This window comes from Labeo rohita, chromosome 18 (genome assembly GCF_022985175.1).
Source record: "Labeo rohita strain BAU-BD-2019 chromosome 18, IGBB_LRoh.1.0, whole genome shotgun sequence".
Classification (NCBI taxonomy): Eukaryota; Metazoa; Chordata; class Actinopteri; order Cypriniformes; family Cyprinidae; genus Labeo; species Labeo rohita.
This window is the reverse complement of record NC_066886.1, coordinates 13958299-14102477: the sequence shown is the minus strand read 5'-3', so window position 1 is coordinate 14102477 and position 144179 is coordinate 13958299. Positions and strand designations below refer to the sequence as shown.

At 35.7% G+C, this 144179-nt stretch overlaps 3 protein-coding genes across 11 annotated transcripts in view; all 3 read right to left on the bottom strand.

Annotated features, from left to right (window-relative positions):
- The window catches only part of carmil2 (capping protein regulator and myosin 1 linker 2), a 59529-nt gene extending 1034 nt beyond the window's left edge, over positions 1–58495 (bottom strand). For 2 of the 4 annotated variants that reach the window (XM_051135313.1, XM_051135314.1), the window contains exons 1-38: positions 58357–58494; positions 58066–58160; positions 56979–57029; positions 50400–50459; positions 49473–49594; positions 46904–47001; positions 46724–46794; positions 46563–46636; positions 44478–44553; positions 43919–44007; positions 43736–43830; positions 43552–43638; positions 43322–43431; positions 41406–41483; positions 41137–41213; positions 40949–41053; positions 40686–40755; positions 40523–40604; positions 37468–37564; positions 37193–37247; positions 36278–36450; positions 35529–35597; positions 35351–35444; positions 34112–34210; positions 33865–33993; positions 33599–33712; positions 33303–33475; positions 33122–33209; positions 32940–33032; positions 30214–30280; positions 27181–27575; positions 11640–11743; positions 10680–11466; positions 7859–7963; positions 6998–7034; positions 5910–5978; positions 4615–4953; positions 1086–1193 (exon numbers count right to left, since the gene is read on the bottom strand). In XM_051135313.1, coding sequence (XP_050991270.1) covers positions 1086–1193; positions 4615–4953; positions 5910–5978; positions 6998–7034; positions 7859–7963; positions 10680–11466; positions 11640–11743; positions 27181–27575; positions 30214–30280; positions 32940–33032; positions 33122–33209; positions 33303–33475; positions 33599–33712; positions 33865–33993; positions 34112–34210; positions 35351–35444; positions 35529–35597; positions 36278–36450; positions 37193–37247; positions 37468–37564; positions 40523–40604; positions 40686–40755; positions 40949–41053; positions 41137–41213; positions 41406–41483; positions 43322–43431; positions 43552–43638; positions 43736–43830; positions 43919–44007; positions 44478–44553; positions 46563–46636; positions 46724–46794; positions 46904–47001; positions 49473–49594; positions 50400–50459; positions 56979–57029; positions 58066–58160; positions 58357–58393 — 4672 coding nt within the window. In that variant the 5' untranslated portion in view covers positions 58394–58494. Of the gene's footprint in view, positions 1–1085; positions 1194–4614; positions 4954–5909; positions 5979–6997; positions 7035–7858; positions 7964–10679; positions 11467–11639; positions 11744–27180; positions 27576–30213; positions 30281–32939; positions 33033–33121; positions 33210–33302; positions 33476–33598; positions 33713–33864; positions 33994–34111; positions 34211–35350; positions 35445–35528; positions 35598–36277; positions 36451–37192; positions 37248–37467; positions 37565–40522; positions 40605–40685; positions 40756–40948; positions 41054–41136; positions 41214–41405; positions 41484–43321; positions 43432–43551; positions 43639–43735; positions 43831–43918; positions 44008–44477; positions 44554–46562; positions 46637–46716; positions 46795–46903; positions 47002–49472; positions 49595–50399; positions 50460–56978; positions 57030–58065; positions 58161–58356 lie in introns of those variants that run through there. The other 2 variants (XM_051135315.1, XM_051135316.1) reach the window with 2 other exon arrangements.
- Positions 58496–62503: 4008 nt separating this feature from the next.
- On the bottom strand, positions 62504–69468 carry ctcf (CCCTC-binding factor (zinc finger protein)). Of its 4 annotated transcripts, none has more exons than XM_051135154.1 (12): positions 69301–69468; positions 66692–67228; positions 66269–66608; positions 66003–66173; positions 65786–65919; positions 65577–65697; positions 65333–65482; positions 65036–65196; positions 64758–64940; positions 64539–64671; positions 63130–63336; positions 62504–63044 (listed from the first exon to the last, which is right to left on the bottom strand). In XM_051135154.1, exons 2-12 carry the CDS (start codon positions 67217–67219, stop codon positions 62818–62820), a joined length of 2355 nt encoding a protein of 784 aa, XP_050991111.1. In that variant the 5' UTR covers positions 67220–67228; positions 69301–69468; the 3' UTR covers positions 62504–62817. The 4 variants fall into 4 exon arrangements, with proteins under 4 accessions (XP_050991111.1, XP_050991113.1, XP_050991109.1 ...); XM_051135156.1 differs by lacking the exon at positions 69301–69468 and adding an exon at positions 68249–69278; XM_051135152.1 differs by lacking the exon at positions 69301–69468 and adding an exon at positions 67436–67895.
- A 1606-nt stretch (positions 69469–71074) lies between these two features.
- ripor1 (RHO family interacting cell polarization regulator 1) lies at positions 71075–143956 on the bottom strand. 3 transcript variants are annotated; one of them, XM_051134781.1, is made up of 23 exons: positions 143552–143956; positions 108249–108372; positions 105020–105172; positions 104751–104829; positions 103833–103856; positions 103617–103670; positions 98825–98974; positions 95545–95608; positions 95379–95422; positions 93244–93369; positions 92415–92563; positions 92177–92306; positions 89789–89932; positions 86028–86987; positions 82978–83111; positions 82563–82719; positions 80736–80871; positions 80393–80554; positions 79971–80129; positions 77503–77699; positions 75282–75365; positions 74967–75057; positions 71075–72237 (listed from the first exon to the last, which is right to left on the bottom strand). In XM_051134781.1, exons 2-23 carry the CDS (start codon positions 108344–108346, stop codon positions 72140–72142), a joined length of 3393 nt encoding a protein of 1130 aa, XP_050990738.1. In that variant the 5' UTR covers positions 108347–108372; positions 143552–143956; the 3' UTR covers positions 71075–72139. The 3 variants fall into 3 exon arrangements, with proteins under 3 accessions (XP_050990738.1, XP_050990737.1, XP_050990739.1); XM_051134780.1 differs by lacking the exon at positions 143552–143956 and adding an exon at positions 117516–117702; XM_051134782.1 differs by lacking the exons at positions 89789–89932; positions 143552–143956 and adding an exon at positions 117516–117701.
- Positions 143957–144179: the final 223 nt, after the last annotated feature.

Below are 144179 nucleotides of genomic sequence, written 5' to 3'. Positions count from 1 at the left end.
ATCATTTCTCCAGTCTTCAGTGATCCTTCAGAAATCATTCTAATACACTAATTTGCTGTTCAAGAAACATTTATTAATATTATCAGTATTTAAAACAAAGTATATTTTTTCAGGATTCTTTGACGAATAGAAAGATCCAAAGATCATTATACACTATACCATTCAAAAGCTTGGAGTCAGTATGGGTTTTTTCATAATTACGTTTTTGGGGGAAGAAATGATAGCAATTAATACTTTTATTTAGCAAGGATGCTTTAAATTGATCAAAAGTGATGATTTTGATTACAAAAGATTTCTATTTCAGATAAATGCTTTTCTTCCAAACTTTCTATTCACCAAAGAAACCTAAAAAAAATTCTACTCAGCTGTTTTCAGCATAATAAATGTTTTTTTAACAGCAAATCAGAATAGAAGAACGATACTAAAAATTCAGCTTTGAAATCACAAGAATAAATTACATTTTAAAATATATTCAAATAGAAAACAGTTATTTTAAATAGTAAAAATATTTCAAAACGTTACTGTTTTTGCTGGACTTTGGATCAAAGAAATGGAGGCTTGGTGAGCAGATAAAAAACTTACTGTACAAAAAACTTTGACTGGTAGTGTAGCTTGTGATTATTTCCTTTTTGAGAGTAACTTACCAAAAGACTGATCACAGCGTGCACAAAAATATTAAGCAGCAACTGTTTAAACATTGATAATAATAAGAAATATTTCTTGAGCAACAAATCAGCATATTAGAATGATTTCTGAAGGACTATGAGACACTGGAGTAATGGCTGCTGAAGCTGAAAATTCAGCTTTTTACCATTTTTAATCAAATAAATCCAGCCATAATGAGCACTAACATTTCTATGGTAGTGTACATGCTAGTTGAGTCCAAAAACTTGGAAAAATAAAATCCTCACTAGTACGAGAATATCTATCCTCCTAATAATACCTGACTAGCAATAATATCAGCACATCGTCTTCAAAACATCGCTGTCATGTTACATGAGTAGGATTATTCAGAGCGCTGTTTAGAAACACGTGAATGCAGCTGACATATTGTGAGTGACAGGTATGAGACATCAGAGGCTCACCCTCAGGGTCAAGCATGGCGGCGTGTTGGAGGAGAGAGTCCTCGTGGACAGACACGGCACGGCGCTGGGGAGAGGGCTTCATGCGGGGCCTTGGTATAGGGAGGGTCTCTATGAGAGGAAATACGGTCAGACTGTGTCCGTTCTTATAAAAGACATGAACACAATACAGCACAGGGTCTTTGTGGCTGTTTTATGCCTTTTATTAAATAGGACAGGGAGGACTGACAGTGGAAATGAGGGAAATTGGGAAACAACACAGTCAGGATTCAAACCTGTGACCCTTTATGTCATGGGTGTATGAGCTACCACTGTGCCATATGTGATATTAATATCACATATGTGGATGTATGGACGTAGGGTGGAACTTGAATGAAAAAAAAAAATGTCAGACTGCCCACTGTCCACAGAAAACGCTGACACTTACACAACACTTGATACCGCCAGGGGATGTTCAGCTTATCACGTTATCACAATATTCATATTCTCAGCTATGTGGTTATTGCGCTAAGATAACATTTGGAGCTACAAACAGTATTTTGGACCAACACTCAAAGAATGAATGCATTTTCATCAGAGCCCATTTGCTGCATCGCCCTCAGAAAGCATTGAATTACATGACTGATGGGACAGGGCTAACTGAATTGTGTTCGGCAGAGCCCTGGATAAGCTGGCAGACTCTGAGAGCTTTGAGATCGGCCATCGAGGGATGTGTTGAATGAAAACAGACACTAGTTGAGTCATTATGTGGCCCTACTTTAGCATTATAAATTTGTTTAGACAGTGATGGATATCATAGAGGCTGAGCGTGAGTGCATGCACGAAGTGCAAAGTGAAAATAACAAACAGAACAGAAGATAGATAGGCTGTCAGTTAATTAAAGGGATGATCAAAAAAATCAGACATGTGACTTGTCATCTTTAATTTTTCTTCAAAAGAACTGACTCATGGACCAATTTGGAGTCGTAGAGTTACGTCACTTGCAGATTTGCGCATTGTGGTGGCAGAAAAACACTGGTAACAAGTAGACGGAAACGGGTAAAATCCATGGAATAAGAGAAAAAGTATTGTTGTGCATTTGGATGTCAGAATCAGAATGCAAATAATTGTTATAGAATACTGTTGTCAAAGACGACATTTGAAGCTAAGCGCAGACAGACTAATGGGTGAAACTGCTATGATTAATCTACTTTTAAAGCATACATTTTATTTAAACAATAGGTCTACATAATATTCACATACGCAGTTCATATGTGAAATATTGTTTTAGCCCTACAAGCTACAGCCTGCAAAGGACCAGCATAAACCAGCTAAGGACCAGCTTAAACCAGCATCAAAACCCACCTATCCAGCATTCCAGCATCAAAACATATCTACCAGCATATGCTGGTTTTTTCACCAGGGATGTACCTTTTTTAATTCTGTTATTCCATGGCTTCTATAAACTGCTACTTGAAAACTGTCTTTTTCTGCCACCAGACAACACCTTTACTGTTTGCAAATATAGGAGTCATTCGTTTTGAGAATCATACTAAACTGGTTGTGCTGCGTGTTTCTGATTCACTAAAAAGAACTGATGATGTGCTATATTTTAGGGGTTCTGATGTGGAACAGACAATTAAAAGACATTAATGTCACACCACACAAGTGTGAGTAACTGTTTATATTACGTGGTTATTATTGCTTTGTCTGTTACGGTGTCTTGCGAAAGTATTCATACCCCTTCATTTTTTTCACGTTTTATGTTGCTGCCTAATGTTAAACTGCTTTAAATTACTTTTTCTTTCACATAAATTTACACTCCATAATGGCAAAGCAAAAAACATGCTTTTTTTAACATCTTTGCAATTTTTTTTAATAAAACATTTAAATGATTCCATTGCATAAGTATTCATACCCTTATCTGAGACAGCTGAAATTTAGCTCATGAGCATTCATATTGCTTGTAGATGTTACTACACTTGAGCGGCATTAACCTGTTGTAAATTCAACTGAATGGGTATAATTTAGAAAGACACACATCTTAATAAAAGGTCTAACAGCTAAAAATGCATATCGGAGCAAAAACCAAGCCCTGAAGTCAAAAAACTGCCTGTAGAGCTCAGAAACAGGACTGCATCAAGCCACACATCTGGGGAAGAGTTCAGAAAAAAATTCTGCTGCAGGTTCATAGAAGCATGTACTCTCTGAAACCCTTAATGAAAGAAGTTTGAAACAACCAGGACTCTTCCTAAAGCTGGCCTGGCCAAACAGCAATTGATGAAGAAGGACTTTGGTTAGAATGGTGACCAAAAATCTGATGGTCATGCAAGTTGAGCTCCATGATCATATATGGAGATAAAAGAAACTTACAGAAGGACAAACATCACTGCAATACTCCACCAGTCTGGGCTTTACAGAGGTGTGGCAAGACTCAATCCTCTCCTCAGTGAAGACAAATGAAAACACACTTGAAATTTACAAAAAACAACAAAAAAAAAAACACCTAGGACTCTCAGACTGTGAAAAACAAAATTCCCTGGTCTGATGACCCTCAATTCCAAGCACCATGTTTGAAGTAAACCAGGGATCATCACCTGCACAGTAGCATTCTAACAGTAAAGTATGGTAATAACAGCCTCATGTTGTGGGGCTGTTTTTCAGTGGCAGGGACTGAAGGACTCGTCAGAGAAGAAAATGCTCAATGCACCAAAATATTGAGAAAACCCAGAGCATTCTGAAGCTAGGTCTGGCCAGAAGGATTATCGACAACTCTGTGAATGTCCTTGAGTGCCCCAGCCAAAGCCTGGGCTTGAACCCAATCAGACATTTCTGGAGAAACTTGAAAATGTGCGTCTGCCACTAACCAACCTGACAGAGCTTGAGGTGAAGAGGTGAGGAGAAGAATAGCAGATAATTGCCAACTGCTGATTTGCAAATCTTGTCACATCATAACCAAAAAGACATGAGGCTGTAAAGGTTCTTCAACTAAGTACTGAGTTAAGGGTATGAATACTTATGCAATGTACTTATTTTAATACATTTATGAAGTTGTGACAGTTCTGTTTTTGCTTTGTCATTATGTTGTATGAAGTGTAGATTGATGTAGGAAAAACATAATTTAAAGCAATTTACACAAGGCAGCAACATAAAACGTGGACAAAAAATTAAGAGGTATGAACACTTTCACAAGACAATGTATTAGAGATCGTTTGATATGTACTGAGTATTTATGTGCTTTTAACCTAAATCACAGCAGCATCCATCTATGAAGGATGTAGGCTATCAAGCATAAACAACTGTTAGCCAATCATAGCAGTGGGCTTTTATTTCTGATCCTACAATTCGCCACGCCTATTCTAACAGCGTTCGGATGAGGGGACTTAAAAACAGGACAAAAAATACTTTATGATATTTTTTTCTGTAAAGTGGACCTCAGAGAACCGTACAAAATAATTAAAAAAGACAGTGGCCTCTTTAAAAACAAATTTAGAATAGCATATTATGTAAAAAAGGGCCCCATCAACCCCACAAGACTGACAGGGAGGCAAACCTTCAGTGACGGATTGTGCTCTCTCTGAACGCTCTCTGATATCCGTTCTCAGAATCCTCCGTGGTGAGGGAGCTGGGGGCGTCTCTTTACGGGGAGATGGGGTTGGAGGCTCTTTCTCCTGAGGTTGGGTCTCGGAAACCTCTGCCTGACCATCCTGAGAGGGGCTGGGAAGCTTGGGACTGGGTGTGGCCGTCCGTGCTGCCTCACTACCAGGAAGTAGAATGGGCTTCATGGCCGGTTTAGGGGGCAACGGGCCTATGGGACGCTCTGGAAGTAGTGGCCTTTCTGTACGGTGGAAGTCCGTAACACTCTGGGGTACTCGGGTTGGCCGCCTGGTGTCTGGAGAAAATAAAGTATTTTCTAAATGCATGTTATCTTATTGTGAACAGTTCATCCACTGATGTTTCCTTTTTTGACCTTAATCAAAATGTCAAGTCAATCTTTGAGATCTTCTCTCTGTTGATGTACGGTTGAAGTCAAAAGTTTACATACACCTTGCAGAATATGCAAAATGTTATTTTACCAAAATAAGAGGGATCATACAAAATGCATGTTATTTTTTATTTAGTACTGACCCGAATAAGATATTTCACATAAAATACATTTACATATAGTCCACAAGAGTTGAATTTATAAAAATTCAACCCCATTCAAAAGTTCATATACACTTGATTCTTAATAGCTGTGCTTTTTGTTTAGAAGTTTAAAAATCCTTCAGGTCCCACAAATTCTTTGGTTTTCAGCATTTTTTGTATTTGATTTTGAATTCCAACAATGACTTATATGCAACTATTACAGAAGGTTCAAACGCTCACTGATGCTCCAGAAGGAAAAATTATGCATAACAAGCCAGGGGTGTAAACTTTTGAACAGAATAAAGATGTACATTTTTCTTATTTTGCCTAGATATCATATTTTTTTCATTTAGTACTGCCCTTCAGAAGCTACAGAAGATACCTACATCTTTCCCAAAAAAGAAATTTACTCTGATCTTCAAATTCTTAATGCTCTTAATGCATCGGACTTCCTTCTGGAGCATCAGTGAGTGTTTGAACCTTCTGTAATAGTTGCATATGAATCCGTTAGTTGTCCTCAGTGTAAAAAGATGCATCTCAAAATCATACAGTTAACATTTTGCAGATTCTGCAAAGTGTATGTAAACGTTTGACTTTCTTTTGTTACAACCGACAACTGATGGGTAGAACCTCGCCCTGCATCGCCCTGTCACTACGCTGCATCATAACTTGTGCCTTGCTATGATAAAAATGACTAAAACTGGGTGATTCCTTTCTTACCTGATGAGGTGGACATTGTGCGGGGTTTCATAAATGTTGGCGGTGGCTCAGGTTTGTCAAGTATCGCCCCTAAAAAGCAAACACAGTGTATTCAATAACAGAGAAAATGGCAAAAATGCTGCACAAGAAATACATCCTGAGCTGTGCTAACATATAAGCATAAATACACTGCAAATAGCTTAAGGAAAAGGATTTTATGGCTGAACCTGCAGACAGTAAAACTGCCTTTAAATTGGATTTAACACAGTGCTGCAAGGTATTCTTACTGTTCGCTTGTTTTAATCATAGCATTATGTGCAGACATATGGTCGGTGTTTCCTCCGAGGAGGCAAGGGAGGCAGTGTCTCCTCAAAATATGGGATGAGAAAAAATTCATAGTACAAAAATAGAGCAATGCCAGTACTACAAAATATAACATTAAAAAGTATATAAATCACTCAATTTTGTCCAACAACAACACCAGCAGGTAAAGTTACAGTGGGAATCCATGCCTCTCTTGCCTTTTAACATGTTTTAACAGACCGCATAAAGCATTCGGTGGGTTTGGTGGGGGGTAACTGAGAATGAACGGGGGAAAGTCACGGAGGCAATGCCTCCATCACGATATAACTGGATACGACTGGTTATGATCGGCTGTGATTTGTTCATGCGATAAATTCTGCCTCTTATGAATCAGCCTGAATTAACAATATAATGGCGTTTATTGGAAGACTAATTTAAGAAAGTAAGTAAACAACTCACACACTGTCAAAATAAGACTTAAAATGGCCTGAAACCATGATCGGTGGTCAATCTCAGTGTCCGTGAGCAAATTTTTCCGAGCTTTGAGTGACTGAAAAAAGTTGATTATTAAAAAGAATAGCTGAACATAAGTTCACAAATAAAATATACTGTTTAAATTGTTACCTAAGCACGCATAGGCCACACTATCATGTGACTGTCTAGCAGGCACACCTAAAACCCCAAAGCAGAAACACTGAGATCACCACTGTCAAAACACTGATGTGCTGACGCAGCACTACCAATGCGGCAAATTCTCACATCCCAGCTTGGAGATCTACATGCTGTAGCTGAGAAATGTGTCTTACCCTCAGAGTTGGCTTTCCTCAGCTCCTCATCCTTGCTCTGTAAGAGGATAAAACTGGTTTAAATTAAATGCCTAGTGAAGTAAGTGTATAATCTCTAATTCATCCAAACCCCTTCTCGTGTAAAGAATAAGAGATCATTTTGATACTGCGGTTTTAGCAGAGTAAGCAAATATCACTGGGGCAAGGTGTTTTTGCCTGATATAAGGCCTTTCCAATAACAGTAAATTATTTATGACCATTAATAAAGTTTAAAAGGTCTTCAGAGAACAGAGTTGTTCAATCAATTTGCGTTATCAGTCAAACCACAAATTATTCAGACACCAGATATAATTTTTTCAATATTTTTACTAGTGAGTGCAGGACACTATAGTTAATTTATGTAAGTGAGGATAGCAAAATAAGTAAACTCTGACATTACACCCAAAAATTCTCCATATAGTGGACTACCAGTAAAATTTGGGACCAAAAATTATTCAGACACACTGACCTGACCATGTTTTTCTTAAGTGGTTTTTCTTTAATTGCTAATGCGAACTTTCTACACCACAGACTGAACAAAATTAAGCACTGCTTGGTAATGGGTCAACAAAGTATTGATAGTTGTGTAAATATTGTCATACTAACAGTTGATTGTAATCCATTACACACCTTTCTATCAAAGTTATCTGACATTATCAACTCTGAGTTGTTGTCATATTTTATTACCATTTTCTAAACTATAGTGAATAAACTGTGATAATGTGAGAAATGTTGAAGGTGTCTGAATAAATTTTGGTTTGACTGTATGTTTTTCAAATGACAAGTAGCAAGGATCTAATATCTGTAAAAAGAAAACTGGAAGCATGAAATGCCCAAACATACCTGGCTCTGTTTGGTGTCAGTAGGAGATGTTTTGGTGACTCCCATGCGGTGAAGCATGACATGGAGACGTTGTTCAAAGCTGGACGAGCTCTCTGAGGCATGTTTCTAAACAGTGACCCGAAAAATTGCCTTTTAGAATATTTTTGTACAAACAGCACAAGCAACATTTCTATCAATATTTATTCTAGGAGCTTTCAGAGCACTAGGAAGTGAAGTCAGCCATACATTAAATAGTCAATAGGAACCTCTAAACCTGACGGCGCCCTCTCATCCAGAGGGATTTTGGATCAGCGACCAAACTATTTTGTACTGACTCACTGTTTTCAGTATTAGCTGACAGAAATCATATTATGAACAATTTCAGCATCGTGTTTGTACAGTCTTTTACATGTGCTGATATTAAATCACACCCATATTCACACTGTGACAACTGCACTTCTGACACATTTATATATAGAGTAACAACAGTCTCGGTCAACAACGTCACAGACTGATCTGCAAACAAGAAAATGTGACAAAAGAAATGCAGATCACACATAAAGTGACTCAACATATGCTGTCAGAGCAACAAAAACCTACCATGGTTGTACAGCCATGTAGTTTTGTACATGCACCATAGTAAGACCATGGTTTTGTTTGTGTGTACATGAACACTGTAAACAATCACTACCATGATACGGTATATATCAAAGTATCAGGGCACCACTGATAACGTGGTATTGCCACAGTACTTTTATTTTATTGGCTTAAATGAATGCTTTTTACACAATATTTACTCAAAATGCACTTAGAAAATATCTGAAAACAGAAAATTTATGTTATATATCAACAATACTGTTAAAGGATTTGCTCACCCCCCTGACATCCAAGATGTTTATGTCTTTCTTTCTTCAGTCGCAAAGAAATTAAGGTTTTTGAGGAATATATTCCAGGATTTTTCTCCATATAGTGACTTTAATAGTGGCCAATGGGTTGAAGGTCCAAATTGCAGTTTCACTGCAGCTTCAAAGGGCTCTACATGATCCCAGCTGAGAAATAAGGGTGTTAACTAGCAAAAACATGTCCTTTTTTTAAAATAAATAAATATTTATATACTTTTTAACCACAAATGTGCCCACAACTTCATGCATTACACATTGGAAAAGTTAATGCGTGACGTAGGCAAAAGTACCAACCAAGCAGCAACCTCCCGCTCTCTCTATTGAAACCAACACGGAAGTGACTTACACTGCAATTCATCGACTGGCCGCTAGAGACTGGCTCCAAAAAGGAGTCAATGCCATAGACTCCCCATGTTAAAATGCCCAACTTTACAGCAGAAAAAAATATGTTTACAGCCTGGTACAAAAAGTGGTTTTGGTCTATATAGCTGTCTTTGCCCATTTTTTTGCCCATGGTCTGACACCTCTTTGCCCATTTTCGATTATCCGGGAGTGACGTGCAGTGACGCGATTCCAACATGGCGACAGCCGACTCCCACCCAATAAGAGCTTAAAAAATGCTCTTCAGAAACCTACGGGTGATGTCACGGACACTACGTCCATATTTTTTTTTACAGTCTATGGTACCGACCCAGTGTTTAAAAAGCGAACGTGCAAAGAAAGTCAAACACCCTTTACAAAAAAGATGAAAAACAATGTTGGACAGTTTTGAAATTGGAAGAGAAAATGAGATGAGTTTTTCGGCCTACCCTACCGTTTTGAATCGAAGTACACAGACGAAGGACCAACCACATGTGACCTTTCCAACGTGATTGCGCAATGAGTGAAGTCACAGACGTGCATCACAGAGCTAGTGCAAGATGAGCATTTATGGTTAAAAAGTATATTAATTTGTTTTTGTTTTTTTTTGTTTTTTAGAAATTTACCGGTCATTTCAGTAGATAAGACCCTTACACCATGTCGTTACTATATGTGATGCCACAACACGATAAAAGGTATCTTTTCCATGTTAATCAGAGTTTTTGTCCTGACTAGCCCATACAGCGACATGCAAAATTTCTAATTTAAACACGATGTCACAGCTGGAACAACATACAAACTAAGACAATTATAATCTGAGGTACTGATTATGTGCTTTATTTAACATTAAAAGTATCAAATGTGAGTATTAATTTCATACTGCGTGACATTTATAGTCATACTGAAAGCAACAACAGATAATCTACCTCAGATCTTGAAAATAAATGAAAGCAAAGATGTACGTTAGAACTGTGAACTCAATGCGAACCAACAAGCGTTTTCTATGACAAAGATGGTATCAGTCACTCAGTATGTAGTTTTAACAATGTTAAAAAGGTTTAATATTTACGAATTTGATTATAAGCTTGTCCATTTCATTGGGAGTGTGGTTCTATGCTTCTGAATGGCTGTGATACTTCAGTGATTCTGTTACATCACGCTGTCGCGTCACATCTGGTGTAGACGGCTAAATTGCTTGTCGCTGCAAGCTTGTTGCATCGAGTGTAGTTAGAACAAAGTGTTATTTCTCAGCTGGGATCATGTAGAGCTGCACTGGAACTGCATTTTGGAGCTTCAACCCACTAGCCACCATTGAAGTCCACTATATGGAGAAAAATCCTGGAATATTTTTCTCAAAAACCTTTCTTTGCAACTGAAAACAGAAAGACATGAACATCTTGGATGACATGGGGGTTAGTAAATTACCAGAAAATTTTCTTTCTGGAAGTGAACTAATCCATTAAGGTTTTGGATTTCTCTTAATCAGCCAATTAACCTACTATATAATCTATAAATAACCAAATTGATTGGGCTAGCCAATATACTCTAGTTTAACCCACTCAGAGCCACTGCTCACTTACCTTAGCTTGCGTGGCTGTGCCGTCCTGCTCTGGCAAGACGTCTGAGAGCAGGATGAGGGACTGCGATTTGCCCTCTCTGAGAGAGCGACGGATGGGTTTGGGCCTCCGTTCTCCATCTGGGGTGCGGCTCTTCTCCAAGGTCCGGCTCTTCTCCCGCTCTGAGGGTGACACAACTGGGACTGGGCTGGGGGTTTTGGTGGGAGTGGGAGGTGCAGCAGGGGACAGTGCTGGGACCTCTTCGGTTTTGCTCGGGGAGGAGGCGGGAGGTGTGGGAGTGGATGCAGGTGGGGTCAGTACAGGTGTGGGGGCAGGTGAAGGAGCTCTGGGTGACATTTTGTCCTCAATAACTGGTGCAGTTGTTGTGGAATCTGTGATGGTGAGGATGGTGGTGGTGGTGGCCGTGGTTGTGGCTGCCTTGACTACATTTTCCTCATCCAGTTTCTCTTTGTCCCTCTCCTTTTCTTTGTCCTTCTCTCGCTCCTTCTCCTTTTCTCTTTCCCTTTCCTTTTCTCGCTCTTTTTCTGCACGTGCCGCCTCCCGGAGTGGACGGATAAGATCTGCTATGGAAGTCTTTTTGGCCTTGCCCTCAGGAACGCCGTCGCCCTTGGCCCCTCGACCTGCTCGGACTTTCTTAAAGGCGAAAAAGTCACCAAATTTCTTCTTAATGTTTTTGGAAGGGGCTGTGGTGGGGATGGGGGTTGTAGTGGAGGTGGTAGGAGGGGCAGTTGTGACAGACGTGGGCTCTGCAGGTTGTGCTTTAATGAGGGGCTCCTCCCTCTGGTGCTTTCTGAACACGAGGAGAGGAGAGGCATGATGGGAAATGTCTTTTGACAACCGGTAAGGATATTGCTTTGTTAGAGATCATGATTTAGTCATATGCTGTGATTAATTCCAGTTAGATATCTGTTCATTAACATTGATCTGCATATATGAGTGTACTTGTAAGTGTTGTGTACTCACAGGGGGTCATCAGGGATGATTTTTTTGGTGAAGAACTCTTCTACACCTTCATCAACCCTCCCCATGTTCTCATTGGCCTCATTCTCGCTCTCAGCTGCCTGCTCCTGCACACATACAAACAAACACAAGGTCATTCACCCAATTCAAATCTACCAAATGTTTCATCTGAACTTGAAAAACTCGTAAAGGAATGAAAATATTAACACGACCCTTGATCACGAGATCCATTCACTGATCATCTAATGCACATTGCAGACAAAACTTGTAAAAACAAGCTTTAAAGAAGAACTCCACTTCCAGAACAACAAATAATTTACTCACCCCCTTGTCATCCACGATGTTCATGTCTTTCTTTATTCAGTTGTAAAGAAATTATGTTTTTTGGAGGAAAATATTTCAGCATTTTTCCCCATATAATGGACTGATATGGTGCCTGATTTTGAACTTCCAAAATGCAGTTTAAATGCAGCTTCAAACGATCCCAAATGCGGTTGTAAAAGATCCCAGCTGAGGAAGAAGGGTCTTATCTAGTGTAATGATCAGTTATTTTCATAAAAATAATACAATTTCTATACTTTTTAATGTCAAACGCTCTTCTTGTCTTGCTCTGCCTGGACTGTTTTTGTTCCGGTTCATGACAGTTAGGGTATGTCGAAAAACTCCCATCTCATGTTCTCCCTCAACTTCACAATCGTCCTATATCACTGTTTTACCTTTTTTGTTGAGGGTGTTTGATCTTTTTTGCATGTTCACTTTGCAAAGACTGGGTCGGGACTTCTGCAGCAATGTAGGATGATTTTGAAATGATTTTTGAAGTTGAGGGAGAAAATACGGTCAGAGTTTTTCGACATACCCTAACTGTCTTGAAGCACAATACACAGTTCAAGGAAAGCAAGGCAAGACGAGCGTTTGAGAATAAAAAGTATTTAAATTGTATTTTTTCATCTAAATAACCGATCATTTCGCTAGATAAGACCCTTCTTCCTTGGCTGGGACAGTTTACAACCGCATTTGGGATCGTTTGAAGCTGTATTTAAACTGCATTTTGGAAGTTCAAAATCGGGGGACCATATCAGTCCATTATATGGGGAAAAATGCTGAAATGTTGTCCTCAAAAAAACATAATTTCTTTACGACTAAAGAAAGAAAGACATGAACATTGTGGATGACAATGGGGTGAGTAAATTATCTGTAAATTGTTGTTCAGGAAGTGTTCAGACTGCCTAAGAGCTAGCCAACTTCCAAAAGTATGGGGTGCACAGAATATGAGGTGCCTTGTCAGTTTGCAGTCAAATAAAATGGTGTCTACAATGTACTGGGTTAGCATTAAGAATGCTTCTGAGGAAAAATGAAATATTTCATCTAACAAAATTTAAAGGGGGCTCCCTCTCTCTTCCACTTTGCTTCCTGTCTACATGCTTTCCTATCTGAATAAATGCAAAAAAAAAAAAAAAAAAAAATCTCTGTGGTTCCTTGTGGTCGTGTAAAACAACACCCTTTTTACCTTATCAAAAACAGCTCTTTTCACAGTGACTCATTTTGGTGCATGTCACTTTAAATAATAATGAGCTACTGCCCTCCCCTCCCCTCTCTTCCATGGGGCGTGTCGACACAAAACACTTGAATTGCTGCCTTCATAGTGATAAGTTTAATTTGAATAAACGCCTATTACTGCATCTGTTCAGACCGTCACGAATATTCACATACTATTAATGCAATGGATTTTTTTTTACAGAGATTTGTTCTGATCTCTTTTTCTTCATACTGCAAAGAAAACCAACCAATCAATAGGATTGATCACGTCCAGAGCCTTAGCTGTTACATAAAACCACAACCTGGTGATGCTTACAGTAATTTTTTGTTAAGTATTTTAAACAACAGTGAAAAGCAGAGGAAGAACCTGGAAATGGCGAATAGAAAAATATGAACTGATCTGCTTTTATCTCAGTGACAAGTGGGTGTCAGAAATGCAAAGTTAAGTAGTGCTTTGAGTCCCAGAGTAACTGGGGTATTTCTGCTTTTCTAAAAGCATCATCTATTGTCAGAAAATGAATCTGCATTTTCATTTATTTACACTCTGGCCTAAAAAGACAAACTGCATTTGAAAATCAAACCGAGTTCATGTCGAACATTTGTGTTGATGTGAAAAGGCCTTTAGCCAGAATAAACTGCGGAAAGAATGGACCTAGTCTCACATAGCCAGACCTTCGGACTGACGGGAACCTTGGCTGCTTTTAACGACCCACCCAAGAGCCCATATGAGTGACAGGTAAAGCCACCAATCATGTTTCATTTTGTGCTATGTCATGTTTAGGGGCGTGGAAACGTCCTAACAATAACAGACGAGCATGTAAAACTCTTGAACGTATTTTAAAGATTCTGCAATATTTCACATACTTTTGATAATCCAGCATTTAGTTGATCCTTATAAGAGCTCGTCGTCACAGCTGTAAACATGACGTCTTTATTCTTCATTGAGGGGGTCTGGCATAACGGCATCTTTGTTTCCAGGCGTAACGTTAAAGAACACGACACACCCGTCTCCCAGAAATCCTGCATATTTAACCAATCCGATGACGACTTTGAAACTCCTGATGCGTTTCCACTTTTGTGTGCTGTATGCATCAGACGTTCAGTCAATGGGCTGTGGGCGTAACGTCTAAAGCTGAGACTAGAATGGACCAGACTTTATAGCAATAGTCAAAAGTCTGGCTCTGTGAGACTACTTTTATAACAACATGCCTATCAACCATTCAGTGGCCTTTGATTTTAGGTTTGGTTTAGGGTTAAGGTTGACAGAAATGTTGTGTAAAAATGTTAACAGTATTGTGTAAGTTTATATGGTGAGCACTCCTGAGCTTATGTATATACTAGTGTTTTTTTCTGCTCACATTTATACACATTTAACACAGTTAGAAGGTTTTCTGTCTGCCATGAATTTATTTTCAAGCAGATCTGGCTATATGTCCCAAGAGAGAGCCAAACCCTGCCTCAATCTCTATTGTCTGTTCCCCCCCACTACCTAATATAATTACACCCCTCAGATACAGCCCAATCACAAACACACACACACTTGCATGAGAGGATGAGTGCTCATCAGTGGTGACTGGTGTATCTGTCATGTAGCCACAGTAATAACACAATAGCTTTAGATATGGTGGTAGTCTGTTGTAAAATTCGCCGATCCTGATCATTCTTAAACACTGAGTTTTAATGACATTACACCAGCCTGTGATAGTGATAAATGAGCAAAATGATTTTCGTGATGGCAATCATTAATCTTTTACCCTAACAATATGTTGCCTGTAAGATGAAATCGCATTGCTGATCATTTCCACAAAGGCTTCAGAAAAACAGGGTTGTATTAGGATTAATAGATCTTAATGTAAATATCAGAACAGAATCTGGAGCAGGATCCATTTAGAGTGTGAAAGGGGATTAGGGGTTAAAAAAATCGCATCAAATATATAAAAGTCCTTTGAGCTGTATAATACATTATATTATATTTTATATTATCATATTATGTGCTACAGTCAAAAGTTTTTGAAAAATAAGTCAAATTAAAGCAAAAGCAGTTTTACTATTTAAAACAACTGCTTTCTATTTGAATATATTTTTAAAATGCAATTTATTCCTGTGATCAAAGCTAAATTTTCAGTATCATTACTCCAGTCTTCAGTGTCACATGATCCTCCAGTAATCATTTTAATATGCTGATTTGCTGTTCAAGAAACACTTTTAATTATTATTATTATTATTATCCATCTTTAAAACAATTAAGTAATTTTTTTCAGGATTCTTTGATGAATAGAAAGATCCAAAGATCAGCTTTTATCTGAAATAAAATGCTTTTGTAACATTTTACACTATACCATTCAAAAGCTTGGATTTAGTATAATTTATTTATTTTATTTTATTTGTTTGGGAAAGATATTATAGAAATTAACACTTCTATTTAGCAAGGGTGATTTAAATGGATCGAAAGTGATGATAAAGACATTTATAATGTTACAAAAGATTTGTATTTCAGAAAAAAACTGTTTGTCTGAACTTTCTATTCATCAAAGAAAGCTAAAAAAAAATTTTACTCAGCTGTCCACTCAACACAATAATAATAAATGTTTTTGAGCAGCAAATCAGAATATTAAAATTATTTCTGAAGGATCATGTGACTGGAGTAATAATGCTAAAAATTCAGCTTCGAAATCATAGGAATAAATTACATTTTAAAATATATTCAAATAGAAAACAGTTATTTTAAATAGTGAAAATATTTCAATTTTACTGTTTTTGCTATACTTTAGATCAAATAAATGCAGGCTTGGTGAGCAGAAGAGACTTCTTTAAAAACACTAAAAATCTTAATGTTCAAAAACGTTTGACTGGTAGCCTATAAATAATAGTACTATAATATATATAATTATGAGTACTGGTTGCAATTCTGAGTTTATATCTTTTTTCTTGCAATTCTCACATATAAACTTAGAATTGCAACTGTATAAACATATTGTAAGATATGAACTCGCAACTGTGAGAGAAAAGTAAAAATTGTGAGATAGAGAGTCACAATTATTTTTTTAATTTTTTTAAATGACGGAAACAAAAATTTATTGTGAGATGTAAACTCTGAGGAAAAGATCAAATTGGAAGATAAAAGCAATTAACGTTTTGATTTTTTTCTTTAAATTTCGTCACAATTTATATGATTACGAAAAAACTAAATTGTTTATTTTAACATTTCTGAATTTTTTCAATAATATGCATAGATTAATAATTACACGACAGACCATTTATACGGCCATGTGTATTAAGAAAGCAAATTGGGTCAGTGTTGATTCCATGTTGACTTGTCAACTGCGCCAGATCGGTAGCTTACAAACACTATACACACACAAAAGCACAGGGTGCCCAGTCTGTGTGTTTTGCCTGTTTCCTGCTGCTGCACAGACTGCGAGGCCTTCGGGCAGTTTGGGTACTGCAGGACGAGAAAGAAAGAAATATGGCGAGAGAGAAAGAGACAAGGAGAGAGAGACCACTGCAGAGCTATAGCAACCATATGCAAATGAGGCTCCGCACACCGCATGAGAAATGGATTATAAATCATTTAGCACCTCTCGGCCAATCAGAAGGCAAAGCACTCATCACTCCATCTTCAAAAAGAGGAGGAGAGCAGGCGCCACGTTGTGTGAGGCGGCACAGGGAGAGGTGTTTCCCACACATCTTAATAACACAATCACATTCTCCTAAAAAACACACTGCATGAGCAGTGCGACCATACAGCTCATGCTTAATTATATATCAATAATGGAAAACAAAGCTTTTGTGTGGGTCATATGGCCTGCTGGGTTTGTCAATGTGAAAACAAGATGTCCACGGTTCATATTTTCCACATACAGCCAAGAATGAATGATTTTATCACTAATGGTGCATTTGTTTCATAAATAGGCTGTTACATATAATTCATTCCTCTAGTTATAGGAACCAAATAATGTTAATACCTGACGGGTTACATATCTGGGTCTAAAGACACTGTTCCCATATCAGTGTAGCTGTAGGAAGCTGACACACTGATCAAAGATCAGTCCGACTCACATGTCATAACTCATGACTTTATGTACACCGTGTCAGATTTTTGTTGATGGTTAGTGTTTAAATTTCAGTGGAAATAAGAGATACAGAGAGACGCAATGAATTCTGCAATCTTTACCTCTCTGTTAGACTGTGAAATGAAACCAGCATTAGGATGTGAGATGGAACAGGCCTGTCTAAAGGTGTCAGGTTGAGACAGTGATCCCAGAATTCCACGGGCTTCTGTCTAAGCGTCTCTGGTAGGAAAGCTTCAAGCTCTATGGTAGGGAGTAATGTATCTCAAAGCGATTAAATCCAATACTTTCCACAAATACGCTACAAAATAGGACCTGAGATCTTAGCAAATGGTCAGTGAAAGGTGGTGCTTAACCTTAGAAAAATGCTAAACATCAACCTCAGGTTGCAAACCTCATATAAAATGAATATAAACAGCTCATATAAAAATTTTTCTTTGTCCTCCTGAGGTTGACAGGTTCTCTGAAGGCCACAAGCACCTCCTAATGATGAATTATTTGTTGAAGGTATGATTAACAAGGTTTTATAACCCTTTTTTTGTTTGCTAAATTTTGGTCTTGCAACAGTTCAAATAAATCAAATTTAAACTATACTGTGTTTTGTAATTTTCTAGCAATAAACTAGGGCTGTCACTAATAATTATTTTGGTAATCAAGTAATAGGTTGATTATTCTGACGATTAAACAAGTAATCGGATAATTAAAATATTACATATTATAGTATGTATTATAATATGTGACCAGTCATAAGGGTCAATTTTTTGAAACTGAGATTTATATATCATCTGAAAGCTAAATTTATAAGCTGTCCATTAATGTATGGTTTGTTAGGATAGGACTGAGATACAACTATTTGAAAATCTGGAGTCTGAGGGTGCAAAAAAAATCAAAATACTGAGAAATTTGCCTTAAAAGTTGTTCAAAGAAAAAGTTATTAGCAATGCATATTACTGATCAAAAATTTACTTTTGATATATTCACAGTAGGAAATTTTGCAAAATATCTTCATGGAACATGATCTTTACTTAATATCCTAATGATTTTTGGCATTAAAAGAAAAATCTATAATTTTGACCCACACAATGCATTGTTGCTATTGCTACAAATATACCTGTGCTACTTAAGACTGGTTTTGTGGTCCAGGGTCACATTTTATAATATATAATATTATAATTATATCACCTCATCAATCACACACTATAAGAATGGCACTCAAACAAAAACACATCGCTGATGATTGTTAGCCTGTAGCACTTTTCTAGTTTCCACGTTCCCTTGTTTTCTTTCCTTGCCTATGTGTTTTTTTGTTCTTGGACTGTTTCTGTGCTTTGAATCTTTGCTGCCCGCCCTGACCTTATGCCTGTTTGTTGGATTACTCTCTTGGACTATTCTTGGATGTTACTGTTTGTTGGTGATTGACCCTGCCTGTCTGACCATGCTCTTATAATAAAACTGCATTTGGATCCTCAACTCTGTTGTCTTGCTCCAAACATAACAGGATCATCAGCCACACCTAGATCCAGCAGTTTTTGTGGAGTTATCCAGACACAACTTGGATCCAGCAGTCCAGATAATGTGTCTCCATCAAGGTGAGCAGCCTGTTGAGGACTGTTACTGACTTTATTGAACTGGCAAACTTGACTTCGATTGACAATTTATGTTTAATGATATTTTTCCGTGGAGGTCTTTCTGAGCCATTAAGCTCCCTTATGCCACTTTATGAGCCTAATTGGACTTAGGAACATTACAATGACATTGCACTGCAAATAAGTGGCTCTCCTTTTACCATGGGAATCGTAGAGGAGAGCAATTCTCCCGTAGCAACCTCCGTTCCAGAGCCTTGTCACATCTGAGCTGATCTTCTAGAGCCTCGTCACGTCTCAGCTGATCTTCTAGAGTCTCGTCACGTCACAGCTGGTCATCCAGAGTATTGTCATGTCTTGTCTGTTGCACCCAGATCTCTGAGGTCAATTCTTCATTCTGCAGAATCTCCAGAGGTGGCAGCATTCACTGCAGAACCTCCAGAGGTGGCAGTGTTGTCCATTTCCTTAAGATGGGGGTGCCCACTTACGAATGCTCTGTTTGCTCTGTCATGGCAATGGAGGATGTCGGTGAACACTCTGTCTGTCCCTTTATGGCCAAGGAGGCCTTTTCTGAACTCTCTGTTTGCCCTGCTACAGCCAATAAAACCGATCCCGAGCTCTCTGATTACCCTGTCATGTCCAAGGAGGCCAATTATGAGCTATTGTCCTGTCCCAACCCGGCCACAGAGGTTGTCTGTGAAGTCTATGAATGTCCTGTTAAGGTCAAGGAGACTTTCTACGAACTCTCTGACTGTCGGCTACAGAGACTATTTCTGAACTTTTGCCCTGCTCTGAACTGGCTGAGGAGGCTAATTGTGAACTGTCTGTCTAATAATAAGCCAGAGTGTGAATTGTCTGCCTGTCCAGTTTCAGTTACTGATTTTGGTTCTGAAATATTATATAATATAATCTATCAGTCCAGTTTCAGTCAGTACATCCAATCTCTGCACATGCACCCAGTTTTGAACTGTCTATCTGTTTAAATGCTGCTGTTGGATCTGAAACTGAACTATCTGTCTTACCAGTTTCAGTCCATGAGTCTAATTATGAACTCTCTCCCCACTCGGTTCTTCCTACTGTGTCTGATTTTGAGCTGTCTGTCTCTGCTGCTTCAGTCCAGTTAATACTATTGATGCCATTCATGAATCCTCTGCCATGTCTGTCACAACCAAGGAGACTAACGCAGAACTGTGTGAGTTTCTTACCTCGGTCCTTGAGGCCATACATGCTCTGTCTGTGCTTCATGTTTCAGATCCCCTGGAGCCGTCTGCTCCGCCATGGGGATCTTTTGCTCCGTCTGCTCCGCCATGGAAGTCTTTTGTCTTGCTCTGGTGGTCTTCTGCTCTGCTGTGGAGGTCTTCTGCCCTGCTCTGGTGGTCTTCTGCTCCACCATGGAGGTCTTCGTCCCCGTCTTATCTGCTGTGGTGCTCGTCTGCTCCGCCTGTTCCACCCTGGTGGTTTTTGGCTTCACCTGTTCTGGCCTGGTGGTCTTCAGTTCCGCCTGCTCCAGCGTGGTGGCTCCCTGCTCCGCCGGTTTCTCTCTGGTTCTCTGCTCCACCAGCTCTGCCTCAGTTTTTTGTTCCTCCACTTGGACCTGGCCCACCTTCCCTCCCCCTGTTCCGCCTCCATTCCACCTCCCTCCCGGAGTTTAGTCTATTCTGTTTGGAGCATCTGGAAGCTGCTCCTTGGTGGGGGGCTCTGTCACAATCTCTAGCTGAAGTGCCTGGGAGCTTCGCTAGAGGGCACTCCATCAAAAACGTAATTTCCCATAATCCTTTGCCTGGACTCATTAACACTCATCAACCACAACCACCTGTCTCTCATCACCTCATCAATCACACACTATAAGAATGGCACTCAGACAAATGATTGTTAGCGTGTTTCTAGTTTCCATGTTCCCTTGTTTTCTTTCCTCGCCTACATGTTTTTTTTGCTCTTGGACTGTTTCTGTGTTTTGATTCTTTGCTGCCTGCCCTGACCTTACGCCTCTTTGTCAGATCTCTCTCCTGGATTTACTACAATTAATTAAATATCTATTCAATAAAACAATTTTAGTTTTTTTAGGACAGTATGAAATTATAATGGTTGTAATTTAAATAGTTAATTTAATAGTTTGTGGTCCCTCCATGACAGTATTACTATGTAGATGGGGTCGAGGCAGGTTCAAACAAAAAAAAAAATAAAAAATAAAATAAAATAAAAACACCATTTTAGGTAGGATACAGACATTTGATGTGTTTAAAATAAGCTACTTTTCACTGTAGGTTACTTTTATGTTAAATAATAGTTTTTCACATGGGATATTAACGTTTAATGTTTAAAAATCACAGTACCAAACGGCCACTACAAAGTGTACTGTATTTGTGGAAAATGTCTTAGAGATTCCTTCAGAAACAGCTACATAGAAATTCTAGTGTAGCTTGATTAATTACTGAACTATTCTGAGGCAGGTTGTCAAATTGTGGAATACACTGGTCACTCTAGATTGGAAGTGGTGAGCATCGTTCTGTAATAAAGCTCTGTGTGTGTAATATTGTGGAGAGGAGAGGTAATAAAAGAAATGCTTATGCAGCCATCAAAAATGCAGGAGCAGAGAGAATTTTAACAGGGATACAGGGACAACACTAAATCTCACAGAGCCCGAACACAATCTTTCTGGATGGGTCGGCTTTCATTGAGACCAATGAGTAGGCTGTAATATAGTGGCACCCCTCATCACAAGACCCGGCTGTCCCACACTGCTGACAGCCCTGCGGGGACATACAGGAAAAAAAACACACACACACATATACTGGACCATCAGAGCATCATCTCTTCTCCAGTCACACGAGCTTCTCCCTGAGGCACCACCTGTCATTGGATTTTCACCAGCCAAGGAGTATGACGGTCACACAATATGGACACGCACCCTCGCCAACAGATCACGCTGACAGGAATAAACATATAACACACATACTCATTCAGGTGATCAGAGGAAATGACAGGGGTGTTTTCATCCCTCCGTGCTCATGTCTGCGATAACACTGGCGCCAAACTCTCCAGAGAGTGTCTGTTCTGCAAAAAGCTGCCTGCACAATGACCTCACACACACACAAATATACAGCGTTAACAAGTATAACACCAGACTAAAACTACACATTAACACTGGGTTAATCACAGAAATCCACTCACAATTATACTATCACATACACACTATTTGTATCAGTGTAACTGTGTGAGGATACACACTTTAATAACTGTCCATAGTGACTGGAACTCACCAACAGGTAGACATGACAACATTCAGCATTACACTCACGCACACCGGTCGCCATGACAACGCAGAAACAGCTACAGGTCTCATACATGGACGATGACATCATATAATAGTATAGTATGTCTACTACACAATATAGATCATCCTATAATTTACCAACCACGCATACTAACTGCACTAAAAGCTAATGCAAGCAGACACAATTTTACACAGCAAGTACAATGATAATACCATGATGGTACTACTATGGTATTCCTAGACACACTCTGGAGCACAATGGTGAATGAATATGATAAGGCTCATTTCACTGTATAGGACCATTGTATTGTTATTATATGGACACTATTTAGATGTCATGTTTGTTCGGACATAACTTAGGATACTATGGCAAATGAAGGTGGTAATCAAATGTTCATGGCACCACAGCCCTAGTAAAAAATAAGTACACTAAAATCTATTTGAAACACATCTATTTTATGCTAATTAAACTACAACTACATGTACATATTTAAGTACTTAATAAAAAATACCTTGCAATTGTACTTTTGGTAAACTAAACTGGTATACCTAAATCTGCTAAATCTGAACAACTGATTTTCTACTTGATGCACTTTAATTGTGCAGAAGTAGTGTTGAAATCCAACTAAAGAAATACTTAAGTATATTTGATTGTGCTAAAGTGCAAGGACACTTTAGGTGCACTTTAAATATCTTGCATTTAAATACTAATATTATTTAAAGATCATAAAATCCTTATCAATAGTGACATTAAAACACATTTTAGGCTTAATATTAAGAAATGTGCATTGTGCACAAGTGATACTTTAAATAAAGTTGAATTATATTTTTTATATCAGTAAGTCTTAAGCGATATGTCAGTAAATATGTTAATAGATTTGAACTATACTTAATACAAAAATAATGTAATGTATTTAAAAATAATACTTTTTTTTTTTTAGAAGGGAGTACTATGATATTACTGTGATTTATGTGGACACTACCATAACAGTAATACCATGGTATTTTTTCACAAAATTTCAGATACTATGGTAAATAAATGTGGTAATGCTTACACATATTATCAAAGTACTATGGAATCATCATGGTTTTTGTGGACACTACCATAACAGTAATACCATGGTATTTTCTTTTAACATACGTTAGGATACTATGATATATAAGGGTTGTAATCATATTCAAATGGTATTACAGAACCATGGTATTACCATACATTTTGTGGACGCTACTGTAACAGTAATACCACAGTATGTTTTGACATACATTGGGATCTTATAGTACATTGAGATGGTATCATGTTTTTTGTGGACACTACTATATTGTGGTATTTTTAAACAAACTTTTATGTACCATTATAAATATAGCGATCATACATTAAATTACAGTACAGTACCATGGTATTCTGTTATTTTTCTGGACACTACCATGGTATTTTTTTTTTTTTTTTTTACATATTTTGGAGTACTAGTAGGGGTAATAAAAGTGGTAATAATATGTACATGGTATCACAGTACTATGACATTTTCAGGGTTTTTGTGACCCATCTATGACAGAATTACCATTTATTCTCTGGCATGCTTTGAAGTACTATGGTAAATTAATAGAGTAATCATAAATGATATCACAATACACCACTACCATAGTATTTTTTGGTTTGTGGTCAGTCCATTTTTTAGTTAATATTTATATTTAGCAAATATTTACCTTCTAAAGGGGTCATATGATGTGATTTATGTTTTCCTTTGTCTTTTGAGTGTTACAAGCTGTTTGTGCATATATAAGATCTGTAAAGTTGCAAAGATTAAAGTCTCAAACCCAAAGAGATATTCTTTGTAAAAGTTAAGACTCAGCCACGCCTTCCTAAAATGGCCCATTCAAACACGGGCCCCACGTCTACGTCACGGTGTGGGAAGATTTGCATAACATCGCCCAAATGTATACACAAACAATGACAGCGTAACTTTCAACTTTCACTTTGAAGCAACCCAAAAAACGTGTATTTTAACCCCCGGAATGCAATTTTTACCTGTGGACCCCCGTCAAAACGCAATTGGGCTAGTTTTGAGTAGTAATTGGGCGGGTTTTGTTGTGAAAACTTGTTTTCATATATTGTTGTTTGTGACCAATTATTGGTTAGTAATTACTGATAAATATATGTTTTAATTAATTAAAGACTGATCCTTTTTTCTTCTTTTTTTTTCATAACAGTATTATATTTTTATTTAGCATAGATGCATTACATTGATCAAAAGTGACAGTGAAGACATTTATAATGTTTTAAAAGATTTCTGTTTTAAATAAATGCTAGTAATACGCATGCTAATACGCAACTAATTAATAGTGAAAATGTGTTTCCTAATTTAAAGTATTTTCAAAAAAAGCTTTCTGACCACAAATTTTTGAGTGGTAGTGCATAGATGAGCATGGGGTTAGTTGTAACACACATGGTTTAAATATTTACATGCTAGCATAATCAAATTTGCGGTATTTACTAGTTGCCATATCAACACTATATAGAGAAAAAAGTGTGCCAAAATTCAAAAATCCTTTGCAGATATTGCTGAATATTTATTTTACCATGGTAAAGGTAAATTTCTGGCTGAAGTAAATTTTTCATCTCAGTTTTTAGTGGGAAACAAATCTGCTACTATTTTAATCTCCAATCTGTTATTTATCCATTTACCCAGATAGCACACATATGTCTGCAAGATGTCTGTTAAAGATCACTTGATCTGGAAAACATCTGCTGTGGACAAACATCTGACAGACGTCTGTAAGATGTCAGTTTTAAATACATTTTAAATCATAAACATCTTAAAGACATCTAATAGATGTCTATTTAACCTCAGATAGGAAACGTCCTACAGACGTACTGCAGATGAGCAAACGATCTAAAAAAAACGTCTTGCAGATGTAAATGCAGACGTCAAATAGACGTCTCCAAGATTTACTGATGCTATCACGGTAGGCAGTTTATTTAATACTTTCTTAACTAGCAGGAAACACTAAGCAGTTTTAAAATCCAGTCACACAGATGGGGAATGTTGTAACCCTGATAGCACAAGTACATCTTGGAGATGTCTATCTGATGTCTGCATTTACATCTGCAAGACGTATTTTTTAGACTGTTTGCTCATCTGCAATACGTCTATAGGACGTTTCCTAACAGATGTCAATTAGACATCTATTAGATGTCTTTAAGATGTTTATGATTTAGAATGTATTTAAAACTGACATCTTACAGACGTCTGTCAGGTGTTTGTACACAACAGAGACGAGAAACAACGAGAAACCACAAGAAACAAGTGAATAAAGACTGACAATCAATGTTTGATGTTTAGAAATTATTATTTCAAGAAATGCCAAGCATTTTGGCTCATTTTCTATCAGATGTGATATGTGTCTTGTGTTCTATCAGAGCTGTGTGTGAAGGGAGGGGAGCGTTTTTCTGAATGCCAGAATTTTTCTTCATTTGCGCACAGTGTTTTGAACTATACTGTATAGCTTGTGATCAGGTCCCAAGCATGGTTGCAATGTGTTCATTGTCAAACTCCAAAATTAGATTATTTTTAATTCTTAAAAAACACATATTGTATATTCTTTTCATTATATCAAATAACATTTTAAGCTGTCATTATGGTCATGTTACAACATGCCTCTTACATGTTACAATGTACAGGGCATGTCACATTTCACTTCCATTCTTTTGAGGTAAATAACAAAACACATATACACTGTAATTATGAAACAAAGTCACATATTTGTAATAGACAAGTGTGAAATCAATGTGGATAAAAAAATATATACTCCAAACCGCATGTGGATTTACACAAACCGAGAAAGTCAAAAAGTATTAGGCTGTGCCCTGCGCTTCCCTATATATGTTATGGTACACACCCAAAATCCATAATATTAACATGATATTCTGTGGTATTATTATCTGATACCATTATTTTAACATGGTACCATCAAAGCTATTTTTTGCAGTTAAACTAAATTCACTTAATGCCAAAGAAATTAAGGCTTAAAAATAATGTTTATGACTTGACAGAGCAGCTTTCAACGTACCTGTGATTATATAATACCTGACAACTGCACAGAATTGTCACAATCACAATGTGAGGGCAGCATCCTTATCACACACAGCATCAAAGACAGACATCACAGCTCACAATGAAAGCATCAATAAACAGCCACATGCCACAGGAGCACATCAAACACACAATAGTGTAAAGGCATGTGTGTGTGTGTGTGTGTGTGTGTGTGTGTGTGTGTGTGTGAGCGACTACAATTGAGAACACCGTAAAGCCCATCACTATGGCAACCATTTACCAATTGACCATTCACAGGATGCACAAGTGTTACAGATATGAGGAAAAATACATCCTCTGCCGTTCTTTTCACGTCATGAAGACCGCAGTGAGGATATAATATCTCAGATTAGACTCGACTCAACAGAAAAGACAGGACGGGTGCAACCACACACGGTCGTTGCAGCATCGGCGGGAGAAATACAGCGACCGTCCTAAACATTACATCTCATTTACACACACAATCAGTGAGGGGCGAAGAAACAGATTTCGATCCCACACCCCGGGAATGCCACGAATGGAGGGATCCTCCATTCCTGGTGACAGAAGCGAGGGGGAAAAGAGAGGGAGAAACCCTCCTTGATCTGGGAACATTAATAATTGAGATGCTACAGCAGTCACACCAAGCATAAGCAGTGGACAGATACTGTGTCCCTTTCTGACAGCATACACACACCGCCCAGCTGAGCCTCACAAACACGACGACACACACACTCACGGTGCCTGAAAATGGCAGTGGAGGATACACACCCAAAAAATCTCAACCCACCACAGCGGCACCCTCTCTCGCCGCATATAAGGAAAAAATGAGAGGAGACGTGGGAGAGAGAGAGCCGGGGTTGCTGCGGACGAAGCAACCTGAGCAGTGCCGAGAGAAAGCAGCATCCCTCCCCCTCTTTCTCCACCACCAGTGTCCCCATCTCGAAACCCTTCCCCTGCTCCTTTCTTCTCAGCTCCCGACCCTCCCGGGCGGCCGTGCTGCCGTCTTACCTGCGGCTTGCTGGGAGGCTGCCTGTTCCGGCGGTTGGGTCTGGGCCTGGAGCGGGTGTAGTGCCTCAGTGTGTGGCCTTCGATGGGCAGGTCCATAGGGGGCTGAGGAGGTGCAGGCTCCGAGCGCCGGGGCTCTCTGTTGCTAAGAGCGGCAGCAGCAGCAGCGGGAGCGGCAGCAGCATCCGCCTCTCTCCCAGAGTAGGAGGAGCTTCCTGGCTTCAGCTGGCCTGCCAGGGTGACTGACAGCCCCGTCGCCAATGACAACGACAGGGCCCGCCTCCTCTCCTCCATTCCTACCCTGGAGACCTGAGGCCCTCCCCCTCCTCTCTCCTCTACCTCCTGCTGGGGATGTGTGGCCGCACGCGCCTGCTGTTCCCCTTCCACATCTAACAAACCTGCAGAGAGGGAGAGGGAGGAAGGAAATAAGGGACAACAGAGGGAGATAGTTAGGGAGGGGAGAGACCGAAGCTTGTATGATGTGTGGATCTACACAGACAGGAGGAAATAGATGGAGATCGAGAGAGAAGGAGGGAACGATGGATATGCAGATATGCAGCAGAGGATGCTGAAAGATCAGTGAAAAAGGCAGGAAAAGAGGAAGATAAAGCTGGACATCACGGAAGGTTCAGAATATCTACATGATTGATGCGGGCTGATAGGGAATCACAGGGAATCACACAAAAACATGTCCAGAATGACCCCAATATCAATAAAAATACAGTATCATTAATTAGATTTTAGATATGGGAAATCAAGCCTAATGTAAGACAATTATGTTATTAATTACGTTATTTTTATGACAGTGAAGCACTTTTTCCCGCAACATTTTCAGTATAGTACTTTACCGGTTGTTCATTATTCTCAGTGGTGATTCTCATTACTGTAATATCTTTACTGTATCATAATAACAGTAGTTTTTTTCATATATTTAAATAACTACTATTAAATGGTAGTCTATATTAGTGCTTTTAAATCGATTAATCGTGATTAATCGCATTCAAAGCAAGAGCTTGTGTTTACATAATATATGTGTGCATTGTGTATATTAATATTTACATACATATACATGTATATATTACATTTGGATGCGATTAATCACAATTAATCAGTTTGACAGAACTACTATATATACATATACTACCAGTCAAAAGTTTTTTGAACAGTAAGATTTTGAATGTTTTTGTAAAGAAGTCTTTTCTGCTCAGGGTACATTTATTTGATCCAAAATACAGCAAAAGCAGTAATATTGTGAAATATTTTTACTATTTAAAATAACTGATTTTTATATATTAAAAAATATATTTTAAATTGTAATTTATTCCTGTGATCAAAGATAAATTTTCATTCTAATATGCCTATTTGCTGTTTAAAAAAATGAAATGTATTATCAGTATTTATAACACTTGAGTACATTTTTAACAATAATAATAATAAATGCAAGCAAAAGCAGCAAATCAGAATATTAGAATGATTTCTAAAGGATCATTTGACTGGAGTAATGATGCTAAAATTCAGCTATGAAATTACAGGTATAAATTATATTCTGAAATATATTCAAATAGAAAACAGTCCTTTTAAATAGTGAATATATTTCAGAATTTTACTGTTTTGCTGTACTTTGGATCAAATAAGTGCAGGCATGGTGAGCAGAATTTCTTTAAAAAACATTAAAAATCTTACTGTTCAAAAACTTTTGACTGTCAATGTGTGTGTATATATAATGAAATGTTGCAAAATATTATTCTTTTTTGTTGTTGTTTTTTTTTGTTTTTACAATTAAACAAGTTATAAAGTTATAAAATATTTTAAAATGCAATTTACACCTAAGCAGTAACTATTGCTCCTAATGGTTCTTCAGAAATCATTTTAATATGCTGAAATGGTGCTCATGAATCAATTCTTATTGTTATCAATTTTGAAAACTGTTAAGCTGTTTTAAACAGCTGATTCATACCATTGTGAAAACCTTTTTTTCAGAATTCTTTGATGAATAGAAAGTTTAAAACAACAGCAATTATTAGAAATAGAATCTTTCATAACACCATGATTGTTATTTTGATCCATTTATTGAATCCTTCCTTAATCAAAGTATTAATTTCATTTGAAAAAAATAGTTTTTCTACATAAGTACAGTAATGTCACAATAAAAAGTGTCTGAATAACAGGCTTTATTTTCTAAGCAAAATAAAATTTTCTCTTCATCCGATTAATTTTGGGGTGAAATATGACTGGAACAGAAAAAAGAAAAGATAGGAGCAGAGATTTGAGAACAGGTATACACAAAAGAGCAGAGGATGAGAAGGGTGGCGGACCGGGGGAGGGGTTTTGTCTTGGTTGTTAGCGGGTGGCCCCCTCCCTCGTCTGAGGGGCTCAGTGGTGTGAGAGTAACAGGGCTATGCTCCAGTTAGCTGCTGCCAGCAGTGTTACACAGCTGATTATATTTAGTAGAGACAGGGTGGGACCTCCTAAAATCAAACCCCCCGCTGTCCCAGACTCACACACACACACACAACAGATACACAACCAATTAGACAGGGAGGGGAAATCCCATGAGAGGGGGATCCCACTCTCTCAGACAGGGCTTCAAACAACAAAGCACGCTTTTGATGTCACATACTCTATAGGACTACTGCATCACATACACACATTTGCACAAGTTAAACACACAGTGGGCTATCATTATATCAGTTTACACATGCTACAGTAAAGGATGTGTTTAAATGAGGTCTGTATAACCATATACAATCTACAGATTCTAAAAATCATGCTGGTTTTGTTTAGATAAAAGCAATGATGAGTCTTTAACCCCTCTTGTTCTGATAAATTTGATGACTGCATAATTAAATAGACCTTAACATGACCTCTGACCTTAACAGCTGTGCTGTGTGTGTCAGGGCTTGTTACAGCGAATCATCTTTCAAGTCATGCTACATCCAATCACATGTGATTTAGGAGTGCAAATGCATAGACAAATGGCAAAGCGCGAGACTTGAACAAGGAGCACTTGTCGGCGTCAAGACACATCGGACTTACTTTTGATGGAAGGGGCGGGACGGATGCTACGGGAGTGGAAGCTGTTCCTCCAGATGACAGGGACATACTGTGGACATGTAGAGAGAAAATCAAACTTAAATGCATTGCAAGTGACCGCTATTAAACTTTAGATTACTGAAACAATTTGAATTTAGAATTAAATTCTGGCTATACAACAACAACAACAATAATTCTGTGAAAAATAAATGTTTTGCCTGTTGTTCTTCAGAAAATTCTTCAGGTCTCACAAATTCTTTGTTTTTTCAGCATTTTTGTGTATTTGAACCCTTTCCAACAAAGACTGTATGATAAGGAAAAAACTATGCATTAAGATCCAGGGGTGTAAACTTTTGAACAGAATTAAGATGTTTTCTTAGTTTGCCTAAATATCATTAAGTTAAATTTACCCTGATCTTCAAATTCAAAAAGTTTTTACCCCCTGGCTCTTAATGCATCATGTTTCCTTCTGGCGCATCAGTGAGTGTTTGAACTAGGGTGACCACCTGTCCCGATTTGCGTTGTACTGTACAGCATTTTCACCCCTTGTCCCACACCTCGCATATTGAGAAAATGTCCCGCATTTTCATCAGTCTGTTGGTTTTAAATTATCATATTAATAAAACGTCCATGCATTCTTTTGCCTTTTTAAGAAAGCTTTTTTATTTATTCTTTTTGCAGCATAGTTTCCGTGCAAAGGATTTGCAGAGCTCATTAAGTGATCTAGCACCACCGACGGAAATGGTTGAGCGCACATGAAAAAACACGATATTCTCCATTCATTTTAACCAATTTAAACAATCGATGCAGCCTTTAGACACGACTTTCTTCACACGTGTCCCGCATTGTCCCGCAAAATCACATCTATGTCCTGCAACAGATCTATTGCCAGGTGGTCACCCTAATTTTAACCTTCTGTAATACTTGAATACTAAGTCCTTTAGTTGTCCTCAGTGTGAAAAGGTGGATCTCAAAATCATACAGTCATTGTTGGAAAGGGTTCAAACACAAAAATGCTGAAAAAACAAAAATAAAGTGAGACCTGAAGGATTTTTCAAAAGAACAGTGGTCAGTTTAACTGTTCTGGACAAATAAGGGACTCATGAACAACTATCACTAAAAAAAAAAAACACAGCTGTGGATCATTCAGGTAACAACACGGTATTAAGAATCAACTGCATGTGAACTTTTGAACAGGGTCATTTTTATAAATTCAACTATTATTTTGTCTTGCGGACTATATGTAATGTCTTTTATGTGAAATATCTTATTCAGGTCAGTACTAAATAAAATATAACATGCATTTTATATGATGCCTCTTATTTTGATGAAATAATTAACATTTAGCAGAATCTGCAAGGTGCATGTAAACTTTTGACCTCAACTGTATATGATTTTTTTTCCTGCACTGCCCCTTTTGAACAATGTAATGCAGTATTCATTTCATTAAAGCATTCATTTATTAAAAAAAAATTACTGACCCCAAACGTTTAAGTGGTAGTGTACAGGTGCATCTCAATAAATTAGAATGTCGTGGAAAAGTTCATTTGTTTCAGTAATTCAACTCAAATTGTAAAACTCGTGTATTAAATAAATTCAATGCACACAGACTGAAGTAGTTTAAGTCTTTGGTTCTTATAATGGCAGGTGCCAAATCTGCTGGAAAATCCGCATCTTTAAAAAGCTGGTCAGCAGAAGGAAGCATGAAGTGCTCTAAAATTTCTTGGTAAACGGGTGCAGTGACTTTGGTTTTCAAAAAACACAGTGGACCAACACCAGCAGATGACATTGCACCCCAAATCATCACAGACTGTGAAAACTTAACACTGGACTTAAAGCAACTTGGGCTATGAGCTTCTCCACCCTTCCTCCAGACTCTAGGACCTTGGTTTCCAAATGAAATATAAAACTTGCTCTCATCTGAAAAGAGGACTTTGGACCACTGGGCAACAGTCCGTTTCTTCTTCTCCTTAAGACGCCTCTGACGTTGTCTGTGGTTCAGGAGTGGCGTAACAAGAGGAATACGACAACTGTAGCCAAATTCCTTGGCACGTCTATGTGTGGTGGCTCTTGATGCCTTGACCCAAGTCCATTCCTTGTGAAGTTCACCCAAATTCTTGAATTGATTTTGCTTGACAAGCCTCTCGAGGCTGTGGTTCTCTCGGTTGGCTGTGCATCTTTTTCGTCCACACTTTTTCCTTCCACTCAACTTTCTGTTATCATGCTTGGATACAGCACTCTGTGAACAGCCAGCTTCTTTGGCAATGAATGTTTGGGGCTTACCCTCCTTGTGAAGGGTGTCAATGATTGTCTTCTGGACAACTGTCAGATCAGCAGTCTTCCCCATGATTGTGTAGCCTAGTGAACCAAACTGAGAGACCATTTTGAAGGCTCAGGAAACCTTTGCAGGTGTTTTGAGTTGATTAGCTGATTGGCATGTCACCATATTCTAATTTGTTGAGATAGTGAATTGGTGGGTTTTTGTTAAATGTGACCCAAAATCATCACAATTAAAAGATCCAAAAACTTAAACTTCAGTCTGTGTGCACTGAATTTATTTAATACACGAGTTTCACAATTTGAGTTGAATTACTGAAATAAATGAACTTTTCCGCGACATTCTAATTTATTGAGATGCACCTGTATGTGCAAATAAAAAAAAAACGGTAAAGTTCTGAATAAGTGGTGGATCAGAATGCTAGATTCAAGTAGAAATGCTCTGTCCTCACATCATCCACAGGGAATTCATGCTCCATCACTCTGAGCTGAGGAACACTGGCCTTGATATTGGTGGACTGGGAAAACTCCCTCATGTGCTTGTCCTGCGAGATATATGTTGCATGTTATACACACACACACATACACAATTCTCATGTGCTCAATATACACATTCACAAATGCAAACACTTGCCAGCTTTTCCTGAGCCACCGACAAATCCTGAAGAACTTCATCAATTATGCTTTCCACCAGAGAGACACTGACGGAGAGTTTCAGTTCACTGAGAAAAAGTGAGAGAGGGAAGCACAAAGTAAAAAACAAAAATCTTGCAAGTATTTAATACTGTTTGTAGTGATATGCATGTGTGTCTCACCTGAGCTTGTTTCTGATGCTATTCTCTGTCTCTTGCATTGTGTTTTGAATAAAGTGTGCAGCCTGACGGGTCTTCTTGGCCACACAATCTGCCAGATGCTCGCTGACACTCGACCTCTGGACGACTCTGGGGCAGGTCAGCTGGGCGGACTGCAGCATCGCTGTTGCCAGTTCCTGTACAACACAAGAGAAAATCTGATTTGTACTGCCATCAAATTACAGTGACGTCACTAAACCAATAAACACACTCAACTCTCGATCTATACTACAGAAAAACCCAAAAAGACTAAACTTCACCTGGATTTCCTCAGTGATCTCACTCCTCAAGGCTGTAGCAGCGTCATTGAGAATGCATTTAAGCATGTGACCACTAGAGGGCGCTCTGCCCAACTCATAGAGTCCTCCAAAAGACTGAGGGGAAAGGCCAAATGTCAAACAGCACAGTATATTAAGAGCATCATTACATTGTTATGGAAATTTACAAAATATGATAGATAGATAGATAAATAGATCTGGTTTTACATCTGTAATATTGCAAACCATGTAGATGTGTAATCTCATACACTAATGGCCGTCTTTGCATGTTGAAGTGCTTCCTCTGCAAGCAAGATGTCCGACTGCACCTCTTGTATATTATAGCAGGTTAAAGGATGCACACTTTCTTGTAGTTTCTTGCAGAGATCCTGAACTAACTGAGAGAAACAGAGAGAAACACTTTTTCATAATGATCTTAACTCTTAGTATGTAGTATTACCTTCTACTATATCACAGGCAGGAATAATTATATAGGAAGTACGCATCCACACAAACCTGTTCAGAGCGAGTGGTCTTCAATCCATGCTGCAGATGACACATATCCTCACCTGTTCCACACTGTCTCTGATTGTTCCTCTGTAAAAAAGTCTGGATCTACATATACACATACAAAAAGAGTCAGTTATATATTATCATTAAAGCCCCTTTCATACATACAGTCTTACCGCTAATATATCATGTGTGAATAGGACATTCTGGCAATTTACCCGTATGAGAAATTGTAACATTACCAGTAAATTACCGGTAAAATGCTCTGTGTGAACGCAGAACAAAATTACCAGTATGAGCACGTAGAACGTGCTGACGAATAAAGTCTGCTTTGGTCCAAATTGGCCAATCAAAGCATTTTTATGGAGATAACGTGATTACTCTGAGCTGTTTACAAAGCTCAGTAGCTTTTTTATTGGTTTTTCCACATAAATATGCGCTAGATGGACATCTTTGACCATTGCGCTTCGTCTTGCAGATTTTTTAGCATGTTGCACTCGAGACCCAGCCTTATTTTCCATTTATGGGGGCTGCAGCTCTGCAACTGGATCCTATTATGAGCGTCTCCTTTTTGATCACCCCCTTAATGCTTGTCACTTCAAAAATGTTGTCAAATTGGCTCATGAAGTGAGTGACATCATAGAATTTACTGGTATTTTGGTGCTGATGTGTGAATAGTCTCTTACGGGTAAACAAACAGAGCGCCACTGCCTGTGTGAACAGCATATGTGACCCTGGACCATGAAACCAGTCATAAGGGTCAATTTTTTGAAATTGTGATTTATAAACTGAATACATAAGCTTTCAATTGATGCATGGTTTGTTAGGATAGGACAATATTTGGCTGAGATACAACTATTTGAAAATCTGGAATCTGAGGATGCAAAAAAAAATGAAAATATTGAGAAAATCACCTTTAAAGTTGTCCAAATTAAGTTCTTAGCGATGCAAATTACTAATCAAAAATTAAGTTTTGATATATTTATGGTAGAAAATTTACTAAATATCTTAATGGAACATGATCTTTACTTAATATCATAATGATTTTTGGCATAAAAGAAAAATCTATCATTTTAACCCATGCAATGTATTGTTGGCTATAGCTACCAATATACCCGTGCTGCTTAAGACTGGTTTTGTGACCCAGGGTCACATATTTGTGAATTTGTGCATTTGTTTTGTGAAAGGGGCTAGTGTTATCATCTGTTCTAACAACTTTCTACAGTTCTGAAAACAAGAACTAACTTTCTGTAAAGCCTCTTCCATCTTCTCCGGGGTGTTTCGGTACGCTTGAAGAACATCACTCATTGGAATGGACATGTTCTGTAGTGTCAAGTTTCTGTTTGAAAACACAATATATGAAAGTTTTTTACCAAATATAAGTCATTTAAAAAATGTCTGTATGTCTGTGGGGTACCCTCACTTTTCCATGGCATTGGCCACATCCATTAATCCTCCAGCAGTCACATTGTTCCGATCCCAAACCAGTGTTCTGTCAGAAAACAAAGCGAAACCTTCATAAGAAATAACGGCGGCTGCAACTTTGGTCAATTCCATCATTTTAACCCCATCACTGATGAATTAGTTCACCCAAAAAAAGAATATTCTGTCATTAATTACTCGCCTACATGTCGTTTCAAACATGTAAGACCTGTTCATCTTTTCATTTTTGATAAAATCCGAGAGCTTTCTGACCCTGGATAGACAGCATCGCAACTGACATGTTCAAAGCCAGAAAGGTAGTATGAACAAGACTGGCAAAGACTGACACGGAAGAGAAGAAACTGTTAAATAATGTCGTTATTTTTGTTTTCTTTGCACACAAAAATTCTCATAGCTTCATAAAATTACGTTTGAACCACTGATGTCACATGGACTATTTTAAAGATGTCCTTACTACCTTTCTGGGCCTTTAATGTGGTAACTGCATTGCTGCCTACGCAGGGTCAGAAAACCAGCTCTTGGATTTCATCAGAAATATCTTAATTTGAGTTCTGAAGATGAACGATGGTTCATGAGGGTGAGTAATTAATGAAAGAATTTTCATTTTTGGGTGAACTATAATCTGAACATTAACCTAACTATAAATTCTGACTGGCTGACAGGAACAATAATCAAGAAACATTTTTAACTTGACAAAAATGCTATAAGTCACTATGTGTGGAAAATTACTTTAGCTTGGTGTTGATCATGAGGGCCTTTGCTAGCATCTTTGCTCCTGTGTCTCCTATACAGTTTCCGCTGATATCAATCTTGGATAGGCTGGCGTTGCTGCCCAGACTGTTGATGAGGATGGTGGTACCAGTTTTTAACTTCGAGTCACATACAGAGAGAGACTCCAATGGCTAAAAAATGTAAAAAAGAAAGTAAAAACATAAAAAAGGTCACTTTCCAAGCCACATGCATCATATTTTATCGAAGGGCTATATTTGTTGTATAAAAATCCATTGATCTTTCATTTAGAGTCATTTTCATGAAGTCATTAACCTTTGACTATAACTCTAATTAAGATTTCTATCAAGGTCTGAGTCTCATTAGCTTTAGAAACAGCATCTACTGAGCAGGCTGGATCATGAAAGGCCAGTGCTGATCCTTTGGAGAGCATAAATGCTCCTATTAATGTGGATAAAGTTACATAAAGTTGAGAATCTGTTTTAATGAGTCCTATATGTGAGTCAGAGCTGCTTGTGTAATTACTGAGCCAGGGCGTGCCTTGATAAAGAGGGATTCTGGGTAATTAAAACTCAAGTCTTGCTGGAGGAATGGAGGAAGGGGAGGGGGGGCGTCTCTGTGGACCGTCTCTCTTTATTGGTTCTAGTATTAAAGGCGCAAAAACACACAGAGGCACACATACCAATCTTCATTGCTAACTGAGCCCAAGACAGCAGTTCTTCCTACTCTCAATCTTATATGAGAGCTGTGGTCCGTAGGTGGACTTTGTGGTGTATGTATCTATAGCGGATAGAGGAAGCGATCCTATTTTGCAGCAATTCTCATATCATTTTTTTATGAGAGTCTGGCATGGAACAATAGGAAGAGTGTGTGTAAGTGTGTAGTGTTTTTGATTATTACAAATGATGTACTTACACACTCCTCCTCTTGAATTAGCTGTACAAGGCGGTGTAACACATCTGTAAGAGCTCTGAGAGAAAGAGGCGGCATTTAAAATATGCATCATATGCATGAAAGGAAAAGGTGGGATAGGGTAGATGTGACGTGGAGAGAGAGAATAGACTGGATAGACTAAAAGGTGCATCAGAAGGGTTTCAAACAGGTTTCCCGAACACTCATACATCTAACAAAAAAGCTCACATATCATTTAAAAAGATGGGAGTAATTCAACTAGACTTCATGGCACTTACTTAGACTTCATGGCAAAATTGCGTCCAATTGAAAGGTGCCGAATAGAGTGGCTGCGGCCAATGGAGAGAATTAAAGTAACCATATTGCTCTCAAAACCTGTCAGAGAGAAAACACAAATTACTAATTGTGATTTGTGTATATATATAACAATTTTTTTCCACAGTAAGCAAGACGTACAACTTCCATCACCAATTAGACATGACTCCTCTTTCTATATGCCGTATTAACCATTGTATTTTTACTTGTCAAACAGAGGCAAAGCAAGCTCATTTTAAATAATGAATAAGTAACTGTATCTAATAATAAAATGGTAGTATCTAATGAATATGTACTAGTATCCAATAACTAAGAACTAATATCTAATAAATAAGTACTAGTTGCTTTAAAAAATAAGAACTAGTACCTAAAGAATACGTATCAGTACCTAATGGAATAGATACAAGTTTCTAAAAAGTATGTACATGTAATATGAAAATAGATACTTGTAAGTTTTAAAAGTGACATCAGATGCAAAATCCCCCCAAAAAACAGAACCGTCTTAATTATCAAGCCGTTTCGATGCCCCACCCACAAAAGCTTGGCATATTAACATAGCATATTTTCACCCTCAGTTAGTTGTATGCTGTCCTTCAATTTCGCCGCACTCGAGCTGCTGTAGCGACAACAATGTCTTGTAAGCAATGCAGGTGTTTTGTATTTTAATGAAAAGTTCACATAAGAGTCTTCATTTTCTCCTGACATCAAAGCCACTGAGGACGAAGTGGATTAGTTTTGTTTTTGATGGTAACATGCCACCGAATACACAAAAAACGGAAGAGAGACATTAACATTTAAACATTTAAAGAGACATGCACTGAAATGGGCTGCTGTGAACAGAGCTGTTTTTGACAAGGTAAGGCTATGTTCACACTTATCGTCTTTTTTGACAAGAAAAAGTTGACAAGGGTGCTTTTTTAGTACAAAAAAAAAAATTTGGCAGCGTTGCAGCCAAGGGCGTCTTTTGTTGCTATAACAACAGCTGCAACAGTATGAATGTCGAGAAAAGAGGAAGCTCGCTCTTGCGCTGGTTTTTTATTTATTTATTTTTGGCATTTTTGCCCTTTATTTGATAGGGAAGTATTTAGACAGGAAGCGAAGTGGGAGAGAGAGAGAGGGGGGCGGGATCCGGAAGGGTCTGCGAGCCGGAACTCGAAAAAGGAACGCCCGAAGCGCAACGGCGTTTATATCAACGCGCTATTGGAGCCGCGCGTCGGTTTTTGAAGTTAATGGGGAGGAGAATGTCGGTTTACAACAATAAAATAAAAGTCTATCTACCGGCACCTACTTCTCCATTTTTTCCTTGTTGTTCTTGTTGTTATGGAAACTTCAGTTCTGGCTACTCGCTTTTCATTGGTCAGCCGTCAAAAAGGTGCTTGACGTAGGGAGTTTCTTTCAGAAACGTTGAACTTTTTTCAACTTGAAAAGATGCTCTGAGCTGCAGAAAAAGACGCCGGCGGTGGCGTTTAAAAAAGCGCTCAGAACTTTGTTGAAATCACGGTTTACTCCATAGGATTATAATGTAAAACAGACGCTGTCCGTTTCAAAAAAGACACCAAGTGTGAACATAGCCTAAAAGGGTGCTGTTTTACACGACCACTGAGAAATTTTAACCAAAGTATGTTACAGACATATCAGGAAGACGCTAAAGAATTATACCAACTTGTGGAAAGTGAGCATTCGACGTCCACTTTAAAGATTAAATGTTCAAAGCGGCTTGTCGTTGAGACAGTGCAGCAGAATGGCAAATGGTATTGAGACATTTTTAACAGTTATACTTTTTTAATGTAACATGGCGTTTTGAAAAAATACGGCACTTGTGCGAAACGTGGCAGAACGGTCAAAGTTAAGACTTCTGTCTAATGGATGTTTACACATAAAAACGATTCAAAAAGTTCAAAAATAAGCTCTAAGTTTATCTGTCACACTGGCCTTTCAAATAATGACTGCTCACTGTAGCATGACCTGAACCACTACCATTTACTGAGGTCGGTGTGATTGGTTATTTAAGTGATATCTTGCCAGAACCAGGATTATTTAATCCAAATCATTCCATAAAAAATCCATAAATCCCTTACAGGTGTCAAATGATTTTGCAGATATTATACCAGTCCAGTCATGCACGTTTTCACCAATCAAATATATCTCTCTCATTTACTTCACACTGACACCGGTCTCTGTGTTTATGAATGTGTTCAGACAGGTGTGATAGCCCTGCAGCAGCACAGCGTGGGTCCAGTGGGTCATGTGCTATTCTGACTGATGTGTTGAGCCTTTTCTCCCCATGTAGCAGATACAACAACGCCTATATTTGCTTTGTCTCTTCCTGGGTTATAAAAATAGCATGGCCTGATTCCATCTTCTCCCAGGGTTCAAGATTTTCACAAACACTGCTTCTATCTTGAAAAGCAACACAGGTTGCTTCAAGAACCACTGAAAACATCCAAAATTATTTCATTTTCTATTAAGCAAATATCTAGTTTAACAACTAAGAACCAATGAGATTTCATAGTGGGCGGGGCTACCCATCAACACAAAAATAGAAACCAAACAATAACTGATTCTATTGTCTGCTTTTATTCTGATTTTATGATTTAATCGCTTTAACACATGGTGTCTGGTTACTTATAACCAGAATATGTTATTAAACAGTTTACCAGATTTAAATCCATTCCACAGATGTGATAAATATCATCAGGTCATTTGTTGAGATGTAAACAACAACCCTTTCCTCCTCTTTCTTATCTTATGAAAAGAGTTTTTTCTAAGCAGCAGGGGGACAAATGCACAGAGCAAGGCAGATTAATTGACGCCTCCATTTCTCCGTGTATCAGTCAGATATGATTTATAACCTGATGTGAGGACAGACCCTGTAACCCCTCTAGTGCTGTTGTGAAAGAGACAGTCAGTGAGCGCAATATAATAAATCTGACAGAAATAAAGAGGAACGTATAAAGGGAGGTTAATAAAGCGCCGGCCGGAAGAGAATGGAAGAGAAAATAAAATAAAAGACTGTACCGTTGTCAGACAGGTCCAGACTGCAGATGGCCTTGGCCTCAAAGATGTGTTCCTGAATCACCTGAGCTCCAGCCGACCTCAGCTACACATGCCAACAAAATCACACGCAATTTAAAAAAAGGATTTATATAAAACGTTGATGTGTATGAGTGTGTGTCTGTACCTCACAGCAGCTGATGTCAAGCTCCAGCTCAGATAGATGAGTGTTGGTGGCCAAGCCCTGTAGTAACAATCTAAACAACATTTACCCTGAACATTAATAACAATAAAAGAAAATCACACATTGTCAAAAAAAGTCTATTTAAAATGTTGTTCTCTTTAAATTTTTATCAAAAAATGAATGATTTCTGATTATGTGACACTGAGGACTTGAGTAATGACTGCTGATGTGGTTAATTTATGCTAATATTGGCACAAACCCCATACCTGAGAGCTTCTGGAGGTAGTTTCGTTCCAGCCAATCCCACGTATTTTAGCACAGTGCTCTTGCTGAAGAAATCCCTCACACTGCGCGTGACCTCTCGTACTTTCCTAGTGCAGCCACAGAGATGAGTATGTACACACTGCCTGTGTAAAGATGCTTATAATCCATAATGTCACTTTTGATGGCTCACCTATGAGAAAAAGTGTTCCTGGAGAGGTTGAGGTAGCTCAGAGTAGTGCAGCAGCCCACAGACAGAGACACGAACAGCTAGGGAGAATTAGAAATAGACAGAAAAAGGTCACAGGTACTCTAGATACTTTTGGAGGAATTACCGTAGTGAAAAAAAACAAGCTGGTATACAACTTTTGATATTGGATGAATATTATATATGGGATATCTTTAACTGATTTTACACTACAAAATAAGCAATCAAACAAGAATATAATCGGTGTGACTCACCGTGTCTAGAGGGCAGTCTGTGTAGCTGAGGTCCAGGTGAGAAACTGCATTTGGAGCAGATAGGAACTTACAAAGGCTCTAAAAAGAGACAGACAAGCATGTTGTTTCAAAGCCGTCCCAAATGTTCGAGCCTATTCACTCCACTTGGTAAAGTTTGTAATGCTGTCAATAAATAAAAGCTATCAGTCAGAAAAGGCAGACATATGCAGCCATGCGAAACCAAGACATGGCTTCCATAATCACAAATATTTGATGACTGCAAACAACATTTTTAGTCCCTTATAATAAAAAGTGAATGTACTGAAACTGATTCACTGATTCCATTGCCTTTTATAACATAGCAGAACACTGGAATTGAAAAACATCACATTTTCAATATTTGTTCATAGATTTTTTTTTTTGGTCAAATTCTTGTGAATTAAACATGTCACTGTTATGTTATGTATGTACTGTTATGGTTTTTCAGTTTTTCAGCAAAAAGTAACATTTTTCAAAGATTTTGTAATTTACAAAATTCTTTTATTTAGTAAAACATTTAAAATGTTACCCAAAAAAGTGTATTTCAAATAAATGCTGCTCTTTTTAACTTTCTATTCATCAAAACCCCCTGAAAAAATGTAACACAATTCCCATAAAAATATAAAGCAACACAACCGTTTTTAATACAGATAATAATAAGAAATTCACCCAATCAGCATATTATAATGATTTTTCAAGGTTCACTTGACAGTGAAGACTAGAGTAATGGCTGCTGAAAATTCAGCATTACAAGCACAGGTATAAATGACATTTTAATATATATTAAAACAGAAAATAATTGTAAACTGTCACAATATTATTGTTTTTTGATCTAATAAATGCAGCCTTGGTAAGGATAAAAGACTTCTTTGAAAAATTTTGAATTAGAGATGTAACGATATTGTCACGGTCACATGACGATATGAAATGATACGTCTTCCGGGCAAAAAACAGTCATTATGCTTTAGCACAGAATCTGTCAAACAAACTAAAACAGAAAGCACAATATGGCTTAATCCCTTCATCAAGTCTATTTGCGCTGCACGCTTTAAGTGCGCACTTCTTTCAGGTGATCAGCTCGTGATCCGATGTTTTCCGCGCCTCAGAACGTCTCAAATCACAGTAAATACAGTGAACTCGTTTATTGCATGTGTTTGGGAATGCAAGAGCCACCAGTTAGGCTTTTTATTTTTACACTTAAATGTGGAGTATGAATTGCTGCCTGCTAGCTGTTTAAATGGGTAATTTTACCACAGTCTAAATTCAAAATATCTCTTTCAAGTGTAGAAATTAGGAAAGAAGTATTGTAATTTCCCTACTGTAGTGTATTTATTTCCCTACTGTAAAATATTCATTTTTATTTATTATGCAGTGCAATTGTAGCCATATATTGTACAATATATGGCTATTATTGTCATTGTTGTTATTATCATTATTATATTCTAATTTGTTTGGCTTCCTAAAACAAAAGTAAGCCTGAGACAGTATATCACAAATTAAAAAAAGAGTTGAGTCCCATTTAAAGTTCAGTTACAGTTCAATTCACTGACTTTTTTCTGACTTAAGTTTTCTTAGTTAAGAACATGGGTCGGAGCTGTTAATTTTGAATTCTCAAAGTGCATTAGATAGAATAATTTAACATTACAATGTACAAAATGTTCATTTTTTTCCAATTCTTCACTTGTCTTTTTGTAAAATACTGCAATTAATATTGTGGACCTCATATCGCGGAATTAGCGTATTGTGAGATTCTGATATTGTTACATCCCTAGCATCTATAATATTTTATATGTATAATATGAATACTTATTTTTGTTGTGGAATAGTGAAAATATTGCCAGGGCAAGGACAAATCTAAACTACAGAACCTCACATCCCTTCAGCTCTCTGAAACTCACCACGGCCTCTTCTGTCGCCAGGCAGCCGATGTTTCCGCTCAGGTCTAGGTGTGTGAGAGTGTTACAGAGAGATGTACTTTGATGAAGAACTTGAACCAGACAGCCCAGGCCTAGGGCAACAGGAAGAGAGAAAAAGGTGGAAGATGGCAACCAAAGCAACACTGTCTTCAAAAAATGTATGAAATAGCATCTTAAAATGTATAAAAGGGAGTAAGAGATCAACGCAGTACCTTTCGGGGACATAGAGACCTTGGAGAGGTACAGCTGACTGAGGCCACGCGGCAATTTGCTCAAACTCTGACTGAGAGCAATCACACCTAAGTGCAAAGAAAACAGAGAAACCGTAACATCAGCATGTATACGCAGACAGACGCAGATCTGATCTCAGATCAGAGACAATATTTGCATCAGTACCTTTATCCTCAATAGCATTGACAGAGAGGTTGATGATATGGACAGCAGAGGCAGAACTGTCCCGAAAAGCGCTGGCCATCTTAACAGCAAAATCCCTGCATCGAGGATGAAGTGTAAATTAACTTACTTCAAATTAATTAGTGTAAATAGCTTGTCATAAGCACAAGAACCTTTGAAACCCACATTTTAAGTCCGCTGGCTTCCAGACTGACCTCCTCCAGAGCAGAGGAGCGGGCGATCATATATAGGACCTGTTCCTGCACATCAGGGGTCTGAGAACAGAAAGCTGAGGTTGAGCAAGAACATATAATTCTCAGTTTTTGAAGGCAAATGGACACACACTAAGATTGATATGAATTGAGTATAATAAATGATGAAGTATCTAAATTGCAATAAAAATATGCTCATTTGATTGATTCAAGAGAGCAGCTTCAGCTACAATTCTTTGTTCTACACATCCTTCAGTCCTTTCTCTCCATCTTGAAAGAGTATACTGTATCACACTGAGATCAAAGTCGGCCTTGAGCGTGTCTTGTCGTGGTGTTGTCATGCCTCATGGTCAGAACAACAATTTATTTTTTGGCAAGTGGCCAGTGTCTGACCTTTCCACAGCCAGGAGTGAGAGGAGAATAGGATTGACATGAGCGGATAAGCCAAGTCTAAACACAACCATTCCGCTGTATGTTTTCAGCTTTCTTTATCAGTATTCATCATTATTTGGCCCAGTTGTATCCATACATACCAGTTTAAAGTCCTTGCTACATATCTTGGTGAACCACTGGTTGAAAGACAGAGCGCCCACTGCTAAAGCCAAGTCTCTGTTAAAAATTTGAACAGATTATTAACAAGATATATCACAATGGCAAAAAGATGTATTAACAATGGTATCGATTTTTATATTAAAAAAATGTTTCCATTCAAAAATTTGGGGTCAGTAAGATTTTTTTTTTTAAAGCCATTAATTTTCTACGGAAGCCCATTTCCACCACTTAAAAACTTTTTTTCAGAATTTGTGTGATACAAACCCACAATTGTGAGATAAACTCACACTTGCAAGTTATAAAGTCAGAATTGCGAGACATAAACTCACAAATCTGAAACTTTTTCTCAGAAATGAGAGCTATGAACTCGCAATTGCAAATTATAAAGTCAGAATTGCGTGATATAAACTTGCAATTGCGAGTTATAAAGTCCGAATTGTGAGATATAAACTGGCAAATCTGACTTTTTTTTCTCAGAATTGTGATATAAACTCACAATTTTGAAAAATGAAGTCAGAATTGCGTGATATAAACTCGCAATTGCACGTTATAAAGTCAGAATTGTGAGATATAAACTCAAAAATCTGAGTTTTTTGCTCAGAATTGCATGATATAAAATTGCAATTGCGAGTTACATAGTCAGAATTGTGAGATATGAACTCACAAATCTGACTTTTTTCTCAGAACTGAGATGTAAACTCCCAAATCTGACTTTTTTTCTCAGAAATGTAAGACGTAAACTTGCAATTGTGAGTTATAAAGCCAGAATTGGGAGTTATAAAGCCAGAACTGCGTGATATAAACTTGCAATTGCGAGTTATAAAGTCCGAATTGTGAGATATTAACTTGCAAATCTGATTTTTTTTCTCAGAGTTGACATATAAACTCACAAATCTGACATTTTTTTTTTTAGAAATGAGAAATATACACTCGCAACGGCAAGTTATAAAGTCAGAATTGTGAGATTTAAACCAGCAGTTGTGAGTTAGTCAGAATTGCGTGATATAAACTCGCAATTGCACGTTATAAAGTCAGAATTGTAAGATATAAACTCAAAAATCTGAGTTTTTTGCTCAGAATTGCATGATATAAAAGTGCAGTTGTGAGTTACACAGTCAGAATTGTGAGATATGAACTCCCAAATCTGACTTTTTCTCAGAACTGAGATATAAACTCCCAAATCTGACTTTTCTCTCAGAAATGTAAGACGTAAACCTGCAATTGCGAGTTATAAAGCCAGAATTGGGAGTTATTAAGCCAGAATTGTGAGATATAAACAATAGTATTTTTTTCCCTCAGAATTGGACTTTATAACTCGCAGTTCTGACTTTATTTCTCTCAGTTGTGAGATTATATCATGCAATTCTGAGGGAAAAAGTCAAAATTGCAAGTTTGCATCACAATTCGGAGAAAAAAGAGATAAAAATGTGTGATAAAAAGTCGCAATAACTTTTTTGATGTTTTATTTAGTGGCAAAAACGGGCTTCCATAATTTTATTCAGCAAGGATGAATTCAACTGATAAAAAGTGACAGTAAAGACTTGTATAATGTTACAAAAAAAAATATCTATTTCAAATAAATGCTGTTCTTTTGAACTTTCTATTCAAAGAATTTAAGTATCACAGTTTTCACAAAAATATTAAGCAGCGCATTTGTTTCCAACATTTATAATAATAAGAAAGCACCAAATCAGTACATTCAAGTAATTCAAAAGGCTCATGTGACACTGAAGACTGAAGTAATGGCTGCTAAAAATTCAGCTTTGCCATCATAAAGATAAATTGCATTTTAAAATGTATTAAAATAAAAAACAGATATTTAAAATGTTAATAGTTTTTCATAATATTACTGTTTTTACTGTATTAAAAATGCAGCTTTGGTGAGAAAAGATATTTTTCAAATATCTACAGACCCCGTACTTTTGAATGGCAGTTTATTAAAAAGTTGTGTATATTAAAATTACATAAATATATTTAAATATATATTATATTAATGTATACTTAAAATATCATTTTAAATATTGAAAATGTATTTTATAATTAAAGGTACAAGTCATTGAATGTACCTGCTGTCCAAATGACTGAAGTCTATGAGGTTGAAAACCCGGCAGTTCTGAACATGGTAAATGTTATCAACGTCCTAGAAACCACAGGAGCAACAGTTCTTAAAACCGTCATTGCTTAACCTTTGAACATTTGATTCTTATTAGCAGTGATTACCACAGACCCACTGAACTTCCACACAGCATGGGAACTCATTGAAGTCACACAAAGCTGCGTAAGTGTCTGAAAAGCCTCCTGTAGAAGATCAAAGAGAATGTAGAAATCAAATGAAACATCTTGATGTGACTGTTCTCTGCAGATGATCACACAAACTGTTTTTAAAGTGATAATGTTATTATCTGACCACATGGTCCAACTGCTCCATTCACATGTTCTTCAACTCTGGAGGCAAGACTGCATAGCCGCTCTTGGAGATCAGGGGGAACTTTCTTCAGCAACTTCCTGAAAGGATAAAGAAAGTGTAGGATCAGTGAAACACATCAACCAACACAAATTCTTTCTTTAGCTTTCCAGTCGGTGGTAAAATATCTTGCTAGATGCAACAAACAAGCTGCTACTTCACAGCTTTAGATAATGAATATTAAAGGTCATATTTGTTCCATTTGTGGGCAGATAAATCTGTTAAGACTCTTGAGAAGAAGTGAGTCAAATCGGTGAAGATCTTGCAGCTGATGTCATTAGAGACTACCACAAGGAATAATATGGAAAAGTGAAACGATATAAAGATCAGCCACCTCTCTACAATTGATAAAGGCAGTGGTTCTCAAGGGGTTTTGCTTCAAAACCCAGATTTTACACTAGACATTTAATACATGAAATAGGTCAGCACAATTATGGTGTGTATATCATTGCTGCAAGTGAACCAGTATTTAATGTAGTATGGGTCATATTAAAAATTTATAGGAAGAATGAGGTGAAAAATTACTGAACTGTCATTTGTTTCTAATCGTATGTTCACATTAACATGTGGTCACATTTGTGACCCTGGAACATAAAACCAGTCATAAGCGTCAATTTTTTACAACTGATATTTCTACATCATCTGAAAGCTTAATAAACTTTCCACTGATTTATGGCTTGTTAAGATAGGACAATATTTGGCTGAGATACAACTATTTGAAAATCTAAAAGGTGCAAAAAAATCAAAATACTGAGGAAAATCGCCTTATAAAATGAATTATATAAAATGAATTTGTCTTACCTAAGACTTTTTTTTTTTGTCACATTTACTGCCACTCTGTGAAATTTTGTAGGCGAATTTGTTCCCCACACAGATTTTACTGATGTTCCAAGTTGGTCATGCAAATGTGTTATCCCAATCAACAGAAAGCTGTCATACTCTCTACACTATGGAAAATGATTTTGCCCGCATATTTTCGCCTACATTTTGTTAATTTGACCAGTGTTTCCCCTGCCATTATTTTATGGGGGTGGCCAGCCACCACAGCGGCACCCCCGTCCCCCTTGAAGGTCTATATAGCACCAGATCACAACAAGTCATTTAAGGTTACCTTTCCTATAGAACATGTCTATATCTTGTTCTTTTATTAAACAAACTAAATGGTCTTATGTTATTTATCTTATTTACACGACGGCATGTCATTTTTGTCTCTACATGGATGCGCGTCTACAATTTCTCCTCTGCAAAAACGCCAATTTAAATAAAACAAATGATAAAAAATAAATATTACAACTAGATTAACCACTTAACGGTAGAAAAAAAAATCTACAGTTATTATTAAAACTTTTTTAACAGAATATTCACACAAATTTTCTTCCATGTGAATAATTTTAAGAGTAAACCTCTGTTTGTTTGCCAGAAAATTAAAGGGTTTAATTTTCTTTTTATTAAAAATAAATAAATGTGTAATGCCTTTATTTGATTATCAGAAAAATTAAAACACAAACATTTCTGAAAAAAGGAAAAAAAGAAAGAAAGAAAGAAAAAGTTCGTAGGGCCATATTGTTCAAAATGTTGAAATTGAGAGTTTTGGACTCTTTTTTTTAAAGAAAAACAGAAACAGGAAAAATCTGTTTTATTATTAAAATTTACCTATATTTCTAAAACACAAAATATGTATTTTATATGCAAACTGTATTATAAATTCTAAAAATGCTTTATTAGTAAAAAATATTAATTGCCTTAAAATAAACAGAGAAACAATATTATATTTAACAGTCATATGTTTATAAATACACATATATACTTATGTCAAAATGCATATTTTAAAGGTAAATTACACATTTCTATAATTTATTATTATAGACTATTATACAATTATTATACAAATTATGTAAAAAAAAAACATTAATTCAATTTTAGTTAAAAATGAATTGCATAATTTATGTTGACAAACAGTTAAACCACAACTGGATAAGACAATATTTTTTTCTCAAAGGAATAGGTGACCCAAAAATGAAAATTCTGTCATTAATTACTCACCCTCATGTCATTCCAAACCTGTTAGACCTTTGCTTATCTTCAAACACAAATTAAGATATTTTAATGAAATTTCAGAGCTTTCTGACCCTGCGTAAACAGCAACACAGCTACTACATTCAACGCCCAGAACGAAGACTGACACTTAAGAGAAGAAATTGTTGAATAAAGTCGTTATTTTTTTTCTTCGCACACAGAACGTATTCTCGTAGCTTCATAAAATTATGCACTGCTGTCTACGCAGGGTCCGAAAAAGCTCTTGGATTTCATCAAGCATTTCTTAATTTCTGTTCTAAAGATGAACAAAGGTCTGGTGGGTTTGGAATGACATAAGGGTGAGTAATTAATGACAGAATTTTAATTTTTGTGTAAATTAACCCTGAAATAAAATCTAATGATGAACCATTGAACGGAAAGCATTTGAAGTAATGGTTGATGTTAGATCAGCTGTGATGACTAACAGACCACTCACCCTGGCGATGAATCAGGAAAGATCTTCTTGAGCGAGGCGGTGACATGGGTGACCACAGCTTCCAGATCTCGCACTGACATCAGGCTAAGAGAGTAGATCTGTCTGTCCGTCTCAATAACCACCTCACACACGCACATAAACAAAACGCAAGGGATGATGAGCGATTGTAGTTAACCATAAAAGAAAACACAGCACTAATTGGCTTTCTTTTAAAACAAATCACTTCTGAACCCCATTACATGCCTCCACACACTGAAAACAGTTTAAAAACCACACGCTTCAAGCTAAGCTAATAAAAAAAGACCTCAACTTCCTTACATCTCTAACTATGTTTACATTACACTATAAATATGCTTCAACAGAAAAGGAATCTAAAAATACAGTAAAATGTTAACGGGTTAAAATTAGAGATCTTAATGATATTATTTACATGTAAGTGTAATTTACAGATGAACGTTATATATTTTACAATATTAACCTACTGTTCAAAACGTTTGGGATCAGTACGTTTTTTTTTAATACTTATTCACCATAAGACTTCTGACCATAAAGACTTTTACACTGTTGCAAAACATTAAACTTTAAATAAATATTTTTTAAAATGCATAATCATTAAACGATAATGAAAACTGTTTTCAACACTGGTGATATTATGAAATTTCAGTGTTTCCATCGCATGGATTTTAAAATATATTCAAACAGAATTTTAAAAATGCTTATTTAAAAAGTTTAATAAGGTGAAACAATGAATTGCATAATATATGGTAAAATATACTGGTACGTTTCTATCACAGATCAGTTACTTTTATCCGAAGCACCTTATAAACAAAACAAAATGTTACAGTGTAAATTAACAACCAACTATAAATGTCCACTACTCTTAACAGTCTATTATCATTTGGCGTGTTGTAGCAGTAGATCTCTTACCTGCTCGATACTGTCGATGATGATGGCATAGATCTCTAAATAGCTGAAAGAACTCTCCACCTGCAGCGAGAGACAGAAGCGCTATATACATCACACATACTCCGACATATACATGCAGCAAATAACGCTGGAAATAAAGTGACTCAGAGGTTAACGCTGAAGAGAAGGTGGGGGTCTGGGAGGCTGGGTCATTCATTGAAACTCAAACACAGAAGTTGAGCTTTGGAACAAGCAATTTTTTTCCACAGGAACTACCACTGAGTCATACACTTTCAATATCTAACTGCATATCAGTACGCGTTGTGGTATAGCCCATTGAGAGCTAATAGCCCTTCTTTCACAAATCAAGAAATACAATCAACTTTAAAAGGAGCACATGCAATTCTAACGTTTCTAAAACCCTCACTCATGCACACCAAGCTGCAGTTAAAAGCACATTTTTTGAGTTGGAATATAAAGCAAACATAACTCAGAGGACATATCAACTGTAGTGGAGCTCTGCTAAGAAATTTTCTCCCCTACAGCTCTTCGAGTTAATAGTGGACGCGACCTACTGACCCTCCTGCTTCTAACCTACTGCTTGTTTTATCAGCTGCATATTTACATGACAGAGTCAATTCACTGTTCAAGGTTACTTTTTGTTTTTTGGCTCCTTGACAATTTCCTCATTTTAGCAGAATAATAGAAGCTTTTACTTCACTTATTCTGAATGTCAAGTGTAATGTTATGATTTCTGATTACTGAATGGTACGTTGGTAAACAAGTGTGATATGATCATGTAACAACACTACTTTGAAGGTTTAAGTATTTAATTTAGGACAGTTAAATTGATTAATCGTATCCATAATAAAAGTTGTGGTTATACACACACACATGGGCGACTATAAGGGCAAGGGGGCTCAGATAGTCATCCCTGTTGTCAGCCACGCTGCAATTGGAGCGGTTAGCCAAAATATATATATATATTTTTGTGCCTTTTGATGTCAAAATTGGAATGCAAATAATTTTTATACAATACTGTAGTCAAAGATGCCAATTGAAGCTAAACGCAGATGTTTGCATGAAAACTGCTATGATTACTCTACTTTTAAAGCATAAATGTGATTTAAACAATAGGTCTACATAATATTCAGGTATGCTGTTCATAGGGGATGTACTGTATTAGCCCTACCGTTACAGCGTGACATATGTGACCCTGGACCACAAAACCAGTCTTAAGTCGCTGGGGTTTATTTGTAGCAATAGCCAAAAATACATTGTATGGGTCAAAATTATTGATTTTTTTTTTATAGCAAAAATCATTAGGAAATTAAGTTAAGATCATGTTCCATGAAGATATTTTGTAAAATTCCTACTGTAAATGTATGAAAACTTAATTTTTGATTAGTAATATACATTGTTAAGAACATTATTTGAAGAACTTTAAAGGTGATTTTCTCAATATTTAGATTTTTTTTAAACCGTCAGATTCCTGATCTTGGCCAAATATTGTCCTATCCTAACAAACCATACATAAATGGAAAGCTTATTTATTCAGCTTTCATATGATGTATAAATCTCTATTTTGAAAAAATGACACTTATGACTGGTTTTGTGATCCAGGGTCACATATTATTTAAACCTATTACTATTAACCTTTTACCGAACTTTTTTTTTTTTTTTTTTATCTCACAATTCTGACTTTTTTCCTCACAAATGCAAGTTTATATCTACTAATTCGAAATTTATAACTCGATTTAACAAAACTAATGAGTTTGTTAATTCTGAGGGGGAAAAAAGCCAGAAGTGTGGAATATAAACCGAGTGGAAATCTGTTTTTCCTCTAGATTTGTGGGATATAATCTCGGAATTGCGAAAATAAAGTCAGGATTTTTAAATATAAAATCAAATTTACCTTTTTTATTCTTTTATTCCATGGCTCTATAGACTGCCAATTGAACCGCCCATAAAAAACATCATCCCGTTTTCGAATCTGTAAGATTATCCCACTATCTAACACCAATTTCGTTGAATAACATTGCTTATCGCTGGGTGACAAGCTCTTGTAATATGCGAATAACATTTTGAAAATCTAATCAATATAATCTATACTCTTTTTAAATACAAGTATTTTGTGCCATATCCTTGTAATTCTCTAGCCGTAAAGGCTATCTCTCCAGGGTTTTCTGCAACCATGCTGCGCGCGCATCCCGAATGTTTACAAACAGATAATTGGTCTCAAACGGAAGCAAAAACAATTGAAGATCTGGCAAACTATTCTCGGCCCTAGTCTTTTTTCCCCATCTCACAAAACAGCTTATACTACTGTTTCAGCTAATAAAACAGTTCAGTTTTGTATGCAATGGCAAATTGATTATATGTCTTTTTTATCAAGATAATTTAGAAAAAATATTAGTTAAATATAACTTTTTGTTTTTTAAAGTAACGACAAAGCGGCCAGTGGAAAACTGATCATAGTCCGTTTGATAAATTTTGTCTTCTCAAATCATCACGACTTGCCTAAAATAAAATCTGCAGATATAAAACAGTTAAAGTATAAAACAATGTTAGTTTAAACATTAAAGCTAGATAAATGTGTGCTATTAGGCGCATCTCCAATCATTTGTGCGAAGAGTGGAAGCTAAAGCGGCTTTGCAAGGACATGGAGGCGCCAGCGCGATCACTTTTTTTCAGTGGAAACAGTTTAAAATATTCCGTCATTTTTGCTGATAAAAGTAAGAATAACACATCATTCGGAACTGTAAACGGTCTACTTCTAGCTGTGTGCACTCACAATATCAACAAAACGTTGCAAACAAAACATGACACGCTTTCTGTCGTCTCAACAGGAGCGCTTCACAAAAATGAACCGAAACTCAGCGAATACATACCTCACAGACATGATACATATATCTATAGAAAGCTTTAAATTATAACTTAACGAAACCAAGCAAATCGAAAACACTAACTTTTTCATTATGTAATCTGTAAAGATGCATTTCTCTCTAAAGGCGCGTTCAAAGAGATGGCGAGTCAGGATCGGCAACTTCATCCTTGCAACACTGACTCAGAAAACACTAATTTATCAACAATTAATTAAAAAATCTCCTTACTATTTCCCCCCGACAAATTCATGGTAATAACTTTTGCCAGTGCTTTGCGGCAAGCTTTAGCCTATTGCGTGCACTGTAAAAAACAATTTGTTGAGTCAACTTAAAATAATTTGTAACCTGGCTGCCTAAAATTTTAAGTTCAGTCAACTCAAAAAAAGTTCATTCAACTTGAAATGTTAAATTATACTAAGTGACAACTTAGATATTTGAGTTGAATCAACTTAAAATTTTAAGGCAGCTGGGTTACTTACCCATCTGTTAAGTTTAGCAAACACAAATATCTAAGTTGATACACAGTCCAACTTAACATTTCAAGTTGACTAAACTTATCTGAGTTGACTGAACTTAAAATTTTAAGGCAGCAGAGTAACAAATTATTTTAAGCTGACTCAACAAATTGTGTTTTTTATTTTTTAGTGTGCGCTTGAACGCGGAACTGTTCCACCTGCGCTGAAGGCGCGCTCGCTGCTGACTGAGGCACTAAATGCCTTCCGAGTCGGTCTCGAAAGTGAAAGCAAAAGTGAAGTCTCGTGTTCTTTCCACCAACGTGGATTTTTTTTCCATCACCATATTTTTTATGCATCATCTGAAAGCTGAATAAATAAGCTTTTCATTGATGTATGGTTAGGATATGAGAATATTTGGCCGAGATACAACTATTTGAATTATTATTGAATTATTGAAATATTATCTAAATATTGTGAAAATCGCATAGAATTTTTCCAAACAAAGTTCTTAAAAATCAATATTGCTTCTCAAAAAATTGTATTTTACAAAAATTTTACAAAATATCTTAATGAAACATGATCTTAATATCCTAATGATTTTTGGCATAAAAAATAAAAATTTTGAACTATACAATGTATTTTTGGCTATTGCTACAAATATACACTACCGTTCAAAAGTTTAGGGTCAGTAAGACTTGTAATAGTCTTTAAAGAAGTCTCTTATGCTCATCAAGGCTGCATTTATTTGATTAAAAATATAGAAAAAAAACAGTAATATTGCAAAATGTTTTTACAATATAAAATAATGTTTTTTATTTTAACATACTTTAAATAGAATTTATTCCTGTGATGAAAAGCTGAATTTTTATCAGCTGTTACTCCAGTCTTAAGTGTCACATGATCCTTCAGAAATCATTCTAATATGCGGATTTATTATTAGAATGATCAATGTTGGATAATATCAACAGTTGTGCTGCCAAATATTTTTTGGAACCTGTGATTTTTTTTTTTTTCAGGATTCTTTCATGAATAACAAGTTTAAAAAGTACAGTGTTTATTCAAAATATAAATATTTTATAACAATGTAAATTATTTATTATTAACTTTTAATAAACTTTTAATTATTAAGTTAATACATCCTTGGTGAATAAAAGTATTAATTTCTTTAATAAAAAAAAAAAAAAAAGAAACAATAAAAATGTACTGACCCCAAACTTTTGAATGGTAGTGTACCTCAGTGACTTAAGACTGGTTTTGTGGTCCAGGGTCACATATATAAAAATAATGAGAGGCCTAAAACAGGCCCGAAACCCGGCCCGCGTCTGAACTGAAAATTGGCACGAAATGCAGGGCTTGGGCTGAAATTCAGGGCTCTACCGGGACATATCAGCCAGTAGCCTAATTTCATTGCTATCAAGTTTTTCAACCTTTAGTAACAACAAATCAAAACGGATACATTTCAAGTGACACAGGAAAAAGACATGGGAAATCTGGAAAGCAGCGTGCACATTTCTGGTTATAAATGAAAGGCCATCAACTGACACTTAAATGGGAAGCATCGCCAGATTCGTCCACAGTTTAGTAAACGTTGGCAACTTCTTGAAGTTATTCTTGACTGCGCTGTATTGACTGCTTTGGTGCGTGTCAACAAATGTAAGGCACTGATTCGATGCTTATCCTTATCCTTACCCCTGACTCAAGAGTCAAATATCGCCCATACACTCACATACGTACAGTTGAGGTCAAAAGTTTACATACACCTTGCAGAAGCAGCAAAATGTTTATTATTTTACCAAACTAAGATGGATTATACGAAATGCATGTTATTTTTTATTTAGTGCTGACCTGAATAAGATATTTCACATAAAAGATGTTTACATATAGTCCACAAGGAAAAATAATAGTTGCATTTATAAAAACGACGCTTGATTCTTAATACTATGTTGTTACCTGAATGTGTATTTTGTTGTTGTTGTTGTTTAGTGATAGTTGAACTTGTTCATGAGTCCCTTGTTTGTCCTGAACAGTTCAACTGCCTGCTATTCTTCAGAAAAATCCTTCAGGTCCCACAATTTTTTTTGTTTTTTCAGCATTTTTGTGTATTTGAACTCTTTCCAACAACGACTGTATGATTTTGAGATTGATCTTTTCACACTGAGGACAACTGAAGGACTCATATGCAACTATTACAGAAAGTTCAAATGCTCACTGATGCTTCAAAAGGAAACACAATACATTAAGAGCCGAGGGTGAAAACTTTTGAACAGAATGCAGATGTGTATATTTTTCTTATTTTGCCTAAATATCTTTTTTTTTCATGTAGTACTGCCCTTTAGAAGCTATAGAAAATACTTACATGTTTCCCTGAAGACAAAATAAGTTACATATACCCTGACTTTAAAATTCCAAAAGTTTTCACCCCCCCAGCTCTTAATGCATTGTGTTTCCTTCTGAAGCATAAGTGAGCGTAATAGCGTAATAATAATTCTGTAATAGTTGCATATGAGTCCCTCAAATGTCCTCAGTGTGAAAAGATGGATCTCAAAATCATACAGTCATTGTTGGAAAGGGTTCAAATACTCAAATGTTGAAAAACCAAAGAATTTGTAGGACCTGAAGGATTTTTCTGAAGAACAGCAGGCAGTTTAACTGTTCAGGCCAAACAAGAAACTCATGAACAACTATCACTAAACAAAAACACACACACACTTTTATTTAACTATTATTCTCTCTTGTGCACGATATAAAAACATCTTTTATATGAAATATATTATTCAGGTCAGTGCTAAATAAAACATAACATGCATTTTGTATGCTCCATCTTATTTTGGTAAAATACTTTTTGCAGTCCTGATTTAATTTTTAAATACTTCATAAAATTAGCATATTCTAATGCAAAATGTACTTTATTCATTAATAATGATGTACTTTAATGTACTTTATTCATTTGATATTTTGTATCAAATGACATTTAGAAAATTCTGTGTGACTTCAGTTTACAGATGCTTTTCAGGGTCACTGCAATCTGAAACTATGCTGGAGCATCAATTAATTTAAAAAAAAAAATGTAAGACAGCGGTTTAGAAACATTTTAGTGTGTGTCCCACATTAAAGTTCTGGTCTTTGATAACCACCTGTTTCCTCTCACAAACTAGGTCAATCAGCATAAAAAAACCTACAAGTATGTCAAGTATTTCTCTGGCTCTGGAGTGAGATATATACACTCTAATGCAGGACTGAATTTATATGATGTTTCCCACCTTCACTGGCTGCTTGCTATGGAACACATGAGCTCTCCATTGAGACATCACCTGTCAAAAAAAACATAAGAGCACAGAACAGAGTAAATGAGTCTTGTGCCATCTCCTGGTCAAAAACAAGAGCATGTAACAACAGGCTAGCAACTTCCTTTCAGTTGCAGCCTCAAATGTGTTTTCATTTTTTGTGGCTTTCAGTTTTATGGCTCAGCAGCCTACCGGAATATAATGTTTTTGGTGTGTACTTTTTAACAATATATTTTGGCAAAACCACAAACAATATTTTTGACCTTTTCAGTGCTTCGCATCACAGAGAGAAAGCACACAGCCCTTTAATGATAAATGACGTTTCACATACGAACAATGCAGTGCTGACTGTGCAAGCACAACCTTGCTCTAATGCTCTGCAGAGTATGATACATGCACATTTCATCAGCACATCTCTACACCAGCAGCAAATGCTGCTTATACTGTGTGAACAGAGGTAAAAGCTAGTCAACAGTAAAATAAAACAGCATTACATGAACAAAAACATGAACATAAAAGACAAGAACTGGAGTCTTCTAGGGCACTAATCAAAGAAACTTATGGAATTGATCATGTGACTCTTTGTACAGACTTGGTTGGATTAAGCTCAAATCATACACAAACTTGTGGAGTTGTCATTATTAAAACAAAAGAGCAACACACCAAAAACATTCTGAGTTTTTGTTTTTTTCCTCATGTATGTGTTATTAAATACATTTTTAAATAACCGTTGTACTTCATTAAAAATCTGAAATTCATACATACCACTGTTCAAAAGTTTAGGACCAGTATGTTTTTTAATGTTGTGACACTTTAGACTAGTAATGAGTCATAAAAATGAATTAATTATATTTTAAAATATATTAAAATAGAAAAACATTATTTGAAATTGTAATAAAAAAGCTGTTACTGTACTTTTAATAAATAAAAGCAGCCTTGATGAGCACAGGAGACTTATTTAAGAACTGATCCCAAACTGATACTAGGTCTGTGTGTAATTTAACTGAATAAATAACAAATGCAAATGAAAAATATTATCTGTGCATATAAAAAGCTGACATACCAAAACTCTGTTCTCTGCTCGTCCCTTGCACTGGTTAAGCTGCACCAAACTCATAAACTGAACCCTTTGTGGTTTCAAATACTTAGTTATGCATTCTGGAAAGCAAGCACAAACATACATTTATGCAGAACTGCACATCACGTTATTTTAAACAAAAGAATCTAAGCACTGCAATGTGCTGACAGAGTAAGTAGAGGTTGTATAGTCTGAAAGAGTTATAGAATATACAAGCGTACAAGGAAGTATTTACTCTTTTTTTTAATAGCATTAGTATCGTTTAAAGCACTTTACCTTTGAGGCAAAACGGGACCTCTGTTTGCGCCGCCATAATGTCGGTGGCAACAGGGTGAAGACGGGCCGGCGTTGGCAGCTCTCATATAAGTGTGTTACACTCTCTTATACACACACATCCTGCTGCTTTATGATTCATGCTTATGGGGGAAAACCACAGTTTGAGAGTACAGGTCTGAGACAGGATGTGACACCTGAAGTGCATGAAGAGCATCCTATAGCAGTTACTTCATAATGTGCAGTTTCACACATCACGACAATCATTTCAATCCCAATGCAAGTATGTAAATGTTTGCAAATGAGGTTAATATGTACAACTTCGGTCTGTGGTACACGTGATGATAACAGGTATTGTCAGATCACTGACCTATTTAAATGTTGCAGAGGTTTTGGTGTCAGCTTTAGTGAGGTGTACAAAAAAGAGAAATTTTGTATTTGTAACCTTACTTTTTAAATGTATTGACGGGTAGATGACTAAAGGAAAGCAAAAACGCTAAATTGACACTTATTTCTTCTTTTTTTACTCATCATCTCCCTCTAGTGGAACATTGTTCACTTTGAAACTGTGGAAACCCTTTCTGACTAAAACTGTACCTGATCTGTCACTATCTGAGATGATCTTATTTTTTAGGTGGAAAAAGCACAACCTTCTTTGAAAAAAGAAAGTTTTCTTCTGCATTATTTAACTTTTATGTTGTTTCATTTTGTTCCAGATTGGATCTTTTCCCCTGAACATGCTTGTTAATTTTATGGCATATTGGACTAAAACGTTGGACCCACCTTATAACACTTCTGTTTCCGGTCCAAAAGTACAAAGCGTTTTAGTGCCATGTTTGAAAAACAAAAAAACCAAAACAAATCTAAGATCAGACATAATTTTTTTTAGGAAAAAAGTCAAAATTACGAAAATAAAATCATAGCAATACGAGAATGAAGTCGAAATATTTTGAGAATAAAGTCAAAATGACAACAATAGTCAAAATTGCAATAAAAGAAGAACTGTTTTGAGAATAGTCGCAATTATGAGATGTCAAAATATTTTGAGAATAAAGTCGAAATTACAAGAATAGTCCAAATATATTTAGAATAAATTCAAAATGACAACAGTCAAAATTGCAATAAAAGAACTATTTTGAGAATAGTCGCAATTATGAGATGTCAAAATATTTTGAGAATAAAGTAGAAATTGTGAGAATAAAGTCGACATATTTTGAGAATAAAGTCAAAATTACAATAGTCCAAATATTTTGACAATAAAGTCAAAATGACAACAATAAAGTCAAAATTGCAATAAAAGTAAAACTATTTTGAGAAGTTGCAATTATGAGATGTCAAAATATTTTGAGAATAAAGTCGAAATTACAAGAATACTCAAAATATTTTGAGAATAAAGTCAAAATTACAAGAATAGTCAAAATATTTTGAGAATAAAGCAGAAATTGTGAGAATAAAGTCAAAATTACAAGAATACTCAAAATATTTTGAGAATAAAATCGAAATTAAGAGAATAGTCAAAATATTTTGAGAATAGTCAAAATGACAACAATAAAGTCAAAATTGTGAGAAAAGTAAAAATATCTTGAGAGTAAAGTTAAATGTGTGAGAATAGTCAAAATATTTTGAGAATAGTCAAAATTACGAGAACAGTCGAAATTGCGAAGTCAAAATATTTTAAGACAGAATTACGAGAATAAAGTCAACATATTTTAAGAATAAAGTCGAAATTACCAGAAAAAAGTCAAAATATTTTGAGAATTGTTAAAATTACTAGAAGAGACTAAATATTTTGAGAATAAAATTTAAATTACCAGAATAGTTGAAATTACAAGAATAAAGATGAAATATTTTGAGAATAAAGTAGAAATGACGAGAACAAATTCAAAATATTTTGAGAATAAAGTTGAAATCATGAGAATAAAGTCAAAATTGCAAGAAAAAAAAAGAGACTAAATTTGCAATATTTTGAGAAAAAAAGTTGAAATCACAAGAAGTCAAAATTGTGAGAAAAGATGAAATATTGAGATTGAAGTCAAAATATTTTAAGAATAAATGTAAAAATTGTGAGAATAAAGTCTGAACATTGTGAGACTAGAGTCTAAATATTTAAAAGTAAAAATTACAAGAACAGACTAGACATTTTGAGGGAAAAAAAAAAAAAAAGTAAAAATAAGATTAAAGTCAAAATATTCTGAGACAATTCTTGTAAAGTCCAGTATAAACTAAATTGTGCAAAATAGCCAGATATTGGCTTCAATCTTTTTATTAACTTTTTTCTTACTGATTAATCTGGGCTTATTCGCCTACGTTTCAGTGTGAACATTGCAAAAATGAAAAAGAATTATCTCAAAAGGTGCATGAGCTGATCAAAAGGGCCAACAACCAATTACTTTCAAAAAGAAATACAAAACCTGTGTTAACTGAAATAAAACAAGACATTTTTGACCAGGAACACTAAATTTGGAATTTTGGAAGCACAGTAAAAGCATTAACATTTCAGATGCTTGGTAGTTTTTTTTTTTTTAGTTTAAATAATATCATACAGGTTTTTAACATTTTTTAAACCTTCATTGGTGCCTAATAAAGCAAAAGAATAGTGTCAAATCAATGCACATACAAAATTAATTTTCTGTGATTCAAGTAACATACAATTCTATTAAATTCCTGTTGAAAAGTCATGCAACGGTTAAGACAAAAAGAAAAAGAAAAACCGACACATTGAATTAGGACAATATTTTTTATTAGCTGTACAGCAATACATTCTCCACTCCATCTTACCTCATATGACCTCTATACCCCACCCAGCCATAATAAATGTCTTTATAAGGTTGGTTTTCTGACCATTGTAAAATTCACACAGTACAGCTAGGTTTAAAAAAAGAAAAAAAAAAAAAAAAAAAAAAAAAAAAAAAAAGCATTAACCTAGAATTTTAAGAGCTTAAAAAAAGAAAGCAATTTAAATGCAATTACATGTTGGAGGACAACTTCATTCTGAATCAGAAAAACAAATAATCAGAAATAAGGACATTGCTCTTTTTAACAAGTGACAAACTTTTTACAAATATCCTATTCAAGCTTCCCCTTCTAGAAACAGTTCGTATCAAAATAGCTTCCTCGAACACTCGTATTAAACTTTTTAAATTAAATGTGGTCTGAAAAAAATCTATTGTAAACTTTAAGTCTCCTTTCAGATTTCCATGAAACTATTAACTCATGTCACGTACGGTTTAGTAATAGGGGTGGTGGTTGGGAACACGACCACATCGAAACAGATCCAAACGATTGGAGACGTGCATGTCGCTGTACCTGCCCAGTTCTGTCCCTTTTCCTCCTTTTACAAAAGCTAGAACAAAATCCAACATGGAAGCCTATTCGTCAGGTGGTACAATATTTAAGCCACTCTCGCGTTGCCTTTATTAAGCAGTGGTAAAAAGATGAAGCAACCCCCTTCCCATCAAGCGAGTTGAGCAGACCAAATGCAACAATTCAAGCTACAGAAGGACAGAAAGAATGGGGTTATACAGCCTACATGATTCTTCAGGCTTTTATTTTTTTTTTCCCCCACAAGTAATTTGAAAGCCTTCAGTGGCAAGTTTCCAAACAACTACTGTTAAAAGCCATTGCCCTAGCATTCAAGGTCATCAATTCACTAGAAAAAGATTAAAATGTTCATAATAAAACAGAAAATAAAAATTATTTACAAGCAAGACTAGCCAAGATTACCTTTTTTGTACAACTTTATCAACCGCAGGTTTTTTTATTGTTTTTTTTTTTAAATATGGATGGATGGATGTCATCGTCCCTGGCTTGATAATCAGATGGCTACATATCTACGCTCTCTAACATTATCAACTGTGACCAGTGAAAGAGCACGTGAGGAAGAAACAGCGAATAAAAGTCATAAATGTCAAACATTGAAAGGATGTTCTGGACAGATGGGGTAAAAACACCCTTTTCTACAGCAGTGACGGCGATTCTAGATATCAAGGCTTGACCAGGCACAAATGATAGTTTTTGAATATTGCCATGGTAATAGAAATGACGAGTAAAGACGGCAGGTTAGCTGGGTAAAGAAAACTCTAGATGCATGTATTATACCACAATGTCTGAGACATTAATGCTCTCAAAATCATCTTGCCTCTCCATGTACAAAGCAAAAAAAAAAAAAAGTTGAAGTCAGCAGTTGAACTACTGGTGTGATAAAAACAGTAGAAAAGCGCAGTTTTGTGATCGTCATGAAAAGACAAAATGTAAGAAACTTCAGGACGTTCAGAATTTGGGGTTTATAGTCTTTAAGAAATTTGATGCAAGACAAGAGGACACAGCGCTGTATTAAAGGAGGTGAAAGAGAAATGTGAGCGTGTGTATGTATATATATATATATATAATCAAGGGACACATACAGGGATGTGCATTTACGCAAGCATGTGTGATCAGCCTGTGCATGTACACGTATCCCCCAGATCACCGGTCCATCATACTAAGGATCATTTCAGGTGTAAGATCACCGTTAGGTGCAGCTTCGGGGACGGCTAGCTGCACCGTTTCTACACCAGCCTCGACAGCCTCTACTTCCTCCACCACTGGCTGGGCAGCTGCAGCGGCATCAGCGCCCTCAGGCTCCTTCTTCACGATGATGTTCTCAATGGCCCCTGTGCTTTCATCCTCCACCTGGATAATGGCAGCAGCTGCTAGGAGAAGTAGAGAATCATTTAGTTAAACCCAGTTAAAGGAGATTTTGAATGGTTTTTCTTAATACTCAGCAGCGCACGTTACCTGTGGTGGTTTTGGCGACGGTCTTGGTAGGAGAAGCCTTGGCTGCGTTCTTGGGGGGTCTGCCACGTTTCCTCTTGACAGGCGGTTCGGCGGGTGCAGGGATGGGAATGCTGGGTGGAGCCTGTTCCACATCCATCTGGTCATCATCATCAAGAAGATCCTCTTCCTCTTCATCAATGTCATCAAGGTCAGGTTCTCCGTGATCATCTGAGATATTCAGGTCACAGCATTAAATTTTCATAAAACAGTCATGATTTTTATTTAGTACTTTTAATCATATCCATTCTACTCTGAACTATGGAAGCCCCTTTCTGGCACTGAATTTAATTAAAAATAAATAAATAAATAAATAAAATAAAATAAAAAGTGCATTAGTCACAATTGACTAATGCGATAAACTTACAACTGCAAGAAAAAAGTCAGAATTGAGTTCTTCTTGCAGTTCTGACTTTATTTCTCACAAATGGATTTATATGACAATTCTGAGAAAAAGATGCAATTCTGAGAAGTCCATGATATAAACTCACAACTGCAAGAAAATGAGTAAACTGCGAGATACAAACTCACATTTGAGAGAAAAGTCAGATTTGCGAGAAACTCACAATTCTCAGAATATAGTCAGAATTGTGAGACAACTGCAAGTCAGAATTGCAAACTTTTCTTGTTTTTCTTTCTTCAGAGGGAAAAAAAAAAAAAAAAAAAAAAAAAAAGTCTTGCAAGATTTGCAAGACAAACATGCAATTCTGAGAAATAAAGTTGCAATTCTGAAAAGTCAGAATTGCATGATATAAAAGCGCAATTGCAAGAAAAAAAAAAAACATATTTGTGAGTTTCTCTCAATTGTGAGTTTATATCACAATTCCAAGGAAAAGTCTTCAGATTTGCGAGACAAACTCACAATTGAGAAAAGCTCTCAGAAATGAAGTTACAATTCTGAGAAATAAAGTTGCAATGTCAGAATTGCATGAGATACACTAGCAATTGCAAGATTATTTTGTATACAATTAATCATGATTAATCATTTGGCAGCCCTAGTTTATATCACACAGTTCTGAGAAAAAAAAAAATAGATTTGTGAGATACAAACTTGCAACTGCGAGAAAACTCGCAAAAAAAAAAAATAAAAAAAAATAATAAAAAATAATAATCAGATTTGTGAGTTTATATCAGGTAATTCTGACTTTATAACTCGTGAAATAAAAAGTTAAGCAATAAACTTTTAATTTGCAATTTTTTTTTTTAATTCAGTTGCAGAACCTTTTATTATTATTATTAAAGAGTTTATTAAAAACAACAACAAAAAAAGAATCCGAAAACCAAGTTGTTTATTGTCAGATTTCATTAAAGTATTTGTTCAACTACTAATACAACCACAAGAACATTAGCAGAACTATATACAAGCTACTCACCACTATCTTCCTCATCATCTTTTCTAGAGCGCATCTTTCTCTTTCGGCCACGGCCCCTTTTGCCTGGAGCTCCATTCTCTCCATCACCAGAATCCATCCCATTGCAGTTCTCTGCATGTCTGGCCATGGTATTCTATTAAAAATACAAAATAATAATTTGTTAAACACCGTGTCCAGTGGCACCCTGGAATACATCTGACTTCTTTCAATATGTCATACCCTGCGAGTGAAGGTCTTGCCGCACTTAGTGCACACAAAGGATGTGGGTACAAAATTGGGGTCGTGATAACGCCGAAAGTGCATGTCCAGCAGCTGCTTCTGTCTGAAAGTTTTCTCACATTGGCTGCAGGCATATGGCTTCTCCCCAGTATGGGTGCGCTTGTGCATGACCATGTGTCGCTCCTGTTAGCAAGAACACATCAGAGTAAATGTGAAGCAGAGTTAATTAACAGATGCTTGTAAGACTACCGAAAAGAACTTTGCATGAGCTGTCTGACCTGACGGCACGCATAGTCACACTGATCGCACTTGAAGCGTTTCTCATTTTTGTGGGACTTCTGATGCTGGATGAGAGCGTAGCGCTCATGGAACACTGCATCACAGTAACGGCACTTCCTGCCCTGCTCAATGTAGGAATGCTGCTTACGGAGATGCACACCTGCAGGGAACAAATCAGTTGTTTAAACACCAATACACACTAATTGTATTCCAAGCTGTCAGTGCCAGTAAAAAGCACATTTATAAGTCACCAGCAACAACTACAAAATGGTAACTGCTGAGCACTGCGGTTTTACCAAGATCACTCTTGCGGGCAATAACGGTGTCACAATGGGGGCAGTGAAATTTCGCCACATTTTCTGTGTGCTTCTGCAGTATGTGCATCTTCATGGTACCACTCTGGGTAAAACGTGCATGACAGATATAGCACTCATAGGGCTTCTCTCCTGCATAACAAAACAAAATACACGTCAATTCTATTTATCTAACCCATTTAGTTAACAATAACACACTGTGAGAAAGATGGTAAGTGCGGCTGACCTGAATGGGTCCTCATGTGTCTCTTCAACTTATAGGTGTCTCTGCTGGCATAACTGCACAGACTGCACTGGAACGGACGCTCTCCAGTGTGAGAGCGAATGTGACGCTTCAGCTTGCTAACCTGTAAAGTTTGAAGACTTATGTCAACTTGAAAGCAATTTTCCACTAAAAAAAAAAAAAAAGCCTCTAAGTGATGATCTCAAACCTACCTCTACACTAGCATAGTCACACATGGAGCACTTGAATGGTTTCTCATGAGTGTGCTTGTAGCGTCTGTGTCGCACCAGCTCTCCACTGGTGACAAAGGCCATGTCACAATCAGTGCACTTATGTGGTCTGGTGCCTGTCAAAAAGAAAAAAAGGCTGTTTCAATTTCTAATTCACACTAGACAGTTTATAAGATCTATTGCACTCAAGATTACACACCTGTGTGGGTGTTGAGGTGGTTCCTCAGCAACGTCACAGTCCTAAAGGCTCGTCCACAAAGATGGCACTTGTGAGGCCTCTCATCCGTGTGGCTCTTCATGTGGCGGTCCAGATTGGAACGGCGCGGGCAAGTGTAACTGCACAGCTCACACTGGAATGTCTTCTTAACACCTGCATACAAACAGTGATTTAGACCCAGCACACTGACACTATACTGTAATATCACGCAAGTGTCTGTTCATTCTGCGCAGATCACACATTCTCACCTTTCTTCTTGATTTTGGTTGGTTTGGGCGGTTTCATGTTACCCACAACTTTCTCAGCGTTGACTTCAGAGAGCAGTCCCTCCTGCTGCTCCTCCTCAAAGTCATACACAGACACGTCCATGTCTTTATCGCCCTCTGTGTTATAACGCAGCTTGCTTTTCTTAGTCTTCTTAACCTTTTTAACAGGAGGTGTGTAGTCTGGATCTTTGGACCAGGTGGGGTCTTCATTTTGGGCTTCAGTCATATCCTCCTCCTCCTGCTGTGGAGGCTGATCATCTTGGGCCTGGAGCTCATCTTGCTCCACAGTTTCCACTTCTCCATTTGCACCCACCTTGACCACCTGCAGGTGAAGGATTTAGATTCATACCCCAGGACATTTTATTTAAAATGGATAATCTGATCAAAACAGCAAATATGGCTAACCTGGAAGCCCTCAGGCAATGGCAGGGTGTGACAGATGACCGGCTCCCCATCTTTAGGCATGGCAGTGGCGTCCACCAGCGTCCCCTGCAGCTCTTCCACAGTGGCGGCAGTGACAGGCACAGCTGAAACAGGCACCTGGACCAGCTGCAGCTCCCCCAAGCCCAACTGCTGCTCCTCCATGTTCACCACCTGCAAGGTGATGATCTGAGTATCATCGACAGTGGTGACCGTGGCTTCATGGGCGGCACCAGCCACACCAACAGGTGCACCGACAGCAGCCTCCATGACTTCGGTCTTCATCTGGAGCAGGGCAGGGTCCAGGCTGTCCATCACCATCATCTCCACACTGCTGTTGACAGCCTCCACCACAGGCTCTCCTTCAGCCTGGGCTTGCTCTAACCCAGCTGCCTGCAGCAACTCAGCTCCCACTTCCTCATCTTCTCGTCGCCTTTGGTATGTCTTACATTCCTTAGCCTTGAAAGCATCCCCTGCATCTTCCACCACTGCCTCAGTCGGTCCCCCCTCCATGGGTAATACCTACACCGATTAAAGCAAAAAAAGTTAGAATGCCACACTAAATGGAGGATGCTAACGTTTTTCTACCTGACTCCAATCCGGACTGTTGGTTTACTTACTTATACATACTGAGACAGTCTGCTATCAACCATGCAAATGGTGAACAACACAATTGATTTGCCGTTTCCATAGACATCCATGTGTTTGTATAGCATACTGTGAGTTTACCTGTATCAAAAATGAATACTTCATCTCTCTACACCTGTGCCTCCACCACTTTCTGCCTCCGATGAACGAACTACCTGTCTCAACTTTACTTCTTACTACCTAGCTCAACCTGTTGGGATGCAAACAAATCAAGTCATCAGTGTCCAAAACAAAACATACTTTCAGTTGGCAAGTCATAATAGTCAACAAGGCTCTTTTCTTGATCACATACCCCTTTTGTTATATATATATATATATATATATATATATATATATATACATACATATACAGGGTGGGCCATTTATATGGATACACCTTAATAAAATGGGAATGGTTGGTGATATTAACGTCCTGTTTGTGGCACATTATAAGTGGTCAGAAACTTGTAAATAACTCATGAAAGAATAAAGTTACGTTAAAACCAAGCACACTATTGTTTTTCTTGTAAAATTCCCAATAAGTTTGATGTGTGATGTATCCATATAAATGGCCCACCCTGTGTGTATATATATATATATGTGTATATATATATATATATATATATATATATATATATATATATATATATATATATATATATATATACACACACACACACACAAAACTAGTGGCTTGTAATTGATAGCTGCCTAATAACAAGCCATAAACAAGCTCGGCAAACTTGCAAAACTTGAACGTGACTTTCATTATACCAAAACCTCGTTCTGAACTCTTGATTCGGCGCCAGAAAGCATCATCTGAACCGATTCGTTTCTACTTCCTCATGATCGCGGGCATTTGGCCACGAACCCATTAAACCGACAAAACGGTGCAAATGTGTCCACTATCCTTACCTTCGCACGTTTTAAAACACCCTTACGATTTTCCACAGCAAGAGGGCATTCTGAGATGGTTAATCGTGTTTTTGTACCACTACCAGTCGGGTTGTAGAGGGAGCTCTCTACAGTTTTTATCCCTTCTGTCGTTTGTTGCTTGAGGTTGGTCTTTCAATAAGAGCGAGCGGTCGCACCGAGACCGACGACCGCGGCGATTCAGCGTGTGTTTTCAGGCGATAAACTCCAGGATTCGGGGAGCGCTCGGCGGCGAGGCTCGGTCCTACTTATCGAAAATGGCCATCGGTGTCATTTAGCAACGACATCTTCCTCGTTTGATTTCAATCTGCGCAATACGCTAGCATCGGCGACGGAGCTGATGCTAAAACGCCAAAGATGCATTTAATGTCCATTTATTTACATATAACCGATCGAATTTTGGATTTCAGGAGCGATAGTGAGCAAACCGCGAACTCAGGCCGCAAGAATGGGATTTTATTATCGTCAAACCGGGTCAATGTTTCATCGACTCCGGTTTGAATTTAACTGCTCGAGGAGGGGCGCGAACACGGCGATAGGCGCGAACTAAAAGGTGTTTTACGGCTTCAATTCGGACTTACATCGCTTAAAACCACACGTATTTGCCATTTGCGAATTAAAATGCTTATTTTACACAGTTTGGGTGTGGCAGGACTGGAAATTGGTTAACTTTGAGGGACACATTAGCTGGTTGGCTAAGTGAGCGTGTGCAGAAACGGCGGGTTTCTAAAGACAGGAAACAAAGAGAAGAAACAGAAAATGGACGCCTGGCCTAAAGATTGAAGCAAACATCCTGTCGTTAAATAATGTCATCTTGGTGAAATGCCGTCTGATATAGTTTCAATAGTGCTTAATAATCGGGCAGAAGCCCGAACTTCTGGGTTATAAATGTTTTTTGCTAAATTTTCGATAACGATAGAGGGAGACAAACACCCCCCGCCAGCCGCCTGGACTGGGAGCCCCATCGTGACACCTAGAGGCCGATTAAAGCTCCTGCAAAACTCCCCCCTTTCGGAAAAGTAGTGCTGTTTTACCTGCGTTTGGTGATTTACTCTCGCGTTGAATTCGACAGAAAGCCCAGGGTTTGTTCTTCCTTCAGTACGAGACGGAGTAAAATTGCGTCCTTCACCTCCGGCGGTTTTAATCCTCTCCCGCTTTTGCAGAGTAGGCTCCGCACAAAATGGCGGCCCTTAGCGGCTGTTGCGCATGCGCGTCACGCAGGGGGGCGGTGGCGTGGGGGAGGGCTGTAAACACAGGCAGTGTGCGGATTGGCCGTGTGGGGCGCTACTTTTGAATTACGGATGTGGGCTTTTTTTCTGTTCTTTTTCTTTTTTTCGTTTAAGGAAAGCGTTGAGTCAAATGTGTATAAATATTATATTAAACATCGCAGCGTATGATTCTCTTATTACAATATTAGAATACATTAGAAGATACCATGATAGTTTAACAGCCCAAATTTGGAAATGTATGGGGGATTGATAGTGTGACAGTGAGGTTTTTTTTTTTTTTTTGGTAGTAGTAGTATATATGTAACCCTGAACCACAAAACCAGTCATAAGGGTCAGGTTTTTTAAATTAAGATTTATATATCTGAAAGCCAAATAAGCTTTCCATCCATGTATGGTTTGTTAGGATAGCACAATATTTGGCCTAAGATATAACTATTTGAAAATCTGGAATCTGGGGGTGCAAAAAATCAAAATATTGAGAAAATCGCCTTTAAAGTTGTCCAAATGAAGTTCTTAGCAATGCATATTACTAATCAAAAATTAAGTTTTAATATATTTACGGTAAAAAGTGTACAAAATATCTTAATGGAACATGATCTTTACTAAATATCATGATTTTTGGGATAAAAGGAAAATCTTTCATTTTGGCTATTGCTACAAATGTGGTCCAGGGTCACATATGTAATGTATGTATATGTGTGTGATCTTTTTTTTTTTTTTTTTTTACTCTAAACATCCTTTTGAAAATCTGTATCATCAAAAACAAATTTTATGAGAAAGAAATGAAAATATCATGTAGGCACCCTCTTAAGTAATACTGTTTTCTTCCTTGATAATGACCGTTTGAGCACGCATGCATTAATGTGGAAATTCTCCAATTATGTAATTCCTTTATTTTCCCATTTTCCTTGTGAGAAAGCACAAATGGCAGATTTCAAATGTGACCCTGGACCACAAAACCAGTTATAAAGGTCAGCTTTTTGGAATTGAGATTTATACATCATCAAAACTGAATAAATAAGCTTTCCATTGATGTATGTATGTATAGGACAATAATTGGCTGAGATACAACCATTTTAAAATCTGGAGGTTAAAAAAAAAAAAATCAAAATATTGAGAAAATCACCTTTAAAGGTGTCCAAATGAAGTTCTTAGCAATGCATTTTACTAATCAAAAATTAAGTTTTGATATATTTATGGTAGAAAATTTACAACATATCTTAATTGAACATGATACTTAATATCCTAATGATTTTTGGCATAAAAAAAGGATAATTTTGACCCATACAATGTATTGTTGGCTATTGCAACAAATATACCCATGCTACTTACGACTGGTTTTGTGGTCCAGGGTCACAAATGTGTTAAAAAAAAAGTCACCCAAGTTTTAGTGTCCATAATTTTAATAGTTTCCTTTACAGTTGATGTCAGCAATATCCTTGTCAGACAATATACATATTTAGAGTAAATAAAAAATCAAAAGTAAATCACTTCTGTAATGCTGCACAATCTGTAGATAATAATGAAAAATATATTTAAATCTGTTCTGCAGTTTGCGATCCTAAACCGCAGTGTTGAGTTTTAAATAAAATCTATCTCATTCTCTCGCTCCCCATACTACTTTGAGGCACTTATACACTGAAGAGGCGTTCATATTGTCATATATTTAAGTCTGGAACAGATTGAACTAGAAAATAACGTTATGCAAAAATGAACGAACCTTCTCGGGTTCCAACTCAGAACCTTCCTGTCTAGCAGCACTGGAAAAATGCTCTGAGTCAAACATGATCTATGGCCATTCTGAAGCATGGAAAGGTCGTCATTTTGTTGAACCTATTGCAAAAGGCAATATTCACCACAGCTTAAATGATGACATCATAATAAAAGAAATGAACAGCTTCACCACTTTTACAGCAGATTTTACAATGCCAGTGGCTTACATGTGAAGTGCATGGTGAATCAAATCAGATCCGTATTGGCTATTGAGCATTTAAACATTTAAACGAAATTACAACACAAAACATTTACACTTCCGGTGGAATAGATATATATTCTGTATCAATAAAGCATATGACAGTATGGAATGGCACTGTTACAATGGCAACAAGGTCCCTATGAAAGATTGGGATTAATAAGGAAATATTTCCAAAGATCCCCATCCTGTTTCAAAATGGAGACCCCCTCAGCTACCAACATACATTCTCCAATCACTATGTACACACACATAAGCACAATCAGATTCTCTATTACCAATAAAGTGAAAACCACACTTTATCTCCCATCACTATCAGAATTGCTGATCAGGGTCCAGCTTCATTCCGTGAATCATGAAGGCAACGCCATTGGGCCGAATCTTAAGGCAGCAAAACATTTAGAAACCATTCCCACCTATGTATCTTACCTCATCACTTTACAGTAGTTCATCTTAGGCCAAATCCAAAATATTAATAACATACAGACTGACATACAAGTCCTCTTATCCAATGATTGTATAACATCCGTCCACATCTTTGAGGACAATGCTGACACAGTTTGATAGTTTTTAATAGTGTGCATTTATAGTTTGCAATTGGCATGATCGTGACGGTGAGGATACTGAGACGCAAGTACGTCGTTTTCGACAAGTATCGGTCAGTTGATTGTGTTAGAAAGCCGTGCTGGCCATGCTGCCGGGCGCAAAAAGCCGGGACATCCCGTCTTGTGAGGACTCGAGGTGTCGATGGGCCATCCTCCCCTCCTCACCTGCAATTAAAACAAATGAAACGCAAATAAGACACATTGTCCTTGTCCTTTATCAGCTGAGAGTAGTGTTGTCACGATACCAAAATTTTGACTTCAATACCTGACTAAAATATCACGATACTACTACTGAACCGATACTACGAAAAAAAACATATAACAGGAAAAGTAACTGAATAATAGATGATCCAAATGCAGATCATAGTTATTTTATTATTTATTAAAATACAGCATTTCATCCTCCCTTATTTTATTTTAAAAATAAAATAAAATAAAATAAAATAATATTAATCACATGCCAGTGCCACTACACAGGATTATGGTGAACAATATTAGTAAGTTAGCTAAAAGGATAAAGCCAAGTTTTATTTCATGATATAGTAATTTTATTATTTCACAACAACAATTTATATCATGCCATAGTCGTTTTTTTTGTTATTTTATCTTTGTTATTAATAATAAGAACCTAGATGCAAGTAACAAACTAAAGGACAAATGAAATAAAGAGGGCCCTATGTTTTATTTTTTTTCCCAAATTCCATTTAAATTTTTCTAGACTCTATTTTAATGGTTACATTAAAAAATATATTTATCAAAAAGCATGTCTAATTAACTGAAATCATGAAACTTGCAGAATTTAACAGCAATTTAATACAAGTTTAACAAAAATTACATGTTTTTAAGGCCCTATGAAATTAGTTTTATAATTTTTCTCAAATTGAGTTTGGTTTGTGAATCTCTGTTTTCCATTAATTTTCTGGATTCTATTTTAATTGTTTTATTACATTTTAATAATCAAAAGCATGTCTAATGAATTTATAAAGGATAATTGGATTTGATAACAAAATTAATTTATGATATTTCTTTCTTTTTCAGAAAAACGCTTGTGTATTTACAAATTTCTCATAAATAAATTCTGGTAAATATTTTTTTCTGGTAAAAATCCTTTAAACATTATTTTAATAATATTTTTTATTATTAGTAGCAGTATTATCTTTACATTAAGTAATATATTAATATATTTCTCACTGTCAAGTTAAACCAAACTTTTATTTTGACGGGTTGCTGTGAAGACCTTTAGGGTCTTTGTTATGACGATAGTTTTCCACAAAAGAAACAGTAAAATGCTCATGAAGTGACTCTCAAAACAGTTCTAGAGATTATGTTCATGTACTCATATATTAAGGTGGCAGAGGCTGAAATCACTGCGAGCATCACGCGTTTGTGTGTAGTAAACAAAACTTCACCTCTGCGCCATTCACTAACACAGACACGCAGAAATACAGCTCTTATTAAAATACATTCTTAAAATACCGGCACTAGTAAAATGCAGAATCGTACCGTTTGTAAAAGAAGGGTATCGCAATACCTTTTAAGTACCGGTATAATGTGCAACACTAGTTGAGAGTAAGTATTAAATTGTATATTTACTCTAGACCTTTTGCAAACGTTTAAGACTTTATCCATTTTCCAGCTAATACATTCTTTTACTGTCATTACTGATCTTTCCTTCCAGGGCTCCACGCTTACTTGTGCTCTTATCTTAAAAAATGTAGGAGCACAGTCAAAATTTTAGGAGCACCTTCTAAACAATAATCAAAAAATCTTATCAAAAATGAGCTTTCCCATTACAAGGTGATACTTAATGGGATTTACAAGGGAATTTTGTTTTTACCTTTGCAATGGCATTTTATGTCTTTATTAAAAGTATGTCATCTTTTATGTCAATTATTAAAAAAAAAATAAAAAAAAATATAAAGTATATATATATATATATATATATATATATATATATATATATTATAAGCTAAAATTTATAAGTAAAACAGCAGAATAAGAACAAGTAGAATAAGAATAAGTTACCAATCAAATGAAATCAGGATGACAAAATTGATTTGTACTACAGAGGTGGCACAGAAGAACACAAAAGTGGCTTGTAGGTGTATTTTCATGTTTAATGAGGCTCTAAAGTGGCATGAGTGCAATCAAATTCATAAATTCATTTGATTAATGTTTTAAGTATAAAATTTTGAATAGAGAAATATTAAATGATTTAAATAAATGAAAAGATATTAAAAAACTAACTGCCAGCAGGAGGTGGCAAGTCACAGATTTAATTACTGAATCATTCATTCGATTCGTTCGAACGATTCATTTAGGAATTAAGCAAGCGACTCACTTGATGCGTTTAAAAAACGCATGTTCATTCATAAACCAAACACCGCTGCGTTTGAATGAAGATGCGCAGTGGCTCAGTTGTGGCTTGTTTCAAACTATTTTTGACGACGAAATAGAGCAAATTCAGGCAATAGTGTTGTTACATCGTTATGTTACATCGGACAATGTAAGTCACTTAATATTAACGTCTTGTTTATTTAACGGTTGTATTAAATCAATATCTCATTTACAAACTCCCTTAAAAAGCTGTCACTCATCTTAGTTCATCACGATCTCACAAAGTTCCATTATAATCAATGCTCTCTACACTAAACAATAAATCTTATTATTTACACTCTCTCTACACTTTGTTCATGAAAAGATTCGTGAGATATGACTGTGACACATTACTCAACCTTGCAAAAACACGTAGAAACCTTTGAAGCTCCCCTCAGCACAAACACAAATATGCTAATCGGGTCAGTCGCACTGGTGCTCCTAAATATTTTTGGATGGTGGCACTGTAGATCCCTGTCTGCACAGGTCCATTTCCTGTTATTTCGTCCACTGCTTACCTAGCACAAGCAGAGCTTGTTTGGCAGCATCCCTCACATCCTCCTTATCTGTCCGGCACAGATACACCAGCTGCTCGATGCTCTCTTTGGCCTGTGATGCACAAACACAGAGAGCAGGGCACTTTACTTAAAGTCCAACACCAACACCGAGGTGTGATGCTGCATATTATCTGATTCCCACTCACATTACTAGAGCAGTACTAACCACCAAGCTCTTGATGTTATGTATATACATAAACTGTGTGGGAAAATGTAAACGTTGATTGAGTGGTGCTGGGTTGTTGGGAAGAGATGTTTATAGATGCATGAACTGACCTTCAGACACGCGAGTGCTTTACATCCACACACCCGCGTCTCAACACTTTCATCCTCCAGCAACTCTAGACAGCTCACTAATGCCTGAGACAGAACAGAAATGAGAGACACTGAGTGGATCGAGTCAAAATTAACAAAGCATTACAACTGCTATGTATTTATTATATAATTTATCCAGTATTAACATTCTGGCCTGTACCAAAGCAGATCATTATTTTCATGTTATGTCTGATCGCAGATAACCAATAAAGAGTCAGTATTAAAATCCCATGCTGTTTTGTATACGTTCATTAAAATTAAAAAAATAAGTTTAAATTAAAAACTTGATAATTAGTTGTTTTAATTGCCATGTGTGAGTTTAGGTAATAAAATATTGTAATCTACAGTATGAAAAACTGATAATTATTCTGAGGTTTGCTAAAGTGAGCATTAGAGCATTAGTTCAAAGTCAGTGATGTGCAGTAATTCTTGTTAGTATTTTGAAATAAATTTTTATATTTAATGTTTTTATTTTATTTAAATTTCAGTACATTTTGTGTATGTTTTAATAATAACAATTGGAATTTTAGTTTATTCATATAGTTCAATTTGGGTTTTTTTAATTAAATATGTCTAAAGATTTTATAAAGTTTTAGTTTCTTAAACTGTAGTTATTTCATTATTATTTTATATATATTTTAAATATTTTATAATTATTGTTAGCAGCTTTTAATATTTATTTTATTTAAGTTTATTGTTTATTTTAAGTAGGAAAAAAAAAAAAAAAAAAAAAAAAAATATATATATATATATATATATATATATATATATATATATATTTGTTTTTTTTTTAATAAAAAGTAACTTTGGCGTTAGATGTCATGACTTTTTTTGGACACATTTTTATTTGAGATATATTAAAGTATTATAAAGTTTTTATGATGTTTTAGTTTATTTAGTTGTAGTTATTTTATTACTATTTTAGATTCTTTATATTTATTTTTTATATTTTTTATTTATAATTATTGGCTTTTTATATTTATTTTATTTCAGTTTATTGTTTATTTTAAGTTATGCATTTTGTTTAACATAAAAATAACCTTTGTCTTAGATGACATTCTAAATGTAATTAAATCTAAATTTAATAATTTATTTTCTGTTATTTTATATTAATTATTATCAGTTTTTTAATATTTATTTTAAGTTAACTGTTTATTTTAGGTAAAGAAATTGTTTTTTTTTTTTTTATATATATACAGAAAATAATACCATGACAAAAATAGGGGAAATTTACATTTAATGTTACATTTTGGACACATTTTTATTTCTGAATATGTCTAAAGTTTTTTTTAAGTTTTAGTTTATTTAAATGTAATTATTTTATGTTATATTTGTAATTTATTTTTATTTTATATTTATTATTATTAGTTTTTTTTTTTTTACTTTACATATATTTTTATTTATTTTAAGTTATTTATTGTTATTTTAAGTTTATTGTTTATTTTATGTATTGAATTTCTTTTATTTTTTTTTTAAATAAACTTGACGTTAGATGACAGCAAAGGTAATCTAAATGTAAAAATAGAAAATAGGGGTAATTTAGCTTTTAATGTTCTTTTTTAAGTTTTATATTTGTTGTTATTTTAGATTTATTATTCATTTTTTAAATGTTTTTTTTTTTAAGTTTATTGTTTATTTTAAGTTATACATTTAGTTAGATGTACTTTTTACAAAAGTAATGTAAAAATGTAGCATTTAATGTCAAATTTTGGACATTTTTATTTTTAGTTACTTTATTATTCTTTTATATTTATTGTTATTTTATATTTATTTTACTTAAATTACTGTTTATTTTAAGCATTTTTACAATAATAACATTGGCATTAGATGACAGCAAAGGTAATCTGAGGGAATTTAGCATTTAATGTTACATTCTGGACACATTTTACTTAATGTTACTCATTATCTTAAAAACTGTGATCTTAAAGCTTATATTTAAAAACTTATACTTATAGAAGAGTATTTTGCCTATATTTGTGTCATATTTTACTATTATATTTTAAAATGTGTAAAACAGATAAGCAGGTGTGGAGCTTTTGTCAAGTGGTGGATAAATAGTCATGGATGTGGAAGAACCCCAAGTTCATTTGACCTTTTCTGCAAATCTGCTAAAACAGTCATCTCCAAAAGTCCAAATAGGAGTTTGTAGAGTTTACAGGAGGACTGTAAGCGCATATCTTACCCTCTCCCTGTGACGGGTTTGGTCAGCTAGACTCCGCAGCAGGGAGCTGGCTGCACTGCACACTTTCCCTCTCGGATCCCTCAGCAGCAGACTGACTGCCCGCAAGCCCTCCCTCTTCAGACTGCACTCGGGAGGCTTCTTCAAAGATTTTACCAGAACATCCTGATCTCCAGACTGCAGGCACTGAACAAGCCACACTGCAGGAGACAGAGAACCAAGGAAAGACATGGATGAAACCGATACACTGCTCAGAGAACATTAGGCGGAGGAGGAGTAGAAAGACGCACCAAGAAACCACAACGACTGAGAAGCGGAACGGGGTGATAATAGGGGCGTTTGGGACGGGAGGGGTTGATGGTACAGATGTGTAACACAATCACTCTTGCTAATGAATGTTTGAGGATAGATGAGAATAGTCCATTAACACTTGCAACAATCTGCAACGACCAGACATTGTTCATTTTCAGTGAGTTCTCAATTCCAAATGACGTGAAAAACTTTCAATGTGAAGTGTATTTACAGATGCGCATTTCTAACGACATTTCTCACGACATTCTCTTTCAAGAATCAAGCACAAACTCAAATCTTCTTACAATGAAAGCGATTTTAGCAGCAGAGGTCTTAAGTGGCTGTGTTGTTGGTCAGAATAGGTGTTTTTGCTACTGAATGTAGTAGCATTTATGGTGAGCTATAAACTCATTCTTAAAATATGATCATGAATACGAGATATAATGCAGGTAAAAATACGATGTCACTATTCTGAAAACTAAATTTTCTTGCAACTAAAAATGAACATTTGTGGCAAGAATGCATTTAATGATCAACTTTAAAAAATACATCGTTAGATTTATGCTTTCAGCAATAATAAAACCATCAATGGTCTAAAAAATATTGGAAAGGTTAAGGTGTATTTTAGTCTCTTCTGCTTACCAAGGAAGCATTATATTATATATTGTGGAATATTATTACGATTTAAAACTAGGTTTTTACTTTACAGCAGCTATTATTCTAATTTTTAGTGTCATTTCATCTTATTATTAGGATTCTTTGATGAATAGAAAGTTGAAAATAGCATTTATTTATGACATCACAAATGTATTTATCACTTTTAATCCATTTTTATTTGTCCTTGATTGAAAAACAACACAAAAATATGATTTTATGAACAGAATGCTTGACTTCTGGTATTAAAATTCAATACTGTTTTGTCGAAATACATTCAAAATAAAAATAATTTCAAAAAAATTAAAAGCAATTGTTTTAAATGCTACATGTTAATTTAGGTAGTACAATATTGTAATCTACAGTATGTGAAATGGATATTCGTTGATTTGCTGAAGATTACATTTAACAGTGTTGTAAAATTATTAGTGTTTTTTAAATTTTACTTTAAGCGCTAGAGCATTATTTTAGTATCAATGACAAAGTAATTCTTAATATTTTGAATTTAATTTTTATATTTTAAAATTTTATTGTAATTGTGTTAGTTTATTTACACTACCAGTCAAAAGTATTTGAACAGTAAGATTTTTAATGTTTTCAGAGAAGTCTCTACTGTTCAGTAAGCCTGCATTTATTTTATCCAAAGTACAGCAAAACAGTAAAATTCTGCAATAATTTTTTATGTAAATAACTGTTTTCTATTTTAGTATATTTTAAAATGTAATTTATTCATGTGATTTCAAAGCTCAATTTTTAGCATCACTACTCCTGCCAAATGATCCTTCAGAAATCATTCTAATATTCTGATTTGCTGCTCAAAAACATATATTATTATTATTATTAACATTATAAATGTCTTTATCATCACTTTTGATCAATTTAAAGCATCATTGCTAAATAAAACAATTAATTAATTTTTTTTTTAAATATACTTAAAAGCATAGCTTTTGAAGCTATGGTGTATAATGTTACAAAAGCTTCATCAAAGAATCCTAAAAAAAAACTCAACTGTTTTAAATATCGATGATAATAATAATAACAATAAAGTTTCTTGAACAGCAATCAGGACATTAGAATGATTTCTGAATGACTGTGTGACACTAAAGACTGAAGTAATGATACTGAAAATGTAGCTTGGATCACAGGAATAAATTACATTTTAAAATATATTCAAATAGAAAGCAGATATTTAAAATAGTAAAAATATTTCACAATATTACAGCTTTTGCTGTATTTTGGATGAAATATATCTTTCAAAACATTAAAAATCTTACTGTTCAAAAACTTTTGACTGGTAGTGTATATAGTTCAAGAGTTGTTTTTTTTTTTTAAACAAGTTTTAGTTTATTTAGCTATAGTTAACTAAACACTCAATAATTTGATCTTCTGATCAATTTCATTTGCCCTTTACTAACCCTAACAAGACAAAAATATGATTCTATGAAGTGAATGCATGACTTCTGCTAGCGTTGTTGCTGCAAACTGCATTTCATGTGAACAGCCCTGTATATGGCATTCAAATATACCTTCTTCAGCCAGCTCAGGAATGTGTGTATCCAAGTCATTCACCCCCTCGGCTTCCAGGTAGCTCCAAAACTGGAAGAGAGTTAGAGTCTCTTTGGACGCACCTCCTGCACGCCTGGGCAGCTTCCTCTCCAGGATCCGCTCCAAAAGACGCAAAAACACTAACACACACAAAAGTTCAGTGTCACAGAGGGTTAAAGAAAATCATTGAAAAAATAGTCATTGAAACGTACACACTTTTAATTACACCTGGTGTCATCACAAACAATAATATTAGCAGGATATTAAATACAAGAAGTTATGGTTAAGGTTGTAATTTATATTGATTAATGGACTGTAGAGCAATTTCAAATTAAAAACCAATCTCCCAATAACTCATTCTGAAGTGTTTGTTCATGCATTAATGCACAACACACACACATACCTGTGTCTGTGAAGCCGGCTCCTCTCTCAGGGAGTTTGCTGGCGTAAGTGTCGCTGAGTGCCTGTAAGAAGGCCTCTGTGGAGGTGTTGTAGACACTGCAGCCATCCGTGCATTGCTTCCATAGCAACACAGCCCCTTGGCACTGATCTAACTGAGGAACAACTGCTCCAACATATAAAAAGAAGGTGGAAAAAAAGTGGTTTTGAGGAAAAACTTGACAGAATCTATAAAGTAACATTCTGTTGGATAATATAAGATCTGTGCTGCATGAAAAACAATGTAAGGGCATTTGCAAATAAATTAGTACATAGATAAGATACAACATTATAACAGTGAGACTCACCTTCCTCTGGTTGGATGACTTCACCCCTTGAGTCCTTCACAACCCATCGTATGAGCTCGAGGACTCTCGCCTCCCTGAGAAGTCGGTCCAGAGCATACATCTCCCCACAGCGCAGAGGCCCGAATGTGCCTAACCTCTGTTTACAAAAACAAAACACACAGTATGAGTACAGATGCTCAGACTTCTGTTGGTTAGAATTACTGTCAAACGATTAATCGTGATTAATCGCATACAAAATAAAAGTTTTGAGTTCGCCTAATATATGTGTGTGTACTGTGTGTAACTATTATATACATATGAATGCACACAATTTAATGTATATATTTAAGAGAAATATGTTATGTACAAAATATTTTTATTTTTATATAATATAAAAATGATAATAAATACATATACTTGTAAATATTTCTTAAATATATACATTAATGTCTTTGTATTTACATATACACATGATAATTATAAACAGTGCACACATAAATTTAATTCTAAATTTTATTTTGCATGCAATTAATCGATTAATCATTTGACAGCCCTAGTTAAAAGTTTTTTAACAGTAAGATTTTTAAAGAAGTCTCTTCTGCTCACCAAGCCTGCATTTATTTGATCCAAAGCACAACAAAATTAGTAACATTGTGAAATATTTTTACTATTTAAAATTACTGCTTTCAATTTTAAAATTTTTGTGATCAAAGCTACATTTTTAGCATCATTACTCCAGTCTTCAGTGTCACATGATCCTTCAGAAAGCATTCTAATATGCTGATTTGCTGTTCAAGAAACATTTATTATTATTATCAATATTTAAAACAGTTGAGTACATTTTTGTCAGGACTCTTTGATGAATATAAAGATCAGCATTTATCTGAAATAAAAAAAAATTCAAAAGCTTGAAGTCAGTATATTTTTTTGAGAGGGGGGATTATAGAAATTAATATTTTTATTGATCAAGGATGCTTTAAATTGATCAAAAGTGATGATAAAGACATTTATAATGTTACAAAAGATTTCTATTTCGGATTATGAACTTTCTATTCATCAAAGAAACCTGAAAAATTCTACTCAGCTGTTTTCAACATAATAATAATAATAATAAATGTTTTTTGAGCAGCAAATCAGAATATTAGAGTGATTTCAGAAGGATCATGTGACTGGAGTAATGATATTATTATGTTATAATATTATTATTATGTTGAAAACAGGTGGAAACAACATTTTTTTTCAGGTTTCTTTGATGAATAGAAACTTCAGAAGAACAGCATTAATCTGAAATAGAAATATTTTGTAACATTATAAATGTCTTTATCATCACTTTGATCAATTTAAAGCATCCTCGCTAAATAAAAGTATTAATTTCTATCATTTCTTTCACAAAAAATATATATATACACTGACTCAAAACTTGAATGGTAGAGTGTATAATGTTACAAAAGCTTTTAATTTCAGAGAAATGCTGATCTTGGGATCTTTGTATTCATCAAAGAATCCTGAAAAACATACTCAACTGTTTTAAATATTGGTAATAATAATTAAAAAAAGTTTATTGAACAGAAAATCAGCATATTAGAATGAATTATGAAAGATCACGTGACATTAAAGACTGGAGTATTTTTCATGCCTGCTTAAAAATTAGGTTTGATCACAAAAAAAAAAACATTTTAAAATATATTCAAATAGAAAGCAATTATTTTAAATAGTAAAAATATTATTAAATATTACTGTTTTTGCTGTGTTTTGGATCAAATAAATGCAGGCTTGGTGAGCAGAGGAGACTTGTTTAAAAACAAAAAAATCTTTTGACTGGTAATGTATAAAACTGCTATAACTGACCAACAGCTGTGAGCTGCAGTTCTTCAGATGAACCAGCAGGGTGTGATCTAGAGTCGGACAGCCTGTGCTGAAAGGACCGGAGGGAGTGTCCCAACATCGTGCCTCACAACCCTCATCCTCTCCTGCGCTTTCCACAGCCGCTGGCCGCTCCTCTGCGCTGTATCCATCACAACACATGAGAACAAACGCACGTCAGAACATGACAACGCAATATTTTCAGAAAAAAAGTTGGAATTTAACAAAAAAGTCACTCAAACTAATAGTTGCCCTTCACATCACTAGGTGGCAGTAGCGTAACATAACATTATAGAAGCAAAGCTTTTTGATGAAGAAAACCTTGGTTGAACCTGATTTCTTTTTGTGCTATGAAATATCACACGACAGCAAGAAGGTGAAACATTTCTCGAGTACTGACCTATCTGTCACACTCTGCCTCTCACCATCCTCCTCCTCCTCTTCCTCCAGATCTGAAGTATTAAGGAAGTCAAAGCTCCCAAGAGCCGTCTCAACCGTCAAACTGACACTGGATGAGCGACTACGACTCCGTACCTGCAGAAACACACATTTGCAAACACATACATATCAGTTACCACATAAAACATTTTAGATTTGTAAAAACAAGCAAAAAGCACATTAACGGTTATGCATTTCCAATGGAAGTCTATTGAGGCTTTTTTTTAAATGCACAAAAGTATAGCCACAAGACTGTAAACATGATGTCTGTGTGATAGAATCACTATCTAACCTAGTCTGTGCAGGTTCTATCTAATCTTTCATCAAATATGCACATTTCTGATATTAAACTCTCCTGAATTTAAACCAAGTATTCTAAGGAAAATGCAATACTGCAAAAGCAGTCTTTGTTGGTTTTTACAAATTGAGGATTAACTATATCTTTTAAGATGACACAGACACTGTCAATACAGACTGGAACATTAATCAGGCCAATTCTGGAAAAAGCCACACTGTCTTTATTCTATGACTAAGCTAAGTTTTGCCAGGAAAACCTCTCTGTAGACACAGGATGAAGCGGTTAATAGTGAAAGCAAAAAGGACATGTCTTTGATGAACTCTATTGTTCCACTGATGAAGACCAAAGTCTCTGGACCCAAACCCGGATCTGAGACTTTGATGGTTATCATGGGGGTTGGATATGAGGAATACCCAAATTCTTTGGCATTCAAAACATTGAGAATCTAAGTCAGCCAGGAAGAGTTACACCCCAAGTCTGTGAACTCTCACTGCATCCTGGAAAGGGCAGAGTTTAAAGGAAAAGTCCACTTCCAGAACAACAATTTACAGATAATGTACTCACCCCCTTGTCATCCAACATGTTCATGTTTTTCTTTCTTCAGTCGTAAAGAAATTAAGTTTTTTGAGGAAAACATTTCAGGATTTTTCTACATATAATGGACTGATATGGTGCCCCGAGTTTGAACTTCCAAAATACAGTTTAAATTCAGCTTCATACAATCCCAAATAAGGTTGTAAACAGTGCCAGCCAAAGAAGAAGGGTCTTGTCTAACGAAGCGATTGGTTATTTTCATAAAAATAGTACAATTTCTATACTTTTTCATCTCAAATGCTCGTCGTCTTGGTCTTCTCAACCTGTTTTTGTTCCGGTTCATGACAGTTAGGGTATGCTGAAAAACTCCCATCTCATGTTCTCCCTCAACTTCAAAATCATCCTATATCACCGTTTTACCTTTTTTGTTAAGGGTGTTTGAGCTTCTTTGCACGTGCAAAGATTGGGTTGGTGCTTCTGCAGTGACGTAGGATGATTTTGAAATGATTTTTAAAGTTGAGGGAGAAAATATGATTGGAGTTTTTCGACATACCCTAACTGTCTTGAGCCAGAATACACAGAGTTCAGGGAGAGCAAGACAAGACGAGCATTTGAGATTAAAAAGTATTTAAACTGTATTTTTTAAATGAGAATAACCAATCGTTTTGCTAGATAAGACCCTTCTTCCTCAGCTGGGATTGTTTACAACTGCATTTGGGATCACTAAAGCCAAATTTAAACTGTATTTTGGAAGTTCAAACTCGGGACACCATATCAGTCCATTGTATAGAGAAAAATTGAGCTCAGGAGCACTCATATTGCTTGTAGATATTACAACACTTTAAGTAAATCTTCTAACAGCTGAAAATGCATATCAGAGCAAAAACCAAGCCCTGAGGTCAAAATAACTGCCTGTTGAGCACTTAGAAACAGGCTTGTGTCAAGGCACACATCTGGGGAAGAGTTCAGAAAAAAATTACTCTGCATTGAAGGTTCACAGAAGCATGTGGCCTCCATTGTCCCTCCATTGTAGGGAAAGTGGAAAGTCGCCCCCCCACCCCTTCTCTCTCCCACTCACTTCCTGTCTCATTACTGCACACACTGTCCTGTCAGAAAAAAAAATGGAAATATGCCCAAAAAAACAGTAATACTGTTAAATATAATTGGAATTTAAAATAGTGGTTTTCTATTTTAATATGCTTTAAAATAAAATTTATTCCTGTGATCAAAGCTAAATTTTCAGCATCATTACTTTATTAGTATCACACAATCCTTCAGAAATCTTTCTAATATGCTGATTTATTATCAATGTTGGAAACAGTTGTGCTGTGTTATATTTTTTTGGAACCTAATATTTTTTTCAGGATTCTTTAAAGAATAAAATGTTAAAAAGAACAACAATTATATAAAATATATATATATATATATTTTTTTTTTTTATCTAATTTACATTGCCGTTCAAAGTTTGGGGTCAGTAAATTGTTTCTTTCTTTTTTTTTTTTTTTGAAAGAAATTGATACTTTTTTCAGCAAGGATAAAAGGTGATAAAGACCTATTTTATTAGAAAAGATTTTGAAACTTTCCATTCATCAAAGAATCCTGAAAAAAGTATCACAGATTCCAACAAAATATTAAGCAGCACAACTGTTTCCAAAACTGATCATAAATAAGCATATCTGAACAATTTCTGAAGGATCATGTGACACTGAAGACTGGAGTAGTAGTGGATGAAATTATTTTAACAAATAAATGAAACTTTGATGAGCGTAAGAGACTTCTTTAAAAACATGAAAAATCTTACTGATATATACTATCATGCAATGCAACTAACATGCAGGAGAAAAAATGTGGTTGCATGAAAGTTGCACCACATGAATTAGTAGACAATTTTTTCTTTCAACTATTAAGTCGTTTTGGTAGGGACATATTTTCAAGAAATAATAATAAACGACTATCCCCGACTTTTCTTTTCAAGAACTTCGGAAGATCTTTCTTTCAGGATATTTTATCACCCAATCATTTTCAATTTAAATGTTCCTTGAAAAAAAATATAAAAAGAAATTTTAATACAGAAATTCAAAACATGCAGTTTTGAAATAGCCTGAATTGCATTTTTTATGTATTTGTGAATAAAACAGCAGATCCGGAGCAAAACCACAACAATAACGTTCAGCACTCACTGTTAACGCCTCCTCCAACAGCTTCAGCTCTTGCTCTAGGACCTGTAGCTCTGGGAACTGGCCTCTGTAGTCATCAAGGGAAGACAAAACGGCACCAAGCGCCTCCTCCAAACCGCTGTCTGCTGATTGTCCCTCCAAACCACCCACCGGTCTGGTGTCTACTAAAGAACCAGACTTCTCTGCCAGCAGGTCGTCCGTTTGTGTCTTTGTGAGGTGTGGCTCAAGAGAGGAATCAGTCCTAGGAGCTTCAGTGTCCATCTGCTGGGACAAAGCATTAGCAATAGGCAAAGAGTCTTTGTCTCCACAGGTGGGCGTAGACGTGAGCTCTGTAGCTTTTTCAGAGTCACAAGCTGTGGTTTCTGTAGGACAGCTACTTTCTGAACAGTTCGGTGGCTCAGCGGGACAGGATGGCTCACTCGTGGAAGGATCAGGAATGGGGCAGATCTCCTGAGTGTCTGGTATTACAAAACACAGTTCTGCTCGGTGGGGCATATCCGTGGCAATGTCACTTACAAATACCGAAGAGACCACTGAAGTCACTTCATTGGCCTCCGTGGATTCCCCAGCCAGTCTATCTGTCAAAACACCATCTGCGCTGTTCTCGCTGATGTGGCTAAGGGAGCGAGAATAACGGGGATGGCCATTGGGCACTTCCTGTTTCACAGGAGCCTCGGTGGTGACTGTTACGGTGGCTGTTGGCTTCTTCAGATCCTCCTCTTCCTCCTCCTCATCCTCTTCTTTCTGATTGGCCAGGCGGGTGGGAGTAGAGGTCGCCGATTCGCGAGGTGCAAATGAGATTTCAATGGCAGGAGGAGCAGCTTGCACCTCAGGCTGTACTAAGTTTTTGTGTGCATGGCGCATTCCCAAGGAAAGCTGAGGACTGGAGGAATCATCAGAGGATTCGGAGGAGTTTGACCACGCCGTTCCGTTCTCCATCTCCTCTTGTCTCCTCAACATATTCTAGTGGGGAAGAAACAGATTATGAGTACAAAATCAAATAATTATCCATTATAAATAATTTAGGTAAAGACCCTTTCACATGACTCACAGTAAAGTCTTTGAAGCTAAGCGTCAAGCTGGAACACGGCTCTCAAATGTCAAATAATTTCACCTTTATAAATACACCGAGTTGTAAAAACAAAGTGGATGACATTCACTACTGTACAAAAGTTTGAGGTGGGATATATATATTTGAAAAAGTTTTTAACAAAAGTCTTTTATACCTACTAAGGCTGCATTTATTGGTTTAAAAACTGTAAAAACATCAATATATTTAAAATTTCAAATTACTTATCTATTTTAATACATTTTAGAATGTAATATATTCTTGTGATGGCAAAACTAACCTTTCAGCAGCACAGTTTTCCTTTAAAAGTTTGGAATCAATGAGATTTTTTAAGAAAAAAAAATTTTTTTTTGAAAGAAGTACACTATACTCACCATGGCTACATTTATTTGATAAAGTAGAACAGTAAAACAGAAAAAACAGTAATATTGTGCAATTAAAATACTCTTTTCTACTTTTTTTTTTTTTTTTTTTTTTTTTTAATGTAATATATTCCTGTGATGGCATAGAATTTTCAGCATCATTACTCTAATATTCTCTCACACAATCCTTCAGAAATCATTCTAATATGCTGATTTGATGCTTAAGAAACAATTTCTTATATTCAATGTTAAAAACAGCTGTGCTGCATAATATTTTTGTTAAAAACGTCATACTTTTTTTTCAGGATTTTTTTGATAAACAAAAGGAGCCTGTGAAATCAGTTTTATTATCTCCAAAATTCAAATTTTTTCCCTCCAAATTCCACTTTTTCCATTTAAATTTTTCTGGATTCCATTTAAATCTTCAAGACTCTGTTTTACTTGTTAAATTAGTTTTTTCTTAATTAAAAAGCATGTCTAATTAATTAAAATCATGAAACTTACACAACTTGACAGCAATTTATTAAGTTGAACAAAAATTACATTTTTAAGGCCATATGAAATATGTTTTATTTTTTTCTCAAATTCAGTTTTATTGTTATTATTTTATTTTTTTTCAAATTCTGTTTTCCATTACTTTTCTGGATCTTATTTTATTATTTTAATTAAACTGTAATCATCAAAAACATCTCTAGTTAATTAATTTCATAAAAATATTTTATAATTATCTAATTTATTTCTTTTTTTTTTTCAGAAATACTGTTGTTCATTTGCATTTTTCTGCTCAATAACTTTTTCTGGTACATAATCCTTAAAAATAATGTTTTAATAATAACTTTATTAACAGTAATACTATTTGCCATACAGTTTCAAGTTAAACTGAAGTTTTTATGACTGGATTTCGCAATTCCAATGCAATATATATATAGCAAAAAAACCTATGATATTTTCACAAAAATATTATGCAGTGCAACTGTTTTTTAACATTGATTGATAAATTAATATACACTGCCGTTCAAAAGTTTGGGGATCAGTAAGATTTTTAATGTTTTTTTAAAGACGTTTCTTATGTCTCTAATATTATTACAATGTAAAATAAGGTTTTTCTATTTTAATTACATTATTTATTCCTGTGATCAAAGCTGAATATTCAGCATCACTACTCCAGTCTTCAGTGTCACATGTTTCTTCAGAAATCATTTTAATATGCTGATTTATTATCAATGTTGGAAACAGCTGTGCTGCTTAATATTTTTTTGGTACCTGTGACACTTTTTTCATTTTCATTACAGCATTTATTCAAAATATATATATTTTTTTTTAAAGAAATTAATACTTTCAGCATTCAGCAAGGATGTGCTAAATTGATTAAAAGTGACAGCAAAGACTTAAATTGTTAGATAAGATTTATATTTTGAACAAATGCTGTTCTTTTAGTATCACAGGTTCCAAAAAATTATTTGGCAGCACAATTGTTGCCAACAGAGATTATTCTAAAAATAAATCAGCAAATCAGAATGATTTCTTAAGGATCACTTAAGACTGGAGTAATGGCTGATGAAAATTCAGATTTGCATCACAGGAATAAATTATAGTTTAATGTATATTAAAATAGAAATTATTATTTTAGATTTAGATTTTTAGATTTCTGTCTTTCCTTATTCAAGTGCTTGACTTGAGTGAAGCTTGCTTTACAGACACTTTGTAAAAATATCCTTCAAGATGCTTGTGTTGAAGCCCTGATGGAGTCATGTGAAAGGGCATCATTTCATTCTCTACTATAAAGACTACAGTAAGAGATATATGCTATAATAACATCTGAAGACTGTGAGCAGACAGCAGGCTAGCTTTAGGAGGGAGAGGGGACAACAGTAGGATGACAGGAGTGTGTTCACTGTCACTCAGCATTAGTGTGTATCTTTGAACACGGAGCTTCATTACAGCGGAGAGCAGACTGGCGTCAGGCCCAGTGAACTAACACACTCCCTGCTCCCTCTAATTAACTTCCCTTGCCGGGCTAATGTGACCACACTTCCAAACAATAACAGCATCAATGAATGCATTATTGACGGCTGTAGATGCTACCATTGTCACACAGTCAGACAGATGACGAATAACATGCACAAGACTCCTATTTGCTCTATTTAATTAAAGACACAACTGACAGTAACGACAGGACACAGTGGAAATCATCACTACAACAACAACTATAATTTCCTAGACAGACGGCAGACACTACTCATTACCAAACCTGTTTTTCTCACACCTTTTCAGCCAACTACTGACTACCAACTAAAGCTACACAACTAGCTCTACGGGCCAACCGCACTTACATGGCTGGAAAGCAGAGACGACCCCAAGCGGACCGAGGTGACATCGCTGCATGAGCAGCTCTGTGTCAGTTTCTCTGTCAGCGTGTCTCTGAACACATCCAGTAAGGACCAGCGCTGTTTGGACATCAAGCTCCGTGGAGCTGTCTGCATGCAGTCAGCAGGAGAGCATGAGCATTTTGAGCTAACATCATTTTTGGTCTATGGTAACCTGACCTAGCAAGTTATGAGCTTTTCAGACTTCGCCCATTTCATCGAACTCATCTGAGCTGACCTGAAATGGAGCCATTATATGTTACCGTGACCTTCTGAGTTTAAGATGCTTCTGAGAAATGACTGCCGTTAAATCTATGTGGAGCCTATTGTGGTAATTTAAATCTTCAGAGGGTCTGGAGAACTGTGAGATTTCCATTAGAACAGAGGAGAGAGATGAGTGGTATATCGACATTATGATGGTAGGCACTTAGGAGAAATGTTTGGTTTGAATCAATTCATATTAAATGAATCACCCTTGAAGCATGTGGGTTATGAAAGCAGATATACAGTCCAATTGTCTGAGGACATATTCAAAATTTGGAATTCAAAAGCTTAAAACATTAAAAGGGTTAAATATAAGGCAGCTGCTATTTGCACTAAGCAAAAACAGCAGTATTTTCTTAGCGATATACTATTTACACTGCAAATAGCGATAGATTCTATTTACACTATGTAAAAACAGAGTACAAAAAGTACATCTTTGCAATAAGTGTAGCAGTTAGATGCTACTTATACTAGTGCTAATAGTTGCAGATTTCTGCACTGTAGTATTGTAGTTATTTTATACTTTTTGATTAATTCCTTTATTTATATTTAAAACAAATGCCTTTCCGATGTGATATGTGATGTGAAAAGGGAGAAGAACGAGTGCGGCAAAAGGTGGATTTGAACTCGGGTCAATCGCGTCAAAAACTCTGCACTGGAGGCGCTAAAAAAGATATTACTGTATATTGTTTTATAATGTATTACAATACCAAGTTATATCTGCCACTTAGTGCAAATAGACACTCTGTGAATATAAATAGTTAGTAAAATATAAAAACAAGGACAATTAAGATTCTGTAAATATTGTACATGAAAATACTTAAAATGTACATTTCTCAACTTTTCACCTTTACTTATTGAAATGATAGTTTAAATAAAATTAAATTTAGCTAATTATTGTAAATATTACAGTATTATAATATTAAATATTTTTAGTTATTTTAAATTATGTAATAAAATTTAAATATACAAGCTACAAAACCACTGTAGATTCAGGTTGTTTGTAAAAAATAATTGTATTTTTAGTTGTATTTTTAATAGTCGACTAGTTGTTAATCGACGAGAAGTGGCTTGGACGTCCAAAATTTTATTAGCCAATTAGTCACAGAAAAAAAATTCTACAGGAATTTTCCATTCCAAACGCTCACCTATCATTCATCGACCTCAAATATGGCTTTTCATCTGAAATATGTATGTGGTACCAACTTTACATGTAATGTGTTAACCAAGAAAAATAAGAGCTATTCAAGTGTCTGTGCGGATTGTGAAAGCTGAACAGTAGCGCAGATGGAGGCACCGGTGCGGTCACTTGCTCTTAAAATACTCCGTCATTTATGGTCATACAGATAAAAGTAATACATCTTTCAAATCTGTAAAGACTATGTTATTTGTGTCCATTCAGAATAACAACAAAACGGTGTGCTTTTGTAAAATAATGAAGGATGCGCTTTCTGCTGTCTCGGTCTTTGTGAACTTAAGCACGTCATTCCAAAACTCTGTGTATTCTTGCCTTACAGACATGAAAAATATATCTACAGAGAGTGAAATGTCTACTTTTAAATGAACCAATTTAAACAAAAAAACACAGATTCTCAGATTATGTTATTTGTATGAAACTATACATACAGGCGCATCACTACTGCGGAGATGGCGAGTCAGTGTCGCCGACTTTATCTCTTAAGCCGAAAATGAAAAAAGCAGTAGTTTATCAATAAATTATTAAAACGTTAATGCAGTCTCCTTGCTGTTTTTCTCTGATGCATTTGTAATTATTATATCTGCCGGTGCACTGTGGCAAGCTTTTTTCGTGTGCGCTTGAGCCCGTATTAGGCAATGTAGGCAATTCAAGTCTCATTATTAAGATTTATATGATTTATTAATAAATGTGCGACTAATAGATGACTAATGCTTAAAATGAACGTCTACTAGTCAACCAGAAAAATCTTTAATTGAGGGCAACCCTAATTTTTATAATACAAAAATGTACTGTAGAAACATTTGGACCCCACTGTAAACATTCAAGGGACGATGGATTTAGATTTAGACATTTGGTCAGTCAAACTAGTACGTGCACTGAATGGACAGACTCACATAGAAGGCCTGCTCTCGTAGAGAGGGTGTATCTGGAGGACTCTGGTTGTAGGTAGAGAAGCGTTTGTTGACAGTAGGAGCTTTGTTCACGGTGCTAGCTGAGGACGACTGGTCATCTTTGTCGAATGGACTACAGAAGAAAAGAGAGATTAATAGGAGTTCATGTTCATTTTTATCACCAGATCCCTTCTGAAAATGCAGCTGCAATGGTTGAAATTTGAAATGATCCTGTACTTACTTCCAGGTGACCTCTAGACTGAGTTTAATGGTGCCCAAGTCATTGATATCCACAGCTACTGTTTGCGGCAGGGCAGCAAACAGGTCCTTTGTCTCACACGAGACACTTCCCACCACCACGTGATTGGCCAGACTCTTCAGCTCCGTCACCTGACAACCACATATAAGATGTTTATTTACGATGAAATGTCATCATCAGATTAATGACCAGCAAAATGTCAAGAGTTCCAGTCAATATTAGTAATCACTTGTTACATAGGTTACAATGACATGTTATTTATTGGGAAATTTGTATGATTTAATTTTATCCTTTAAGATTTTACCAAATAGGATCAATTGTGAATTCCTACTGCCTTTAAATGCACACAGCTGGGATCTTCAGATCAGGCATACGGATTCAAATTATGGAGTCACATTGTATTTTGAATCAGACCCAACAGTATTTTTTACATCTCTCGGGCAATTTGAAAACGTTGTGACACACATCAGCTGCATTCTCTTCATTCCTCCCCTAGAGTCTGTCCGTTTTAATATCGCTGTCTTGTGCAAACTTCCCTTTACTCTATCCCATGCAGTTTTCCTGTCTCTATGTGAGACTAAGGGAACATCATTCCAGGACAGTTATGTGTCATGGAACCATTGGGAGAGAAAAACAAGTCAAAGTCCAGCTGCTGTGCTGTTATGTGCATTAATGTCTTACAGATTGATGTGACTGTGGTGCACATGTGAGTGTGACAGGAAGGACAGAGAGTGATAGCATGTGTGAAGAAAAGGCAGAAAAAAAACATATGACTAGAGTGAACATAACTGTGTTTTTATATTAAAACTACCTTTATAGACAGGAACTCTGTTATAAGGGGGAGGAAGACCATCTCCTCACTGTCCCAGACTTGCTTGCCATTGATTTCAATCCGACCCCGCAGTTTCCACCGCTGGCGACCGTACTTCATAAAGATCTGTGGAAAAAGTAATCAACAGAAAAAAATATCCTTAAAATATTCTTGAAACCACACAAAATCACTGCCAAAATGCTATAAACAAAAATACTAAATGGAACCCTGGGTAGTAATATAACATAAATTATGTCTCTTACTGAAACACGTAGTAGAAAACCCATAAAAGATTTACGTTATTTTAAAAAACCTCAGTTTTATACATATTTTGGACTATGGGGGGCGCCATTATTTTGATGATGTCAAATGGGAGCTACCTGCTGCTATTTCTACCGCAACATATTTTGGAATACACAACTAAAATATTGATACAATGACCACAGCTACTAAAAGAGCTTACAGGTGGCGAAGGATATAAGTGTAGGCTTAAACCAAACGCCGTACCATTGATCTTCCCCACAAGGGGTCTAAGCCCCAGACATCGAGTGAAATCTGCGCTGAAAAAACTCCTTCAGTGGCTACGGCGTCATGACAAGCGTCGGCATGTTTACATCCTGTCAGTGCGGCATCTAGTAGCCCCCATAGTCCAAAATACAGTTTAATTCAAAAGTTCACATACACCTTGCAGAATCTGCGAAATATTAATTATTTTAAAATCATACAGTCGTTGGAAAGAGTTCAAATACACAAAAATGCTGAAAAAAAAAAAAAAAAAAAAAAAAAGTGGGACCTAAAGGATTTTTCTGAAGAAAAGCGGGCAGTTTAACTGACTCGTAAACAACTATCACTAAACAAAAAAAAAACAGATGTGGATCATTCAGGTAGTAACAGTATTAAAAATCAAGTGTATGTAAACTTTTGAACTGGTCTTTTATGTAAAATATCTAATTCAGGTCAGTACTAAATAAAAAATAACATGCATTTTGTATGATCACTCTTATTTTGGTAAAATAATTAACATTTTGCTTATTCTGCAAGGTGTATGTAAACTTTTGACTAACTATGTATAAAACAATGTGGATTTTTTTAAATAACATAAATCTTTAATGGGACATATTTCAAAAAGAGACATCATTTACGTAATATTAAGCCATTCAAGTCTTAATACCCAGGGTTTCCATTATAATTAAATGTATATTTTATATATCTTTGTTTTTGTTTTTGTATTAAAAACATCTAACAGAAATGACAAACTTTTCAATAACTTCAAACTGATTATTTATTCATTCATGTGGAGGAGAAAGAAAATCTTGGCTTTTGTCTGTTTTTTTTTTTTTCACAGTAAAGGCAATGAACAGAGTGAGAATAACAGATGGGCTGAATAAAAAACAAGTCTCTGCCACCCACTCTTTCATCCATTTCTAGATCTTCACGAGTCAATTTCTTGTTCTTTTTCACACCACCTCCCTCCTGTCACATCTCAGAGGGCTCTTGCTGAGCAGACTGTGCTGACTCACTGCATTGATTGGCCTGTCAGTCACTTTAAAGCTCTTGCATGTTAAACAGGTGGAGGTGGGGCCGACACATTAACATTCGCCCCTCTTTAATTATCCTACGCCTCCCCAAATCTGTTCTTCACTGCACGTAGCAGATGCCGAGATCTGTCTGTGTCTGTCTCTCTCGTAAGCAGTCATTTAGTGGACGCTTTCATCCAATGCTAGCTTACGGGCACAATGGTTGTAGCTCATAGATTGCCATGTGCGGGGTTCAAACCAGTCAGATCTTCAATCACTACTATCTGTCATATCTCATGCTGACGACAGTTCAAAGCAGATCACAGATGACGTCAAGATAGCATTATAAGGACATGATGAATATGAAGATAGAAAGAGGGCAACATTGAATGTTTACTATCTACCTGAATCAGACCTGAATGCAAGTTTGCAGTTGAGGAACAGATTAATATTTTGACTCAGGAATCAGGATAGATGGATTGCTGTATCTTTATTACATTAACTGCCATTTTGATGAAAGATTATGAAACTATGTGCACTGATGAATTGTGCACAATGAGATTTCATGCTGACTATAAATGAGAGAGAAGGTTAATTATAACAGCAGAAGCAGCTCACCTCATACTGATCACCAGCACAAAGTCGTGCAAAACCCGCCAAGCCTGAAACAAAGGCATGCCATCATTTAAACACGGCACACTGTTAAGTTCATGAAACAGAAATTAAACCAGATATGTGATATGAAACTATAGAAAATTAAAAGAATATACAGAGGCTGTCTTACCTTTCATTTTGACATGGAATTCGCCCAGCTGGTTCTCCAGCTCACTCTCTAGCATGCACATATTCTGCAGGGACAGAGGCATAGATAGTAGGTAAATACACAGTGGAAAAGAAACTAAGGTGGCAGGCATGAGAGAAATAAACATGCAATGTGTAGCAGGGTTGGGGTCAATTCAGGAATGAACTCAACAATTCCAATTCAAAGAAGGAAATGGAATTGGAATTGGAATTCAACAACAATTACAGGAAACCGAGTTGGAATTGAATTGGAATTACAGGAAGTGGAATTCAATTTAGGGAAATTCCACTGAATTCCGTTTATTGCTGTTTCTGAGCATTTATTTGTGATTGCATTTAGAGACATACATTTGAACTTTATTTATGATGCTTTACAAATACCAAGTAATGTATGAAATAGAGTTGATCAAATGCAAGTAAATAAAAATGAGAACTGTACATTATGAATTAATAATTGAATGACAGTGGTGATAAGTTTCTGGATGTACTATACATTCAATTTATGATTACCACATAATATATGTCTCAACTCACAAAAAAAATGAGTCATGTTCATTCATGTATTTCATTCACTTTTTATTGCATCGAATTATCATCATTTCCTGAAAATTGTCATCGCTAAGATTGCATCTCTCAGGCCTAAATATCTCAAGTGGAATTTAGTGGAATTTATTTGATTTCAATTCTGTTTCCTGACATTCCAGTTCAATTCCAATTCCATTTCCTGTCAGCTGCATGCAATTCCAATTCCAATTCCATTCCAGGAATTGAAATGGAATTTACCATTCATTCTCAATTCAATTAATTAATGGCCCCAACCCTGATGTGTAGAAACAATGATGTAGCACACTAACCGTTTATTATGGAATAATGCCTACTCTTCAACTTAATTAAAAAATAGTAGGCAGGACATAATATATACTGTATTCAGCAAACAGTAATAGCCAGGATGGCGAATCCTACAGTAGAATGTGTCTTGCAGCAACCATTAGGGTAATGAAAAGCACTTGACTGGGAAAGGCTGTCTCTCTTAATCAGATTGCCTCCCTGCATTATTTCCATGAGAATATCGAATGAGTCTAGTTCTGCTCTGTATGCATCTGCCTGGATGCAAAAAACTGTGGCCCAAGCCATAATCAGTAAAGTGTTAGTCTCAACTTCCCGATAATGTAATAAAGCTAATGACATTTTTAGAGTGGTAATTTTACCGGAAACATATTGCAAAATGACTTCTATATTAATCTCTTCATGTTTATCTTACCGCTGTAAATACATTATTTCATTGTTTACCCGCAACTCCAGTCCCTCGTGACATGAAGATAAGTGGGTTCAATTAACTATTACCAAACTGAAGTGAATTTCAGTTCTGAATACTTGAAGTGAATTTAAATTCTGAAGTGAATCAGTACACTAACAATAATCTGAAGTAAATTTCTGATTTGGATTCACTTTACTAACACTGCATTGAAGTGAATTTCACTTCTGAAGTGGATTCACTTTACTAACACTAAGCTGAGGTGGATTTCAGTTCTGAAGTGTATTCAGTTTACTAACACTAAGCTGAGGTGGATTTCAGTTCTGAAGTGTATTCAGTTCTCAAACGCTAAGCTGAATTGAATTCAGTTCATAAACGCTAACCTGAAGTGAATTTTAGTTGAGGTGGATTCAGTTCACAAATACTGAGCTGAAGTGTTTTACAGTTTTGATTTGGATTCACTTTACTAATACTGAGCTGAAGTGAATTTCAGTTTTGATTTGGATTCACTTTACTAACACTGAGCTGAAGTGAATTTTAGTTTTGATTTGGATTCACTTTACTAATACTGAGCTGAAGTGAAATTCAGTTTAAAAGCTAAGCTAAAATTAATTTCCGTTCTAAAGTAGATTCAGTTTAAAAACACTAAGCTGAAGTGAATTTACTTTAAACCTACACTGAAATTAAGTAAAGTGAACTTCAGCTCTGAATTGGATTTAGTTTATTAACACTCAACTGAAGCTGAAGTGAACTTCAGCTCTGAATTGGATTTAGTTTAACACTCAACTGAAGTGAATTTCAGTTCTGAAGTGGATTAAGGTCACAAACATAAAACTGAAATTAATTTCAGTTCTGAAGTAGATTCAGTTTAAAAACACTAAACTGAACTTCATTTCAGTTCTGAAGTAGATTCAGTTCACAAACACGAAGTTAAAGGGAATTTCAGTTCTAAAGTGACATCATTTCACATACACAAAGCTGAAGTGAACTTCAGCTCTGAATTGGATTTAGTTCATTAACACTCAACTGAAGTGAATTTCAGTTCTAAAGTGGATTCAGTTTAAAAACACTAAGCTGAAGTGAATTCCAATTCTGAATTGGATTTACTTTACTAACACTACGCTGAACTTCATTTAAACTCTGAAGTAGATTCAGTTCACAAACACTAAGTTGAAGTGAATTTCAGCTCTGAATTGGATTTAGTTTATTAACACTTAACTTAAGTGAATTTCAGTTCTGAAGTGGATTCAGGTCACAAACACAAAACTGAAATTAATTTCAGTTCTGAGGTAGATTCAGTTCACAAACATGAAGTGAATTTCAATTCTGAAGTGGATTCAGTTCACAAACACTAAGCTGAAGTGAGTTTTAGTTCTGAAGTGGATTAACTTTACTAACACAAAGCTGAAGTGAATTTCAGCTCTGAAGTGGATTCAGTTCACAAAAACGAAGCTGAAGTGAGTTTTAGTTTTGAAGCGGATTCAGTTTATTAATACTAAGCTGAAGTGAATTTCAGTTCTAAAGTGAATTTGTTCATTCGTTCAAATTGAATCGCTTAACTGAATTTTAGTCTGGAAGTGGATTCAGCTCACACATGTTGCACTATGTTGAAGTAAATTTCAGTTCTGAAATTAATTTATTTCACAAACACCAAGCTGAAGTGAATTTCAGTTCTGAAGTGGATTCAGTTTACTAACATTTAGCTGAAGTTAATTTCAGTTTCGAAGTAGATTCAGTTCACAAACAAACTGAAAAAAAATTCTAAAGTGGAATGGTTTACTAACACTAAGCTGAAGAAATGTTTTGTTTTGAAGTGGTTTCAGGTTACTAGCAATAAGCTGAAACAATTTGTAGCTCTAAATTGTATTGTACACAAAGAGTTCTGAACCCTTTTAAATCCTGCATACACTGTCTCCTCTAATCTTGTCTTTGTTCTGGTCTGCACTGACAAAGTCCATAATTCTTCTTCCTCTTCCACCCATACTTTCATCTAACCATACACTCTTACCTCTGTGTACTCTTTGAAGCTCTTGTTAGCTTCAGACAGACTTTCTCTGGCCTCCCTGCTGCCTGGAGAGGCTGTGTAAGCCTTCACCATCTTATCGGCTCCGTCTCTCAGTCTGCGCTGCATACAGTAGGCCTCATAGAGCTCGTCAATCTGCAGACACACACGCAACACCCCAATGAAACAATCAATGAAAACATATTTATTATGTACAATAATGATGTGTGTTCATAACAAATGTCTCCAATAACATTTCCTGCTGAAAAACCCATCTTGAGCAGGTTCTAGCTGGTCATTACATGGAAATTCAATCTAACATTTTCGCTGATCAAAATGTATTTTGTTTTAAGTAATCCTAAATAATGTTGCCCCTTCAACCAACAAAAAACTAGCAGGTCATACCAGTTTAAATCAGTCAATCTGGATTTTGTAACATGATGACTGCTTAAATAATGATCATCTTAGAGCAGCTACAAAATAACTACCATGTCTCAAAACACAGCTGCTACTTAAGTTGAATTTTCCAATTAAGATCAGCATTTTAATGACTTAACGAGGTAGCCACAGCTTAGTCTACATCCAGATGGTGACACTGACTGATTAATTGCATATGCACACACATGCACAAACCACAACATCTTGTTGTTAAATCTTTTTTTGCCCTGTACTTCCTGCTGGGCCTCATTGTCTCCAATATAAGTAATTTAGATTTTATTGATCTATCCGCAACACCTTGAGCAGGTCTGCAAATGTGGAAGTCAGTAATGGAGACAGGAAACTGTTAAATCTCCACATAATGTCAACTAAAATTTAGGCAGATGTTTAGAATACGGGACATTATCAGTAATTTGGTAATTATTCTCAGCATGAGTCCTGCAATTGAGAGATTAGAAAAAGAATCAGCTGTCCATTGTAAATGAGTATGAATGAATGAGAAACATACAAACAGTATGAAAGCTCCATTCAATTCACAGGAAGAATGTTCAGCAGGAGAAGGGAGGTGTATAAGGAGGATTATGACAATAAAAATCTGTACCCAACTGAGTATAATCACAGAAACACCACTGTTTAAGCTTTGCAAAGAATGGCAGTATTTAGGCTTTTTGTTAAGAATGACCTGAAATGAAAATTCTAGGCTGAACTGAAAACCGCAAATCCTGGATGCACACTTGGCCATAAACCAAACCCGAAAATGCTTTTTAATAATTATGCATTATTTTATTAGATTATAGATTATAATTTTGTACGACTTTTTAATTTAACTCAATTATTTTAATGACACTGAATTTAAAAAATGCAAGCGAGTTGCTTCAGTTCACAAACAGCTGAAGTGAATTTCATTTTTGAATTGAATTCAGTTCAAACACTAAGCTGAAGTGAATTTCAGTTCTGAATTTGATTCACTTTACTAACACTAAGCTGAAGTGATTTTCAGTTCTGAACTGGATTGTTCACACCACTAAGCTGAACTGAATTTCACTTCAGAATTGAATTCATTTTACCAACACTAAGATGAAGTGAATTTCAGTTCTGAAATGGATTCACTTTACCAACACTAAGCTGAAGTGAATTTTAGTTCTGAATTGGATTAACTTTGCCAATACTAAGCTGAAGTGAATTTCAGTTCTACAGTGGATTCAGTTCACAATAACTAACCTGAAGTGAATTTCAGTTCTGAATTTGATTCACTTTACTAACACTAAGCCGAAGTGAATTTAAGTTCTAAAATGGATTCAGTTTACAAACACTAAGCTCAAGTTAATTTAATGTTTGAAGTGTATTCAGTTCACAAACACTAAGCTGAAGTGAATTTCAGTTCTAAAGTGGATTCAGTTCACAAACACTAAGCTAATGTCAATTTCATTTCTAAAATGGATTCAGATCACAAACATTGAGCTGAATTCCAGTTCTGAACTGGATTCACTTTACTAACATTAAGCTGAATTGATTCTCAGTTCTGAAGTGGATTCAGTTCACAAACACTAAACTGAAGAGAATTCCAGTTCTCAAGTGGATTCAGTTTGCAAACACTAAGCCCAAGTTAATTTAATGTTTGAAGTGTATTCAGTTCACAAACACTAAGCTGAAATGATTTTTAGTTCTAAAGTGGATTCAGTTCACAAACAATAAGCTGAAGTTAATTTTAGTTTTAAAGTGGATTCAGTTCACAAACACTAAGCCTTAGCAAATTTCAGTTCAGAATTAGAGTCACTTTACCAACACTAAGCTGAAGTGAATTTCAGTTCTAAAGTGGATTCAGTTCACAAACACAAAGCTAAAGTCAATTTCAGTTCTAAAATGGATTCAGATCACAAACATTGAGCTGAAGTGAATTCCAGTTCTGAATTGGATTCACTTTACTAACACTAAGCTGAATTGATTTTCAGTTCTGAAGTGGATTCACTTTACTAACACCAAGCTGAAGTTAATTTAAGTTATAAAATGGATTCAGTTTACAAAGTCTAAGCTCAGGTTAATTTCAGTTTTGAAGAGGATTCAGTTCACAAACACTAAATTGAAGTGAATTTCAGTTCTGAATTGAATTCACTTACTAAGCTGAAGTGAATTTCAGTTCTAAAGTGGATTCAGTTCACAAACACTAAGCTGAAGTGAATTCCAGTTCAGAATTGGATTCACTTTACCAACATATATTATTTTTGTTTAGTTCTATGCACCAGAATCAAATTGATAACTGATTTTTTTTAGCTTTGCAAAGAATGGCAGTTTTTTTGTTAAGAATGCACTGAAATGAAAATTCTGGGCCAAACTGAAAACCGAAAATTCTGGATGCACTTGGCCGTAAACCGAACCCAAAAATGCTTTTTAATAATTATGCATTATTTTATTATATAATATAAAGTAATTTTGTAAGACTTTTTAATTTAACTCAATCATTTTAATGATACTGGATTTAAAATACAAGCAAGTTGATTCAGTTCACAAACACTAAGCTGAAGTGAATTCCAGTTCAGAATTGGATTCACTTTACCAACATGTATTATTTTTATTTAGTTCTATGCAACAGAATCAAACTAATAACATATTTGTTTTTAATTGTTCTAATTTTTGTTTAATTGATGAACACAGGTTTTTCTTGTTTTTTTGTTGCAATAATTTCATTTTAAAAATAATTATTAATTAAAAGCTGAATTATTAATTAAAAAGCTGAATTTTCAGCAACCATTACTTCAGTTTTCAGTGTCACATGATCCTTCAGAAATTATTGTAATAGGCTGACTTGTTGCTCAAGGAACATTTATTATTATTATCAATGTTGAAAACAGTTGCTGCTTAATATTTTTGTGGAATCGATGATACATTTGTTATACATGAATAGGATTAATTGATTAATTGAATTAATCCTTGCTGGTTAAAAGTATTAATTTCTTTTTAAAAAATCTAACTGACCCCAAACTTTTGAACAACAGTGTATAAAATACATAAGCGGCAGCAGTATCCTACAGTATCCGCATACTGGTTGTTAACACATACGCATAAATGTTGAGAAATACAAACACACAATACTCGCAGCCCTTAAAAGGTTTCCTGCAATAACCGAAAAGGGACGAAGGAAAGACATAAAGTGAGAGAAGGAAAATATTTCTCTCAGTGTGTCCATCTGGAGGTGGTTAGTATCCGTCCAGTGAGCCTGTTCCAGCATACTGGCAGGGAGTCAGCAGGACAGTCATAAGTTTCACAGAGTTATGACAAGCGCCTCTTCTGCTAACACACACTGCTACACAAAACTGATACCAACATGCCTCTTCATGCACACTTATTCCAGGCCATAGCCAATACAACAAACACCACCATCCCTACAAACAAAGCATCTGAAAGTTTTTTGGACTGTCTCTTACCACAGTCACTTAATATTACGTTTTTATTTGGTGCTCTCTCACGTTGCCCCTCCTCCACTAAAACAGAGGCCCAACATATCTGACCCAGCAAAAGCATGGAGACTCCCTGCAGTGCCCTCCGCTCATAAAACGCACACTAATCACACATGAAATGAGGCTGTGAAGGAAAGAGAGGAAGAGGAGGATAGAGAAGAAGGCCTCTTCCTGTAGTGCAGCTGGCTTGGGTTAGTTTAGGCTGTTAGTTCAGACAGTGGAGGGTTTAACCGCTCCCCAAACAAGCCAAGAATGCAAGCAGCCCCTGAAGCTGTCCTCTGCCTGTGACCCGTGTCCCCTGCAGTGTGTGAGCATCCATGTGCGTAACAAAAACAAAGAAATTGAGAATGCATCCTCTGTGAAAGGGAGGATTACGCATCGCTGTATATCCTGTAGGTGACTATATATCAGGAAAATAAGTCACTGTTTAGACGCAGACACGTACGTGCGTGAACGCATGTGCACAACCGTACAGAGGCTGTTATCGGGGCCACTGGGCCATGCAAGAGCAGTCACTAAAACAGAGACATTTGAACAAGAACAGACCTGCTGAACTACAATACACACACGCAACTTTGTTGACATGAGTGGCACATCCTGGTGTCTGCTCACAGAAATATTCCATCTAGTTAAAACGGCAAAGTTCTTTGAAATGTAATATGTGATTTAAGGTTGATTTCATGTTTATAACAAAATATTTAAACCATTCTGATATCAAAAAATGTCAGATGGTATATCCATCAAGTAAAAAGTACCTGAGTACACTTTTTCAACTATATCCTACTTTTATAAAATTCATGAATATAAAATTTTGGGGAGCATTATATACCACTTCTGCATTCAAAATATTTGCATAGCTATGCTTTACACAAATGATTTGCATTTCAGTTAAACGGCTAGCTTACCTTACTCAGATGAAACTCCAGCCGTCTCATAAATCTCTCGATTACTTTCACTTGCTGAGAGAAAAGAGAATAACATTTATAATGTTACAAATATTAGGCATTAGCCATTCACTAATATAAAAAAAAATAATTAAGTAAAATGAGTTGATGGTACTAGGCTTTTTTAAGTGTCTCTAAACCAAAACTGAAAAGGAAAGAAAGAAAGAGTCCACTCACCTTGTCAAGTTCATACAAAAAACCCTGCAAACGAGCAACAGAGATATTACAAATCAGATATTAACATCAAAAAAGACAGAAAAGTTATATCTATACATACACTGCCGTTCAAAAGTTTGGGATCAGTATGATTTTTAATGTTTTTTAAAGAAGATTCTTATGCATTTATTTGATTAAAAATCCAGAAAAAAACAGTAATATTCTGAAATATTACCTCAATGTAAAAATAGCTGTGTGGATATATTTTAAAATGTAATTTATTCCTATGATGCAAAGCTGAATTTTCAGCATCATTACTCCAGTCTTTGTGTCACATGATCTTCAGAAATCATTCTATTATGCTGATTTATTATCAATGTTTGAAAACAGCTGTGCTGCTTAATATATTGTTGGAACCCTTTAAAAGTAAATTTTTATTCTTTCTTTTTTTGAAAGAACTTAATATTTTTATTCACCAAGGATGTGTTAAATTGAAAAAAAAAGTGATAGCAAAGACTAGCTTATATTGTTAGAAAATAACTTTTTATTCAAAGAATCCTGAAAAAAAAGTATCACAGGATCCAAAAAAGTTTTGCCAGCACAACTGTAGCCAACATTGATGATAAAAGTAATAAATCAGCATATTAGAATGATTTCTGAAGATCATGTGACACTGAAGACTGGAGTAATGATGCTGAAAATTCAGCTTTGCATCACAGGAATAAATTATATTTTAAACTATATTAAAATAGAAAATTATTATTTTAAACTGTAATAATATTTATAATATATGTAACAATATTACTGTTTTTTCAGTGTTTTTGATCACGCAAGTAAATGCAGCCTTGATGAGCATAAGAGACTTCTTTAAAAAACATTAAAAATCTTACTGTTCCCAAACTTCTAAACTGTGTGTGTTTTATTTTTGTTAAAACTTACCAAGCGAGAGTTTCTCTTAGACTCCTTCATTTGTCTGCTCAGACTGTCCAGCTCCATCTGATGGACCTGCAGGTAGGATCTGTAGAAGTATGTACATCAGCTAACAGTATCTGTGCCACTGTCAATGACTAACGTTTTACGGCGAGCATAATTGTGTTTTACAACAGCTCTCTGTGAGTGGGAGCAACTGATAACACACTGTATCACACGTCTAAATTAAACGCAATGGCTAATACGCAAATTTATAATGCACGTATTTGTGTACATACTGCAGTCCTCTCTTCAGGGCCTCGTACACCTCATCCAGCCTCTCAGGCTGGGGCACCTTTGGGGGAGGAGATTTAGTGGAGAGCGTGAACATCCTGCTTGCTCTGGAGGGAGTCTTCCTTACACACGCCGGGGTGCTGAACACAGAAAGGTTCCTAGGACACATATGAGGAACATAAAGCTTAAGTACACAGTTGAAGTCAAAGGTTTACACACACCTTGCAGAATCTGCTAAATGTTAATTGACCAAAAAAAAAGAGGGATCATACAAAATGCATATTATTTTTTTATTTAGTACTGACCTAAATAAGATATTTCACATAAAAGACATTTACATATAGTTCACAAGAAAAAACTAAAAGTTGAATTTATAAAAATGACCCTGTTTAAAAGTTTACATACACTTCATTCTAAATACTGTGTTATTACCTGAATGATCCACAGCTGTGTTCTCAATCCTTCAGGTTCCACAAATTCTGTGGTTTTTCAGCAGTTTTGTGTATTTGATTGCTTTCCAACAATGACTATGATTTTGAGATCCATCTTTCACAATGAGAACGACTGAGAGACTCATATGCAACTATTACAGAAGGTTGAAACGCTCACTGATGCTTCAGAAAGAAGAAACGATGCATTAAGAGCGGGTGTAAAGTTTTGAACACTGTGAAGATGTGTACACCTTTTCTTATTTTGCCTAAATACATTTTTTCCCATTTAGTACTGCGTTTCAGAAGCTACAGAAGATACTTACATGTCTCTTTCAGGTTAATTTTTACCCTAATCTTCAAATTCAGAAAGTTTTCACCCCCCGGCTCTTAATGCACGGTTTCTCCTTCTGGAGCATCAGTGAGCGTTTTAACCTTCTGTAGTAGTTGCATATGAGTCCCTCAGTTGTCCTCACTGTAAAAAGATGGATCTTACAATCATACAGTCATTGTTGGAAAGGGTTAAAATACACAAAAATGCTGAAAAAACACAGCATTTTGTATGATTGCTTTTATTTTGGAAAATAATTAACATTTTGCAGATTCAGCAAGGTGTATGTAAACTTTTGACTTCAACTGTAAATGTATCAGTTTTAAGGTCATTTTTCTGATGGTTAAACACTTTCTCCAACCCTACTTCAATGTAAGTCAACTACAGAAGTAAGGTTTTTTCCACAAAGCTTTTAACTTCAACCCCTCAAAAATGTGTTTTTGGAATTTTTCAAAATCTAAAATGATAAATTAAAATATATTAAAATAATATATTAATAATTAACAATAACTTATACATTTTAATAACTCCATAAAAGCTATTCTTGTATTAACTCAAGTTACTTTACAACTACTTCACTACTACAATGCTAAAAAACATCACAGGAAAGCAAACATTTGAGTCACCATGATTTAAATTTTGATAAGATTTAGTGACAATGCAGAAAAGACCTGCTAGACAAGTGACATTCCCATTAACGGGTCCAAAACTCTCTCATCAACCTTATAACTGAGCCTGCGTAATCATTTCGTTTACAATAGAACTATCTGTTTTTTCTACCGATGGAAGACAAGAGGTTTGAATCCAAAAAGTATTATAGTTTGCCAGAAAAACAATCTCTTATCTAAATCAATAGCGCTTTAGAACAACACTCGTGCTGATCGATTCAAGCTGCAATTACTCTTCCAAGATGACAGACAGCTCAATACAATGGAGAGAAACACTGATGCGCCTTGACACAATTTTCTCCTGTAAACCCATATGAGGATAAAGCAATGATAGCAAAGGACAGTTCAAGATCTGCAGGTAAACATAACAGTAAAGCAAGTCACATTAACAAAAGGAACTAGATAAGATAAGACATAACACAAAAAGAGTGGGAATGATGGGGAAATTCTGGCCTTTGATTTACACGGAAACGCTGAATACAGTACTAAAAATGGAATTTACTGTATAACGCGGAATGTCACGGAATTTGCCAAATTTTGGATGAATAAAGCAAACGCAGGTCATTTATTGTAATGATAAAACTACTACTAATTACAAAATTATTAAAACATTATTTTTAAGCCATATTTACCAAAAAAAAAAATTAATACACAACACAGTATTTCTGCCAAAAAAACAATCATTTCAATAATATAACATACATATATATATATATATATATATATATATGAAATCATTTAGAGATGTTTTCGATTATTACAACTTATTGAAACCATTAAAATGGAATACAGAAAATGAATAAAAAACAGAATTTGGTAAAAATTAAAAACGAATTTTAGAAAAAACAAAAGAAAAAGAAATTTTTTTTATAGGGCCTAAAAAATGAACATTTTTGGTAACCTTACATATTTTAAATGTAATATGTATTTAAATGTAACAATTAAAATGGAGTCTAGAAAAATTAAAACAGAATTATTGCAAATAAAATGGAAAACACTGAATTTGAAAAAATAAATAAAACATTTCATAGGGCCCTTGGAAATCAGTCATTTAACCAATGTTATTCTTTACTTTATTTTTTTAACCCATATACTCTGAACTCATATTCGAGCGTCTATCTTTCATCCTCCCATTCATTCTTTCAGAATCTCTTGCTTGCTCTTCCTCCCTGTTATCCTGATAGTGTCCTTCTTTAATGTTTCATGCTTTCTCTGTCTCTGCTCTATTTCAACAGCAGGGGTTTGAAGAGCTCTACATGCTTTTAAATCAAACTACATCAACCACAAGAGTCAGCGCCCAAGAGCCACTCTGCTTCTCTAAAAAATTAACATGATGCCAAATACTTTTCTTTAAAAACACAGCACACATACACATGAACAAAAACATGCTCATTTATTCAGTAGATAAAAAGAGAGTCAAGTCTGTGAAGAGTGTACAAAATCTACTGGCTATAAAATCAACACAGACTTTCATGAAAATCTGCTTTGTTAGACAATAACAAATGTCCATGCTTTCCTGCTGCCTGCAACCATTAGGAAATGTATGTTGGTTCCACAGGACGTCCTGTCAGCTGTGACTTCCCTTTAAAGACGTTTAATGCCTTCGGTCAAAATTGAAAAGGGTAATGCTATATAGTGCGAGCACTAACTCTAAGTTAACCTTTTGTGTTTTGGGCTAGTGTAACAGACATTAAAATGATCAATATATCATGAATATTTGATGTATCACCCATCCCTAATGCATGCTTAAGAGCACCATTTTTGTTCCTGACTGTTTTGAAGTATGGATGCATATGTTAAATCTGACCTGAAAGATTTATCGTAGGAGTTGACTCCGGCGAAGGACTGGCTCCTAGTGATGGATCTGGTGACGACCCTCCGCGTGGGGCGCACAGAAAGGGACATGGTGGACACAGATTTGGAGGGACTCCCTGTAGAGAAACAGAAATATTACATGAGGTCAAACACTAAATGAGCGCAAAGACACAAAATCTACTGCTAAAGCAGTCACCGAATAAATTAAAGTCTTTTCTAGAGGCGCAGTCTTTGCATTTGCATCTTAAATGTAATTGTTTTAGATTTAGGCAATGAAATCTCATTATAAGCCTTCGGTGCAGTGCTCCTCAGGCCATGGATGAATCAGTGAATTGTTTAATTTATTTAACAGAGGATATTGCGGTTTTCCAAGGGCAATAAAAGCATTTTGGATTAAAATGACTGTATTTCAAGGAAACACTGTCAAACCTAACAGCTGTGTTTACATTGAGGCTGACCAATCTGAGTTTCAGAACTCAAATTTCTTCCGTATTCACCCAAAAATGAAAAATGTGTCATTTATTCACTTTGGTATAATTTCAAATATAATATAATTTCTTTCTTCTGTGGAAACTAAATGATGTTTTGAACAAAGTTGGTAACAAACCAACATTTACAACTCCCATTGACTCCCATTGTATTTTTGTGGTTGCCAACATTCTTTTAAATACTTTCTTTATATTCCACAGAAAACGTAAAGAAATAAAGGTTTGGAATTACATCAGTAAATACATTGTTCTATTTACCATATCTGTCACTATTAAAATCAACAAGAAATGGCATTCTCAGCCTGAAAACAAGTATTTCTGAGTTAAAAATTTTTGAAAGGCCTAAAAAACATGATTTTATCCATAAGGAATTGACTGGATCATGACAAGCAGACACAGTTAGACAAGTGTTTGGGATGGGACAAGTTAAAACACACGAGTGCTTGGTGATATCATCTAAGACGGAAAGTTTTTTCAGAGACTATTTTCTACAACGGCCAAAGAATTGTTCAATAAGACTAGAAACATGTATCAAGAGACTATAAGTCAATTTTGGTTTTATATTGGCTTTAATAACTTTAAATGAGGTCCACAGAAGAAAGTCATAAGGTTTGGAACAAAATGAGGGTGAGGTAAATAATGGCAGAAAGCCCATTTTTGAAAGTTTAAAATAGACCACCCTGAATAAAGATGATCAGTTATCAGAAATCTTAAAGGATAAGTTCGGTTTCAGAACAAAAGCTTAAGGATTATGAGGAAAACATTCCAGAATTTTCTCCATATAGTGGACTTCAATAGGGATCAGTGGGTTGAAGGTCCAAATTGCAGTTCTTAATGCAGCTTCAAAGGGCTCTACACAATCCCAGCCAAGGAACAAGGTTCTTATCTAGCGAAACAATTGGTCATTTTCTAAAACAAAATACAAATTTATAGACTTTTTAACCACAAATGCTCATCTTGCACTAGTACTGCAATGCGCATCTACGATTACGCATTATGTAATCATGTTGGTAAGTAGGCTAGGGTAGGTTGAAGAAACTCCTTTTCATTTTCTCTTTCAACTTTAAAATCATCCGTTGTTTTAATGAAGTTCCAAACGTAGGTTCGGGAGGAGCCTAATCATTCAGTCCTGTCAATCATCATTACGAGCCTATATAAGCAGCTCTCATTGCACCATCCCAGCCTCAGTTCTTCCGGCATCCCTCCACCTCCCCTTCTCCTCCTCTATTTCTGTTATTCTCCCTCTAGGTAATATCGCACTGGGGGGGTTGAACTCGGGTTGGGTTCCTTGGGTTCGAGCCTCCATTAAGGACAGTAAGCCAAGTTTGTTTACCACTGCCCATCAGGACTGGATGGGCAGGTGAACTCGTGAACCTTTTTTCGTAAAGTTCTTTGCGCGTTCGCTTTGTAAACACAGAATTGGTACTTCAGCCTACGTCACACGTGACCTTTCCAACCTAATTACGTAATGTGTGAAGTCAAGCTACTGCAAGATAAGCACTTGTGGTTAAAAAGTATATAAATTTGGGGGTTTTTTTAGAAAATGACCAATCGTTTCACTAGACCCTTATTTCTCAACCTTTGAAGTTGCGTTGAAACTGCACTTTGGATCCTCAACCCGATGATCCTCATTGAAGTCCACTATATGGAGAAAAACCCTGGAATGTTTACCTTAAAAACCTTGATTTTTTTTCATGGTACTTGACTCATTTCTTTGAAACGGTGCAATCTGTTTTGTTTAGCTGATTCGAAACTTAGATTCATTGACTCATTTGCATCATTTGGTCATAGCTGTATATGTTTCTAGCCCTGACTAAAACTCACACTGGAAAACTGTGAGAGTAAGAGAAACTAATCCTGCTCTTCAGCACAGATAAACAGTTTCTAGATTAGCCATTCATGGAGTTCCTTGTATATAAATGGTGAGGTCTCTTATCAATGACCCTGTCATGGCCTATCAGACATCACCGCCATAAAAACACTCCATGGACACAACGTGGGAGGACAGAGCGGTCAAGATTTTACTTAACACCACACCAATCACTGTAGATTTTAGCTAGGACAGGAACCAAATGGACCCACTTAGTCCAAAGCTGAACAAGAAACATGATGGGAAAGACCCAAAAAAGCACACAAACAGAAAGACACTTAGACTAGAGATACACCTACATAGATTAACAAAGATAGGCTGCTCGCGCAAACAAATGAGTCAATTTATCACAATCTGAAGTCTGAAGGTATAAGCGTAACATAGTTTTAGCAAGTTACTTGAACATGGAAAGACCAATGAAAAAAAACGGCCACACGAAGTATTATGTAAGCACAGCAGTTTCCCCATGGCTCTGTGAGGGCAGGTCGAATGCAGCGAGTTTGTTTTAAATTGAATTAAGATTTAATCTTTCCAGAGAGGAGCAAGAGGGAGAAACAGGGTTTGAAGTCACACAAGAGAGAAATTCTGAGGTGTGAGCCAGCATATCTGAACACATGAGGTCATTTATGACTATGCACAAGTGCGTTTTAGTCACCATAATGACCTCGACTTGGTCAGCGCTCAAGATTTAGTCAACAAAGATGGGCAGTGCCTTAGATACAGCAACGCATCGCTGCATTGAGGAAGGAAGCCAGAGTTTATTTTAAACTCAAAGTGGAGGATGAGAAACAAACCCAAGTTTAACTTGTAAAGATCTTCAAATTAACACGTGCAGTTCCACACTGATGAGGACCCTGATGCCCACCTGTGACTCTCTGGATTGACTAAAGTATTTCAGCTATGTGAAACTCATTCAGAGGCCACCAGAGTTGCTGAAGGGAGAATTCTTTGGGTTGTGCACAGCAAGAGAGCGTCACAACTGGGGTACAGAGCAGGACATATTCTGCCCTCCAGCCTAAAACCTCCACAGAGAGGAAAAACTTACTTAGAAAACTTGAAAAACTTACTAGGTTTCTACAAGGGCTCTGATGGTTTTGCTCCTTAAAAAAACTGGGATAGTTCAACCAAAAATTTAAATTATTGATGATTTACTCACCCTCAAGCCATTCTAGGTATATATGACTTCTTTTTTTTTTTTCCCTAGACGAATACAATCAAAGTTATATTAAAGAACATGCTCTTCTGAGCTTTATAATGGCAGTCAATGGCTGTTGAGATTTTGAAGCCCAGTAAGGTGCATTCATCATAAAAAGTACTCCACACGGCTCCAGAGGGTTAATAAAGTTCTTCTGAAGCGTTTGTGTAAGAAAAATAATAATATAATTCTTTACAGTTAACGGAAACTAGAGATTATAGTTTATAAAGTTTTAAATATGGATATTTTTCTTACAAAAACGCATTGATTCACTTTTAGAAAGCCTTTGTTAACCCATTGAAGCCATGTGGAGTACTTGTTATGATGGGTGGATGCACTTTATTGGATTGCAGTCTCAACACCCATTTACTGCCATTATAAAGCTTGGAAGAGCTTACAGATTGTATTTGTCTGAAAGCAGAAAGTCATATATACACAGGATGGCTTGAGGGTGAGTACATCATGGGGTAATTTTCATCTTTGGCTGAGCTGTCCCTTTAATAAAGTAAATGATTAACTCAATTAAGCCAACTATAACAATAAGGTATTCTGAGCAAAATAAGGATGTAAATAATTCAAAAGCATTTCAGATTTGAATTATTCAAGGTTTCCTTGTTTGTCTTGTGATCAGTGAAGAGTGTAAACACAGGAGGCTCTGTTGATGCTAATGGGAAATAAAAACCTTCGTGCTTCCAAGCAGGGAGGAAGGGAAATGGTTCAAAACTCAGGAAAGTGGAATTTTTTCATTTCCCGCAGGATATTCAACCGTCTGATGGCGAGAGGACAGAAAAATAACATCTGTAGCTAACTACTGGTACAGATAACCCAGGCATTTCTCGATTTCTTCCACACTTCTATACTTCTCTTGTGGACATAACACAGTGCATTTAAACTTTGTGAAAAAACTGCATAAAATAATATAAAATGGACTCCGGTTGAAGAAAAGAATTCTAAATGATACCGCACTGGTTATCAGTAAATAAATATTTTCATTTTATATAGAACTTTTTTTTTAAATCAGTCAATATTGAATATTTAATTGTGGATATGTAATTTTCTTTTTTTATTAGATGATGACAAAGGTAATCCAACCTTAAAACAAAAAATGTAATAACACTGTTAAACGTAATCTTTAGCAAATCTTAAAATTAACATTACATTTTCATACTGTACATTATATGTGACCCTAGACCACAAAACCAGTCATAGGTAACACAGGTGTAGCAATAGCCAGCAAAAAACTGTATGGGTCAAAATTATCAATTTTTCTTTTATGCCAAAAATCATTAGGATATTAAGTAAAGATCATGTTCCATGAAGAGATAAGGTAAATTTCCTACTGTAAATTTATCAAAAAGTAATTTTTGATTAGTAATATGCATTGCTAAGAATTTAATTCAGACAACTTTAAAGGCGATTTTTGCAGTATGTAGATTTTTTTGCACTCTCAGAATTTCAAATAGTTGGTATAGTTGGTCTCGACTTAATATTGTCCTATCCTAACATCAATAGAAAGTTTATTTATTCAGGTTTCAGACGATGTATAAATCACAATTTCAAAAAATTGACCCTTATGACTGGTTTTGTGGTCCATGGTCACATTCTGATGCCTTAAAATCATTGAAATCATTTATTTTAGTCTTTGGTATCTTTAATTTATATATACAAAATAGTGTAAAATCTAAATATCAGCCATTTATCAGCTATCAAACCACGAAAATAATAGACTGGTATCGAACAGAATTTTAATAGCAGCGCATTCCTTAAAATAACACTCATTTGCAAAAAAATGTAAAAAAAAAAAAATAAAAATGACAAAAGACCCATTTCAAACAACAGCATCTGAATGTATATCAGTAACTAAGGAGAAATGATTTCCCTCGACAAACCTCATAACAAACACACCTTCTGGTGAGCCTCTTTCCTCCTTTGTGTCACCAGGTAAACAAGGCAAGTGACACATTCTTCCTCTTCACCATGACTTGTGTGGGAATTAAATGTCTACCACATTCCCTTTACACACTGGAACCTTTCACAAAGAACAAATAAACACCATCAAAGCCTCATCCATCCAATTGTTGCTCTGTGCAGTTTTCCCACCTGTCCGAAAGCCACCACTTATGAAATATTTGGACACTCCAACTGCACGTCAACTGTTTTCCCAATAATCAAAGCTGGTCAGGCTCTTCTGAAGCATGTGGATCAGAGCTGTTGTATTGTTCTGGTGGTCTGGCTTTGCTCCAGGACTATTCTAGAACAACAAAGCACCTGGGGGCCTCCCCACCCCTGATCTGACGCAAACCAACTGGAATCCAACCATTAGACACTCTGTCAACCAACCCAAATTACTGTGATGATTTACCAGGCTACATTTTATCAATGCATACTGTTCTTCGAAGCTCTACAGTCCCGGTTTTCGAGCTCCATCCACACACTGTGAGTGGCTGGGGTGAGCACCTGTGAAATAAAAATAAGCCTGCCAGTGCTTTCTCCCTAAGAGAGTTCATGATGATAGGACATTCATTATGTTGGAGCCGGTAGCCTCTCTGTCTCGGACACATTCCATTCATATCAGAGATTACCAGGGCCTGGTGTCTGTCAAACAAACACTAGTAGGGTTCACAGTCAGAGGGGAAGAAACCTAAAGCTGTGGCCAAAAAAAAACTCTCTGGGAACAAGCAAAAAGCGTCAGATGGTTCCCAAAACATCACAACGTGATATCTGGGGTCAATCCAGCACCTTTCCAATTTAACCTGACAGCCTGCCCCTGTAAAACGACCTCCACTTTAAGGAAAACAAACTAATAATATAGCTGCAAACAGCGATTACCAGGGTTCAAACGCTTTAAGGCATTTAAGCACATATGAAAAAGACATTATTTAGCAAGCCTGATTTAAAAAAATTATTTTCGGGAAATTCAGGTAATTTACCATAGAAATATGATGTTTTTTAATGTTTATAACTGTTACAGGGACAGCTGTCGTCCGATCCCCTTAAAACTTTGCATGCTTGTTTAGAATCACCTGTTGCATGTGCTCAGCAGGTTTTGTGAAGTTTTGAGTTTTCCTTTAAGCTCTAAAGGATTTGGGGTAAATTTCGACAGGCCCCTTTTCTAATCTACCCCATTATCAACTTTTTTTTGATAATTATTAGCCTAGAGAATCTTAAGAATTGTACTGCAGTGTTTTTTTCCTGATTGAGAGAAAAACCTGTGACTAGTTCACCAAAGTAGGTTTTTTTACCTCTTCTCAATCATTTATAACAAATTATTTGATTGACAGCAGTGGCTCTAGAGGCAAAGTAGTCCGGAATGAGGAGTTCTATCATATGATAGGAATATCAAGCATATGTGTGAAAAAACGTGCAACGTACAATCATTTACGACCTTTAAAAATGGAATATCACCCCCCAGTGGCAGATTTCTTTCAAATTACTCCCACTTTGGGCCAGTGAGCCGAACAGGCCCACCGAGTTTCGTTTTGAATGGCCTCTGTTAACCTTGTGTAACAGGTGCTCAAACTTTGTCGGCCAATAGCGGCCATGTTTTTTGAGATACACAAATGTCCTTGTAGACACTTGTGGCACTTCGGACCAAGACCGTGCACCAATTTTCATGTTAATAGAACAAATGGTTGCACAGGTATAGCCTTTTTCACGTTTTTTCCCTTTTTATAGCACCACCAAGTAGCCAAGATCCATGAATTTTTTCCTGTGACCTCGGATTGAGCTCTTACATGAGTCAACTGTGAGTCAAACTTTTTTTGTGATAATTATTGATATTCACTAACGCTCATCTTGTCTTACACTGCCTGAATTGTTTTTGTTCCAGGTCATGACAGTTAGGGTATGTCGAGAAACTTCCATCTCATGTTCTCCATCAACTTCAAAATCGTCCTATATCGCTGTTTAACCTTTTTTGTTAAGGGTGTTAAGGATCTTCTTTGCATGTTCACTTTGATTTTGAAATGATTGTTGAAGTTGAGGGAGAAAATTCTGACATACCCTGACTGTCTTGAACCAAAATACACAGAGATCAGGGAGAGAAAGGCAAGACGAGCGTTTGAGATTAAAAAGTATTTAAATGTTTTTTTAAATGAAAATAACGGATCGTTTCACTAGATAAGACCCTTCTTCCTCGGCTGGGATCATTTACAACCGCATTTGGGATCGTTTGAAGTCTCATTTAAACTGAATTTTGGAAGTTCAAAATCGGGGCACCATATCAGTCCATTGTATGGAGAAAAATGCAGAAATGTTTTTCTCAAAAAACAAAATTTCTTTATGGCTGAAGAAAGAAAGACAAGAACATCTTGGATGACAAAGGGGTGAGTACATTATATGTCAATCTTTGTTTTGGAAGTGGATTTCTCCTTGCAATTATTGAATAGTAGGCCCACTATGAATAATGTTTAGTGATGTTTTGTTTGCGCATCAAGCATCAGAATAAACTTAAAAAAGATCTTGGTTCTAATTAAGAATAAACGCAATTTCTGGCAATAAATATTTTTAAAATACATTTTACATATAAAATATATTATTTACACTTTTAAATATGATAATCTAAACATTGGCCATGCTGAATCATCAGTCTATCACTATAATTCATTAGTGTTTTGTAATGAAATGCTGCTGTGGAAATCTTTCTTCAATACCAGGATGTGACAACAAGCACCTTGAGAGTTAATAATAGTCATGTGGCTTTTTGAAATCCCTTAGCACTTAACATTTGCCCCACATGGTGTATCCTTCCTTCCATTCTCTGAGCAAAGGCCTGAAACAAGAAACTGGCTCTGTTTCCCCTTTCCTCCCTCTCCAACTGCAAATCTTTGGATTAGCTCGAAAGTTAAGAGATATCATTAATAATAAGCCAATTCTTTCAACAATTCTCTGCAACATTTGGCCAGGCCTGCTCTCAGCATCATTTGAATGAGTGTTTACAGCTTCTGCTTTACCAGGCCCAGAGAAGTAAACCAGAGGTGCAGTCCTGGCTAAACTTAAGGACCTCCATGTGTGTTTGTTCTAGATGACCCCGAGGTAGCAGGCTGAACCGTAGCCCAAAGTAAACACACTCTGAGTGTCCACTCTCTCTTACTTCAATAGAACCATCACATGGGAACGCAGCGGGACGCCTGTCCCAGAATGACAATGGTCCCAACACAAAACCCAGAAACATCTGGACAGAAACAGTGCTGGACAATGACGAAAATCACAATACCACCGCCATTCCCCTCACAACCATCTCAGGCCTGTGAAAACATCACAACTCCTGATCTGAGGAAGTATATCATGTATCTTTTCAGATTACTTTCACTTCATTACAGCTGACCACAGAACGGAGAAGAATAACATTTCTTGCAATAACATTTCTTATCGCTTTTCTGCTAAATCTAATAGGAAATTACTTCTGTGACACGTTATCACTTCTTGTGTACTTCAGCTATGGCTGTCAACGTCCTTGGCGAGTCAAAACAAAACTCACTCGAGCCAATTTCACTGGTTTCAACTTTGTCAGAGAGGAAATCTTTCTACATCATTCTATAGTTTAACTACAAAATTAATTCATTAAACATCCAAAGTAATTCATTTACAACACACATGACTGTACACATACCCAACACCCTTTACTAGAACTTCAACATTCAAGCTGTAACTCAACAACACTAAGATCATATCTCACAAAACACTTATTCATTAATCTCATAGTACCTCCATATCCACTGTACATGTTGCAGTGTCGTCTTCTGATGAACGCTGAAAGAAAACACAACTTATTCCTCTGTTTTCTCCTAAGATTCTTCACAACAAATACGTAATAGAAAGAACAATCACAGTTCCAGCTGTGGTGGTCTTCATCCTCTACTCATACTCTAACAGCACTGGCAGAAAGAGAAAGAGAGAAGCTGCCAGGAAATGGGAAGGCCGTCGCCCTCTCCACAGCCCACTCCTCCCCCTCGTTCCGTTTCCCGTTCACTTCCCTGTCTGACATCAGACTCTTCCTGCCTCTCCCTTTTCCAGCAAAGGGCTTCTACTTGTTTTTTAATGACAAACACCCACTGCACTCTCACTCCAGAAGTTTCCAGCTTCCAAGCTGTTAATAATGAAACTTGTTATATTTACATAATGTGGCCACACTGTACATGAACAGAATAAAACGCTGAGTCGAACAGTGGTGGAACATCTTTCAGAAAAAGGTCAAGCTTGATGTTGCCTAAGGTTATGCTTAGGAATCTACTTAAGCTATATTTAACAACATTTGTTCATAGTAATAATTTTGTTAGGATGATTTTCAAATTAAACTCAAGCTTAGATTTCAATTCAAAGTTACAGGTCTTTTATTTCTTTCTTAGAGTCTTATCAGTGTTTAATCACAGTTTCTGGGTAATTCCCTCTTTCCTGAATCACGCTTCATATGGTAAATCTGATCGTTATTTAAAATACGGCAGTAGAGTTGCCTTTGGCTACTAAGCATCAAAGACGACATTATGTGGAAACTTCACGTCACTCAAATCAATACGATCATTATGACAAGTTAAATTCTCACACTAGTACACCTAAATGCTTTTTTAACCTACTGAAATGACCATTATACACTACCGTTCAAAGTTAAAAATATGGCTGTACAGGAGTAGAGCATGAACAATCATTTGTACCTTTAATATTAATCTTGTGACCACAGTTCTGTGGTGTTAGTCCTATTATAAAACTGTTCTATAGATGTCAGTCCTCCAGATCTTTCTTGTATTGTGACGTACATCCAGTAATTATTTAAAAGAAATAAAAAAAAATTAAAAAATAAAAAAGTAGGGTGGGGACTTGATCCTATCCAGCAGACTAAATGATTGGTCTGGCATATGTAACAAAAGAGAAATCTACTTAAGATAGAGTTAAAACAAAATAAAGTAGATGAATCATTCACAATAAGATTCAGAAAAAAAGACTAGGGGGAATTTCCATTTCATGCCATCTTTAAAAGAACCATTTCTATTCAAATAACTTTTTTTACATTTAGACTTGTCATAATGTGGATTTGCTTAATCAATGTAGGCTGTCAAATATTTAAAAACATAATGCCATATTATGTGATAGCATTGAGACTCACACTAGCAAGTCTTCTTTAAAACATGGCACAAGCCTTAAAGGGCCAATTCACCCAAAAATGAAAAATACAACATTATTTACTCACTCTGAAGCCATCGTAAGTGTACATTACTTTCTTTTTTAGACAAATACAATTGGAGTTATATTAAAAAATGTCCTGGCTCTTCCAAGCTTTATAATGGCAGTAAATGGGTGTTCAGACTTTGAAATCCAATAAAGTGCATCCATCCATCATAAAAGTACTCCACATGGCTCCGGAAGGTTAATAAAGGCCTTCTAAAGTGAACTAATGCATTTTTGTAAGAAAAATATCCATATTTAAAACTTTATAAACTGTAATCTGTAGCTTCTGCTAATTGTCGTACGTGTTTTCTTCACAAATCGTTGTTTTGTACTTCTAATTATAACCAGTGTTTTTGCTCTCTCCGCTGTGTTTCTGTGTTCGTCACCGCATTCGCCTATATTTTACGTCATCCGTTGGAACACCACTCTCTCGTTAACAAGTGCGACAGTTAGCGAAAACTAGAGATTATGGTTTATAAAGTTTAAATATGGATATTTTTCTTACAAAAAGGCATGGATTCACTTCAGGAGGCCTTTATTAACCCCCTGGAGCTGTCTGGAGCACTTTTTATGATGGATGGATACACTTTATTAGACTTCGAAATCTCAACACCCATTCACTGCCATTATAAAGCTTGGAAGAGTCAGTACATTTTTTAATATAACTCCAACTGCATTCGTCTGAAAGAAAAAAGTCATAAACACCCAAGATGGCTTGAGGGTGAGTAAATCATGGGGTAATTTTAATTTCTGGGTACACTATCCCTTTAACAGAATGATATAAGCTGTGGAATTGAATTTCAGTTTCAGTTTCCCTTGATCAAGAATTTAATTTTAACAAGCGATGATAGCAGCACAGCTAATCAAAGGCAACAGATGACGGTCAGCACAAGGCTGCAATGACAGATCAAAACAAACATGTTTGTGATGTTCAAATGAGAATATGAGTAAGGGGAAATCCTTTAGACAAGCAGCTTGTATGACTGGTTTTTGTGAAGTAAACCTAGACATTACAGCTTCCTCATATACTCTCCTAATAAGCTGTTTACCTCTAATTCCTCTCTGCCATAGAAGTCAGTGTTTATATTTCTTCAACTGTCATTCATAAGCGTCATTAAATGTGAAGAAGCAGCTGATGCAAATTGGCTGGGTTTTATAGAAGTCGCTGTGGCGATTAGCAGCCTGTCACACACAGTGAGGCTGGAGAGGAGATTTCTGTCAACAGCACACCACAGACGCCTGTCTAGAGGTCATTTCACTCACTCAGCAGTAACTGAAAACTACTGTGAAGTCGTCACGAAGCTTGTCTGTTTGAATGTCTGTCTGTGTTTGAATATTTGTCAAACAATCAGATTGCACAAGGTCAGACAAACAATTTACACACAAATATAATCAAAGAATATTGCAATGATTTTAAAGTGCCACTCACCATTGAGAGCATTAAGATTCAAACACAAACACATCAATGTCATTGTGGAGTACTTATTATGATGGATGGATGCAGTTTTTAACCCCATTCACTGCCATTATAAAGCTTGGAAGAGATAAGACATTTTTAATATACAGTTGAGGTCAAAAGTTCAGAATCTGCAAAATGTTAATTATTTTATCAAAATAAGAGGGATTATATAAAATGTGTGTTATTTTTTATTTTGTACTGTCCTAAATAAGATATTTCACATAAAAGATGTTTACATATAGTTCACAAGAGAAAATAATAGTTGAATTTATAAATATTCCTGTTCAAAAGTTTACATATGCCTGATTCTTACTACTGTGTTGTTACCTGAATGAACCACAGCTGTTTTTTTTTTTGTTTAGTGATAGTTGTTCATGAGTCCCTTGTTTGTCCTGAACAGTTAAACTGCCTGCTGTTCTTCAGAAAAATCCTTCAGGTCCCACAAATTCTTTGGTTTTTCAGCATTTCTGTGTATTTCAACCCTTTCCAACAATGACTGTATGATTTTGAGATGCATCGTTTTACACTGAGGACAACTGAGGGACTCATATGCAACTATTACAGAAGGTTCAAACACTCACTGATGCTCCAGAAGGACACACAATGCATTAAGAGCCAGGGGTGAAAACTTTTGAACGTGTACATTTTTCTTATTTTGCCTAAATATCATATTTTTTCATTTAGTACTGCCCTTCAGAAGCTACAGAAGATACTTTCTTGTTTCCCAGAAAACAAGATAAGTTAAACTCACCATGATCTTCAAATCCAAAAAGTTTTGTGATAGTTGCATACGAGTTCCTCAGTGTCAAAAGATGGATCTCAAAACCACACAGTCATTGTTGGAAAGGGTTCAAATACTAAAAACCAAAGAATTTGTGGGACCTAAAAGATTTTTCTGAAGAACAGCAGGCAGTTTAGTGAGTAAATTGCGCGTATACCATATACTATATTATCTTAAAGATACTATTGCCAGCCCTGGTAAGCAGCTATTAGCACAGAAGCATCTAGATGAATTACAGTCACTCACTGTGATATAAATATACACTAGCAATGCTCTCATTTTCAAAGCTAATATCAGTATAACACTCTCTCAGGCAGTAGCTCAGCAAACTGAAACTTATCTTAAGGTGTCTGATTATTCATTTCCTCACACAATTTGTTTATTGCTCATATCATGCTGTGGATAAGTAGAGCTTGACTGGGGTTTATCTGTGTACCACAGCATGACTTCACTATAGTGACACTGCATCTGTTATGGTAACGCCACAGCAATAGACAGTATGAAAATCACGTGAGGAAACAGATTAGGCACAGTCTGACTAGCTGACTTCAGCACTGATCATTTCAGGGTGTACCATTAACTGCATGCTGTAAACATGCAAATTCAACCATGAAGAACAGATAATATTTCCAAAGATAACACAAGTTCAAAAGTTAACACTTCCTTCATAACTTTTCACAAAATTGCCCTTTTTCGGTGCCAGCTCCAATGTCCTCGCATAAACCTGCATTGAAGACTGACACGGAAGAGAAGAAACTGTTAAATAAAGTCATTATTTTTGTTTTCACTGTGCACAAAAAATATTCTCATAGTTTCATAACACTACGGTTGAACCACTGATGTCACATCCCAGAGAGCACACGTACGTCTGCGAGATCTGTTAAAGATCTCTTGGTCTGAAAAGCATCTGCTGTGTACAAACATCTGCCAGACATCTGTAAAATGTCAGTTTTACATACATTCTAAATCAGAAACATCTTAAAGACATCTAACAGATGTCTATTTGACATCTGATAGGAAACGTCCAATAGACGTATTGCAGATGAGCAAACTATGTCTTGCAGATGTCTTGCAGATGTCAAATAGACGTCTCCGAGATGTACATCTGCTTTTAGCGATGGACTATTTTAACAATGTCCTTACTAACTTTCTGGGCCAGAAAGCTCTCGAACTACATCAAAAATATCTTAATTTGCGTTCCGAAGATGAATGAAGGTCTTACGGGTTTGGAACGACATGATGGTTAATGACAGATTTTTCATTTTTGGGTGCACTATCCCTTTAAATGTCAAGCATGCTTATACATTCAGCAGATTTTAAGAGTGAAAAATATAGAAATATGACAATATTCACACTCTAAAGCCAAAACAACAACAACAACAATACTGGAATTCATTAAAAGCAGGTTATGCTAGTAAGTTGCAATATTTATATACAGCCACTGAACAAATGACTAATGGCACTGTGGCTTATGTTAAGTACCTCACCATAAGGTAATGCCAGATGTAGAGGCTACAAAGTCATGTCCAAAAGGTGATCCTACGATGAGTCACAATGAGAGACATCTGGACCAACACACATGAACAGCAGGTGGAATATCCCACCATCTTCACACACACAAACACACTCTAGTTGTACTGAGATTAGGATCCTCACTGAGAATAAAAAAGCATGATTAGTCTGTAAAATACAGATATTAATTTTACATCACACCCCGTTTGCTCTGACTGCCATCAACAATCTCTTTTTCTAGAACAACTTATTAACGGTCAGCCCATAAGACTTCAATTTCCTCCAGTGCCTGCCTTTAGACTGATAACAACAAGTAAAAGAGGATGTGAAGGGGGCAGGGGATAAATATAATGCTTTATTTATTGGCCATTTGAGGAGTTGTTGTGGCTTACAGCGGAGGCGTGCTGTTGTTCCACTGACTCTGCATTCTGAGCGAGAGAGTTATCGCTGTTGCTGACTTCTCTGCTGACGGCTTTACATCCGCATGCTAAAAAAAAATCCATACTGCCACTGCCTGACAACTTGGATTTTCAAAACAATAAAACTTTGGATAAAGAAAAAGGCTTTGAGAAAGTTTGCACAAACATTCCCATTCAAATACCAAGGAGAAACATCTCCTTTTCACCTAGAAATTGCTAGTAAATTTTACAAATAATAATAATCAAGCAACACAATGAATTAAACATGAAAAAAAAAAAAAAAGTACATAATTTCAGTTTTTTGCACAGACAGATAATTTTGCCTCGTAAGACCTCGATATATCGTCAGGAGCCACGAGTATTAATTTTGTATTGCCTGTATATGTTTTTTGACTTTCAAGAGTCAGTAGCTGCTGACTTGCATTTTATTAATCACCAAGGACCACAGTTTCAGGCCAAAATCTTCTTTAATTGGTTTACTGAAGAAAGTCTAATGTGAAATATAAAGACTTTTTATTCTGACACAGAATAAAACATTTTTTACAATTTTGACATTTTTTTGAAGTTCACATTTTGCAGTTCTGACTTTTTTTCTTAGAACTCTGTGATACAAACTCGCAATTCTGTCTTCTTTTCTCAGTGCAAAATATTAAATTACAACTGTGAGTAATACAGTCAGAACTGCGGCATATAAATACACAATTTGCAAGTTATACAGCCAGAATTACGAGATATAAAAATCACAATTCTGTATCAGTCCTTTTTTCCCCTCATAGCTGGACCTTATAACTCACAATTGCAAATTTTCTCACAATTGTGAGAAAAAAAAAGTCTGAATTGTGAGTTACAAACTTACAATTGTGAGAAAAAAAGACAGAATTGCGAGATACAAACATGCAAATTCTGAGAAAAAAAGTCAGAGTTTACAAGATATCTCACAGTTCTGACTTTATTTCTCACAATTTTGAGTTTATATCTCACAATTCTAAGACAAAAGTCAGAATTGCTTGTTTATATCTCACAATTCTGACTGTATTTCTCACAATTTTGAGTTTCTATCACGTAATTCTAAGAAAAAAAGTTCGAATTACGAGTTTATCTCTCTCGATTCTGACTATTTCTCAAAACAGTGAGTTTATATCTCACACATCTGAGAAAAAAAAAAATCAGAATTGCTGGTTTATATCTCACAATTCTGACTTCATTTCTCGCAATTTTGAGTTTATATCACACAATTCTAAGAAAAAAGTTCTAATTGTGAGTTTATTTCACGATTCTGATTATTTCTCGAAATAGCGAGTTTATATCTCACACATCTGAGAAAAAAAAGTCACAATTGCTTGTTTATATCTCACAATTCTGACTTTATTTCTCGTAATTTTAAGTTTATATCGAGCAATTCTAAAAAAGTTTGAATTGCAAGTTTATCTCTTATGATTCTGACTTTCTCAAAATAGCAAGTTTATATCTCACAATTCTAAGAAAAAAAGTCAGAATTCCTTGTTTATATTTTGCATTTCTGACTTTATTTCTCACAATTTTGAGTTTCTATCACGTGATTCTAAAAAGTATGAATTGCAAATTTATATCTTACGATTCTGACTATTTCCTGAAATAGCGAGATTATATATAAGAAGAGTTAGAATTACTTGATTATATCTTGCAATTCTGACTTTTAATTCCCCAAATTTCAAGTTTATATCACGCAATTTTAAAAAGAAATTAGAATTACTTGTTTATATCATTATATCATTTACGCATTTCTGACTTTATTTCTCACAATTGAGTTTATATCATGCAATTCTAAGAAAAAAGTTAGAATTATGAGTTTATCTCACGATTCTGACCTTTTTTTTTTTTTGAAATAGTGAGTTTATATCTCACATTTCTGAGAAAAATTGCTTGTTTGAATCTCGCAGTTCTGAGGAAAAAAAGTCTGAACTGTGAGAATAAAATGACGCAATTACCTTACCTTTTTTATTCAGTGGTGGAAACAAGTTTCCATTCTCTTCCTTGTTTTCCTCAGAAGCAAAAATATCTTATAATCTCATGTTATGAGATATATCATATCATATCTTATCTATATAGTCCTAATCAGTTTTGATCTAAACTGGTCATTTTAAAAGGAGCCTACATACCTCTACACAAGACTGAACCTGAAACATAGAAAATGTTGAACTTTCATGACCTTACAGCAAATCATTCTAGCTAAGTTTAAGAAAAGTTCACACATTATGGATAGCCCTTTTCCCACATTGCCACACCATGCTGGTACTGACACAAATCAATTAAATTCCTCAGATGCAAGATACAAAAATGCTTTAGCAAGTCATGGCACGCGGAAACATCCATAGCTCATCCTAAATGCCAGGGTACAGGCAAGTTCCTGGACCCTCATGAATCCAAGACTTTCTGTTTAATCCCCAGCTGGACGTTAAGAGGCTTATGGGTTACAGTGTAGAAGTATAATCAGTCAATATATTACACAGTGTTGTGCAAAAGACAATGTACTAGAAAATGCCCTCACAGTCCATAACGAAAAACGGAAATAATACTGCTTATTGTTTTTTTTTAAATACTATATTAAATAATTAAACAAGATAATTTATTTAATATATAATCTAATTACATACATGCATATATTTATGTTTTGGGTTAGATTATTTATTTTAAATTCATATTTATAATTGTTTTTTAAAATCTGATCTTTAAAAATAAACAAAAATTTAAAAATAACAGCATAATCACACATGATATGTCTTGTCAACAACCCAGACTCATTTTAGTGTTTTAGTTCCCCAGACCTCAGCGGATGTCTGCTTGTGAACATAATTCCAAAAACAAATTTCATGCAATAACGCACCTGCAGCATTCCATGCAAAATCGTTTGGATGTGGATATTTAAAATACGAAAGTCCAGCATGTGCACAGCATGTGTCATGATCTCAGGAACGAAAATATTTTATTAACTATTTAAAGACCACTGATATTTATGTAGACTAAGTTAACATTTCTGTCATGTCCACTTACTCCCATTATGAGCTGTAAAATGCGCATAAAAGGATGAGACGTCAAGTCTGTGAACTTCTTCAAAGATATCATGGTTTAAAATAGATTATGACCTATATGTGCAAGTGTGGGTGTAGACCCAAAAACATCTTAAAGGGAAAAAAGGTGGAGGGGGGTTCTTCCCAGTCTGGTTTCATAAACAAATCAAGGAATCATCCTAAAGCCAAGGGCTCTGAGAGCACCACTGGAGAGGGAAAGAGGATCAGACATGAAAACCTTCACTTCCTGTTTGTTTAAACCCTTCAGAGACAGCAGCAGTGCTCTGCATTTGGGGTCTAAAATCCTATCACTTTACTGAAAGAAGGAGGATTATTCTCCAGTGTGAACTTTTCTATATTATTAACAAGTATGTCACTTTAAAGCCTTGCTCATGTGTTGCACAGATGTACTTGGTGATTTTATTAATTCGTTTTATTGTGCACGCATCCAGAGCACGACTAACACCCACATCCAGACAAACACTCCCATCTTGTTAAAAACTAAATCTCAAGCTCATCTGAATCAGATCATGAAATCACAGTGATCTTCCATTAATAACTGAAACTTAAACTATGGCTGTCACTGGATTTATTTCCCATCAACAGGAGTCCAGCAGGACTCTGACATCTTTAGCCAGTGTGACCTTTCTTGAGGTTCTTTCGGCACCACTGGGAGAACATCAAGCAGGATTATTATGCATTAAGACACTCCAGCTCGCTGTGAATTTAACAGCAACTACGCTTTTTTCTTAACCATATTAGGGTGTGTGTAGCAACAAAACTGGTTCATGTTTCATGTCATCAAAAATGAACTCCAACAATGACATAAACTCTGAAACTAAATGTCTAAGTGTAACTTTTTTGGTCAGTTGAAGACCTTAAAAGTAACATTTTTACTTGAAGTATGCCCCGATATTTTAAAGAAACAGAACACCCAAAAATGAAAGTTCTGTCATTACTCACCTTCATGTCGTTCCAAACCTGTAAGACCTTTGTTCATCTTCGGAACACAAATTAAGATATTTTTGATGAAATCCAAAAGCCTTTCCCTGCATAGGCAGCAGTGCAACTGACACATTCAAGGCCCAGAAAGACAGTAAGGACATTGTTAAAATTAGAGGTCGACCGATATTTTACCGATACCGATACCGATAACTAGGTTGGACCATACTGGCCGATACCGATTAATCGACCGATAGTTTTTAAAATGGATACTGAACGGAAAATAAATAGTGCTCTACTATTTAAAAAAAAAAAAAAAAGTAGCCTACTGAACCATACTTTGTAAATGATTAAAAATATGAATATTAATTATATATTGATCATTACAGTTAGTTCATGGTTTATTAATGTTAACAAAAGCAACTAAAAATTTTAAAATATATCAGTAAATGTTGAAATTAACACACTCTAACAAGGAACAATACTTCTATTCTACAGCTTTTATCAATCTTAATGTTACAAATGGACTTTCCAAATATTGTAAAGTGTTACCATTACATCAACAATCAAGTTGAAGATGGCCATCTTTAAATATCCACACAAAGGCCACAGTATTGAAATTGCATACATATGAATATTGTGTACTTTCACAATTTAACTGCTTCTATTCTAGAACATTTGTCGTTATCTAATCACAATATCAAAATATGTTAGTCACACCACGGGCAAAAGTGCAGCGCCGTGTCTAGAAGAACTCGCAGCTATCCGGTATATCACACACTTGTTCAATTCAAGCGACGGTCTACAAGACTTTATTTGATCACCAAATGGGCAAAAGTATACTGCTGTCCTTTCTACACTAATGCAGCATCTAGTCAACAAATTCATCCCTTAGTAATGACATGAAAACATGCACTATAGTATACTGTACACACCGTTTTGTAGTCGATGTTTTAAATCTGCCTTTGAAGTGTCCCGCTCTGTGCAGCGCACAGTGTCTAAACAAACGGCACATGCTGTCAGTGATTTCCACCACTAGAGGCCGCTCTCGTGCTGTATAACAAAGACTATAGAGACTTCGCTGTATAATGACGAACTTCTCAGCTGCTCCAGCAACGGACCCAACCCGGAAAAACTATCGGCATGGATTTTTGCCGATAACCGATAGTTTCACAAATCAACTATCAGTGCCGATTAATTGGCAAATCCAATACATCGGTCGACCTTTAGTTAAAATAGTCCATGTGACATCAGTAGTTCAACCTTAATATTATAAAGCAACAAGAATATTTTTTGATAAATAATGACTTTAACAATAGCTTCTTTTCTGTGCCAGTCTTCAACGCACGTTTATGATACAATACGCATGCATTGTGGTACTCTCGTGAACGTGTGGCGAAGACTGACATGGAGGACAAGAAATAGTTAAATTAAGTTGTTATTTTTGTTTTGTTTGTGCACAAAAGTATTCTCGTAGCTTCATAACATTATGGTTGAACCACTGATGTGACATGGACTATTTTAACAATGTCCTTACTACCTTTCTGGGCCTTGAATGTGTCAGTTGCATTGCTGTCTATGGATCAGAAAGCTCTCAGATTTCATCAAAAATATCTTAATTTGTGTTCCGAAGATAAACAAAGGTCTTACGGGTTTGGAACGACATGAGGGTGAGTAATTAATGAAAGACTTTTCATTTTTGGGTGAACTGTTGCTTTAAGTTAATATTTCAATAACTTACCAACACATGCATGTTCATGATATTGGTTAAAGGTCACATGATATGTAAGCAAGCAGATAAACAACATTGTTACAATAATTTCTCAGCCCACATTACATTCACACCAGTATTTTTACAACTTAATAATAATAAAAAAATAATCACTATTATTATAATAATACTAATTATCATCATCATCATCATCATTATTACAACTCTAATAACAAAATTGAAGAAAAAATATATTACTGCTGTAAATTACAATTTTACCTGTAAAACAAAAATAATTATTTGACAATTATTTTAGTTCGCACTACAAATGACCATATTAATATTTATTAGGGCTGGGTTTTGACACACATTTCCCAATTCGATTAGATGCTGATTCATAAGCTTGCGATTTGATTAGATTCAATAGAGATTATTTTGGATATCAGGTACAGTACATGCCAAATTTTCTCAAGGAAAACAAAAAAAATCTCTCAACTAATGTTGTAAAATGTACATGAGAGACGGCTGGAACTAAATTACTATAGTATTGAAAGTAAACATTAACTGATTTGTATACAAACACAAATTACACTCAGTTACGTTATAATATTATTCTACTCCAACTCGTTTTTTGAAATATTGTCTGTCATAAAAACTTGATTAATTCAAACATAAATTAAACATTGAAGAACAGTAAAAATTATAATGAACATGTTATATGGTGCAAGTTAATTTTTCTAGCTGACTAACAAGTTTATGGTCACCCACTATGTTTTTCTGAGGTATATGTGATGTTGTTTACAAGCTGTTATACACTGACTGAGTGATTACATGAGACAGGATATGGATTTCGGTACGTTTTACTCTTTCTTTTAACAAACCTGTGGATGTTCATTCATGTTTATTTTGTGCTATAACTGGTAGTAAAGTGAAGGAAATCAGTTCAAGCTTCGCAATGCCGCTTCTTGAACTGAGGCGCTACAGCGATCTGTCACTTAAGCTTTTATTGGTTGAATAATGTAATAAAATGCACCGAATTTGAAAGCTGATACTTTGTTTCATATCAAAAGTAACAAAGCACAAAGCTTATTTTGATTTATTGGATGGGAGGTGCACTACAGTTTTCATTAAATGAAAACAAGCTAGACTAATCGATTCTTGGGATTTAAGAATCGATATGGTTTTTTAAAAACGAGAATCGATTAAAATCGAGAAATCAATATTTTTTTACGTAGCCCTAATATTTACATTCTAAATTCTTCACTTTCAAACATTTATCAAGCTTTAAACATTTCAAATCCTTAAACTACCGCTGAAGTGCTATAAATGCCTTCGCAGAAAAATGTTGGAAATTATCCAAATGTGTACCGTTACATTCATAAACACATATTAAACTCGCAGTACATGCAAGACGGAGTTACTGGCTGCATTTACTGTAAACCTACATTTGAGAAACCCGGATCTATAGGTCTGACAAAGTCAAGCCTGAAGGTAACTAAAGCTATAATAAATCACTCATCAGTCTCAGACTGTACCATGAGCTGTTGCTTTGTTTACAGGAAGAACACTTGACCCAGGACACAAGGTGCTGATTCAGAATTTTCTTCCTAAAAGGATTAAAGTCTTTTTTTTGTACATACAATGAATGCCAATGGGGTCCAAAACAACACTGGACCTCATTATAGACAAAAACAGTTGAAACATACTTCTGTGTTCTACATAAGGAAGTCGCACAGGTAGTAAATGATGACAAATACACATATGATGACAAATACATTGACACCTGTACATGAGAATTGCATGGAATTTCCGTTTTGGCACATTTACAGGTATCACAAGCCTGTTTGTCTGCACTTGTGTGGGCTTGAAGAAGTTGACAGCGTTTGTGACCTTTGGTACAAATAAATTATTGGTGGCAAGCTAATCACAGACACTCGAGGAGTCACGAGTAACGAGTCACCGTGGCTTTAGGGTAAAGACAGTCACGGGCTCAGAGAGCCGTGCGTGTGTGTGGAGGGCATTAGGTTTGTACTGTGTTTGTGGCAGACCACACATCTATCTCAGAGACTGGATGGTGTAAGCTGATTAACTTATTAGAGAGCAGACTGGCAAGGCGTAAGTGATCTGTCATAACACACGGCTCTTTGAGGAGGGCATCATCCTGAGCCATACACACCTGTGACAAAGTGGAATACAGAACGACTCTTACGTGGTTGGTGATAATCTTGGAAACTTACAATTATATAAGTTATTCCAAAAGCAACATGGTCCAATCCACATGCACGGCCCTTGTCAACGCCCACACCGGGTGGTGTAAACGGAATAATGTTCTTAGTATACTGAAACTCTGACGATGACTTGGAGTCATGGAGACTATTAAACCCATGTCAACTGACATGTTTTTTTTTAATGGATGATGCAGGTATGTAGATAGCAGGGTGGAATTTACTGCTAAAATACCAACAAAAACTGACAATAAATAATTTCAATTTTACTTACATTTTTTAGTGTATTTTATACTAAACATAAAATGTATTTTTACAAATAAACTTTCATTTCATGTCATTTTTTTACATGTATAAATGAAAAATAATTTATTATATTTTAAATTTTAATTGAAACGTTTAAATACAAATATAAAACACACTTTATTTACATATTCATAATCTTTTATTTTAATTTTATTTTATATAAAAATAAAATATTTTTACAAATATTTTTAAAAATAAACTTTCATTTCGTGTCATTTTTTACATTTTTAAATGAAATTATTATTTAAGTGTGGTTGAAAATAAATAAATAAATAAATACATTAAAAGAATTATATTTTAAATATAAAATATGTAAATATAAATGTAAATTAATATATTTAAAATTATTTGTTTATTCTAAATCTATTTTACACACACAAATAAAAAAATCTTAATAGTTTTAGAATTTAATTCTAAAAGAATTAAATATGAATCCAAAATATTATATTTAAAATTATTTATTTGTTCTAAATGTATTTTATACACACACAAATAAATAAATATAACCAAACAAATACTTTGAAATCATATTTTATATTTTAATTCTAAAACATTTAATTATAAACCTAGTGATATGTATTTAAATTCATTTACTTATTCTAGATGTATTTTAACACACAAATAAATGAAATAATTTATACTATATTTTATATTTAAATTTAAAAATATTTAAACAAATGTAAAATATTTAAAATTATTTACTTATTCCAAATGAATTTTACACACATGAATAAATAAACAATTTAATTTAATTAATCAATTATAATAATATTTTATATATGAATTCTAAAATATTTAATTAATCTAAAATTATATATATATATATATATATATATATATATATATCTCATTTACTTATTTATTCTAAACGTAATTCAAACAACCAAATAAATAAAAAATAAACACATAAATAATGAATAATTTAAAATCATATTTTAATTCTAAAATATTTAAATGTTAATCTATAATAATATATTTAAAATTATTTATTTATTCAAAATGTATTTTACACATCAATAAATAATATTTTTATATATTAATTCTAAAATATTTAAATACAAATCTAAAATAATATATATAATTTGCTTATTCTAAATGTATTTTTAAACAAATAAATAATATTTTTATCATATTTTAATATAAATCTGATATTTTTTAATTATTCGTTATATTTTAAATTATTTATTCTAAATGTATTTTACGCACAAAAATAAATAAATTCATTCATTCATTAATATTAATATTTCAAAATTGCATTTTACATTTTAGTTCTAAAATATAAATAAAAATAACATATTAAAAAAACTGTTAAATGTATTTTACACATACACACATCAATTAATAAATAAATTAATTAATTTAAAAAAAGAACGAAATAAGATGAAATTAAAATGCCAGTATGTTTTAACATTGCCTGACAATGCAACATTTCTCAAAATATCTGTGAATTTATTGTGGAAGTATATTTTTAGTGCCATTACATTAATGTGTTTAGTATTTCAATAGCCGATATCACAAGCATATCAATTTTATATCATTCACCCCACTGTGTACACATCAGTATAGTGAGACAAATCCAGCCACAAAATACACATCTGCCAAGCTCTAGTTCTGTCTCCATTCCTCCACCCCAGATGACCAATTATAAATAGCAAATGGTTTCTCGCAGCACATACAGCTGCACTACTGTATAATGTTTATGTCTTGAGCGATCACATAAAAGTTATTCTTGAAAACTTTCAGGTGTCCTGCCTCACCGTTCACGAGTCCCATGCGTGTGAACGCGCCTCGGGGAGAGAGTGAGTCACCCATCCAGATGCTCCGTCTCTCCAGCACTGACTCAGTAATAACAGTCTTCTCTCTCACTGCGTAATGATACACTCCAGAAATACACAGCGTACTATAATACACAGCCTACCTAGGAATTACACAGTACGCTAGGCCAAATACAACTCCACTATGCGTTTCTCAAATACACAGAGCCGTGATGCACGTTGTGGACGCTGTTCAATGACACATTGCCATGGCAACCCTATAATGACAGTCAGTTTAAACACACGGTGCCGGGTCGCATTCAGAGCGCCAAGATTATGCTACGCGCCGAATACCACATGAATCGCACGCTCGTATTGTGAAACATCCAGACGTTGCTCAACATTCCAGCTTTGTGTGTCAACTCACCGCACACTATCAGGTGTGTTTACTCCAATCTGATGAGTGTTAAGGGAAGCCAAAAATAACAGGTGGCTTATTCAAGTCCTTTATCTGTAGGGAACGAGAACGTGATTGAATATCTTGGAATCAGGAAATGCTCAAGCAAATCAAACTGATTGTCCTGAGCACATTTGACATTTTTACTGTGATGTGTTATTTTAGCTACAAAAATTCTTTAGGCCTTTGTGAAAATACTCAGCATACCTCAGTATTTATGTATTTGCTCTAAAATGGCTTAAGTTGATTTTTCATTTGAAGAAACATCACAATTTGTGTTTTTCACTAAATGAACAAGAATAATAATTTATATGCATGAATATAACAATACATAATAAACCTAAATATATACTGTACCATTAAAAAGTTTGGGTTCAGTAAGATTTTTTTTCTTTTTAATTCAACAAGCATGCATGAAATAAATCAAAAGTGAAAGCACAGACATTCACAATGTTATTTTCCTAGTTAATTTTCTAACTGTTTTCAACACTGATAATATCAAGAAATGTTTCTAAATTACCACATCATATTATATATATTCTAAACTATTTAAATAGAAATCTAAAATAGTAATTTAAAATTGCTTATTTCTTAAAAATGTATTTCACACACACAAATAAATAAATATTTTTAATCATATTTTATATTTGAACTGTAAAATATTTAAATATAAATTAAAATAAAATATTTTAAATTATTTATTAATTCTAAAAGTATTTTGCACACACACAAACAAACAACATAAATTTTATTCAGATTTTAATAAATGATATGTATAAATGATATGAAATGAAATTTTATATTAAAAATACATTTACTTTTTTTAAAATATATTTTTTAGATGTAATGTTTAAATATTTTAGGATTAAAAAATATAACATATCACAAATTATGTTTTATCTTTTTTATGTTTTAATCATTTTTGGGGGGTATTTTTTTGGTACACTTATAAATGAAATGAAACATTTCTATTAAAGTGTGCCTGAAAATAAATAAATAAATAAATTTTTATATTTTAATTCTAAAATATTTAAATATAAATCTAAAATATTTAAAATGACTTATTTATTCTGAATGCATTTTACACACACACACACACACACACACACATACACAATCAAATAAATAAATGAATAAATAATTTTTAATAATATTTTTAAAAAACACTTGAATATATTTCATTTATAAATGTACAAAATGATATGAAATTAAATACACTTTTATATTAAAAAAAATAACTTTTTTTTTTTTTTTTTTTTTTTGTATTGAAGCAGTCAATTTGACCAAACCCAAAATTTGAAACAGTAGTGTATTTACTAAAATGGAAAATGTGGAAACTTTTATAAACATTTTGCATGTAATGACCAAACTGAATTACTATATCAGCAAACTGTGAACTAACTCACAGAAATAAACTTTTTCTGACTAAAGTTACCAATCACAAAACAGTGACGAGTTGTAAAAGTCCTACTTAGAAAACTGCGAGCTAGTGAAGTTTTCAGAGCACAATGAAACACTCCAAACTTATGTTTGTCTCTTCTTCACAATGATATCATCATAAACGCCCCCACCATCATCAGGGACGCTGGGAATTCATTTCCCTACTCAGTCAGAAAACAGACTCTTATTACGGGTGTGGGTAGTCAGCCAATCCACACGCGGGAAGACGACTTAAGCTAAGGAAGGCTGCTGCACAGACGGATGGGTGGGAGCTCTGGAAGAGGTAATGAGAAAAAGAAAAGTCAAATGAGGATTTAATGACTAAACCATCCTGAAAAATCTCTCCTGGCTGGGAGACATGCAGTACTGCGCGGTAACTACACTACGCTATATGCACATGTTATACATCAACTCTTCAGCGCATTATTGTTTCTCACATCAAAATAATCTCTCGCTCTGAAACACGCTGCTGAAACATATATTCTTTGCACTTTGTTTCCAAACACATGAGGGTTAACTAGCGTTTGGTTAACTGCAGCACCAGGCTTTCACAGTGCTGTCATACTTCACAGACATCAATGTCCCCACTGCACAGCTCTGTAGTTTTAGCAGCTTCCTGTTTATCCAAGACATAGCACTGACACAACTACGCTGGAGTTTCCAGCAGTCACACAGCCAGAGGCCGAGCTCAGGGCAGCTGTCGACTAAAAAAAAAAAAGAAGCACAAACTGTGCTAGAGTACCTACAAAATTCAAACAGACTACCAAAAACTTTTTTTCAAGTCAGGTCTCCAGACTATGACACAGATGATCATAAATGTTACAAAAAAAGACTTGTGAACAGTCAAGAAAACTCTTTTGGTTTCAAGCTTGTGACAACATTTCCTGGATGACACAGAAAACTGTGTAATCTAGGGCTGGGCGAAAATGGGCAAAAAAAATGATCTCAATAAAATTTCACATTTTTCTTTCTTTCAGGGTTAAAGGCAGATTTTAGCTCTTAAGTGAAAGATGTAGAAACCAGACCGCTGCTTGTGGTTTTAAACTACTAAACACATCATGTTTTTGAATTCTTAACACTTTTACATTTTACCTTAAAGGGGTCATTGGACGAAATTATATCTTTAGAGTCTTAATGAAAAGTCTATAATATACTTTGGTTAAAAATTCTCAATGGTAGTGTAAAACAACACCCTTTTTATCTTGCCAAAATCAGCTCTGCAAAAATCATCTCATTCTGGTGGAGGCTGCTTTAAATGCAAATGAGTTCTGCTCACCCCGCCCCTCTCTTCTCTCTGTGGAGAGACGAGCCTGTTTACTTAAGCGCATTTTTAGCCACTAAACTTGCTAACTAGCACATTACTAGAAAAGACGATTGCAAAGATTCATAAAAAAAAACCCTTATACTCACTTCTGCTGTAAGTGAAGCTGGATCACAACTGATCCGGACTGTTACAACTGATCTGAGGTAAGACGCTATCGTGGGAGCGGCCTCTGTGGGTGTGATGGCACACCAACAGGCATCTGAGAATGGCTCGTTTTGAAAAAGGGGATATTGTTTTTACAGATTAATTAAAAACCACTGCATGGATTTTTACCATTACAGGGTAGATTTATACATACACTGCCAACACACATTAATCTTTAAACAACATGTAAAAGTGAACTTAGCATCCGATGACCCCTTTAACAAAATACATATCTTAATATATTTCTTATTTTCTTATGTTCTAAGGAGTGACACGGTTTCACATCATGAAACAGATTTGTGTTAACTGACTCTGATGTGTATCTTTAGCATAGTTTGCAGCACAGGCTGCAATATTAGTAATATTACATTTCTGTGTCGCATTTAACTGTAGCTTGAGTTTACAGTAGTAGTAGCTTGCTAGGATGCAAATGCAAATTTATGTTCATTAGCAAAAACAGTAACATTGTAAAAATTGTAACAACCTCATTTTTATATCATGACACTGAATTATTCTGACTGTTTGAGCTTTATTAAAATTAACCATTGGTCTTTCAAAGTAGCATACATTTACATCATGATAACCACAGTTAAAACCATGCTTATAGTATCTCAATATCATGGTAAAAATGTAACTATTGTTTCTATATACTTGTATGAAAAACAGTAGTCTACATTTAGTATAAATGCACAAATGCTACAGCTTAATCACAAAAATACTGTAACTACTTTAAATTACTTTTTTTCCACATCAGTCTACACTCCATACACCATAATGACAAAGCAAAACTAGTTTTTAACATCTTTGCAAATTTATTAAAATAAAAAACTGAAATGATTCCATTGCATAAGTATTCATACGCCTATCTGGGACGGTTGAAATTGAGCTCAGGAGCATTCATATTGCTTGTAGATAACCTGTGGCAAATTCAACTGAATGAGTATGATTTGGAAAGGCACACACCTTTCAATAAAAGCTCTAACAGTTAAAAATGCATATCAGGGCAAAAACCAAGCCCTTAGGTCAAAAGAACTGCCTGTGGAGCTCAGAGACAGGATTGTGTCAAGGCACAGAAGTGGGGAAGAGTTCAGAAAACAATTCTGCTGCATTGAAGGCTCACAGAAGCATGTAGCCTCCATTATCCATAATGGAAGATGCTTGGTACAACTAGGCCTCTTCCAGAGCTGACCTCCTGGCCAAACTGAGCAATTGATGGAGAAGGAGCTTGGTTATACTGGTGACCAAGAAGCTGATGGTCACTCTAGTTGAGCTCCATGATCATATATGCAGATAGGAGAAACTTACAGAAGGACAAACATCAATGCAAAACCAAACCAATCTGGGCTTTATGGCTGTGTGGCCAAACACAATCCTCTCCTCAGTAAAGGCACATGAAAACACAGATGGAATTTGCAAAATAAAAACACCTAAAGGATCCTCAGTCTGTAAGAAACAAGATTCTCTGGTGTGATAAACCACAATTCCAAGCATCATGTTTGAAGGAAACCAGGCATTGCTCATCACCTGCAGAGTATCACCCCAAAAGTAAAGAGTGGTGCTAGCAGCCTCATGCTGTGGGGCTGTTTTTCAGCAGCAGGGACTGAAAAACTCGTCAGAGTAGAAGAAAAGCTCAATGCACCAAAATATTGAGATAGTCTTAATGAAAACCCAGTCCAGAGCATTCACAACCTCAGACCGGGCAGAAGATTCACCTTCCAACAGGACAATGACCCTAAGCACACAGCAAGAGTGACTTATAGACAACTTTGTGAATGTCCTTGAGTGGCCCAGCCAGAACCTTGGCTTAAACCCAATCAAACATTTCTTGAGAAACCTGAAAATGTGTGTCTGCCCCCATTCAACCTGACAGAGCTTGAGAGGTGAAGAGGTGAGGAGAAGAATGACAGATAAACGCCAAATGCACATGTGCAAAACTTGTGGCATCATACCCAAAAAGTTTTAAGTACTGAGTTAAGGGTATGAATACTTATGCAATGTACTTATTTCAGGTTTTTTATTTGTAATATAAAAGTTGTGACAACTCTGTTTTTGCTTTGTCATTATGGTGTAGACTGATGTGGGGAAAAAAGTAATTTAAAGTAGTTTAACAATAGGCAGCAACATAAAACGTGAAACGGGGTATGAATACTTTCGCAAGGCACGGTACAAGTGTACATGAATAATATTATAAAATTAAATACATCCCACATGTCTGCCACAACACCATGGTACAGCTAGTGTTACTACAGTAAATCCATAATAAACGGATTTGTAGATTGAAAAGCCTTCTGACTGTATCATTGCGCAGTGTTTCTCCTGTTTATCATCGCTGTTTCATCCGGCTTTAAACTAGTTTAAATCACCAAGTCATTTGTGTTCTTCACTAAATTCAAGCGCTTCACACTGGATCTCACAGCGCTGTTTAGTGCCACTAAACAGTCCGTGTGGGGTGATTCAAATGCGTCGTGCTGTTTCGTTCTGCTTTTGGTGCATAAACATTATATCGAACATTTGTTGAACTCAAGTTAAAACACTGAACAAGAATTAAAAGTATAAAATGACGACTTGTAAAAAAAAAAAATGTCAGAAAATTTTGATATTAGCCAAGAGGAGACTGTTTTTTGCTTCCTTTGCTCCTGTAAACAAACGTTGGTTCTCACAAGACAAGCATATTCCCACTTGTGAATGCGCTACGTCCTACATCATTGGCCCGGAACGGCTTCCGTGTACAACAGCTAGCAGAAGTTAGAGAAAAGTGTTTGTAACGTTTTAAATATGGATATTTTTCTTACAAAAACACATTAATTCATTACAGGAGGCTTTTATATAGCAACCTCATTTTAATATGGTGAAATTTAATTATTTTGACTTTTTTTTTTGAGTTCCTGTTTGTCAGCGCTGTTTCATCTGGCTATAAACTGAGTCATTTGTATTCTTCACTGAATTCAAGCGGTTTACACTGGCGCTGTTTAGTGACCGAGACTCACCAGTGATTGAACGCATCTACTCTGGTAAGTTTGCACCGTGCCAGCATTTAAACTTTGATCTGAACGGATAAACGGTCTGAGTTTTGTTCCACCTTTGCGGCATAAACATTATATTGAACATTTATCAAACTTTTGTTATCGTTTATCGAGGAAATTCATATCGCGCAATAATTATCGTTATTGATTTATCGCCCAGCCCTATTTTAATACAACTCCAATTGTATTCGACTGAAAGAAGAAAGTCATATACACCCAGGATGCCTTGAGGGTGAGAAAATAATGCGCTATTTTACATTTTTGGATGAACTAACCCTTTAACATTTACATAAAATACCAGGACCATATGTATGGCTTTTCTGATATAGTAAACTTGCTTGTTACCCCACCTGGTACAGAAATGCACTTGCAATACAAGTAACGCTAAAAGAGCTTATATAAGAGTCTTAAGCAAGCAAGCTCAAAGGCAAGCTGAAAGGGAATGGTTGCTTCAGCAAATGCATTTTCAGTTCACAGTCGCTTTTGTTAACACTACTGCTTAAATCGCAATATATCCTCCGAGCACACAGCAGTTGTTGAATGAACTGAAGCGTTTATAAACCTTTATTGAGTGATTCTGTAAATTCGTGACAATATAAAATAATCATTTGGCTCCTAAATTTTGTCTTTTTTCGACAACATATTGTGTGGAACATCCACTGGACCGGGTTGCTGTTCTGAGCAGGGGCGAGTTGGAGAAAAAGTGGAGTTTAAAAATGAACACCACCCACTGTGGAGGCACATACTGCAATCAAACTAATTAACCATCGCTAATAACACGCCACACAAACTACAGTAGGAGGCCTTGTGTGCATGTGATGCGTGTCTAAACAAGGAGGACAGTCTGCATTATTACACTGAAAAAAAAAAGTGGTATAGTGAAACAATTTTTGACTCAGAAATTGCAAGTAACACATTGAATTAAACATGAATTTTTGAAGTTGAATGACTGTACTTATATTTTATTGAATTTTGCTTTATTTACCACTTTTCTTCTCGCTGTGAAGGTATAACAATGATACATTTATGTGCTTAAAGTCACAAACTAACCGCTGGCAGTGCAGCTGGTTAGGAAAAGCAACGGAAAAAGTTTGTTTTGCAAGAGAAGCGTCCAACCTTCAGGCAGCCGCAACATTAGCAGTGAAGAGCAAACATCCAGGTACAAAAGACTGGAGGAATCATTTGTAACTCCCACACAGATCCACACGCTCATTTCACGACGCGCTGGCTTCCTCTGAAACTAGCGGCTGTCTGACCGACAGGAAGAAAAATTAATGCACTATCTGCTTTCCCGAAGAGGAAGAGAGAGCACTGTAGGAGATAAAAGGCTAAATAGACGCTGGCAGCTAACCTACATCCATTTCTAAGAAACAGAATCCCACAACACAAAATTGGGAATAAATACCCAAATGTGCGCTGCCGAATTGCTAGGCTCCTGCATTCAAACTTGTCTTGAAGCGCAAGCAACACAGATTTCATTTCAAGCCAAAAGCATAAAAGTAGACTTTTTTTTAGCCAGTAAACAGTCAATTGGTCCTTCCTCGAGGCGTGCCTATTTTCAGAATGGTCAGTCAGGACAGACAGTCTGTCTTTCCTCTGGGGGGAGGACGTGCATGTCTTTGTGAGGAAACAGAATGAAATAGAAATAAGCCGGAGAGAGTTTATAGACAGAAAGTGGAAGGAAAAACTGCACGTTCATTGCCTTTATGAGTTAGTAAAAAGAGAACTGTTCGGCTGAATGTAAATATGTATCTTAAACCAGACTTGGAATGACAGTACACATCTGGCACACTGTTTGTATAAGCAAATATGATGTAACTAAAAAAAGAAGATAATAAAGCAATGGATAAACACATCATATTAGTAAATATTACCAGATCTCACATTCACATTTATTTACAGACTGCGAAAAGCCATGAAGCTGTCAACTGCGACAGTATGACCAGCAACACACACTTTTACTTTATCACTTTCATCGCATTGCTTGACCAAATCATTAGCTAAATTAGGTCCCTTCATGTCGATCCAGGTCTGCACAAAGGACAGATTGTGTGGCCCGTGGTGCTGCCCACAAGGCTCTGAGTTTTCCAAAATGAGCGTTCCCACACTCTTCACAGAAAGTATGGATATACCGACACAGCCTCACAGTTAGGAGAGTCACAAGGTTTGCAGCAAATCTCACGTACAAGTTCATAAATAGCAGCGCACAAAGAACTGGAAGTCAAGACACAGCCACGTCAAAGGAAAGAGGACATTTTGGCTCTTCTGTTTTCCGTGTCATGTGGAGCGGTCCGTCTACAAAGTTGTAAGACAGGCGATAGCTCTGTAGACCAGACGCAGATGACTTAAAATTACAGATTTACATATAATAGAATTTTGCTCAGTGCTGACACGGTGATAATTATTTTCATGCAGTGGACAATAATGGATAAATGTCCAATTTGTGCAAACAAAAAGGTAAAATAAAACACCACAAGTAATTATTTCAAATGGCAAGTGATAAGCATCAACATTTTAATGTACAGTATGAGAAATAGATATTTATTTAGCTATAGAGTAATATACTAATACATTCATTTCATACCAAGTATACTACAAATATATTTACATGTTATGTACTTAATAAAAACACCCTGCAGTTGTACTTTTAATATACTAAACTGGTATATTTAAAGTCTGCTAAACAGGAACAACAAATTTTGTACTCTGTGCATTTTAATTGTGCAAGACGTGGTGTTGAAGTCCAACTAAAGTTATACTTAAGTATATTTGATTGTGTTAAGTTAACTTTTGGTACACTTTAAATATTTTGCATTTAAAGACCAGGATTATTTAAACATCACACAATCTTCATCAATAATGACACTGAAACATATTTTAGGCTTAATATTAAGAAATGCACATTGTAGTATTTCAAATAAAGTTTGATAACAACTTTTTTATATTTTTTATATCAGAAGGTTTACAGCAATACATCAGTAAATGTTGATAGACTTGAAGTATACTTAGTATAAAATATATGCATTTTAAATCTCTTATTTTTACTAGGGTTAACCTGAGAATTTAGCAAAAGTAATCAAAATGGAACAAAAAACATGCACAACTGAATGTTTAATTGATTGAATATTTGACGCTGTAAACCCAATATATTGTGCAACTCGTTTTTATTTATAAAAACTTAATTAAATTTAATAATGCAGAAGTACGAGAAGAAATACTGTAACACATAAACGTTTAAATATATATATATAGACATTAAGCGGTCTTGAAGTCAAAAAGGTACCACTGTTTTAGGCCATCTAAAATGCTCCCAGAGGGCTTGTATGTCCTCCTCTCATGTGAAGAACTGACAGCACACATCATGGTGCACCTCTCCCTTTCCACAACAAACTAAATGTGGCAGTGTGCATTGCACAAAGTTGTTTACATGCATCAATCAACCAAATAATCCAAAAAAGCTAAACATACAGTCCCAAGAAACAAAAATAGGTTATTAGAGCCTAGCATGCATAAGGGGGGGGGGGAAATCAGAGGGATTAGGTTGTGCAGGATTAGCTTCATGGGATATTCTCTTCTCTAAAGCAACTGAGAGGCTATGAGCAAGGACGTGTAGAGAGAAAAGAGAAGCTTCAAAGCAATAACACAAAGTGCCTGACGGTGTCTTTCCGCTATGTAATTCCTGACTATTAATATCCGAGGTTGCATCTTTTACACACATATGCCAAACAAAGCTTTCTTTGTCATCTGAGCTCACTCCCAGTCTCCTCCATGCCATGTTATGAGAAAGTCTATCACACTCTCTGCACATTCATTTGCAAAATGACAGAAAACTACAGATATTTACCGTTTACAAGGCAAATGCACTCGGTTTTACCATGTAATTGTCATAGACTGTTTTGTGTTGGCGTTACTTTACAACCTATTGTATATTTCCGTAAGATTTTTTAAGTAAACAAGCGCCGAATGTAAACATGACATGTTTAAATGTACCACAGAAACGTCGTTAAGATAAAATAATGAATAATGAAACTACATACATGTTTGTCAGGGTTGGTATCATCGATGTTTAAATCCAAATCCGAGTCTTTCAATCCGCCCTCTGATACTTTCAACGTAATGGTTGGCACGACTAAGTTTCTCCCGCTAGACGTAACGTTACAAAATATATCCTCGAAATATGCACTGTGTATCCTCAATTCACTGCACACACACACGGCAAGCCGTGTCACTTTCTCCCTCTGAAGGCAAGGCTGTAGGCTTGGTCCTGTCGTTATCTCGTAAGGGGTGTGGACAAAACACATGCAAATGAAAAGACGTCCATCCCCGGCGTGTCCACTTCACACCCGGCCAGCGTGGAGGGAGTATCGAGGCGCCTTATTTCATGAGGGGAAAACGAACGTGAGAAAAAATATAATGCTGAGGATATGTTAAATCTCCTTTACTGTCTGGTCAACTGTATACACACACTTCTACTTATAAATACACTTCATGCACAAGCTTCGCTCCAAATCGGAGAGGGGGAAGGGAGAAGGGGAGGGACAAAGATTTGAGCTTTTCCTGGCCTCTTTCAGTGAAACCCAAAGATGTGAATAAACCCCTCACCCTCCCAACAACATCAGCACAAGGGTAAACTGGCATAAGGATCGTGCACTCTCTGTTGTTCCA

Coding starts and splice junctions, on each gene's coding strand:
- ctcf (XM_051135152.1), bottom strand. CDS start 67,459: ATGAAGTATTCATTTTTGATACAG. Junction 67,229..67,435: donor AGTATTCATTTTTGATACAG/GTAAACTCACAG, acceptor TAATCGGTGTAG/GTATTACCCATGGAGGGGGG. Junction 64,941..65,035: donor GTGACTATGCGTGCCGTCAG/GTCAGACAGCTC, acceptor TCTTGCTAACAG/GAGCGACACATGGTCATGCA.
- ripor1 (XM_051134780.1), bottom strand. Junction 105,173..108,248: donor TCCTACGATAAATCTTTCAG/GTCAGATTTAAC, acceptor TATGTGTCCTAG/GAACCTTTCTGTGTTCAGCA. Junction 95,423..95,544: donor ATTCCATGTCAAAATGAAAG/GTAAGACAGCCT, acceptor CCTTTGTTTCAG/GCTTGGCGGGTTTTGCACGA.